The 121896-nt window shown below is 45.3% G+C and overlaps 2 protein-coding genes, 1 long non-coding RNA gene, 8 other non-coding genes and 2 pseudogenes across 17 annotated transcripts; 8 read left to right on the top strand and 5 right to left on the bottom strand.

The window, feature by feature from the left end:
* The first annotated feature begins 5212 nt into the window (after positions 1–5212).
* On the top strand, positions 5213–74143 carry SNX6 (sorting nexin 6). Of its 5 annotated transcripts, XM_036451685.2 has the most exons (14): positions 5214–5315; positions 5479–5526; positions 17380–17484; positions 23267–23377; positions 25191–25312; positions 28631–28754; positions 38251–38346; positions 40456–40561; positions 51880–51955; positions 56773–56812; positions 59012–59098; positions 68801–68960; positions 69281–69366; positions 73444–74143. In XM_036451685.2, the coding sequence occupies exons 1-14, from the start codon at positions 5310–5312 to the stop codon at positions 73495–73497; spliced, it is 1221 nt and encodes a 406-aa protein (XP_036307578.1). In that variant the 5' UTR covers positions 5214–5309; the 3' UTR covers positions 73498–74143. The 5 variants fall into 5 exon arrangements, with proteins under 5 accessions (XP_036307603.1, XP_045441302.1, XP_036307578.1 ...); XM_036451710.2 differs by lacking the exon at positions 23267–23377 and having other exon boundaries at positions 5213–5315; XM_045585346.1 differs by lacking the exon at positions 59012–59098 and having other exon boundaries at positions 5213–5315.
* On the top strand, positions 29474–29642 carry LOC118709672 (annotated as a pseudogene).
* On the top strand, positions 65925–66918 carry LOC118726652 (transcription factor BTF3 homolog 4-like). Its single transcript, XM_036451722.2, has 2 exons — positions 65925–66199; positions 66441–66918. The coding sequence occupies exon 2, from the start codon at positions 66458–66460 to the stop codon at positions 66722–66724; it is 267 nt and encodes an 88-aa protein (XP_036307615.1). The 5' UTR covers positions 65925–66199; positions 66441–66457; the 3' UTR covers positions 66725–66918.
* Positions 74144–74169: 26 nt separating the features above from the next.
* LOC123652817 lies at positions 74170–96965 on the top strand. Of its 3 annotated transcripts, none has more exons than XR_006742313.1 (4): positions 74170–74179; positions 85874–85964; positions 96128–96131; positions 96956–96965. It is a non-coding gene; the product is annotated as an uncharacterized LOC123652817 (long non-coding RNA). The 3 variants fall into 3 exon arrangements; XR_006742314.1 differs by having other exon boundaries at positions 85869–85964; XR_006742315.1 differs by having other exon boundaries at positions 85844–85964.
* LOC118710860 lies at positions 80823–80986 on the top strand. Its single transcript, XR_004985571.1, has one exon. It is a non-coding gene; the product is annotated as a U1 spliceosomal RNA (small nuclear RNA).
* Positions 85823–85986, bottom strand: LOC118710864. Its single transcript, XR_004985574.1, has one exon. It is a non-coding gene; the product is annotated as a U1 spliceosomal RNA (small nuclear RNA).
* On the top strand, positions 96194–96357 carry LOC118710853. Its single transcript, XR_004985567.1, has one exon. It is a non-coding gene; the product is annotated as a U1 spliceosomal RNA (small nuclear RNA).
* A 1033-nt stretch (positions 96966–97998) lies between the features above and the next one.
* On the bottom strand, positions 97999–98162 carry LOC118710850. The gene has a single exon (XR_004985563.1). It is a non-coding gene; the product is annotated as a U1 spliceosomal RNA (small nuclear RNA).
* Positions 98163–110728: 12566 nt separating this feature from the next.
* Positions 110729–120281, bottom strand: LOC118715416 (annotated as a pseudogene).
* LOC118710846 lies at positions 118064–118227 on the top strand. The gene has a single exon (XR_004985561.1). It is a non-coding gene; the product is annotated as a U1 spliceosomal RNA (small nuclear RNA).
* On the bottom strand, positions 118415–118505 carry TRNAY-GUA. The gene is given in 2 exon segments: positions 118415–118450; positions 118469–118505. It is a non-coding gene; the product is annotated as a tRNA-Tyr (tRNA).
* Positions 119689–119779, top strand: TRNAY-GUA. The gene is given in 2 exon segments: positions 119689–119725; positions 119744–119779. It is a non-coding gene; the product is annotated as a tRNA-Tyr (tRNA).
* LOC118710844 lies at positions 119966–120129 on the bottom strand. Its single transcript, XR_004985560.1, has one exon. It is a non-coding gene; the product is annotated as a U1 spliceosomal RNA (small nuclear RNA).
* Positions 120282–121896: the final 1615 nt, after the last annotated feature.

Here is a 121896-nt window from a genome sequence, read left to right as displayed (position 1 = left end):
TTCTGAGTGATAGCTTTGCTGGATAGATTATCTTTGGTTGTAGGTTCTTACTATTCATCACCTTGAATATTTCTTGCCATTCCCGTCTGGCCTGCATGGTTTCTGCTGAGAAATCAGCTGACAATCGTATAGGTGCTCCTTTATAGGTAACTACCTGCTTTGCTCTTGCTGCTTTTAATATTCTCTCTTTGTCTTTTGCTCTTGGAATTTTAAGTATGATGTGTCTTGGTGTGGTCTTTTTTGGATTCCTTTTGTTTGGAGTTCTGTGTGCTTCCTGGACTTGTAAGTCTAATTCTTTCACCAGGTGGGGGAAGTTTTCTAGCACTATTTCTTTCAGTATGTTTTCGATATCTTGCTCTCTCTCATCTTCTGGGACCCCCATAATTCTGATGTTGGTTTGCTTGAAGTTGTCCCAGAGGTTTCTTACATTATCTTCAATTTTCTGGATTCTCTTGCCTTCTAGCTTCTGTGGAGGAGTGTCTTCTGGCTCTGTATGTTCCAAATCTTTGACTTGATTCTTGCGCTCTTCCATTCTGTTTTTAGGACTCTGTATAATATTTTTTTATTTCAGAGAATGTATTTTTTATTTCTTGTTGATCCCTTATCATTTCTTGTTGATCCTTTATCATTTCTTGATGACTCCTTATTAATTCTAGTTGATCTCTTTTCATATCCTCATAGGTCTTATCCATCTTTTCTAGGAAATTCTTGAAAAACCTTATAAGTGTAGATTTGAACTCTATATCCAGACGCTTTTTGTCCTCCATTTCTTTTGTTTGTGATCTATTTTGTTGTCGCATTTCGCAGTTACAGATGGGACTGGGTTTCAGGGTGGGGCCTGCAGCTTTGGCTTCAGTCAGCCCCGCCCTATGCGGGTCCTTCAGTGCTCGCTGCTGCCGGTGCCTCTGAGAGAAAGGTGCCCTCGATTTTCGCCTGCTGCCAAACAGTCTATGCTCTCCCCCAATGAGCCCGGTATTGGGGTTCAGTTCAGTTGGAAGTGGAGTTGGAGGTGGCGTTCAGAGCAGTCTGGAGCCCCTGTCTCCTTCCCGTCAGGGCAATCCCGCGGCACAGCCGACGGTCCCTTCTCTGCGCGCACTGTGCGCACCTCCGGGACCTCCTTTCGCCTCTCCCCGGGGTTCCGCCTTACAGCCCGGCTCCCTATGGCTGAGCCTGAGTCCCCGGGGTGTGGCCTAAAACTGGGGTTCAGAGCAGTCGGGGGCCCAGCACAGTCGGAGTTTTATCTCCTTTCCGCTAGGGAACGCCCGCCAGGCACTCGGCCTCCCTCCTCTCCGGCTCCGTCCTCTCCGCGCTCCGCGTCTCTGTACCTTGGGCTTTTCCGGCTCCTCCGCGCCTCCTTCTGGTTTTCTCCTTGCTTCTCGCTGTAGAATTTCCAGTCAGTCAACCTTCCTGTAGTTCTGGGCAATGTCCGTTTTATATTTTAGTTGTATTTTATTGAAATTGTTGTGTGCGGCTGCGGCTAGGTGTTCACCTGGGCGCAGCCATCTTGGATCCTCTCAACATACTTTGCTTTTTTTTTTTTTTTTTAAAAAACACACACACATATTTTAATTATTTTACACAGAGAGGAACTGAGAGGAATAGAGTTAGAACAGTCGATGAAAGGAAATATCAACCATCTGCCTCCTGTGTGCCCCCCACTGGGGATGTACCTGCAACCAAGGTACATGCCCTTGACCAGAATCGAACCCGGGACCTTTCAGTCCGCAGGCCAATGCTCTATCCACTGAGCCAAACAGGATTCAGCAATATCCCTCTTTTATTCACAACCATCTGTGGTCCCGGCGTTTGAGAATGAAAGTAAAACTCCTCACGCCACACCACACCTCATCTCTTTCTTGCCTCAATCCCCAAACAGGCCCGGGTTCCCGAATCCTCCAGCTCAGTCCCACCATCGCCTCCTCACACCGTGGCACCGCCGCCCTCCACCCTCCTCCCATCACCCCCGTGTCCCCAGGAGGGACTCACCCTCCTGAGCGCTGGGCCAGGGCGGCGGGACCGGGGAGGCCGCTCCCCAGGCGGGAGGGTCCGGGGGCCAGGCTGCGGGGACGCTGGGAGCGGAGGAGCCGGGAGCCAAGGAGATGCGAGTCCAGCACAACAAGAGCGTTGGGTCCTAGGCCTCCTCCGCCTCCTTCCTCTCAGGACCAGAGTGCTGAAGCTGTGAGTCCCTGAAGAACCTGGAGTTCAAAACTTGCTTTTAAAATATATATAAAAGTAAGTAATTTTATGGAAATCTATCAAAACAAGATAAAAATTGATTATTTGGTTAAAGGTGTTAGAGGAGTGGTTCAGCTTTAATATCTTCTTGTTTTATTTTATAAATAGAAAAATCTGTTATGTGAGTTTAGATCAATTTCTTTTGATATTCCTTAATTGTAACTGGCTTTTTGATAGCTGTTAGTATTAGTTACTGATAATTCCTTTTTATAATTCAGAAAAGATAGCTTGAGACCTTTGTTCAGAAAGGAAGGCTCAGGTATTAAAGAACTACTTAATTATTTCAAGGTTGGGTTCTCTACTCATGAGTTTTCAGCTATTGATTTTAATGGCAGCAACTACTATATGTCTTATTAGATCATTTTAGTTGGCTCCACATATTTTTTTTTTTTACATATTTTATTAAATTTTTTTGCCCCCCTCCCTCCCTCCCACACATCCCCTCCCTCCCCAGAGTTTTGTGTCCATTGGTTGTACTTATATGCATGTATACAAGTCCTTCAGTTGATCTATTATCTCCTCCAGATCTTCTTCCACTCCCCACTGTTATTTGACAGTCTGCCTGTTGCTTTACTTTCTCTATATCTGTCTCTTGGTTCATCAGTTTATAATGATCTTTATCATCCACCAATGAGTGAGGTCATGTGGTGTTTCTCCTTCATTGATTGGCTTATTTCACTCAGCATGATGTTCTCCAATTCCATCCAGGTTGCTGCAAATGATGAGAATTCCTTCTTTTTTATGGCAGCATAGTATTCCATTGTGTAGATGTACCATAGTTTTTGGATCCAATTATCTGCTGACGGGCACCTAGGCTGTTTCCAAATTCTGGCTATTGTAGATTGTGCTGCTATGAACATAGGGGTGCAAATATCCTTTCTGATTGGTGTTTCTAGTTTCTTGGGATATATTCCTAGACGTGGGATTACTGGGTCAAATGGGAGTTCCATTTTCAGTTTTTTGAGGAAACTCCACACTGTTCTCCACAGTGGTTGTACCAGTCTGCATTCCCACCAGCAGTGCACGAGGGTTCCTTTTTCTCCGCAACCTCGCCAACACTTGTCGTTTGTTGATTTGTTGATGTTGGCTATTCTGACAGGTGTGAGATGGTACCACGTTGTTGTTTTGATTTGCATCTCTCGGACAATTAGTGACTTTGAGCATGTTTTCATGTGCCTTTTGGCTTTTCTTCTGTCTTCTTTTGAAAATATTCTATTTAGGTCCATTGCCCAGTTTTTAATTGGATCATTCATCTTCCTTTTATTTATTTGTATAAACTGTCTGTAAATGTTGGAGATTAAACCTTTATCAGAGGTATTATTTGCAAATATGTTCTCCCACACCGTGGGCTTGGCTCCACATATTTTAAATAATTTTTCATAACTAGTAATTTTTTAATTTAGCATTTTGGAATTTCAATGTTTCTGGGAGATGTTTCTGGACATGGCTTAAAAATTTAAATTCAAAGCCCTTACTGCATTATCAGAGAGGCCTTTGAGGTGGTCCTATGTGACCCTTCTTGACCTTTGTCCACAAGGACACACTGACCCTCCAATCATTTGTACACAGTAATGTAGCACCACTCTTCTCTCCCATCCAGGAAGTGGAGCTTTGTAGGCATTATCTTCAATCCAGAAATAGGTCATTAGGAGATATTGGCATTTTTTATAAGCAACAAATTACTGGAACATTCCTTCTGACATTTCCTCACACTACACAGATTCTGAATGATGCTTCGTGACTCCCAATGGAAAACACTACTCTAGTACTTACTACAATGCACTGGGTAACAATAAACAAAAGACAAAAAAAATAAAGTCATCCCCCTTATATTGGAAAATAACCCTTTTGGGGCAGTAACTTAATCTCTCTATGCCTCATTTCTCCTTATATACAAAATAAAAGCTAAAAATTCTCATGAAAGAATTAGTAAATTTAATATTCTTTTGAGAGCTTCCATTCAATAGGATAGAACAAGGGGCCTGGCAAAAAAGAGAAAATAAAATGTGGAGGGCCTGTAATCATTGGCTGAGGAGTTAGATATTTACATATGGAGACTTGTAAAGATTATTGAACAGGGCAGTCGTGTAATCATCAATAGCATTTGTATCTAAGGAGAAAACTGGCAGCAGTGTGTAGAATGGAGGAAAGAGATATGGAAGTAAATTTTTTTAAAAAGTTAAGAGAATTTTTGCAAAGATCCAAATGAGATATGCTGAGGGTAATTGCTGTGGAAGAGCGTTGTGGGGAGAAATGAGACCAGTTTAAATAACAGCAGATGATCAATTACAGAAAACAATAGCATTTGGTTCCTAGATGGTGTGATGAAGGAGAGGCAGGATTTGAATTGGACCTTTTGAGATTTCTAGCTTTAACATCTAAAGACGCCATTAATTGAGTGGAAGCACAGGATTGCTGGTGTGTGTCTATATGTGTAAAATGGTCCGATGTTAAGGAATGGTTTTGCCGTGTGAGACCACACAGCCAGACAGCGGGAGTAGGTGTGAGGCATTTCTGGGCGTCGAGGAAAGGAGTGCTCGTTTTTATAGTGCTCAGCCATCAGCGCCCAGCCTCTCAGGCAGTCATTTATTACCCTGCCGGCAGTAAAAACTTGATTACAGCCTGAGGGCTCACTGTGTTAAAGCCCTTGGTTCCCACAACTTCTCCCGCAAAACATTAATTGTGATAATTAATTATCCTGAGGCACAAGACAAAGATTGGATGACTTATTGCGGCTTCCGGAGGGCGGAGGGCGCTGGCTTGGTTTTCGGCCACAGGCCCCAGGGCAAGGGAACTGGACAGCTCCCCAAGGGGCCTCCAGCCCTTCCCGGGCCAGAGCCCCGCGTCTTCCTCCGTTCCCTCCTCCGCAGTGAGGCTAGGCCTGCGGGGGCGCCGACCTCCGGCAGGAAGCCCCGCCTCCCTTCCTCCCCGCTCGCAGACCCCAGCCCCTGCGCCGGTGGGCGGGGCTGCCCGGAGGCCCCGCCCCTTACTAGCCCCGCCCCTCCCGCCGCCGTGGGCTACCCCCCGGCCGCGGTGCGGAGCGCGCCTGCGCCAGCCCGAGCCTCGGAGCAGCCATGATGGTGGGTGTTCTCTAGCGGCGCCGAGCCCCCGGCGCGCGGTGGGGGCCGTGGGCGCGGGGCGGGCTTGGGGGGGCCCCCCCGCCGGCCTGGCACTAATGTCTCCCTTTGTGTCTTTCTCACTCCGTCCTTCCCCCGGGCGCGCCGGGCCCCTCCGACCCCGCAGGAAGGCCTGGACGACGGCCCCGACTTCCTCTCGGAGGAGGACCGCGGAGTAAGTTCTACCTCCTGGTTCGCGGGACCCTCCCTCCCCCGCCGGGCCCCGGGCCGTGGGACGCGGAAGGGTCCCGGGTCGCGCGCCTGCCACCCCTCCCTCGCCGGCCTCCTCTCAGTCTCCTCGCCGCCCGCGCCCCGCCCTTCTGCAGCCCTTCCTCCCTCGGGGACGCTCGGTCCTGATTTCCTAGGAACCGGCCGCCCCCGTCTGTCCCCGCCCCGACGCGGACCCTGCGGCGGGCGGGCCTCCCCCCTCCCGGGCCGGGGCGCGGGTGAGGCATTGGGGGTCGGAGCTGGACCCTCTCCCCCCGCCACTTTGGGGGGCTATGAAAACCCATGCTCAGACCTTCCCGGCGGCACCCTTCTTTTCCCCGGGTGGACCTCTCAAACCCGCTCCCGCCCACCCTCCTTTCTCCCTAAGAAAGGGAATAAACAGTACGGGCTGGTTCTAAATCATTCTTTGCGAGAGATGCTTCAGTCACCGAATCTTAACTCTCTTCCACTACCCTACCAGATTTTGCAAAGTGCTTGTAAGCACTTTTCTTAATGCCCCCACCCCCAAAAAAATACACCTTTTTCAAAGTTAACCTTGTTTTGAAGTGAATTGCATTCCGCTTCAGAAAGGACCTTCAGGGTTCCGATTTCTCCCATTTGCCTTTGCTGAAGGGTGGTAATCTTTATAGTGCCTTATACAAGGGAACATTTGAAAAACATTGATTATATGATGATTGCAACTCAGCAAGGTTCCGCAGTTCATTCGCATTTGACAGAGCCTGCACTTTAGTTTTCCATTTTGATTTTAGTTATTCATCTTAGGTAATGTGAGAGTCACGTCTGTTAGTCGATTTTTGGCAGGTGATAAAGTTTTTTTTTAGAATATTACTGGGTTTTTTTAATAGTAGGTAGCATTCGCTGATGACCTTTATAAAGCTTTTGAATGATAAGAAATGCAGAAGGTGCTGCATACTTTTGATAGATGAATTAATAAATTGCTCAGTTTACACAAAAGTTGCATTTAAAACTTTTAGTGCAAAAGCCTCATGTAGGATTTCTGGTTATTTCTAAAAGTTGTAGTTTGATTAATTTTAAAATGTGTGTGTAAATGTGTATATGTATCTTCTAGGATAAGATAGTGGAGTTAGATGACCACTTATATATTGGATTTTTTAAAATATGTTTATATGTTTTTATTTTAGAGCCAGAGGAAGGGAGAGGAGGGAGAAAGATGGAAACATCTATGCATCAAATATTCATTGGCTGCCTCCTGCACGCCCCCTGCTGGGGATGGAGCCTGCAACCCTGGCATGTTCCCTATGGGATTGTTTTCAAATATAAAGTATATGGCCTTGCCGAAACCGGTTTAGCTCAGTGGTAGAGCGTCGGTCTGCGGACTGAAAGGTCCCAGGTTCGATTCCGGTCAAGGGCATGTACATTGGTTGCGGGCACATCCCCGGTAGGGGGTGAACTGGTCGATGTTTCTCATCGACGTTTCTGGCTCTCTCTCTCCCTTCCTCTCTGTGAAAAAATCACTAAAATATATTTTTTTTAAAATAAAAAAATAAAGTATATGGCCTTTTACTTCTTTAGATAACAACTTCATCATAGTTTTGTGGTCTACCAGGAAAAGCAAACGATTTGCTTCCTTGTAAAAATCTGACTAATGTTCAGTAAATGTTTCAATTTTTTAGTATTTATATTAGTATTTTCCAGTGTGTATTTGTGTTCCTGGCTTTAGCCTTTGGTAAGATTTGCTTATAGAACTGGAACCACTTAAGTAATGTGTCCAAAACTTTTTTCATGTATTATAAAATTAAAGGTAGAGGAGGACAAAGAGCATGCCTGACCAAGAGGCTCTCGTAGAATCTTGTAGATGAAAATAGAAAAACATTACCATGAATTAGAAAGCACTGATAATGCCATGATGAATATGGATGTATGTCCAGTTCTTCCTTATTTTGTCCTGTGGAATTGATAAATCATAACAATAATAATAATAGTTGGGTACTGTGTAAAAGCACTGTCGAGGCATTGTCTCATATTATCTCATTTATCCTTTTTTTTTTTTAATATATTTTATTGATTTTTCACAGGAAGGGAGAGAGATAGAGAGCTAGAAATGTCGATGAGAGAGAAACATCGACCAGCTGCCTCTTGCACACCCCCTACCGGGGATGTACCCGCAACCAAGGTACATGCCCTTGACCGGAATCGAACCTGGGACCTTTTAGTCTGCAGACCGACGCTCTACCACTGAGCCAAACCGGCTTCGGCTCATTTATCCTTGTGAAGCGTTTAGTATTCCCCTTTTACGGATGAGAAATCTGAACCTTAGAGAAAGTAATAGTCTCAGGTCACATGGCCAGGATAGGAGCGGGAGAGGTGGACTTCCAGCCCATGTTTCTGACATCAGATACAGTGCATGTATTTCTCAAAGTGGCCTTGAAACACTTGCATCAGAATCGCCAAGGGTGTTTGAAAAACAAGTTTCTTTTTTAAAAAAAAAAAAAAGTTTCTGAGTCTGTGCCCTCATAAGTCAGTCTCTTGAGGGGGGAGAAGGACAGAAAACTACTTTTTAAACAAGAACCCAAGAATATTCCATTGTACACTGAAGTTTGATTATAGCTACATAAAGTTACCCTACTGTTTCCTCATTTCAGGAATAGAACTATGTAGCCTTTTAAATTTCTTTATGTTGTACTTGTTCTGATAGAAATAGATTGCCATAACCAGAATTTTTAGACATTGCACCTATGGTTTGGATTACTTTGTTCAGCCTTTTAATAGTCTTGATAGAGAAAAAGCAGGAAGTGCATATTTGATACAAATGCAGAGGGGGCATCACAGATTCAAAAATAATAACGTGCCGAAACCGGTTTGGCTCAGCGGTAGAGCGTCGGTCTGCGGACTGAAAGGTCCCAGGTTCGATTCCTGTCAGGTGCATGTACATTGGTTGCGGGCACATCCCCGAAAGGGGGTGTGCAAGAAGCAGCTAGTCGATGATTTTCTCTTATCGACGTTTCTAGCTCTCTATCTCTCTCCCTTCTCTCTGTAAAAAATCAATAAAATATATTTTTAAAAATAAATAAATAATAATGTAAGCATTTCATACAAAGCTGCAAGTAAGCAAAATTAAAGTTTTTAAATATATTTTTAAGCAGCCTTGAATTTTCATCATGATATTTGAAATAGAAGAGAATCTTACAGTCATAAAAAAAATATTATTTTGTAGAAACTCAAAAAAAGACTTTAAAAATAACACAATAATAAACATAATTGGCCACATGAATTTTTTTTTAGCCACAGCTCTACATAATAGGGGATTTTTGATTTTTCACGAATGAAGGCCTTTTAAATTTAACATTATATAGTAAAGAAATGAGCCCTTTGAACTTGACATATTTGCTCTGATGTGCTTGTTAAATAAAAGCAGTGGATGTCTGTGTGATGACATAATTCTCTTAGCACTTGATTTGAATTTAAATAATATGTTTAATGTTTCAAAATTACTTCAGGTGGAGTATCTGCACCTCTCCTGGACTCCTCGCTTTGTTCCTCCCTCTGTATTTCTTCATAATATTATCATTTTCCAATCTTGCAGGCAAGAAATCTGAACCATATCCTCCATCCCCATATCAGAACAGTCACTGCGGCGAGCTAATTTCACCTCTGAAATGTTGTGTATCCTATCTTCCAAATGTTGTGTGTCCTATCTTTCATTTGCATGGCCCCAATGAAGGTCTCTGCTATTTCTTGCCTGGATTGTGGCAGTACCTGTCATTGGTCTGTCTACAGTCTTATTACTTTTCAATCCAGCCTTCACATTACTTCTAGTTACTTAACAAAAATAATTACATAGCACCACTAGCCAAAAACGTGGACCCAATTCTTGTTGCAACAAAATCCAAACTCCTTAGGCTAGCATTAAACACCATTCATAACCCTTTTTTTTTTTTTTTTTTTATTGATTTTTTACAGAGAGGGAGAGGGATAGAGAGCTAGAAACATCGATCAGCTGCCTCCTGCACACCCCCCACCGGGGATGCGCCCGAAACCAGTGTACATGCCCCTGACCGTAATCGAACCCGGGACCCCTCAGTCCGCAGACCTCCATCCACTGAGCCAAACCGGTTTCGGCCATTCATAACCCTTTAAGGCTGGCTTCATTTCTCAGTATGTCCCTCCAGATATACACACTCTAGGCATAGTCTCATCTACTTGTGACTGCCCAAGCATATTTCTCTGTACTTTATTGTTTTTTGTTTTTAACATATTTTTATTGATTTCGGAGACGAAGGCGGGGAGAGAAAGAGAGAGAGAGAGATCAGAGATATCACTGATGAGAGAGAACCATTGATTGGCTGCCTCCTTGGTTCCTAATGGGAACCAAGCCCAAAACCTGGGTATGTGCCCTTGATAGAAATCGAACCCAGGACCCTTCAATCCATAGGCTGACACTCTATCTACTGAGCCAAAACAGCTAGTACTGCACTTTTTTTTGTCTAGATTTTTTTTTTAATTTTTTATTTATTGATTGTATTTTTATTTTTTTACTGGTTTTAGAGAGAGGAAAGGAGATGGAGAGAAATATTGACTTTTGTTGTTCTACTTATTTATGCATTCATTGGTTGATTCTTTTTTTTTTTTTAAATATATTTTATTGATTTTTTTCACAGAGAGGAAAGGGACAGAGTTAGAAACATCGATGAGACAGAAACATCGATCAGCTGCCTCCTGCACACCCCATATCCAAGCTACATGCCCTTGACCAGAATCGAGCCTGGGACTGAATGACCCTCTATCCACTGAGCCAAACCAGTTTCAGCCATTGGTTGATTCTTGTAGGTGCCCTGACCTGGGATCGAACCCACATCCTGGCATGCTTTTCGGTATTGTGGAAGTAGTTTATTTTTTTTCCTTATCCCCCCCCCTTTTTTTTTTTCCACTTGAAACTTGATTTATCTTTCAAGACTTGGTCCAGATATCTATATTTTCTTTTATACCTGCACAGCATTTAGCTTGAACACATTCTACGTTTATTGATAGTTATTTTAGGTAAAAATGTGACACAGATTGTGTTGGCAGAGGATAAGAAGATGAATGTTGGCAGAGAAAAGGAGAAAGCTTTTGCCCTGAGACCATCAGTGTAATGAGGAACTTACTTACAAAGTTAAGCAAATGAGAAAGTGCTTAACTTTGTTGAAGGGGGAGTAGTGAAGATCTAATGATAACTACATTTACGGCTTGCTAGGGACTTTAATATATTGATTCGATTCTCATTTCTGTGAAGTAGCTGCTATTATTATTCCTGTTTTGGAAAGTAAAACTGGGGTTCACAATTAGTTTGCCCAAGGTCACATAGCCAGTATGAGCTGGATTCAAACTCAGGCAGCCTAACTTTAAGTCCTGGGATAACCACTATGCCATCACCTAAAGAAGCTAATCCTTAAATGTCAATCAGGAATTTTGTGGAAAACTTGCTAACATATGTAGATAATTTAGTCCCACCTGGAGCACTTGTTCTTACCGGAAGCAGGGTAGATATGGATATTACAGGTAGAGTGAAGAGTACATAATGATAAAGGCTCCAAGCAAAACCAGTCAATAGATCATTGCAGTAGTAGTCCAAATGAGGTGGAACTAAGGCGGGGGGGGGGGGGGGGGGGTAGGGGGGGCGTAGGATGGGGATACAAAGAGATATTTAGGAGATAGAATTGATAAGGCATCATGACTAAATAAATACATGGGCTGGGCAGAAGGAGAAAATGAATATATATAGAACAGAGTTAGGAGATAGATAGTAAGTTAGATTTCAGATAGTATGTTAGCTTTCAAGTGCCTATGAGGCATCTAATCTCTTACCTGCTAAACAAGAATGTCAGGTCTGTATGGGTGAGGATTCTATCTTTTCATTGCTCTATTCCTAGCACCTAGGACAGTGGCTGACACTTTGAAGACACTGGGTTGCTTAATAAATGAAAACATCCAGGTGGATATGTCTGGTTGGTAACTTGAAATTATGATTGGGAACTTAAAATATGTCTGAGTTGAAGATGATAATTTAGGAGTTATTAGTCAAGAATGGCTGCCCTGCCCAGTTGGCATGGCTCAGTAGTTGAGCCAGGAGGCCACAGTTCAATTCCCAATCAGGGCAAGATCCCCAGTATGGGGTGTGCAGGAGGCAGCCAATCAATGATTCTCTCTCATCATTGATGTTTCTATCTCCCTCTTCCTTTCTGAAATCAATAAAAATATAATTTTTTTTATTAAAAAATGGCTTCCCTGGCCCATTTGGCTCAGTAGATAGAGCATTGGCCTGCAGACTGAAGCATCCTTGATTCAATTCTGGTCAAGGGCAGGTACCTCAGTTGCAGGCTCCATCCTCTCCCCCCCCCCCCCCCCCCTGCTGATGGGAGGTGCAGAAGTGTGCAGGAGGCAACCAATCAATGTGTCTCTCTCACATCAATGTTTCTCTGTCTCTCCCCCTCTCTTACATTCTCTCTGAAAATCAATGGAAAAATGTCCTTGGGTCAGGACTAAAAACAAAAAGAATAGCTGAAATTGCCAAGGTCAAATAGCACCAGGGGAAACTAACATTTAAAACCCAGGAGAAGTGGATAATTGGTGTAGTTGAAGGGAGTAAGAGCATAATGAAAGGAGCCCCCAGAAGTTAAAAGAGTAGCCCTAGCCAGTTTTGCTCAGTGGATAGAGCCTCAGCCTGCACATCAAAGGATCCTGGGTTCAACTCCAGGCAAGGGCAGGTACCTCTGTTGCAGGCTCCTCCCTGGCCCAGCTAGTCAGGGCGTGTGCAGAAGTCAACCAATCATGTTTTTCTCACATCAATATTTCTGTCTCTCTCTCCCACTCTCTAAAATCAAGGGAAAAATATACTCAGGTGAGGGTTGAAAAAAAGGAAAAAGAGTAAAAACAAAACAAAAAAAAAATCAATGGAAAATATCCTCAGGTGAGGATTTTAAAAAGAGTTGTAAAGAAGTGGCCAGAATGATCACCAAGGCAAATACTACAGGGAAGTCAAGAAAACTAAAAAATACTGGATTTGGATATTAAATACTTAGTATGCAAAGGTTTTGTGAGACCAAAACTACCTTGACTAGAAGAGCAGTGGATGAGCAGGTCCTGGAGCAGACAGGAAGATTGAATGCTCAGGTGGACATTTTGGCCCTCCACAGGACAGCACTTCTGAGAATGTGGAGAAGACGGTGAGGCTAGCTTTTTTTGTAGAAAGGTTTATTGGTGCATCTAAGGGAAAAACAGCTGCTAGTGTTTATTTCTTTGGGATGTGGAAGGTAAGATCACTTGTTGAGAAATTTCATAAAAGTTTGGAGTAGTTGCTGAAGGAAATCAGAAGGGAAGCTAAGCAGATCTGCTCGGGATTGTCCAAAAGTTTGAAGGGCCTAATGCAGGCGTCCTCAAACTTTTTAAAGTGGGGGCCAGATCACGGTCCCTCAGAGAGCTGGAGGGCCGGGCTATATGAACTACTAATTCCTACTGTAACACCTCGGCTGCGCTCACTGCCCAAAAAACCTGGCGGGCCGGATCAGACTCCTCTGCGGGCCGCATGTGGCCCGCGGGCCGCAGTTTGAAGACCCCTGCCCTAATGCAATATGGAGACCATTAATTTGTAGTTGGATCAGTATAAATAATTATGAGTTTTGTCTGGCCACACTTAACAGGTCAAAAAGAAAAGAAAGTTGCCCTGGCTGGTGTGATTCAGTTTGTTGAGCGTTGTCCCATGCACCAAAAGGTCTCCAGTTCTATTCCCAGTCAGGGCACATGCCCAAGTTTTGGGTTTGTTCCCCGGTCAGAGTACATACCATCGGGGTGCATACCAGAGGCAACCAGGTGTGTACCAGAGGCAACCACTTGATGTTTCTCTTTGTCTCTCCCACTCCATCTCTTCTTGTCTCCCTCCTTCCATCTCCCTCTTTCTGGAAAGGAAAGAAAAGGGGAAGGGGAAGGGATCGGCAGATCCTGAGTGTGGAAATTTGCAAGCCAGATATGGCACAAGAGCAATTTGAGTTGACAGGACCAGTAAGAAAGGTATTGGAAAGATATTTGTGACATAGGGAGTGGATTGGAAAAGTAAGGAAGCAGCAAGGGGGCTAACGGACTGGAAATATATGGAAAAGTCACAGGACTGGAGGGACTAATAACATCAGATTATACACAGTAAAAATGGTGGGAGAGCGATTTATTACATAACTAGAGGCCCATTGCACAATATTCATCACAGGGTCGGGGGGGAGCGTCCCTCAACCCGGCCAGTACCCTCTCCAATCCAGGACCCCTCAAGGGATGTCTGACTGCCGGTTTAGGCCTGATCCCCCCTAACTGCTCTCCCCAGCTGGCCTGATTGCCGCTAACCATCTCTGCCTCAGCCCCACCACCATGACTTTGTCCGGAAGCTCATCCAGAAAATATCTGATCTAATTAACGTATTACCCTTTTATTAGTATAAATATTGTCTTCCTCACTACTAAATATTTCTTGAAGGCAAGGTTTTTTTTCTTCACCTCATATTCTCCACCTAAGGCCTAGGACAGTGGTTTGCATGTAAGTGCTAAAAAAAAAAAAAAAAAGTTTATTGAATAAATGTATATTAGTATGTTGTCTAAAGAGTAAAAGTTTATGTGCCTACTACCAGTAATTCAACTTTAACCTGGAAGGAATGCATAGCAAGACACCATTAGTACTACTATAGTAATGTTTTATTGTTTCTGGTATGATCTAGTTGCAAATCCCAGTTGCAAATTATGACTTTTCTCTATCCACCTTCAGCACCTCAAAATGTAAAAAAAAGTTGATGGTTGAATTGATCCTATATGTATTAACTAGAGGTCCGGTGCACGAAATTTATGTGCGGGGGCGAGGGGGTGTCCCTCAGCCCAGCCTGCGCCTTCTCTAATCTGGGACCCCTCAAGGGATATCCGGCTGCCCACTTAGGCCCAATCCCCTTAAACAGGCAGTTGGACTTCCTTCTCACAATCCAGGACTGCTAGCTCCCAACTGCTCCTTTGCGTGCCTTCCTGATTTCCCCTAACCACTTCAGCCTGCCAGCCTGATAACCCCCTAACCACTCCCATGCCTGATTGATGTCTAACTGCTCCCCTGCTAGCCTGTTTGCCCCCAACTTCCCTCCTCTGCCAGCCTGGTCACCCCTAACTGCCCTCTCCTGCAGCCTTGATTGCCCCCAACTGCCTTTCCTTGCAGGCCTGGTCCCCCCCCTCCCAACTGCCCTCCCCTGCTAGCCATATTGTGGTGGCCATCTTATGTCTATATGGGGGCAGCCATATTGTGTGTTGGAATGATGATCAATCTGCATATTACTCTTTTATTAGATAGGATAGAGGCCTGGTGCACGGGTGGGAGCCAGCTGGTTTGCCCTGAAGAGTGTTCTGGATCAGGGTGGGGTTCCCTTGGGGTGTGGAGCGGCCTTAGCGAGGGGCCTTTGGTGGTTTGCACACCAGCCACGCCCCCTAGCTACTCAAGTGGAGGCCCTGGTATATGGAATTTATTTACCTTCTGCAATTGAAACTTTGCAGCCTGGAGTGGAGCCAAGCCTCCTGCTTGCTCCTTGGCTGCTGCCATTTCTGTTTTGATTTGTTTACCTTCTATCATTGAAACTTTGTGACCTTGAGTGGAGGCCTGGGCCCGCCAGTGTGTGTGGAAAGCTTGGCTTCCTCCGTTGCCGGGGAAACCCAAGCCTTCCTACTGCTTTCTGTGGCTATAGCCATCTTGGTTGGGTTTATTTGCATACTTGCTCTGATTGGCTTGTGGGTGTGTGGCTAGCCCTGCTCCCCCCTCTCCAGTCAACCCTCCACCGCAGCTGGTAGCTACCAACCCCATCACTGTTTCCTCCCTATGCACACTGGCACAACTTTGGCTAGCATGGTGCTGCCTGCTCACTGATCCTGCCCCCTGACCACCAGTCATTCCGCTGTTCAGATGATTTGCATATTATGCTTTTATTATATAGGATTTTTTAAAATATGATTGTAATCCTAAAGTACAAACAATTTTGTTTCCAGCATTTTTTCCAATTACATTCTAAATGAAATTTGAAATGCTAATGACTAAGTGAGATTGACAAAGTAAGTTCTAGGTTTTACAACTAGAGTATTTGAAGTAGGCTAGATAATTAGACTTTAAATACTTCATATCTTTGCATCTGGCTGAGATTTATTTTCTCTCTTTTTTTTATGTATTTTTATTGATTTTTTACAGAGAGGAAGGGAGAGAGATAGAGAGCTAGAAACGTCGATGAGAGAGAAACATTGACCAGCTGCCTCTTGCACACCCCCTTCCGAGGATGTGCCCGCAACCAACGTACATGCTCCTGACCGGAATCGAACCTGGGACCTTTCAATCCGCAGACCAACGCTCTACCACTGAGCCAAACTGGTTTCGGCTATTTTCTCTTTTAATGTATTTGATTCTTTTATAACTCTCCAAACTTCCCAACCATGTTAGAATGCTTATTTGTTTAAAGCAGAAGAAAAATTAATGAAACTTAAGAATTGTTAGTGGAGCCAGAACCAGTTTGGCTCAGTGGATGGAGAGTGGACTGTGGACTGAAGAGTCCCAGGTTCAATTCCGGTCAAGGGCATGTACCTTGGTTGCGAGCACATCCCCAGTAGGGGGTGTGAAGGAGGCAGCTGATTGATATTTCTCTCTCATCAATGTTTCTGACTTTCTCCCTTCCTCTCTGTAAAAAAAAATCAGTAAAACATATAAATAATTAAAAAACTAGAAGAAGAAAAAATAAAATAAAATAAAAAGAATTGTTAGTGGAGCCCTGGCCAAGTAGCTCAGTGAGTTGGAAGGTCGTCCCATACACTAAAAAAAAAAAAGTTGCAGGTTTGATTTTCAACCAAGGTACATACCTAGGTTTCAGGTTCGATCCCAGGTCAGGGTGTGTACAGGAGGCAGCCAATCAGTGTTTCTTTCCCTGTTTCTAAGAATCGATTTAAACACACACACACATACACGCACACACACACACACACACACACACACGTCATTGGATGAGGATTTAAAAAAATGAATAGACAAGTAAATGGAGAACATATCCAATTTTAATGTATTAAAGCTTGCAGAGTAAGATGTGAAATTATATAACAGGAGTTATTGAGTGGTATATGTTAGCATTTTTTTAGCACTTTTCATATATGTAATATATTTAACTATACTTAATAGTCTCATTGTGTATTCCTGAATTAAAATAAGTAATAGTGTTTGGCTCAGTGGATAAAGCATCAGTCTGCGGACTGAGGGATACCGGGTTCGATTCTGGTCAAGGTCATGTACATTGGCTTCGGGCACCTCCCCAGTAGGGGGTGAGCAGGAGGCAGCTGGTCGATGTTTCTCTCTCATCAATGTTTCTAGCTCTCTATCCCTCTCCCTTCCTCTCTGTAAAAAAATCAATAAAAATATATTAAAAATAAAATAATAGAGTTAAAATTATTGGCCATTATTTTTATTATTTTTCATGTTCTTAAAAGTGGGTACATTCCTTAATTTTAAAACATTTGAAATTTAATGAAACATCTTGGAAGATAGTTTGCTTTTGGGGTAAAACTAAAGAATCAATTATAGTTAATACATTAACTCATAAAGAGCATAGTTGAATGGTATAGATGAAAATTAGTTAGGATAATAGCATACCCAAAGTAAATGCCCAAAATGTATGTAGATTAAATGAAATTGAGTATTTTTTAAATATAAAAGTCTTTTGTTACTTTAGTTTTGTTTTTGCATTATCTAATTATCTGGAAGAAGAATGAAATCATATAAAAGCCCACTGAATTTTTATTAAAGTGTTATTTTCTTTTTCTAGCTTAAAGCAATAAATGTAGATCTTCAAAGCGATGCTGCTCTGCAAGTGGACATTTCTGATGCTCTTAGTGAAAGAGATAAAGTAAAATTCACTGTTCACACAAAGGTAAATGTGATTTTATGCTTCTATTATTTTAGGTATTTATTGTACTAACATTACATATAAAATAATATATTGACTAGAACTTTAATTTTGAACATGGAACGAAACTTTGTGTGTGTGTGTTTGTGTGTGTGTGTGTGTGTGTTTTGTAGGTTTTTTTGTTTTGTTTATAATTCACTGGTGCTATTTTAACAAAAATGTTTTAGGGAAACGTATTTTTTTATTTATTGTTGAAAGTATTATGTATGTCTTCTTTTTTTCCTCCTCATTGATCTCTCCCACCCTCCAGCACATGCCCTCACCCCACTACTGTCTGTGTCCATTGGCTATACTTATATGCATGCTTCAAGTCCTTTGGTTGATCTCTTGCACCCCCACCTCCACCCCTGAGCTTTGACAGTCTGTTTGATGCTTCTGTTTCTATTTATATATTTTTTAAACATATTTTTAATGATTTCAGAGAAGGAGAGAGAGAGTAACATTGATCAACTGCCTCCTACAAACCTCACACCGAGAATCAAGCCTGCAACCTGGGCATGTGTCCCTGACTGGAATTGAACCAGGGACCTTTCAGTCCGCAGGCTGACGCCAAACCATCTAGGGCTCTGTATGTATTTTCGTTTATCAGTTTATATGTTGTTCATTATATTCCACAAATGAGTGAGATCATGTGATATTTGTCTTTCTCTGCCTGGCTTATTTCACTTAGCATAATGCTCTCTAGGTCCATCCTAGGATTGCAAATGGTAAGAGTTCTTTCTTTTTTACAGCAGCATAGTATTCAATTGTGTAGATGTACCACAGTTTTTTAAACCAGTCATCTGCTGATGGGCACTTAGGCTGTTTCCAAATCTTAGCTATTGTAAATTGTGCTGCTATGAACATATGGGTGCATATATTCTTTCTGATTGATGTTTCTAAGTTCTTGGGATATATTCGTAGAAGTGGGATTACTGGGTCAAATGGGAGTTCCATTTTTATTTTTTTGAGGTAACTCCATACTGTTTTCCATAGTGGTTGCACTAGTCTGCATTCCCACCAGCAGTGTACCAGGGTTCCTTTTTCTCTATATCCTCGCCAGCACTTGTTGTTTGTTGATTTGTTGATGATAGGCATTCTGACAGGTGTGAGACGGCACCTCATCATCATTTTGATTTGCATCTTTTGGATGATTAGTGACTTTGAGCATTCTTTCCTATGTCTGTTGGCCTGTATGTCCTCTTTCAAAAAGTGGTCCTTTGCCCATTTTTTTTATTGGATTGTTTGTCTTCCTTTTGTTAAGTTGTATGAGTTCCCTATATATTTTGGAGATTAACACCTTATCTAATATAACATTGGCAAATATGTTCTCCTAAGCAGTCGGCTCTCTTGTTTTGTTGAGGGTTTCTTTTGCAGTGCAGAAGCTTTATATTTTTATATACTTGCATTTGTTTATTTTATCTTAGTTTCCATTGTCATAGGAGATATGTCAGTAAAGATACTGCTATGACATATGTCTGATATTTGGTGCCTATAGATTCTTCTAAGATTTTTATGATTTCCTGTCTTACATTTAAGTCTTATCCATTTTGAGTTTATTTTTGTGTATGGTATAAGTTGGTGGTCTGGTTTCAAATTTTTGCATGTATCTAATTTTCCCAGCACCATTTTTTGAAGAGACTCTCTTGACCATTGTATGCTATTGCCTCCTTTGTCAAATTTTAATTGAGCATAATGGCTTGAGTAGATTTCTGGGTTCTCTGTTGTTTCATTGGTATGTCTGTTCTTGTGCCAGTACCAGGCAGGTTTTTTGTTGTTGTTGTTATTGTTTGTTTTTTTGTTTTTATTGGTTTTTTACAGAGAGGAAGAGATAGGGATAGATAGTTAGAAACATCCATGAGAGAATCGATCAGCTGCCTCCTGCACAGCCCATACTGGGGATGTGCCCGCAACCAAAGCACATGCCATTGACCGGAATCGAACCCAGGACCCTTTATTCTGCAGGCTGACGCTTTATCCACTGAGCCAAACTGGTTTTGGCAGTACCAGGCAGTTTTGAGAACAGTGGCTTTGTAGCATAGCTTGATATCTGGTATTGTGATCCTCCAACTTTGTTCTTTCTTGGGATTGCTGCAGTTATTCAGGGTCTTTTTTATTCCATATAAATTTTTCCAGAGTTTTTTCTAGCTCTGTAAAATATGCTGTTGGTATTTTAATGGGAATTGCATTGAATCTATAGATTGCTTTGGGTAGTATGGACATTTTAATGATGTTGATTCTACCAATCCACAAACATGGTATATTGTTCCACTTGTTTATATCTTGCTCCATCTACCAATCCACAAACACGGTATATTGTTCCACTTGTTTATATCTTGCTCCATCTTTTTTCAGTGTCCTGTAGTTTTCGGAGTTCAGGTCTTTTACCTCCTTAGTTAAATTTATTCCTAGGTATCTTAATTTTTTTGTTGCAATGGTAAATGGAATTGTGTGTTTTTTTAGGAAACATATTTTTTAAAGATTAACATTAAGAATAAGTCATAAAAAGAATGAAATCTTAATATTTGCAGCAGCATGGATGGACCTAGAAGGTATTGTGCTAAATCAGTGGTTGGCAAACCTTAGCTCACGAGCCACATGCGGCTCTTTGACCCCTTGAGTGTGGCTCTTCCACAAAATACCATTTGCGGGCACTAACACATACAATACAAATGAAATTTTGTGGCCCATGTGCAAAAGTCAGTTTTCCGACTGGGCGAGTCTATTTTGAAAGAAGTGGCTCTCAAAAGAAATTTCAGCCGAAACCGGTTTGGCTCAGTGGATAGAGCGTTGGCCTGTGGACTGAGAGGTCCCAGGTTTGATTCCAGGGCATGTACCTTGGTTGCAGGCACGTCCCCAGTAGGGGTTGTGTAAGAGGCAGCTGATCGATGGTTCTCTCTCATCGATGCTTCTAACTCTATCCCTCTCTCTTCCTCTCTGTAAAAAATCAATAAATTTTTTTTTTAATTTCAATTGTTGTATTGTTGATATTTGGCTCTGTTGACTAATGAGTTTGCCGACTTGTGTGCTAAATGAAATAAGTCAGAGAAATAAGTCACGTATGATTTCACTTATATGTGAAATCTAAAGAAAAAAAATAAATAAAAATTGAGAGAGACTCATAAACACAGAGAACGAAATGAAGGTTGCCAGAGGGAATGAATGTTGAGGACCTCTGTGAAAAGGTGAAGGGATTAAGTACAAATTGGTAGTTACAAAATAGTCATGGGAATGTAAAAGTACAGCATAGGGAAACTATAATAATAAAAGTGTAATGTGCTAATGAGACCAGACAGCCGGACAACCTTCCAGATGAAGCCGGGGCTTCAAGGGCCGAGCCCCTTGCACGAATTTCATGCATTGGGCCTCTAGTGTAGTCAATAATATTGTAATAAACGTGTATGATGCCAGGTGGGCACTAAAAATATCAGGGGGAACACTTTGTAAAGTATATATCATTGTTTAACCGCTATGCTATACACTCGAGACTAATATAAAATAACAATGAATATAAACAGTAATTGAAAAATGAAATTTGAAGGGTTTTTTTTTCTTTATTTAAAGGAGGCACAGTGTGCAATTCTGCTATATGCTAAGAATATTTAGTGCATAGCACTAAGAAAATCCACTATATGAATTACATGTGTAGTCAAAACCAAGTGTTCACAGTGATAAGCAGACACTATAAAAATAATGACTTTTTTCTCCCTAAAGAGACTATAACATTTCTAAAATTTTAACTGGTTTGCAATCTTGCATTGTATTTGATACACTTAAGAATTTGCTGAGGAGTTTGCCTCTTAAGGTTTCTCAGCATTATTTATATAAATCATGTTTGTGGAAGGAACCAAAACATACATGTCTATATCTAATTAGAAATCTTTTACACAATTTTTTAATCATGTGTTATTTTATTTTTCAAAGATATTTTTATTGATTTCAGAGAGGAAGGGAGAGGGAGAGAGAGATAGGAAACATCAGTGATGAGAGAGAATATTGATCAGCTGCCTCCTGCAGACCCCACACTGGAGACTGAGCCCGCAACCTGGGCTTTGTGCCCTCATGGGGAATCAGACCGTAACCTAGTTCATAGGTCAACGCTCAACCACTGAATCACACTGGCCGGGTGAGTTTTACACAGACTATGAAAGGTAACTTACACCCTAGCCTAGTGGCCAGTTAGTTGGAGCACAGTTCCATATACACCAAAAGGTTTCAGGTTTGATCCCCAGTCAGGTTTGATCCCAGCTGGGAGGCAACAGATTGATGCTTCTTCCTCTGGTGTCTCCTTCCCTCCCTTCCCACACCCCTCTATTTCTTTCTTTGGGGAAAAAAAAATCAATAAAAACATAACCTCGGGTGTGGAATTAAAAGTGACTTACAACATGAGTCGTTGAAAAAAAAACAAAACAATGGCATTTGCATAGAGATGGAGCTTGGAGTAAAATTCTGAGTGTTTGGCCGAAACCGGTTTGTCTCAGTGGTAGAGCGTCGGTCTGTGGACTGAAAGGTCCAGGGTTCGATTCCGGTCAAGGGCATGTACGGGGTGTGTGTGTGTGTGTGTGTGTGTGTGTGCAAGAGGCAGCTGGTCGATGTTTCTTTCTCATCAACGTTTCTGGCTATATCTCTCCGTTCCTCTCTGTAAAATATCAATAAAATATATTTAAAATAAAAATAAAAATAAAACAGGGATGGAACTTTATCTTTTAAAAAAAAATTGAGTGTTTGAATATGTAGACACAGTGCACACATATTATGCTAATAGAAGAACTTCCATAAGCAAACACCTCTCAGTTGTCATTGACATGTAGAGTCTGTGATGGTAAAGGGTCAACATGATGTTTCCCACATTAGTCTGTACTTCCTGTGAAAAGGTGTGTTCTGAATGTGGTTTATTCACTTCACTCCTTTGGCAACCTATTGTGAAAAGAGGAGATATATAAGATATTACTGTAGATGATGAATCATCAAATTAGGGTCCTCAGGCCAAATCTAGCTTACCTCCTGTTTTTATAAATAAAGTTTTATTGGAATACACATACACACAAAAATGAATTATAGGACCTAGACATAATGCAAATTTAATTTTCTCTAGACTTTTATTAATGTACTAGAGGTCCAGTGCATGAAATTCATGCATGAGAGGAGAGGCCCTCAGCCCAGCCTGCATCCTCTTGCAATCTGGGACCACTGGCTCCCTAACTGCACGCCTCCCTGGATGATTGCCCCTAACCACTTGCCTCCCTGCCTGATCACCCCTAACCACTCTCTTGCCTGTCTGATCCCCCTAAACCACTCATCTTGCCTGCCTGATTGCCCCTAACTGCCTCTGCCTGCCTGCCTGATTGCCACTAACCACTCTGCCTGCCTGCCTCATCACCCCTAACCACTTGCCTGCCTGATCACTCCTAACCGCTCACTGGGGGGTGGGGCCAGCCAAGATTATGGGCTGTGGTCGTTCTGGTCCCTGGTCATTCTGGTTGTTCCGCTGTTTCAGTCACTGGGCTTTTATTATATAGGACTCTGTCAGTGTTGTTTTTCATTTTGTTGTATTCCTTTAGTTAATCAAATTGCTGTCTTATAAATTATTTTAATTTACATTTCAGCTTCCAGACACATTTTCAGATTGTAGATCTATTTCCTTTTATTTGCATAGTTGTATTTGATATATAGTAATAGAATAACTTTTTGAATAAAGGTGAAATGTTTATTTAAAGCTTTTTAGTGTAATTTTAATTTTTATTCAAGAAGATTTCTGTCTTTGCAGAGTTCATTGCCAAATTTTAAACAAAATGAGTTTTCTGTCGTTCGACAACATGAGGAATTTATCTGGCTTCATGATTCCTTTGTTGAAAATGAAGACTATGCAGGTTACATTGTAAGTGTTGAGGTTCCATTTTAATCTTATTTTTAGGAGTGTTTTAGATACTTTGTGTTGAAATCTTATTTAGCATTTTTAATGAACTAATGTAATTTTCAAAAATTGCCAATTATAAAACTAATTGGTTACCACCTTTAATTCTGAATTGTCTTTTTTAGGAGTATGGGAGTGTGGATATGTTATGCTACCTCATTTAAACTTTAATTCTTACTATATATTGAAATTGTAACAGGCTTATCCTAGGGATTCATTAAGAGAGTATTACAAACCATACTAGTTTTAAACCCTTAGGTAGGTAGGTTAAATTTTGAGTTGGAGGCTGTTTAAGAGATTATCTAATCTATATATGTATCATATGTTGTACCTCAGCTGTTAACCACACTCAAATGCCATTGAAATCATCCTGACCTGATTCCATCTTCATTCTCATGACCACTCCTTAGTCATTTGCTCCTCTTTCTACAATTGGCAGTACATTCTTTTGGGGGTTGTTGTTGTTGTTGTTTACAATTACCAGTTTATAGAAAGCATTCAACTCAGAAACAACCAAATGGAAGACATCTAGAGGACAAGCTATGGGGATGTGGGGTGGGCACAGAGCTTTCAGGCCTTCTCCAGGTACCCCTCCTTCCCCCTTCCCAGCATGTCAGTTATGTTCACCAACCTGGAAGCTCCTTTCTCTTCCTGTCCTATTTCCACCTTTTCCCCCTCTCATCTTCTTGTCTGATGGCATTTTCGTATTACAACTGTCTCCTTCACTCCTCAAAGATCAAGACTGGACATTTTTTTTTTTTATATATATATTGATTTTTTTTTTGTTTACAGGGAGGAAGGAAGAGGGATAGAGAGTTAGAAACATCGATCAGTTGCCTCCTGCACATCTCTTACTGGGGATGTGTCCACAACCAAGGTACATGCCCTTCACCGGAATCAAACCTGGGATCCTTCAGTCCGCAGGCCAATGCTCTATCCACTGAGCCAAACTGGTTAGGGCTGGACATATTTTCTTATGTCCATTGCTCAGCATCTTGCCTGGCACTTAGTAGATGCTATGTGCAAGCATGCTATGTGCTTGACTATACTTGATGCTTCTTTCCCTATTGTTTTCCTTGATATAATCATTTTCTAGCAGTCTTTTTTTTTTCTTCTTCTTCTTCTTTTTTTAATTTTTCTTCCTCGTTTCTTACCTGCTCTCTTTAATTTCCATCATTTCCCCTTAACAGTTCTTTTAGGCCCTTCCTTCTTTTTTCTTATATCCTTTCTTGAATTATATTTCTCTTCTTGTTAAGGTAAGTGCTTACTTATCCCCTTACTGTGAGTGAATAGAATGAGATTAGTGTGTCCTGTTCTCTTCCTGTTTTTAAGCCAATGTTTTCTCTTTTCTGGCTAGTACACTGCTCCAATCCAGGAACCCACTTTAACATCCCTTGCTTGATCTTACTGTTAGCATTCATTAATTTTTAAAAACACAGGATAGGATAAAGGTACTTGGAATTCATTAATTTAAAAAATATATTTGTATTTAATTATACCATTTACGTACTTTTGAACATGATATGCATATTTGCTATACATATTTATTTAGTGTGTGATCAGAGCTTAAAGTACCTATACAAACTACTGTTCTAATACTAGAAAATAATGCCCTGCTATATTTCTTTCTTGGTATAAATGGTTTCAAGGATTTGAATTTCTAGACCTAATAAAATTCTCTAACCTGACTTGGAATATTACTGGTGCCCTCTTCTCATTTACAAAATCTTTTATGGTAGCTATAGTCGTTAAAGTTAGTGATTTGGTTCTATTACAGATCCCACCAGCACCACCAAGACCTGATTTTGATGCTTCAAGGGAAAAACTACAGAAGCTTGGAGAAGGAGAAGGGTCCATGACGAAGGAGGAATTCACAAAGATGAAACAGGAACTGGAAGCGTATGTGATTTTTGTTGCTTCTGTTAATTGTGCTTGTTTTAATGCCCTTTTTAATTTTATTTATTTTTGTGTGTGTGCGCTCTCCAATATTCCTTCCTTTTAATCATTTCACCATAGTGATCCTTTCTGGAAGATGCAAGCTTAAGTCACACAACCAGTGTTAACAGTCATGATCAGAGCCTACAGGAAAATTATAGAATAATTATCTACATTGTAAAATTCTTTAAATAACTGGTTCAAACAGAACTGAAAATTAGTAATGGAGGGTTCAAAAGTTTATGAAAAATAATGACTTTTTAAACCAAAATAAACTTTTGTTTTTTATTTATAAGGTCTTAGTCATTAGCAACCTGGTGATTTTTTTTATATATATATTTTTATTGATAGGAAGGGAGAGAGAGAGAGAGAGAAATATCAGTGATGAGAATCATTGATTGGCTGCCTCTTGCACACCCCCCACAGGGGATCGAGCCTGTAAGCCAGGCATGTGTCCTTCACCAGACTTGAACTATCATAGGACCCTTCAGTCTGCAGGCCAGCACTCTGTCCACTGAGCCAAATCAGCTAGGGCAACCTGGTGATCTTTTTTCGATAAGTACATACTAACAAAATTTCTGTTTCTCATAGAAGTATGCCCTGAGCATACTTCTAAAAAAGAATATCCTATTCTTTTTTTAAGTGTGTGTGCATGTGAGAGACAGATTTTCCCCTCTTCTCTGCCTATTTTCCCCTCAGTCTCTGGCTGAAGAGACTAAAATAGGAGGAAAGTAACAAAAAGGTAGTTTAAAAAATGTTTTTTGGCTCAGTGGATAGAGCGTCGGCCTGCGGAGACCCGGGTTCGATTCCAGTCAGGGGCATATACCTTGGTTGCGGGCCCATCCCCTGTGGGGGGCATGCAGGAAGCAGCTGATTGATGTTTCTCTTCCATGTTTCTGGTTCTCTCTCTCTCTCCCTTCTTCTCTGTAAAAAGGTCAATAAAATATATTTAGGGGGGAAAAATGTTTTTCATTATATGATAATTAGTTCCATAGATACTAGAAATGTATTAAATCTTTGAAAATTTGAGATACTTTCTTTTTTTTTTAATTGTTATTTAGAGAGGAAGGGTGAAAGAGAGAAACATCAATGATGAGAGGGAATCATTGGTTGGCTGCCTCCTACATGCCCCACACACCTTCACATGTGCCCAGGCTGGGAATCGAACTGTGATCTCCTGGTTCATAGGTCAGCGCTCAACCACTAAGCCATGCTGGCTGGGCTTTCCATTTCATTTTAGCATACTTGTTGAAAATACAAAATACTTTCCCTTTTATTAAATATTTGAAGTAATTTTGGATTTGCTGTATATTGTTTTTCTGTATTTTGAGAATTTTACAAGGAAATAATTTTCCTTGCATTGTCATCCCCCCTCATCATTCTTTTTCTGGTTATTTCTCCCATTCATGCTTTTCCTTTCTCCTCTTCCACTTAGATTCAGTTATAAGCCTATTTTCACACTGCTGCTAGAGTCCTTTTCAGAATACTAAATTCTTGACAAGATGAAATGCAAAGTAGTTCTTCTTTGTCAAACTATATGGTGACAGATATTTTAAGAATTCTGTCAATGCTGGGTGCAAGCAATAGTCTGATAAAAGTTACATAGTTTTATAGTTTATAAGACTGAAAACTGGAAATTAGCAGAGTACATTAATATTGAAGAATCTGTGGTTTTCCAGTGGCCCTGATCATGATTCTTTTGTGGTCTGGTTAGGGGTTGGATAACAGAGAACCTTGGGTTTATTCTACTGCTACCTCCATCCTCTGCATCCTTCTTTTTTGTCTTCACTGAATGACTACCCTCACAGAGATCAAACTTCTCCCAACATTGGTCCTGCTGGTTTGCTGGTATGTAAAACTTATCCTCCTTGCACATAGTTGAAGCAAGAATATTGGTTCTTTTCCTTAAGTGTTGTGGTGTTTTCTTTCCAAACTGACATGTATTACTGTATGATCGCTGTGATTCACTGATATTAAAATATTTTAAACACAGTTCTCCTATGTAATGGTAAAAAGTAGTCTCTCTATGGTGTGTTTCTTTCTTGTGTTTCTAGGTAATTAGAAGAAAATATGTATTAATGTTGAAAATATGCTTAGATTTGGGTTTTGATATTTTTTTTGTATGGAGTTGTTTAAAAGTAGTAATTAAATCTAGAAATTGAATCAGTAAAATTGTACCAATAATTTGTAGTATACTTTCTCTGAAGCTGAAAACAAATACCCCTATAGTTCAACTTGCATAGGAAGAAAGGTTCATAAAACCAAAAATATTAACATTTAATTTTATTTTTTTATTTTTTAAATCTTTATTGTTCATATTATTACAAATGTTCCTCATTTTTTCCCCCTCCGTTGCTCCCCTCCACCAGGTTCCCACCCCACCCTCTGCCCTTTCCCCACCCCTCATTGTCCTCATCCATAGGTGCACAGTTTATGTTCAGTTTCTTCCCACAACCCCCCCCCCTCTTTTTCCCCCGAGAATCATCAGTTCACTCCCCTTCCATACCTCTGATTCTATTATATTCACCAGTTAATATTGTTCATCAGATTTTTTTTAATTCCCTTGTTTTTTAGATTCACTTGTTGATAGTTACGTATTTGTTGTTCATAACATTTAATTTTAATAAATATTACTAACTACCATGTTTCCCCGGAAATAAGACATCCTCCAAAAACAAGACCTACTTACAGGTTTCCTTCTGAGTGAAATATAAGGCATCCCCCTAAAGATAAGGCCCCCCTAGGCTAAACATGAGAGATTTGGTCCACTGATTCTGAAAGAAATGGAGTCACAAGAAATTCACCAGGAAATTCAGGAATTGGATTGTTATGATGATGTTCCAGAAGATGATGACATGGTTGTCATTGAATAAATGAGTAAATTCTTGATACTGTAGGATTCACAGTTTGTCTGGTTTGTGTTGACAACTACCGTACTACTGTACCGTATACAGGTAATAAATTTCCTTTATTTTCATTTAACAATAAATGTGTACCGTATTCTTCTTCATGGAAAAATAAGACATCCCCTGAAAATAAGACCTAGCTCATCTTTGGGAGCAAAAATTAATATAAGACACTGTCTTATCTTCGGGAAAACAGGGTAGCATGAAGTCTTTTCAGAGCTGGGTTTTATATTAACAGTTCAACTAAGACCTTTGTTACTTGGATTATATCTCTAATTTTGCATTTAGAATAATTTAAAGCTTATTTGCTGAAAATATGCAGTTGATTTTCTAAATGATGCAGTGTTTTACCTTTAATTTTGTGTATTGTTTCTAGTGAATACTTGGCAATATTCAAGAAGACTGTGGCAATGCATGAAGTATTCCTGTGTCGTGTGGCAGCACATCCTATTTTGAGAAAAGATTTAAATTTCCATGTCTTCTTGGAATATAATCAAGATGTGAGTATTGATTTTATTAAAGTAGTGATCAAGGCTTATTTTTAAAGAATCATTGGAAAAGGTAGGGAATAGTTTTAAAAGGTTTATGGTCTTCTTTTATAATGTTATTATTTTTCAAGAAAGGCAATTTGAAGTGACACTTTTTCAATGGCAGGGCAGTATTTTCAGTAGAACTTGAGTACATTAATTGAAGAAATGACAGTATATCATGTCACTACATGGGACATTGATTTTCATCCTAAATTGTGAACTTCTTAAGAAATAAGGTTAGCCTGGCCTTATTACTACTTCAGCTTCCCTTCCCCCCCCCCCCCCCCCCATTTTCATGAAATATCTTTTCCATCCCTTTACTTTCAGTCTTTGTATATTTTTCAATCTGAAGTGAGTCTTGCAGACAGCATATGTAAGGGTCTTATTTTATTACCATTTCAACCACTCTGTATCTTTTAATTGGAGCATTTACTCCATCTAAAGTAGTGTTGATAGATATGTAGCTTTTGCCATTTATGATTATTATTATTATTATTATTATTATTATTGGTCCTCACCTGAGGATATTTTTTCCATTGTTTTTTTAGAAAAGGAGAGAGAGAGAGAAAGAAACATTGATGTGAGAGAGACACATCAATTGGTTGCCTCCCACGTGCCCTGACTGGGCCAGGGATGTCCTGTTAACCAGGAATTGAACCTGAAATCCTTCCATCTCAGGGCCAATGCTCATTGCTTCTCAGCCTTTTGGCTAAGATCAAGTGTAGTGTCAAGGCCAATGTTCTAAACACTCAGAAAACCAACCAGGACTATTATTTATATTTTTTATCCTTTTTTTTCCTTCTTGAAAAAATCCCTTTAACATCCTATATAGTAATCCTATATAATAAAGGGCTAATATGCAAATCGAACAGCAGAACAACTGGTTGCCATGACATGCACTGACCACCTGGAGGCAGATGCTCAATGCAGAAGCTGCCCCCTGGTGGTCAGTGTGCTCCCACAGGGAGAGTGTCACTCAGCCAGAAGCTGGACTCACGGCTGGTGAGCGCAATGGTGGTGGTGGGAGCCTTTCCCACCTCCATGACAGAGCTGAGACTGCCCAAGGGAGCAGGCCTAAGCCATTAATCGACATCCCCTGAGGGCTTCCAGACTGAGAGAGTGCAGGCCTGGCTGAGAGGATCTCGCTCCAAGGACACGAATTTCATGCACCGGGCCTCTAGTTTCTTAAAATATTGGTTTGGTGGTGGTGAACTCCTTTAGATTTTTCTCTTTTTTTCTTTCTTTTTTTTCCTCTTTTTTTTTTTTTAATTTATGATTTTTTACAGAGAGGAAGGAAGAAGATAGAGAGTTAGAAACATCGATGAGAGAGACATCATTCAGCTGCCTCCTGCACCCCTTGTATATGTGCATATACAAGGGCATGTGCCCACAACTAAGGTACATGCCCTTGAATGGAATCGAACCTGGGACCTTTCGGTCCGCAGGCCAATGCCCTAGCCACTGAGCCAAACCAGTTTCGGCTCCTTTAGATTTTTCTATCTGGGAAATTATATATATTGATAATTCTGTCTCCCTCTCCCTTCCTCTCTGAAATCAATAAAAATATTTTTATTTTTTTTAAAAGAAACATCAATGATGAGAGAGAATCTTTGATCTGCTGCCTCCTATATGCCTCCCACTGGGGATCAATCCTGTAACATGTGACCTGTTGGTTCATATGTTGACACTCCAGCTGAGCTGGGAGAGCTCTTTATCTCTCCTTGGATTCTAAATGATAAGTTTGCTAAGTAGAGTAATCTTGGTTGTTAGGCCCTTGCTTTTTATTTTTATCACTTTGAGTATTTCATGCCAGTCCCTTCTGGCCTGCAAAGTTTCTGTTGAGAAATCAGCTGACAATTTTATGGGAGCTCACTTAGCTAACTAACTGCTTTTCTCTTGCTGCTTTCATGATTCTCTCTTTGGCATGACCAGTGTGTCAGTGGTTGAGTTTCAGCCCATGAACAAGGAAGTCACAGTTTGATTCCCCATCAGAGCACATGCCCAGGTTGTGAGCTCAGTTCCTAGTAGGGGGCCTGCAGGAGGCAGCTAATCAATGCCTCTCTCTCATCAATGTTCCTATTTCTTTGTCCCTCTCCCTCTCTCTAAAATCAATAAAAATAGCTGAAACCGGTTTGGCTCAATGGATAGAGCATCTGCTTGGGGACTGAAGGAACCCGGATTCGATTCCGGGCAAGGGCATGTACCTTGGTTGGGGGCATATCCCCAGTAGGGGGTGTGCAAGAGGCAGCTGATCGATGACTCACTCTCACCGATGTTTCTGGCTCTCTGTCTCTCTCCCTTCCTCTCTGTACAAAATCAATAAAATATATTTTTAAAAATAAATAAATTAAATTTAATTTAAAAAAATCAATAAAAATATATTTTTTAAAAAGACTCTTTATCTTTAACCTTTAGCATTTTAATTATATGTCTTAGTTTGGGCCTCTTTGGGTTCATCTTGTTTGGGACTCTGTGTTTCCCAGGCTTGGATATCTTTTTCCTTTTCCAGGTGAGGGAAGTTTTCTGTCATTATTCAGAAAGGTTTTCAGTTCCTTGCTCTGCCTCTGCTCCTTCCAGTACTGCTATAATGCAAATGTTGTTACACTTGATTTTGACCTAGAGGCCCCTTTAATTATCCTCAAATTTTTTTAATTCTTTTTTGCTGGTCTAATTGGGTGTTTTCTGCTACCTTATCTTCCAAGTCACTGATTTGATCCTCTGCTTCACTGTTAATTCCCTATAATGTGCTCTTCATTTCAGTTACTGCATTCTTCAATTCTGACTGGTTCTTTTTTTTATGATTTCTATGTTCTTTTTATGCTATTGAAGTTCTCACTAAGTTTTTGAGCATTCTTATAATCCTTACTAAGGGCCCAGTGCACAAATTCGTGCACCTTGAAAGGAACAGTGGGCACAAGGGTGGGTCTCAGCCCATCTTCCATGCCATGCCCGACCTCTTGCGCCACTGGCCCCGGTCCCCTGTCTGCCAGCAGCCCCGTTTCCACCACTCCATGTGCTGACAGCACCAGCCCCACTCACACCTGCTGACAGCACGGAGCAATTGGGGCTGGCATATGTAAAGGGTACGAGCAGAGCCAATGTCGTCAGCGGGTGGTGTGAGGAATGGCTGCTTGCCCAATCACCCCTCAGGAGCAGGGGATGGTAGAGAAGCCCTCTGGGGCAATTAGGGCCAACAGCCACTGCTCATACCCCCTGATGGCACCAAGTGATCAGGACTGGCGCCAGGCACCAGCAGTGGGTGCAAGAGGCAGCTGTTAGCCCCGATCACCCCTCAGGAGCAGGGGAAGGTGGAGAAGCCGTGAGGGGCGATCAGAGACGGCAGCCACCACTCACACCTGTTGGTGGCACCAAGCGATCAGGCCTGTGCCGGCAGCGGGTGCAAGTGCCCTGTCGGACTGCAGCGAGTGGGAGCAAAGAATTTTCACTAACCACCAGAGGTTTACCCCAATGACCGACCAATACCCCTGCTCCACCATCCCACCACAGCCAATGCCCACTATATTCCGTGCACACCCCCTGGTGGTCAGTGCATATCATAGCAGCCAGTTGTTTGGTTGTTCTGCCATTCAGTCTATTTGCATATAGATAGATACATAGATAGATACATAGATAGATAGATAACCATTGTTTAGAACTCTGTACCAAGTCTATTGCTTGCCTTTATTTCATTCAGTTCTCTTTCTGGAGATTTTTCCTGTTCTCTCATTTGGGGCATGTTTCTTTGTCTCCCTTTATATTTATATATTTATATATTTATATATTTATATATTTATATATATATATATATATATATATATATATATATATATATATATATATATATAACAGAGAGGAAGGGGGAGAGATAGAGAGCTAGAAATGTTGATGAGAAACACCAACCAGCTGCCTCTTGCACACTCCCTACCGGGGATGTGCCTGCAACCAACATACATGCCCCTGACCGGAATCGAACCTGGGACCTTTCAGTCCGCAGACTGACGCTCTACCACTGAGCCAAACCGGTTTCGGCTGTCTCCCCTTTTATATCTCCTGGTCTTGGTAGAAAGGCCTTGTGTGGTAGATGTCCTGGCAGCCCAGTGGTGCAGTCTCCCTGGTCACCTGAATCAGGTGTCCGGGTATGTCCCTTGTGTGGATGATGTGTGCCCTCCTCTGGTAGTTGAGCCTTATTTGCTGTTTGGAGGGTTGACCCTCTGGCTGAATGGTTGTAAGGATGGCGATGACTATAATGGAGGAGCTGTTGGTTCGGGGGCTGACATTGCATAGCAGAATTCACTTTAGTAGGGCTTCAGTGCCTGCTCAGTCTGCCCTTTGGCTGTGTCGTTTGTGGAGGTAGTTGGGTTGGGTGCTGTGGTTTGGTTGGAAGATGACCACCAGGTGTGTTAGTTCTGGGGCACTTGAGGTGTAGGCCAAGGTCAACTGCTACCTCTGCCCTGCCCAGGGCCACTTTGTATGAGCTACAAAGTGAGCTCCGATGGTTGCCACTTGTCTTCATTGGAAGTGCCTGGGAGAGGCTACCTTATGAACCACGTTTGGCTACTGCTCATGCTGGGCTTGGGGCTACTTAGTAAGAAGTATAGGGCACACTGAGGCCAAATGCTGCTTGTTTGTGGTTCATGAACCTTTGAGAGATTTTTTTTGAAAGTCTGCTGCATGAGCCAAGACAGGCTGTTTGTATGGAAAAGCCACTGGTAGTAGCTTGAGTGGGCCCACAAGATGGACGGGGCGGGCTCTCAATGAGTCACCAGGACCCTATGAACAATGTTAGCCCGGTTGATGGGTATCCAAATACTAGTAGCCCTGCACCCAAATCTGTGCACCAATAGCTCTCTGTGGGGCCTGGCCGCTCCGCGTGCTGCCCAGAGACCCATCCGCGCCCAGCCTAGCCAGAGGCCCATTCGTAGCTGGGAAATGACTTCCCTCCCTGTTCTCAGGAACTCTGATAAAGGGCTTCCTTCCTCTTTCTCAGCCAGCTTTCACCCCTGTGCCTTCCCCACCAGCCCCTCCTGTCACACTATCCTCCACCCCATCCACCCTCTGGCCAACTGGATTTAACCTTGCCTGGGAGTTTGGGGCCACTTGACTGTTCAACTCACTGGTTCCTTCTCTTCTTATACAAGCGTTCCGTGCCCCTGCCTGGCCAGAAGCCCTCCATGTCCAGGAGCAGAACAATTACCTTGTCGCCATAGCGACAAAGCAAGCATCCCACCGGGCCACTCACGCTGCCCGCTCTCAATGGCCGCCCCCCTGAGACTGGGGGACTCCGTCAGGGCTGAGAGGACTGGGCACTGCCATCTTGTGGCTATGGGCGCCGTCATCTTTGTGAGGGAGTGATGGTTAACTTGCATATTGCCCTTTTATTAAATAGTATGACAGCAGCCTTTGTCAGAAGGCTCAGCAAAGGAGCAATGGCTTCTGCCAGCATTTCTGTCTTGGAGAAAGCTGTCTTGTATTGTGGATTCCAAACATAGCCTTCTGTCCTGTAGCTTTTTTCCCCCCTATTCCCATTATAGTTGTTCTTTGTTAATTTTCACCTGAGGATATTTTTCCATTGACTTTTTTTTTTAGAGTAGAAAGGAGGGAGAGGAGATATGGATGTGAGAGAAATCACATCGATTGGTTGCTTTCCACGTACACCCCAACCAGGGCTGAAAATTGAACCTACAACCCAGGTTCATTCCCTTCACCTGGAATCAAACTCGACCCTTCAAGTTCACAGGCTGACACTCTGACCAATGAGCCACACCGGCCAGGGCAATATAGTTGTTCTTTACCCTCTCCTGCATTTTGACTTTGTTAGCAACCCTTTTGTCTTTATTTCTTTCTTACCTAGTCTAGATGCCTGCTCCATTATTTATAAGGTTATGACTTTAGACAGTTCTTTCCCATATTTCTTGAAAACTTATTTCAGTTCAAAGCAGTTCCTCTTGATCAGATTTCCACCGTGTTCATTGGGAATGGAAGCGAATCTGAAATCAAGTCCCTGACCTTCCTATATCTCCCACAATCCTCACCCACCCTGGCAGCCACACTCATTTATTAACTTCCTTTTTTTTCTTTTTTACATTTTCCTCTCCAATCTGGATGCCTTTTATTTCTTTTGCTTGTCTAACTACCCTGGCTAAACACTACAGTACAATGTTAAATAGAAATGGCAAGAGTAGAGACCCTCATTTTGTCTGTCTTAGGAGGAAAGCATTCACCATTAAATAATGTTAGCTGTGGGTTTTTCATAAATGTCCTTTAGCAAGTGGAAGAAGCTCCCTTCTTTTCCTAGTTTGTGAGTGTTTTTATCATGAAAAAAAAATCTATTGAGATGCTCATGTGCTTTTTGTCTTTAATTATATTAATGTGGTGTATTACATTGTGCTTTTCTATTTTGACTAAGATACCTTTCTAGCTATGCTGGATCCCATGTACTTCTTAATCTTTGGAATCTCTTCTAAGTTTCCTCTTTTTTTTTTTTTTTTTTTTTTTTTTTTCCCCCTCTTAACTCTGTGGCTACAGTATCCTTCACAACCCTTTTTCTCCATATACCCATTCATTTAAATCTGATGCTTCCAAGTTTCCTCATTGTGTTCTCAAATAGTCTATAAGTTCCTCTAAACTTCTGATTCCATAAATTATTCCTGAGTGATCTAATGTACTCTCTGGTTTCAGATTCTCTACTATGCTGTTAACTTATAAATCTGTATCACTCCTGAGTCCCAGCTATATTTATTAAACAACCTTCTGAAAAGCTCCATTTAGATGTTCTCTTGGTACTTTACACTTAGTTGAACTTTTCCTTAAACCTATGCTTCCTCTTATATTCTCTATTTTAAAGAAGGTGTCTTGACCTCCCAGTTCCTTAAAACCTGAAACTTACACCCTGGCTGATGTGGCTCAGGTGGTTTGGCAGCATCCTGTGCACTGAAATGTTGCTGGTTTGATTCCCAGTCAGAGCACATGCCTCAATCTCTAGTAGGGAGTGCAGGAGGCAGCCAATCCATGTTTCTCTTTCCCCCACCCCCTTCCCTTATCTCTCTAAAATTCAATAAAATTTTTTAAAGAAGTTTAAAAGCCTGAAAATTATCCATGACTCCTCCTACGCCCTCTTCCTACTAGAAGTCACCAAATCCCATCTGTTTTACTCCTTTACTATATTGGGAATGTGTCCACTTCTTTCAACAACCTCATCTGGGTTATTGAAGCTGCCTCTGGTCATTCAACCTTCAGTTGTTCTTTTTTTTCTCATTACCTTTCTCATCATTCAAGTTCCTTGGATGCTCTCCTAGTGTGTTAGGGATTCCTGTAATATTATACTCCTTACTAGGGGTGTCGAACTCAATCAGAGAAGGGGCCAAAATCTAAAATCCAGCCTAAATCGCGGGCCAAATGGTTTACTGAACAGTCATAAACTGTCATTGTGATGGAAACGCAGCGGAGTGCAGTGATGACAGCGCGGTGCGGGCCACATTGCAAGGCCTGGCGGGACGGATTTGGCCCGTGGGCCTTGTGTTTGACACATGTGCCTTACACTATATGCTTAATCATATGTTACTCCTTGAATCCTCTGCTACACTATAAATTATTTTAAGGACAGAGACCACCTCTTACTATAGATTTGTTAATGGATTGTTAAATGAGTAAATTAATGAACTAATCAATATCAAAAAAATGCAGTTTTAAAAAATCAGTGTGTATTGGGGGGCCTAAAGATAGAGCAGTGAATTCTAACTAGGAAGGGTTACTTGAAGAGAGATGTCTTTTAATTTGAATGTTTAGTCTGAATACCAATTTTGATGGGAGGAGAGGTACCATTTCAGGTACAGAGGAAAGGTAAATTGAGTCAGATTGTTGAAAATCTTTAATAACCTACTAAGGAGATTAACCTTTATTCTCCAAACATTGTGAAACTATAAAGTTATTGAGTAAAGAAGAGAGATACTCAAAATTTGATTTTGGAAAGTTATCCCAAAGCAGCAGAATGGATTGGATTGAGATGAAAGATGTTAACTAGTACTCTAGGCAAGAAATAATGAGGACATTTACTAGGAGAGAGTTAATACAAAGAACAGATATCAGACATTTGCTGGTAGAATTTGAGCTGTGAGAGAAAGAAATTGTAGATTATTTCAAGAATTTTAATGAGAGCCCTAACCGGTTTGGCTCAGTGGCTAGAGCATCAATCTGTGAACTGAAGGGTCCCGGGTTCAATTCCGGTCAAGGGCATGTACCTTGGATCCAGGCACAACCCCTATAGAGGGTGTGCAGGAAGCAGCTGATTGATGATTTTCTCTCAATGATGTTTCTAACTCCAGTAAAATATTTTTTTAAAGAATTTTAATGAGAGGTATGGGGTTTTAGGGAGTATATAGGAGTGTGAGAGACTGGTTGGATAGAGAATCATGAATAGGGACCAGGAAGAGGAAAAATTTAGAGGTTAAATTGTAGAGAGTGTATAATGAGTACTGTCTTAGACTTAGACTCATGTGATGTGAGATTAGCATAATCTCTATGTAAGGGTAAGATAGATAGATAGATAGATAGATAGATAGATAGATAGATAGATAGATAGAGTGTGTGTGTCCTAGCTGGTTTGGCTTAGTAGATAGAACTTTGGCCTGTGGACTGAAGGATTCCAGGTTTGATTCCAATCAAGGGCACATGCCCAGGTTGTAAGCTTGATCCCAGTAGAGGGCATGCAGGAGGCAGCTGATAATGATTTTCTCTCTCCCTCTCCCTTTCTCTCTGAAATCAATAAAAATATTTTTTTAATGGATATGATATAGGCAGTTGGCTCTATGAATCAGAAAAAGCTGAGGGGTAGTTATAGAGATTTGTGAGTTATTTACATAAAGGTGAGTATTGAAGCCATGCCAATAGATAAGGAAGTTAGATAAGATGCTCCTTTATGGGACACCCTGATGTAGCAGGTGGTAAAGTCAGAGTTAATAGGTGCTTCTCAGTTTTGCCACTCAAAGTCATCTTTTGTGTCCCTTGAACTGGAAGTTGCTGACACTGAAAACAGGGCAGTAGATGATGTTTGGATGAATTTAGAGTGAAGAATGTACAGAATAAATTTTCAGACCTTTTGCAGAAGCATATGGTGATATATTGTTCACCAATAAATTTTACATTTAAAGGAACTCCTGAGTTAACATTTTAGTTGTGTTTACATTACATAGTGGTAGGCAGAATAATTGCAACAGAATTATTAAATATACACTGAGAATGTAGGCCTTTTTGTAGATCAGCTGAATCTGAATCTTTGGGGTGAGGCCAGACTCTTCTTTAATTCCCTGAAGTTTGAAAATCATTAATATACATGATGAAATTGCTACTTCATTAAGTTTAAAAACTGGGATCCTTTTGAAATTGCCCTGTTGACAGCAAATTGTAAAAGAGGCGTTATTGTCCATTTGTAATTTTTTAAAATGCTAACTTCTACTTACCTTTCTTTCAGTTGAGTGTGCGAGGAAAAAATAAAAAAGAGAAACTTGAAGATTTCTTTAAAAACATGGTTAAATCAGCAGATGGAGTAATTGTTTCAGGAGTAAAGGTAAGATTTTATTTGATTAATAGGAGTATTTGAGAATTTACTCCTTTTTTAAAATATATATATTTTTTATTGATTTCAGAAAGAACAGATGCTCTTCAGTAGGACAAGAATTTATTCCTTTTAAAAGGAAGCTGGATTAAAAATTTATATGTGTAGAAGATATTTGAGTAAAAGAGAAATTTGGGCAGTAGAATCCTTAGCCCTAGGAAATTGGACCCCCCTACCTTGGATACACTCTTTAGAGCTTCCTTCTCCAAGAGTCAAAGATTTGCAGGTCCAAGGGAATTTGCCCACCTGAAGCCCACGCCCCTTCCTCCAGACAAAGATATCTAGGGTTCTAGATAACTGGACAGTGCTCCAGTTATCTAGAACCCTAGATATCTTTGGCCAAATTCCAAGCCTACCTTCAGGTCCTGCATGGGCTTTTTCCCTGAGTCCATCCTCCAGTGGGTGACAGTGCTACTGGGGGGTGTACTCTATGGGTGGTCAAGGGGTGACTGTAGAACAGCTGAGTAGAGGGAAGGCACAGGGGAGAAAATCAGTGTACAGGATGGACTGTTCAGCCACACGCACAAGAAATCCCTGTGGGCACCCTGCAGAGCTGCCGGGTGGGACATAAATGTGGCTCAGCAGTTGAGCAGCAGCCCAGGAACCAAGAGGTAACTGGTTCGATTCCTGGTCAGGGCACGTGCCTGGGTGTGGGCTCAGTCCGCAGTAGAGATGTGTGCAGGAGGCAGCCCATGGATGATGTTCCTCTTTCATTTTCATCAATGTTTCTATCTCTATCCCTCTCCCTTCCACTCTAATTAATTACTTAATTTAAAGAAAAGGTTTATCTTTCAAAATAAAAATAAAAAAGGACTCCTTCCATTTGTACACTAGCCCTTGGCCTTACAAATGTTAGGAGCGGTCCAGGATTCAGATTGAGAATTAGAAGAGTTAAGTTGATGTTTTGGTTTTGTCTCATAGTAGCTATATGATCTTGAGAAAAGTCTCTTTCTCTAAATCTATTTCCCATTTTCAAATGCAGTTAATAATACCTCCTGCCTCACAGGATTGTTAGAAAGACTGAATGAGATAATATGTGTAAAAATACTTATAAAGTTAATTATTTACCTACATAACACCTAAATTTTTCTTAATGGTATCCTAGAATGATACAAGACTTAATTTGTCTGAAGATTCTTACCATTAAAATATAAGAGTAAAATGCTTATATTACCCTATCAAGCAATTACTAAGCTATAAATAAGGCTGCTTTGACATCATTATCTGTTTTATAGATTCATCTACAATAAAATTTGGGTGTAAAGTACTATTTATTTGATTTATATTTTGATTTTTCAAAGATAAGTCAATTGATATGTTGTTAACATTTACAGTGTGGTCTTTGATAGCCCACATTTTCTTGTTTAATCTTCACTACAATTCTGCAGGTTAATGTTATCCCCATTTTTACAGTTAGGAGAACTGGTACACATGATTAAATGTCATTTTGTCAGTATTAACTTTGGCTTCTACTTTTCTGTTGATGTGGATCTTGAATTACATCATTTCAACTGGTGCTTTTTCAGTAAACAATGGACATTTTAGAAGAGAGGAAAGTACTGTTAATTTTTATTTTTATGTTTAACTTTGCTAAAAAAAATAAAAATTAAAAAAAAATTGAAGACAGTGGTTGATATAATTGCTCCCAGCCTTCTGAAATGGCCTATAATACACATAATAGACCAAGAGAAATAGATGTAGCCATCAGAATTTTTTTTTCTTTTTTCCTTTTCTCAAAAACAATTGGTCACTCCCACTGACAGTAATGCATTGGTTGGGGTGTAAAGGCAGAGCATGAGTAGGAACACGTTTCGGAGAACCAGAGGGGAGCTCTAAGCCTTCAGCCGCAAAACCATAGGAGATCTCTTACTTGATAGGTAGAAATTCATGTTTATTAAAGTCTGAACTTGTTGGTGAAATCAATATAATATCTGATTATTAAGGATAGGATAATGTTTTACTAATGACCTTTTGTGATTATAATAATAATAACAAATTGGTTTTTATATTACACTAAAGCAAACAATTGAAAAAAGTTCATATTTTCTTTTGATTCTATAGGATGTAGATGATTTCTTTGAGCATGAACGAACATTCCTTTTAGAATATCATAACCGAGTTAAAGATGCCTCTGCTAAATCTGATAGGATGACAAGATCCCACAAAAGTAAGGTTTTACTTACGTTATTTACAGTTTGTAAAAGTCTTGTTATAGAGCAGCATTTCTTAGACTGTGGTCTATGAAGTCTTGGTTCTGAGACCCTTTTTAGTAAGTCTGTGATGTCAAACCATTTTCATAATAATACTGTGATGCCTTTTGCCTTTTTCATCATGTTGATGTGTTTGTTTGTTTTTTGTTTTGTTTTTTAATGCCTTTGACCAGAATCGAACCTGGGACCTTCTGGTCCACAGACTGACGTTCTATCCACTGAGCCAAACCAGCTAGGTCAACATTTATATTCATAATGCAAAAGTCATCCTGTATAATATACAATTTGACCAAACGGCAGAATGACTGGTTGGCGGGGGTCGGGGGCCAGGGCCGGGGCCGGTAAACAGGCGGCACCAGGCCAGCCAAGGTACGTGCCAGCGTGCAGAGGAAGGGGACGGTGATGGGGGGAGCGGGAAGGGGGAAGGGCCAGCCTACCACAGAGGAAGGTCAGACTGTGGGCCTAAGCCGTCAGATATCCCCTGAAGGCTCCTGGACTGCGAGAGGACACAGGCCTGAGGCAACGCCCTTCCCCCCTCCCCAAGTACATGAATTTTCATGCACCAGGCCTCTAGTGATGAATAAAATTGCTGGTACCTTAGCACAAATCAAGGTAGTGGCATCAGACTACTAATAATAATAATCACTTACATGAGCCATTTTATGTAAGTATTTGTATAGACCTATGCTTTCATTTCTCTTGGGTAATATCTAATTCTTTCCCTCAAAATTCATTTAAGAATGTCCTTGAGCTGAAACCGGTTTGGCTCAATGGTTAGAGCGTCAGCTTGGGGACTGAAGGGTCCCGGGTTCGATTCCGGTCAAGGGCATGTACCTTGGTTGCAGGCATATCCCCAGTAGGGGGTGTGCAAGGGGCAGCTGATCGATGACTCTCTCTCATCAATGTTTCTAACTAACTTTCCCTTCCTCTCTGTACAAAATCAATAAAATATTATATATTAAAAAAAAAAAAGAATGTCCTTGAGTACACTTCTTTTTTTCATACTTTATGTAGTAAAATGGGAGCTATGCATAAAGCACTTTGTATACTGAAGTATGATGGTTCTTTCTATTAAAGCATTTTAATAATTGACTTGCAACTGACCTACTTTTTTCACAAAACACCACTTTTACTTAAAAGAATGGCCAACAGATTATGATTAGTCAGACTTTAGTGTTTGTTAGACGTTTTCTTAAAAATTCACTGAGTCTATCACTATAAGGAAAACAACTGACAGTATTTGTGGACAATGATAAAAGTCAAGCTTTTCAGCAATAATTAGAAGTTCAGAAAACTTGTTCTCATTACCATGAGTTTGCATAACAATAATTAAAGACTTGTCTGAAATTCCATTCTTGATTTTTATAAAATGTTTAAAAGTTGCTGTGTTCTTCATTTGCTTCTATGGTGTGTTCTATTTTATGTCTATTTCGCTATATCAATTATATTTTAAAAGCCAATAAAAATAATTGGTAAGATTTTGAAAAAATAAAGACTTGTCTGAGATTAATGATATTAGTGAATATTTTTGATATTGTACACTGAAATGTGTCAACTTTCACGTATGTCAAGATTTACATCATTTAACCGAAACCGGTTTGGCTCAGTGGATAGAGCATCAGCCTGCAGACTGAAAGGTCCCAGGTTCAATTCCAGTCAAGGACATGTGCCTTGGTTGCGGGCACATTCCCAATGGGGGGTGCTGATCGGTGATTCTCTCTCATCGATGTTTCTAACTCTCTATCCCTCTCTCTTCCTCTCTGCAAAAAAATCAATATTTTTTTTTTTTTTTTTAAAGACATCATTTTTTGCTGGGACCGGTTTGGCTCAATGAATACAGCGTCGGCTTGGGGACTGAAGGGTCCTGGGTTCGATTCCGGGCAAGGGCATGTACCTTGTTTGTGGGCAGATCCCCAGTAGGGGGTGTGCAAGAGGCAGCTGATCGATGACTCTCATCGATGTTTCTAACTCTCTCCCTTCCTCTCTGTACAAAATCAATAAAATATATATTTTTAAAAAACAGATTTTAAAAAGACATCATTTTTTGTTTAATAAATCTTTATTGTTTAGATTATTTTTTTAAAATATATTTTATTGATTTTTTACAGAGAGGAAGGGAGAGAGAGAGAGAGCTAGAAACGTCGATGAGAGGGAAACATCAACCAGCTGCCTCTTGCATACCACCCACCAGGGATGTGCCCGCAACCAACATACATGCCCCTGACTGGAATCGAACCTGGGACCTTTCAGTCCGCAGACGGACGCTCTACCACGGTTTCAGCTATTGTTCAAATTATTACAAATGTGTTCCTCTCCCTCCCCCACTCAATTGCTACCCTCCACCAGGTTCCCACCCCACCCTCTGTCCTTTCCCCATCCCCGTTGTCCTCATCCATAGGTGCACAGTTTTTGTTCAGTCTCTTCCCGCACCCTCACTCCCCTTTTCCCCTGAGAATCGTCAGTCCACTCCCCTTCCATACCTCTGATCCTATTATATTCACCAGTTAATCAGATTTTTTAATTCCCTTGGTTTTTAGATTCACTTGTTGATAGTTGCATATTTGTTGTTCATAATTTTTCTTTTTTTTTCTTTTTTTATTTTATACAGAGAGGAAGGGAGAGAGATAGAGTTAGAAACATCAATGAGAGAGAGTCATTGATCAGCTGCCTCTTGCACACCCCCTACTGGGGACATGCCCGCAACCAAGGTACATGCCCTTGACCGGAATCGAACCCGGGACCCTTCAGTCCCCAAGCCGAGGCTCTATCCATTGAGCCAAACCGGTCCCTGCTGTTCATAATTTTTCTTTATCTTCTTCCTCTTCCTAAATAACTCCCTTCAGCAATTCATATAATTCTGGTTTGGCGGTGATGAGCTCTTTCAGTTTTTTTTTTGTATTTGTGAAGCTCTTTATCTGGCCTTCGATTCTGAGTGATAGCTTTGCTGGGTAGAGTATTTTTGGCTGTAGGTTCTTACTATTCATTACCTTGAATATTTCTTGCCATTCCTGTCTGGCCTGCATGGTTTCTGTTGAGAAATCAGCTGACAATCGTATGGGTGCTCCTTTATAGGTAACTATCTGCTTTTCTCTTGCTGCTTTTAATATTCTCTCTTTGTCTTTTGCTCTTGGAATTTTAATTATGATGTGTCTTGGTGTGGTCCTCCTTGGATTCCTTTTGTTTGGGGTTCTGCGGGCTTCCTGGACTTGTAAGTCTATTTCTTTCCCCAGGTGGGAGAAGTTTTCTGTCACTATTTCTTCCAGTATTCTTTCGGTATCTTCTCTCTCTCTCTTCTGGAATCCCCATAATTCTGATGTTGGTTCACTTGAAATTGTCCCAGAGGTTTCTTACACTATCTTCAACTTTCTGGATTCTCTTATCTTCTTGGTTCTGTGGAGGAGTGTCCTCTGGCTCTTTGTGTTCTAAATCTTTGTCTTGATTCTTGCAATCTTCCATTCTGCTTTTAGGACTCTGTATAATATTTTTTATTTCAGACAATGTTTTCTTCATTTCTAGTTGATCCCTTATTATTTCTAGTTGCTCCCTTTTCATATCCTCATTTATTTTATCGGCCTTTTTTTTAGGATTTTCTTGAATAACCTTATAACTGTAGTTTTGAACTCAATGTCCAATCTTTTCTTTTCCTCCATCTCCTTCCTTTGTGTCTTTCCTCTTGTCTGCATTTTAATTGTTTCCCTGATTTGATGGAATAGTTTTGTGTGCTAGGTGTTCTGGTAGAGCCCAGTAGCACAGCCTTCCCAGTTACCTGCGGTGGACAGTCTTGGTGTAGCCCTTTGTGGGCTGTGTGTTCAGTCTTGTTGTTAAGCCTTGCTTATTGTTAACACCGTGTTTTCCCGAAAATAAGACATCCTCTAAAAATAAGACCTAGCGCATGGAAAAATAAGACATCCCCTGAAAATAAGACCTAGTGCATCTTTGGGAGAAAAAATTAATAAAAGACACTGCCTTATTTTCGGGGAAACAGGGTATCACTGGGAAGCGTTGATCTCCAAGCCAATTGGCTGTGAGGATCAGCAGTGTCTCAGCTAGGAGGGCTTCTGTACTCCCATTTGGATGGGGTGGGGTCTCGGGGTGGCGCAGACAATCTTTGGTTCCCTGTCAGTCTCGCCTTAGAAAAGTCCTGTTTGTGGAGAGTTTCGGAAGATTGGTTGCAGGCGCGCACGCACCTCTTTGGTAAAGGCGCAGACAAGCTTTGTTTTCCGGCCAGTCTCTCCTTAGAGAAAGCCAGCCTCTGGGAGAGCTTCTGTGCTCAGCTTGGATGGGGCAGAGTCTTGGGTTGGTGCAGACAAGCTTTGTTTTCCCTTGGGCTCCTCCCCAAGTCCCGCAGTAATGGCCTCTGGCTTCACACACCTCCGACAGATCTCTGCCCGATGCCTGACAGTCTGGCCTCTCCCTGTCTGGGGCCGTCTATCAGAGCAATAGGGTGATTCTGTTTTTCTCTCAAACAAGAAAACCAGCCACGTTAGCTGTCCGCCCTCTCTGTGCGCCTGGAGTAAGTCAGTAGTGAACTCAATCCGGCCCTTCCTCTCCGCGCGCCTTTTCACGCGCACAGTTCTCCGTACCTTCACAGTTCCTGAGGGTCAGCGCGCCTTCTCTCTCCTTTCCAGATGGCACAGCCTCCTCTCAGCCAGCCTTCCGGTGCTTCAGGGCAATGCCTCCCCTGTTTTCCAGTTCTAAATTCAAATTTGTTGTAGTAGGCTGCATTCGGGTGTCTACCCTATTCCGCCATCTTGGTTTCTCTCAAGAGCCAAGACATCATTTATTGAACCGATACTTCCTAAATGTATAATGTTATAAAATTGTGTGTGTAAACGATCCATTCAAAATGCAAGATAGGCTAATGGTTTTTAGTAGCTTTATTGATGTATAATTGATATCAGTAAGATGCAAAGTTGAAAGTATGCAATTTGATAAGTTTTGACATGTTTAAAATCATCACTAGAGTAAAATTAAAATGAACATAACTATCACCATCAAAACTTTCTTTGTGACCCTTCGTAATCCCTCTGTCCCACTCATGTATCCAGGCAACCACTCTCTTGCTTTTTGTCTATAGATTAGTTTGAATTTCAAGTGGAATAATACACTTTATTGTCTAGCTTTGAAATTCAACAAAATTATTTTGAAATTCATCTATGTTGTGCATATCAATAGTTTTGCAGAGTGATATTTCATTTTATGGATATATTATGATTGTTTATCTACATAGCTGTTGGTGAACATTCGAGTTGTTACTATAATAGCTTTTGGCTATTGTGAATAAAGCTTACATGAGCCATTTTATGTAAGTATTTGTATAGACCTATGCTTTCATTTCTCTTGGGCAATATCTAGAAATAGAATGGTTGGGTCATGTGGTGAAGTATAACTTTTTTAGAAAATGCCAAACTCGCCAAAGCCGGTTTGGCTCAGTGGTAGAACGTCAATCTGCAGACTGAAAGGTCCCGGGTTCAATTTCGTTCGGGGGCATGTGCCTTGGTGGCGGGCACATCCCCGATGGAGGGTGTGCAGGAGGCAGCTGGTCGGTGTTACTCTCTCATCGACCTTTCTGGCTCTCTGGCTCTCTCCCTTCCTCTCTGTAAAAAAAAAAAAATCAATAAAACATATATATATATTTTTTTTTAATGACAAACTTGCCAAAACCGGTTTGGCTCAGTGGATAGAGCGTGGGTCTGCGGACTGAAAGGTCCCAGGTTTGGCTCAGTGGATAGAGCATCGGTCTGTGGACTGGAAGGTCCCAGGTTCAATTCCGGTCAAGGGCATGTAGTACATTGGTTGCGGGCATGTCCCCAGTAGGGGGCGTGCAGGAGGCAGCTGGTCAATGTTTCTCTCTCATCGATGTTTCTAGCTCTTTATCTCTCTCCCTTCCTCTCTGTGAAAAAATCAATAAAATATTTTTTTTTTTTTTTAATGAAAGGTCCCAGGTTTGATTCTGGTCAAGGGCGTGTATCTTGGTTGCTAATCGATGTTTCTCTCTCATCATTGTTTCTAACTTTCTATTCCTCTCCCTTCCTCTCTGTGAAAAACCAATCAAATATATTTTAAAATAAAATTTTTTTTAAATAAAAATGCCAAACTTTTTCCCAAAATGATTATACAATTTTACATTTCTATCAGCTGTGTGTGAGTTATTCTTCATTCTTGTTAAGGAGGATAATCAGGCCCTAGCTGGTCTGGCACAATGGATAGGGCATCAGCCTGCAGACTGAATGGGTCCCAGGTTCGATTCTGGTCAAGGGCACATGTCCGGGTTGCAGTTTTGGACCCCAGTAGGGGGCATGCAGGAGGCAGCCAATCAATGATTCTCTCTCATCATTGATGTTTCTATCTCTCCCTCTCCCTTCCTCTCTGAAATCAATTTTTTAAAAATTTATTTTAAAGAAGGTCTTTTTAATTTTAGCCATTCTAATAAGTATAGTGTTGTATCTTTTTTTTTCATTTTTTTATTGAAGTATTATCTGTGTACATATCTTACCAATTCCCCCCACTCCCATATATGCCCTCCCTCCCCAGAGTTTTGCGTCCATTGGTTATGCTTATATGCATGCATACAAGTCCTTCGGTTGATCTCTTATCTCCCCCATATCTCCCTCCCCTCCCCACTGTAATTTGATAGTCTGTTGCTTTACTGTCTGTACTTATCTTTTTATTCATCAGTTTATAATGTTCCTTATTATCCATAAATGAGTGAGATCAGCCGAAACCGGTTTGGCTCAGTGGATAGAGCGTCGGCCTGCGGACTGAAGGGTCCCGGGTTCGATTCCGGTCAAGGACATGTACCGTGGTTGCAGGCACATCCCTAGTAGGGGGCATTCAAGAAGCAGCTGATCGATGACTCTCATCAATGTTTCTAACTCTCTACTCTGTATCTCTCTCCCTTCCTTTCTGTAAAAAATCAGTAAAATACATATATTTTTTTTTTAATGAGTGAGATCATGTGGTGTTTTTCTTTTCATTGACTGGCTTATTTCATTCAGCATAATGTTCTCCAATTCCATCCAGGTTGCTGCAAATGATGAGAATTCCTTCTTTTTATGGCAGCATAGTATTCCATTGTGTAGATGTACCATAGTTTTTTTATCCAATCATCTGCTGACGGGCACCTAGGCTGTTTCGAAATCCTAGCTATTGTAAATTGTGCTGCTATGAATATAGAGGTGCCTATATCCTTTTTGATTGGTGTTTCTAGTTTCTTAGGATATATTCCTAGGAGTGGGATTACTGGGTCAAATGGGAGTTCTATTTTCAGTTTTTTAGGAAGCTCAACACTGTTCTCCACAGTGGTTGCACCAGTCTGCATTCCCACCAGCAGTGCACGAGGGTTCCTTTTTTTCCCCGCAACCTCGCCAACACTTGTCGTTTGTTGATTTGTTGATGTTGGCCATTCTGACAAGTGTGAGATGGTACCGCATTGTCATTTTGATTTGCATCTCTCGGATAATTAGTGACTTTGAGCATGTTTTCATGTGCCTTTTGGCTTTTCTTCTGTCTTCTTTTGAAAAGATTCTATTTAAGTCCATTGCCCATTTTATTTATATATATATATATATATATATATATATATATATATTTTTTTTTTTTTTTTTTTTTTTTTTTTTTACAGAGAGGAAGAGAGAGAGATAGAGAGTTAGAAACATCGATGAGAGAGTAACATCGATCAGCTGCCTCTTGCACACTCCCTACTGGGGATGTGCCTGCAACCAATGTACATGCCCTTGACCGGAATCAAACCTGGGACCTTTCAGTCCGCAAGCAGGCGCTCTATCCACTGAGCCAAACCGGTTTCGGCTCATTTTTTAATTGGATCATTTATTAAGTTGTATAAGATGTCTGTAGATATTGGAGATTAAACCTTTATCAGTGATAATATTTGCAAATATGTTCTTCCATACAGTGGGCTTTCTTGTTGTTTATATAGTGTTGTTTTGGTGTGGTTTTAATTTGCATTTTTCTAATAACCAGTGATTTTAAACATCTTTTCTTGTATAAGTTCTCCAATTTTATTCCTCTTTATAAAAGCTATTTTGGCCCTTGTTGGTTTGACTCAATGGATAGAGCGTCGGCCTGCAGAATAAAGGGTCCCAGTTTCACTTCTAGTCACGGACAGATGCCCAAGTTGCAGGCTCAGTTCCAGTAAGGGGGAGTGCAGGAGGCAGCCAATCGATGGTTCTTTCTCATTGTTGATGTTTCTATCTATCTCTCCCTCTCCCTTCCTCTCTGAAATCAATAAAAATATTTTTAAGGTTCTTTGGCCCCTCTAGGTAGTTTATATTTTCATACAGATTTTAAAATCACCTTGTCACTTACTACAAAAAAATGCCAGCTAATATTATAATTGGAATTGTATAGAATCTATAGATCAATTTGGAGAGGATTGACATTTTTAAATTGATCTTCTATACATGAATATGGCATACTTTCCATTTAGTTAGGTCTCTAAATTCTTCCAACAATGTTTTATAGTTTCCATTGTACAGATCTTATACATCTTTAGATTGATCCTTGATTATTTCTGGATGCTTTGTAAATTATGTGTTTTTTTACCTTTCAGTTTTTTGTTTTTTGCTAATGTTTAAAAATACAATGTATTTTCGATATTGATCTTATATCTTTCAACCTTAATAAATAAATTCACTAGTTCTAGTAACTATTTTATAGATTCCTTAGTATTCTCTATATAGATGATCATCTGCTAATAAAAATAATTACATTTCCTTTCCAGTTTAGATGCCATTTCCTTCTTTTCTTTGCATCATTGTACATTGTACTGTAGTATACCTTCCACTACAGTGCTGATGGAAGTGTTGAGGGCAGGCATCTTTACCTTGATCCTTATCTTCTTGGGATATTTGGTCTTAAACCATTAATTGTGAAGTTAGGTGTACGTTTCCTAGATGACTCTTTTTAGGTTGAGAAAATTCTCTTAAGTTACTAGTTTTCTGAGTGAGTTTTTTAAAAAAATTTTTTATCTATTTCAGAGACGGAGATAGAAACATCAATGATGAGAGAGAATCATTGATTGGCTGTCTCCTGCACTCCCTCCTACTGGGAACTGAGCCTGCAACTGGGGCATCTGTTTGTGTGTGTTTTTTGTTGTTTTTTGGGGGTTTTTTAATGTATTTTATTGATTTTTTACAGAGAGGAAGAGAGAGGGATAGAGAGTTAGAAACATCAATGAGAGAGAATCATCGATCAGCTGCCTCCTGCACACCCCTGGGGATGTGCCCGCAACCAAGGCACATGCCCTTGACCGGAATCAAACCTGGGACCCTTCAGTCCACAGGCAGGCACTCTATCCACTGAGCCAAACCGGTTTCGGCTGGGGCATCTGTTCTTAACTAGAATTGTCACCCCATGCCGACATCCAGCCACAACCCAGGCATGTTGATCAGGAATCGAACCAGACTCCTGGTTCATAGGCTAATGCTCATCCATTGAGCTACACTGGTCAGGTCAAAGTTTCTTTATAAAAGTTAAATTTTAGTCTTATGGGTTTAATTTTTTTGTTTGTTTTTAGTGTTTTGTTTTTAATTTTTGTTTAATCCTCACCTGAGAATATTTTTCCATTGATTTTTAGAGAGAGTGGAAGAGAGGGCAAGAGACAGAGAGAGGGAAACATCGATGTGAGGGATATATTGATTGGTTGCCTTCCATATGTACCCCGGCCAGGGCTGGGTATTGAGCCTACAGCTAAGGTATGTGCTTTTGACCGGAATCAAACCTGGGACTGTTCAATCCATAGGCCAACACTCTTATCCACTAAGTCAAACCAGCTAGGGCTAATGTAATTTTAAATAATATAATAAAGTACAATATAATGTAAGGATTACTGTTTCATTAGGGAATAAACACATCAAAGCCTTGTAAAAATGCATAGACGAGCCAAGACCGGTTTGGCTCAATGGATAGAGCGTCGGCTTGGGGACTGAAGGGACCCGGGTTCGATTCCTGTCAAGGGCATGTACCTTGGTTGCAGGCATATCTCCAGTAGGGGGTGTGCAGGAGGCAGCTGATCGATGACTCTCTCTCATCGATGTTTCTAGCTCTCTATCTCTCTCCCTTCCTCTCTGTACAAAATCAATAAAATATATTTTAAAAAAAAACAAACAAAAAAAATGCATAGACGAGTTAAGTGATATACGTATATGTCCAAGGTCATGTAGCTGGTGAGTTTGAAAGATGGGCTTGGGCCCTAAGCAGTTTGGTTGGTTCTAGGTCCAGCCTCTTAACCATAGCATTCTACTCTCCTTTCTCTGAACCCAATAGAAGCATCTGTTATACATAATCTTTTCTCAATGAGTGCATTGTCCTGTGGAACAAGCCCTAGGAAGAGTGTTGTGCTAAAGTTTGGTACTTTGCTTCTAGTACCCAAGAATAATGGTGGCACCATTTATCTAGTTTCCCAACGTCATAATTTCCCCTCCTACATCAGGTCTACTGTTTATAAATCCTCCCTGTTACCTTTCCTAAATATCCTTTAGCTTTGTTAGTTCCTCTGTGCTCTCACTGTTCCCACTATCTTGATCCTGGCCCTCAGTTTCTAGGTTGGTTACTCCATTTTCTGTGTCTCTGCACTTCTAGTCTTTATTCTAGGAAGCGGTATCTTTTTTTATTTTTTTGTTAATCCTCACCCAAGAATAATCGAGCCTGCAACTGGTTCGTGCCCTTCAGGCCACAGGCTGATGCTCTATCCGCTGAACCAATCTGGCTAGGGCAACAGTATTTTTTTAAAAGTAACATCTTTATCAGGTTGATGTACTACTACTATGATTATAAAATGTTTAATGACATCCATTCTATAGAGCAAATGCAGACTCTATCATGCTTTAACCTTTTTTCCTAAGATGCTTCCAGTTAATTTTTTCATCTTCAATTGCATCTACTTTCCCTCTGTACCCTTCAGTGCCATAGTCCCAGAAGGCTTTCTGATTATACAATGTTCTTTTATGCCTCTCTGGCCTTGATCCATGCTCTTCCCTTTTTACTTGAAATTATCTTCCTTACACATTACCTGGTAAAGGTTTGTTCATCCCACAAGCGCAAACTCATTCTGCAGAGTCTGTAAATCCTTCTCTGACTTACTCAGGTGAAATCATCTGTTTCTACTGCTACCAAAGTAGTTTGTATCTCCTTCTAAAGTAATATTCATCGTATTGTATTATGGCTATCTCCTATTACATTGTTTGGCAGGTAGATGCTCAGTATTTTTGAATTAAAGAATAAATATATTAAATTCTTGAACCTTTTTCCATAGGTGCTGCAGACGATTACAATAGAATTGGTTCTTCATTATATGCTTTAGGAACTCAGGATTCTACAGATATATGCAAGTAAGGATTCTTAATTTTTTAAAAACAGTAAATATAAATAAAACAAGCAGTTTGTTGGCAGGCTGTGCACACACAATATTTCAGACCCAGCAGACATTTTAGAATATTTTTCTCAAAATACATTGATAACAAGGAGCTTCTCTAAGTCCGTGTCAATTTTTAAAATCTGGAAAATAAAAATGGACCTTAGTGTATATATTTTTTAACTTTACAAAGTTTCACTTGATGAAAATGGGCTGGTGTGTATGTATAAGGGTGAAATGGAGAGACATACTATATGTCAAAATATTCTTAGGTTTTGATAATGTTTGTTAAAAATTAAAAATGCTGTTTGGAATTACATACATGTATTTCATAGGAGGCCATATTGACTTTTTTTTTAATTTATTTTAGAAAGAGGGAGGGAGGGAGGGAGGGAGGGAGAAACATTGATGTGAGAGAGAAATGTTGATTTGTTGCCTCCCGCATGTACCCTGACCAAGAATCTAATCTATTACCTTTCAGTATACAGGATGACTTTCCAAACAACAGCCACACCTGCCAGAGCCAGATTGACTTTGTTTTTTAATCCTCACCTTCGGACATGCTTAGAAGGAGGGAGGGAGGGAGACATATAAAAGTGAGAATTTAGAAACATTGAAGGAGGCTGCCTTTCATATGTGTCCTGACTAACCATCAACCTTTCGGTGCACAAGATAACGGATGCTTAACCAACTGAGCCACTCTGTCGGGCCCAAATTGACTTTATATTTTTTTTTTTTTTTTTTTTGATTTTTTACAGAAAGGAAGGGAGAGAGATAGAAAGCTAGAAACATCGATGAGAGAGAAACATCGACCAGCTGCCTCTTGCACACCCCCTACAGGGGATGCGCCCGCAACCAATGTACATGCCCTTGACCGGAATCAAACCTGGGACCTTTCAATCCGCAGACCGACGCTCTACCACTGAGCCAAACCGGTTTCGGCTTTTTTTTTTTTTTTTTTTTAATATATATTTTATTGATTTTACACAGAGAGGAATTGAGAGGGATAGAGAGTTAGGAACGTCGATGAGAGAGAAACATCGACCAGCTGCCTCTTGCACACCCCCTACTGGGGATGTGCCTGCAACCAAGGTACATGCCCTTGACCGGAATCGAACCTGGGACCTTTCAGTCCTCAGGCTGACGCTCTATCCACTGAGCCAAACCGGTCTTGGACCAAATTGACATTTTTTTAAATATATATACTTTTTTTATTTTCAGAGAGGAAGAGAGAGAGAGAGAAGCATCAATAAGACAAAATTATTGATTGGCTGCCTCCTGCATGCCCCCTACTGGGAAGGATGGAGCCCACAACCCGAGCATGTGCCCTTGGCCAGAATCGAACCTGGGACCCTTCAGTCTGAAGGGTAATGCTACATCCATTGAGCAAAACCAGGTAGGGCACCAAATTGACGTTTAAAGTGAAATTTAATGCTATCAGTTTGTACTTTTTAAAGAGACTGGCTGTTCTAATTTTTATAATTTAGTGAATATTAAGGCAGTCAGATGAGGAAGGTGTTTGCATGTTAGTGTAAATCACCCTCTGGAAGTTTGCCTACACAGCTGTCCTTTATATGGAATGCTAGTTTTTCACTTTAATTTTAATCTAACAGGATTTAATTTAGTTGCTCCTACAATATTGTTTTAACCCAACTCTTCAGTGAAAAATAATTCACTTCTTTTTAAACGTTAAGTGAGAAAACTATGTTCATCGTTCATGACTTTCTCTAAACCACAACCTTGAACTTTTCCTCTAACGTAGCTTCTCAGTAGACATGTAAGATGCAAGTTTTTCAGCAAAGCAAGGTACTGTAGTTTATACTACTATTTAACATGCTTGTCTTCCCAAAGAGTTAGTTCTTAATTCTTTAATAACATGAAAAAAAAAGGGCAACCTTGCCCAGTGTTATCTGACATAAACCTGTCAAAGCAAGTTCTTTGAAGTAAAGTGACCCTTCATGAAATTGTGTTTTAGCTTTCAGTAGTATTTGCCCTAATGCAATTGTAGTGCCATCTATAGCTACCTATTTTACAGGATACCCTTTAGTAGTTTTGCATTGGTTTTTTTTTTAATTGGTGGTGAGAGGATGTTTAGTTAAAAGTAAAAGTGGCCGAAACCGGTTTGGCTTAGTGGATAGAGCGTCGGCCTGCAGACTGAAGTGTCCTAGGTTCGATTCCGGTCAAGGGCATGTACATTGGTTGCGGGCACATCCCCAGTGGGGTGTGTGCAGGAGGCAGCTGGTCAATGTTTCTCTCTCATCGATGTTTCTGGCTCTCTATACTATCTTTCTCCCTTCCTCTCTGTAAAGAATCAATAAAATGAGAATCCAAGATGGCTGCACAGGTAAACACCTAGCTGCAGCCGCACACAACAATTTCAATAAAATACAACTAAAATATAAAGTGGACATTACCCAGAACTACTGGAAAGTCGACTGATTGGAAATTCTACAACGAGAAGCAAGGAGAAAACCAGAAGGAAGAGCGGAGGAGCTGTAAAAGCCTAAGGTACGGAGACACGCGGAGAGGACGGAGACGGAGAGGAGGGAGGCCGAGTGCCTGGCTGGCGTGCCCTAGCAGGAAGGAGATAAAAGCTCCAACTGTGCTGGGCCCCAGTTCCGACTGCTCTGAACCCCAGTTCTAGGCCAGACCCCGGGGACCCAGGCTCAAACAGAGGAAGCTGGGCTGTAAGGCGGAACCCCGGGGGAGCGACGAAAGGAGGTCCCAGAGGCTCGCACATTGAGCGCAGAGAAGGGACGGTTGGCTGTGTCGCGGGATTGCTCTCGTGGGAAGGAGACGGGCTCCAGACTGCTCTGAACGCCACCTCCAACTCCACTTCCAACTGAACTGAACCCCAATACCGGGCTTATTGGGAGAGAGCCTAGACTGTTTGGTAGCAGGCGAAAATCGAGGGCACCTTTCTCTCAGAGGCCCTTGCAATGAGTACTAAAGGACCCTGGGGATTTCTAAGACTCAGGAACCGCATAGGGCGGGGCTGACAGAAGCCAAAACTGTAGGCTCCACCCTGAAACCCCGTCCCATCTGTAACTGCGAAAATGCCGAGACGAAATAGATTACAAATGAAAGAAATGGAGGACAAAAAGCGACTGGATATAGAGTTTAAATCTGTGCTTATAAGGCTTTTCAAGAATTTCCTAGAAAAGATCGATAAGACCTATGAGGATATGAAAAGAGATGAACTAGAATTAATAAGGAATCAACAAGAAATGAAGAATACATTGTCTGAAATAAAACATATTTTACAGAGTCCTAAAAACAGAATGGAAGATCGCAAGAATCAAGTCAAAGATTTGGAACATAAAGAGCCAGAAGACACTCCTCCGCAGAAGCTAGAAGGCAAGAGAATCCAGAAAATTGAAGATAATATAAGAAACCTCTGGGACAACTTCAAGCGAACCAACATCAGAATTATGGGGGTCCCAGAAGATGAGAGCAAGATATCAAAAACATACTGAAAGAAATAGTGACAGAAAACTTCCCCCACCTGGTGAAAGAATTAGACTTACAAGTCCAGGAAGCGCACAGAACTCCAAACAAAAGGAATCCAAAGAGGACCACACCAAGACAAATCATAATTAAAATTCCAAGAGCAAAAGACAGAGAATATTAAAAGCAGCAAGAGCAAAGAAGATAGTTACCAATAAAGGAGCACCTATATGATTGTCAGCTGACTGCTCAACAGAAACCATGCAGGCCAGACAGGAATGGCAAGAAATATTCAAGGTGATGAATAGTAAGAACCTACAGCCAAAGATAATCTGTCCAGCAAAGCTATCACTCAGAATCGAAGGCCAGATAAAGAGCTTCACTAATAAAAAGAAGCTAAAGGAGTTCATCACCACCAAACCAGAATTATATGAACTGCTGAAGGGGGTTCTTTCAGAAGAGAAAGTAAATAAAGATAAAAATTATGAACAACAAATATGTAACTATCAACAACTGAATCTAAAAACCAAGGAAATTTTTTTTAAAATCTGATGAACAATATTAACTGTTGAATATAATAGAATCAGAGGTATGGAAGGGGAGTGAACTGACGATTCTTGGGGAAAAGGGGAGAGGGGGGTGTGGGAAGAGACTGAACATAAACTGTGCACCTATGGATGAGGACAATGGGAGTGGGGAAAGGGCAGAGGGTGGGGTGGGAACCTGGTGGAGAGCAGCAATGGAGGGGGGGAGGAACATTTGTAATAATACAATATCAACAATAAAAGTTTATTTAAAAAAATAAAAATCAATAAAATATATTTTTTTTAAAAGAATATCAATAGAGCCAAAACCGGTTTGGCTCAGTGGTAGAGCGTCGGTCTGTGGACTGGAAGGTCCCAGGTTCGATTCCGGTCAAGGGCATGTACATTGGTTGCAGGCACATCCCTGATGTGGGGTGTGCAAGAGGCAGCTGGTTGATGTCTCTCTTCCATCGATGTTTCTAGCTCTCTAGCTCTCTCCTCTCCCTTCCTCTCTGTAAAAAATCAATAAAATATATTTTAAAATATATATATATATATCAATACAAAGTTTTTAGGTTTTATTGTATGGCTTAGACTGTTATCTTAAAAATGGGAAGATTTTCTGTAATAAATTTCAAGTAATTTGTTATTGGTGGAAGCACAAAGATATTTGTTAAATGAAGAAAATAAGACCATTAAATATTACTGTAATGAGACAAGAATGTTCATTATTCATTTGATTTAGGGCATTATGTATTCTCTGAACATTTGAAATAGAAAATTATTTAAAGGTAGCTTCTGATGAAATATTTTTCTCTTCCAGATTTTTTCTCAAAGTTTCAGAACTGTTTGATAAAACGAGAGTAAGTACTATTAATTAATCTTTGATAATCCAAATATCTGCATACTGTTGTGTTTAACTTATTTAGCTTTATTGAGGAAGAAGAGTTATACTTCAAAAGGATTAAGAAACAGATTTAGATTTTTTTGTTATGGACTTTTGGTATTTATGTAGATGTCTGTACTCTATCAGAAAACATGTTTATTATGGAGACGGGGTTTATTTTTTTTTAATCAATCTTTATTGTTCATATTATTACAAAGCTTCCTCATTTCTTCCCCTCTCCACCAGGTTCCCACCCCACCCTCCGCCCCCTTCCCCTCCCCCATTGTCCTCATCCATAGGTGCACAGTTTATGTTCAGTCTCTTCCTCCCTCCCTTTCCCCGATAGTAAATCCCTTTTCAGATAGTAAATCAGCTACTTAGCATTTTCTTATATCAATAATACCTCCACATGCCCAAAGATACACTTCTCACAAAAGACATTTCCAAATAGGTCAACCAACCTCATCCAGGCCCCGCACAAGGCACTCACAGATCAACACCCCAGCGCTATACTAACTCAACACATCCAGATCTAAGCCTTCATCACTTGATTCAGCAGACCCTCAAGTCCCTGCAAAAGTTTCCAGCCATGTCTGCGAGGCAGCCTTGGGGCGGGGGCAGGTGAGGAGCGAGTTGTTCCTGGCCTGGATGCTCCGGGCCTGGCCTCTCTTGCTCTGGTCCGTTCCACAACCAGCTGCTCCGGGTCTGGCCACTGCCGCTCCAGACCTGGTTGCTCCGGGCTTGGCTGCTGCTGCTTCAGGCCCGGCCACACCCAACCTGGCTGCTCTGGGCCCGGCCGCTCCAGGCCTGGCCGCTCTGAGCCTGGCAGCTGCTGCTCCGGGCCTGGCCGCACCCGACCTGGCTGCTCTGGGCCTGGCCACACCCGACCCGACTGCTCCAGGCCTGGCCGCTCAACTGGGTTTATTTTTATGAAGAATGGTCCTTTACTGGGCCTTTGTAAGCTAGAAGAAAGTTAGATTCGTTGTCCCTTGACCGAGACTATATTGCTTTTGATCACCCTTGACACATTGATTTAAAGTGAGTTGTGTCATATATACAACTACAACCCTAACTGGTTTGACTCAGTGGATGTAGCATCGGCCTGCAGACTGAAGGGTCCTGGGTTTGATTCCAGCCAAGAGCACATGCCCAGGTTGAGGACTCGATCCCCAGTAGGGGGCATGCAGGAGGCAAGTGATCAATGATTCTCTCTCATCATTGATGTTTCTATCTCTCTCTCCTTCTCCCTTCCTCTCTGAAATCAATAAAAATATATTTTTTTAAAAGATGTACAGTTTAAAAATATATATATAAATATACAACTGCAGAAGGTTTCATTCATGGTAGTAGTAATTTAATAATGACATAATCTTGGTTTTCGAGGATCGGTTCTAGATACAATATATTTAACATTTTTATCTCTTGATAGAATAGTGAAAATATTTATCTGAGAGTGGTAGTGTTTAGTTCATTGTAGAAATCTGATTTCAACATGACCTTTTAATTCAGTGATAATGTAGTAGAGACAAGTAAAAGAAGATCTTCTCTCACAAAGGAAAAAGTTTTTAAATATCTAAATGTTGTTATACTGGGGTCCATATAGCCCATTATTCTGCCCTTGATATTTGTATAAGAGAACATTTTCTGGAAAGATAGGTTTTTTGTGTGTGCACATTTACACCATAAGAATAGGGATCTGTGTCATTCTTACTACTGTATAGTATGCTATTGCAAGAATATACTAAATTTATCTGTTCTGTTGGTAGAACATTGGATAGTTTCTAGTTTGGAGCTCTTTACAAATGGTACTGCTGAGACCATTCTTGTGTATCTTTGGTTGAACCTAGTGCACATTTCTGTTGGGTGTACACAACTAGAAGGGGAATTAGTGAGTCCCAGGGTATCCATGTGAAAAGATTTTGTAGATACTGCCAAAACATTTCCCTAAGTGATTGTATCAGTTTACATCCCCACCAGAAAGAATGAGCATTAGATTGCTGCATAAGCTTGTAATACTTGGTACTGTTCTATTTTAGCTATTCTGGTAGATGTGCAGGGTTTTTTAATTTTAACTATAGTTATTTATACCTTTAATTATTTACAGTAATTAAGAAAGAAAACATTGAGTATAGAATATAAGTGATGAATAAATGCCAGTTTTCTTCCCCTTTTTCAGAAAATAGAAGCACGAGTGTCTGCTGACGAGGACCTCAAACTTTCTGACCTTTTAAAATATTACTTAAGAGAATCTCAAGCTGCTAAGGTAACTTTTATTGTTGATTAGGGTAGTTTGGTTTTTTTTGTTGTTGTTTTTGTTTGGTTGGTTAGTTGTTTTGTGTGTGTGTGTGTGTTTTATATTTTTATTGATTTCAAAGAGGAAGGGAGAGAGAGAGAGAGAAACATCAATGATGAAAGAAAATCATTGATTGGCTGCCTCCAGCACTCGTCCTACTGGTGATCGACCCTGGAACCCAGGACCCTTCAGTCTGCAGGCCGACGTTCTGTCCTCTGAGCCAAACCAGCTAGAGCTGTTGATTGTGTGTGTGTTTTAAATGAACTATTTAACAAAAAGCCATTTCTTTAAAGTTTTAGACTTAAGATTGTCAAAGATGATTTGTATCTTGAGTTTAAATTATATTTTCCTTTCTTTCTTCCTTTCTTTAATTGATTGATTTGAGAGAGAGGAAAGGAGAAAGAAACATGCATTTGTTTTTCCATTTATTTATGCATTTGTTGATTGATTCTTCTGGGATTCGAACCCACAGCCTTGGCTTATCATAGCAGCACTCTAACCATCTGAAATACGTGGTCAGGGCTAAAGTATGTTTTCAGGTCTGATTTTTAGAAATTGTAAGTCAGGGGTAAATAAAAATGTATATGAATTTGGTATACTTATTCTGGAAAAATGTCTGCAAAGACAAAAGTAAAACCCTCAAATAGTCCAGCAGGCATGGCTCAGTGGTTGAGCTTCGACCGATGAACCAGGAAGTCACAGTTCAATTCTCAGCCAGGGCATATGCCAGGGTTGCAGGTTTGATGCCCAGTAGGGGGCGTGCAGGAACAGCTGGCCAATTATTCTCTCTCATCATTGATGCTTCTGTCTCTCTCTCTCTCTCTCTCTCCCTCCCTTCCTCTCTGCAATCAATAATTTTTTTTTTTAATGATAGTTGTATAGCTAAAGGATTCCTAATTTGGTCTATATAAGTTCGCTATTGAAGGTGAGAGAGAGATCCATAAAACAAGGATAGGTTTTATTTTAAGGCAACTCAAGTTTCCTTTTGGATATCTGCCTAGGTACAAGACTAAAATTCTTACTAATCAAAAATAAGTTTAGCAAATACATCTTAAAAGCACAGAAAAAAGGCATCGAACAAACCAACCTCAGGGGGGAACAAGAGGAAAGGAGGGTGAGGGGGTAAGAGATCAACCAAAGGACTTGTATGCATGCATATCAGCATAACCCATGGACATAGTCAGTAGCAGGGGGTGAATGAGTGGGGAGAGATCATGGGGGAGAAAGGATTCATCTGTAATACTTTAAACAATAAAGAATTTTTTTAAAAAAATCACAGAAAACTTAGTGACTCACATACTCCAAAATCAATGTTAATTTATCAATTGAGATATTGCACAGAAAATTCCCATTTGATCAGTGGTACTTTGAACATCATTCTTTCATTTCTTTTTTTTTCTTTTATATATATATATATATATATATATATATATATATATATATATATATCTTTATTGTTCATATTATTACAAAAGTTCTTCATTTTTTTCCCATTCACCAGGTTCCCACCCCACCCTCTGCCCTTTCCCCACCCCTCACTGTCCTCATCCATCATCCATAGGTGCACAGTTTATGTTTAGTCTCTTCCCACACCCCCCACTCCTCTTTTCCCCAAGAATCGTCAGTTCACTCCCCTTCCATACCTCTGATTCTATTCACCAGTTAATATTGTTCATCAGATTTTTTAATTCCCTTGGTTTTTAGATTCACTTGTTGATAGTTACGTTATTTGTTGTTCATAATTTTTATCTTTATTTTCTTCCTCTTCATAGAGAACCCCCTTCAGCAATTCATATAATTCTGGTTTGGCGGTGATGAATTCCTTTAGCTTTTTTTATATTTGTGAAGCTCTTTATCTGGCCTTTGATTCTGAGTGCGCGCCTCCGGAACTGCCTTTCGCTGATCCCCTGAGTTTCCACCTTATAGCCCAGACTCCCTCCGTATGAGCCTGGGTCCCCAGGGTCTCGCCCAGAACTGGGGTTCAGTGCTGTCGGAACTGGGGTTCAGCACAGTCTGGAGTTTTTATCTCCTTCCCGCTAGGGAACACCAGCCAGGCACTCAGCCTCCCACTCCTCTCCGGCTCCGTCCTCTCCCCACTCTTGCACCGTGTCTCTGTACCTTAGGTTTTTACAACTCCTCTGATTTTCCTTCTGGTTTTCTCTTTCCTTCTCGTTGTAGAATTTCCAGTCAGTCAACTTTCCTGTAGTTCTGGATAATGTCCATTTTATATTTTAGTTGTATTTTTTTTTTTTTAAATATATTTTATTGATTTTGTACAGAGAGGAAGGGAGAGAGATAGAGAGTTAGAAACATCAATGAGAGAGAGTCATCGATCAGTTGCCTCTTGCACACCCCCTACTGGGGATATGCCCGCAACCAAGGTACATGCCCTTGACCGGAATCGAACCCGGGTCCCTTCAGTCCCCAAGCCGACGCTCTATTCATTGAGCTAAACCGGTCCCGGCAAGTTGTATTTTTTTGAAATTGTTGTGTGAGGCTGCAGTTAGGCGTTTACCTATGCCGCCATATTGGTTTCTCCTCCTCGGACATACGTTTTTAACTGAGTAAATACCAAGGAGCACAATTGCTAGATCATATGAAAAGAGTATGTTTAGTTCTGAAAACCATTTTCCAAAGTAGCTATTCTGTTTTGCATTTCCGAGAGTTGCTGTTGCTTCTCATCCTTACTGGCATGGGGCGTTGTCAGTGTGGGTTCTGGCCATTCCAAAAGGTGTGCGATGGCATCTCATTGTTCCAATTTGCATTTTCCTGACGACAAGTGATATGAAGCATATTTTCACATACTTTTTGCCATCTGTGTATCTTCTTTGGTGAAGTGTCTGTTATTAAAATTGCCCTTTGGTCAATTTTTAAATATAATTCATTTCCTATTATTGAATTATAAGAATTCTTTGGCCGAAACCTGTTTGGCTCAATGGATAGAGCGTCCACTTGGGGACTGAAGGGTCCCGGGTTCGATTCCTGTCAAGGGCATGTACCTTGGTTGCTGGCATATCCCAGTAGGGGTGTGCAAGAGGCAGCTGATCGATGACTCTCTCTCATCGATGTTTCTAACTCTCTATCTCTCTCCCTTCCTCTCTGTACAAAATCAATAAAATATATATTTAAAAAAAAAAAGAGTTCTTTGTATATTTTAGATAGCAATCCTTTAGAGCCAAACCGGTTTCAGCAGCAGAAACTTTTTTAATCCTCACCCAAGGATATGTTTTTATTGATTTTAGTGGGGGGGGAGGGAAAGAGAGAGAAACATCAATCAGTTGTCAATTGGGGATCAAACCAGAACCTTTTTGGTGTACAGGATGAAACTCCAAGCAACTGAGTCACTCAGCCAGAGTTGCATAGCAGAAAATTTATGCAACTTAAAAAATAATAATAAATTAAAAAAATAAAAAATAAAGAACTCCACCTTATCAATTATTTCTTTCATAGATCATGCCTTGGGTGATCACCAAACCCAGGATGATCTAGATTTTCTCGTACACTATCTTCTAGGTGTTCTTATAGTCTTACCCTTTACCTGTAGGTCTGTGGTCTACTTTAAGTTAATCTTTGTAAAGGGTACAGGTCTGTGGATGCATTTCTTTGCATGTGAATGTCTGGTTTTCTCCACTGCATTGCCTTTGCTCCTTTATCAAAGATCAGTTGACTATAGATCTAACGCTATTTTGTTCCATGGATCTATTTGTCTTTTTTTTTTTTTTTTAATATATTTTATTGATTTTATACAGAGAAGAAGAGAGAGATAGTTAGAAACATTGATGAGAGAGAATCATCGATCAGCTGCCTCTTGCACACCCCCTACTGGGGATATGCCCGCAACCAAGGTACTTGCCCTTGACCGGAATCGAACCCGGGACCTTTCAGTCCCCAAGCCGATGCTCTATCCACTGAGCCAAACCGGTTTCGGCTATCTTTTTTTTTTTTTTTTTTTTTTTTTTTTCCACCAATGCCATACTGTTGAGATTACTGTAGCTTTATAGTGTAAGAAATAAGCCGAACCCCCAAATTCAGGGGTCCTGGTAGAACATAAAACACACTAGGGAGCCAGGCAGCAAGGCAAATACCTTTACTTCTACGTAGAAAGGCGCACAGAGCAGGCTGTCTACTCAGCTTTTCAATCCTGAGGCACCTGGCCTGTCCTTTTTTTTTTTTTTTTTTTTTTTTTTTTAATACACTTTATTGATATTTTACAGAGATGATGGGAGAGGGATAAAGAGTTAGAAACATCGATCAGCTGCCTACTGTATGCCCCTCACTGGGGACGGATGCGTCCGCAACCAAGGTACCTGCCCTTAACTGGAATCGAACCTGGGACCCTTCAGTCCGCAGGCCGGCTGACACTTTATCCACTGAGCCAAACCGGTCAGGGCCTGTCTTGAGTGGAGCTCAGGCACACAGTCTTTCATGATTGGCTAATTTGAAGGGAGGGATTGGCTTTTGCCATTTCAAGATGGCAGCCTCCAGGGGAGCTGCAAGTCATGCAGCCAACATGGCAGCTGTTCGACAGAAAAAATTACTTGTTTATTCTCACAGTAGTAAGGTTCCAATTTCAAGCAATGTCAGTCCTCAGAGTTTGTTCTTCTCCTTTAATATTGCATTGGTTATTCTGTCTTTTGCCTCTTCACATAAACTTTAGGATCATTTTTTTGATAACTACAAAAAAAAAAAGTTTTCAGCTTTTACAAATAAAGCTGATTTGAATCTGTAGCTCAAGTGGGAAAGAATTGATTTTGACAATATTAAGTCTTTCTATCCATCAACATGGAATATTTCTGCATTTACTTAATTCTTTTATTTCTTTCATCAGTTTTTTAGTTTTCCTCCTACAGGTTTTGTATATATTTTGTTAGATGGATACTTAAGTATTTTATTTTCTGGAGTGCTAATGGTATTGTATTTTTAATTTCAAATTTTACTTGTTCATTACTGGTATGTAAGATAGCAGTTGACTTTTGTTTATTAATGTTGTATCCTACAACCTTATTATTTATATTTATTAGTTCAGGAGAGGTTTTTTTTTATGTTTTTCTTTTATCAGATTTCTACATAAACAGTCATGTCATCTATTTATTTCTTCCAAATCTGTATACTTCTTATTTTCTTTTCTGATTGCATTAGCTAGGACTCCCAGTTCGATGTTGAGAAGGAGTGATAATACTGGACATCCTTGTGTTGTTCCTAATATTAGTAGGAAAGCTTATAATTTCTCACCATTAAATCTGATATTAGTTGTAGGTTTTTAGCAGATGTTTTTATCAAGTTGAGGATGTTCCTTCCATTCCAAGTTTTCTGCAGCAGTCAATTGATTGATGACAAGGTTGCTAAGATAGTTTAGTGGAGAAAAGAAGAGACTTTGCCCTCACCAGTTTGGCTCAGTTGATAGAGCATCGGCTTATGGATTGAAGGGTCCCAGGTTCAATTCCAGTCAAGGGCATTATCTTGGTTGTAGGCACATCCCCAGTAGAAGGTGTGCAGGAGGCGGCTGGTCAATGTTTCTCTCTCATCGATGTTTCTAACTCTCTATCCCTCTCCCTTCCTCTCTGTAAAAAAATCAATAAATTATATTTTTTAAGAAAAAGAAAACATACCTTCAGATGGGAATTAAATATCCTATATAATAAAAAGCTAATATGCAAATCGACCAAATGGTGGAACAACTGGTCACTATGATGTGCACTGACCACCAGGGAGCAGACGACGCTCAGTGCAGGAGCTGCCCCTGGTGGTCAGTGCGCTCCCACTGGGGTAGCACCGCTCAGCCAGAAGCCGGCTCTCGGCTGGCGAGCCCAGCGGCGGTGGCAGGAGCTTCCAGCCTCCGTGGCAGTGCTAAGGAATCACCAGCCAACCCCAGGGGCTCCCAGACTGCAAGAGGGCGCAGGCGGGCTAAGGGGACCCCCCTCCCATGTGCACGAATTTTGTGCACTGGGCCTCTAGTTTATATATTCTGTATAAAGCCATAATATACAAATCAACCAAATGGCGGAACTGCCAGTCACTATGACATGCACTGACCACCAGGGGGCAGATGCTCAACACAAGCTGCCTCCAGCCCACAGGCCCCAATGGGGCTGGAGCGGATGGGCCCGGCGAGTGGGGGGCGGGGTGCCAGGCCAGCCAAGGCAGGTGTGAATGGGGCCCCTGATTGCCCCGCCAGTCGCTCTGCAGAGGGAGGGGCCATTGGTGGTAGCAGGGGACAGGCCCAGCAAGCAGGTGGCGCCAGGCCAAGCTGGGAACAAGTGGGGACCCTGATCACCCCACCAGTCACCTCACAGATAACCCTGATCACCAGCCAGTGCACAGATTTCATGCACTGGACCTCTAGTTTAGCAATAAAAAGGAAAGGACTGCCCAGCCGAAACCAGTTTGGCTCAGTGGATAGAGCGTCAGCCTGTGGACTGAAAGGTCCCGGGTTCGATTCCAGTCAAGGGCATGTACCTTGGTTGCGGGCACATCCCCAGTGGGGGGTATGCAAGAGGCCACTGGTCGATGTTTTTCTCTCATCAACGTTTCTAACTCTATCCCTCTCAATTCCTCTCTGTGGAAAATCAATAAAATATATATATATACAATATATATGTATGTATATATATGTATGTGTGTATATTTTTTTTTATTTTTTTTTAAAGGAAAGTACTGATTCATGCTGTACCAGGTGAATTTGAAACTTTATGCAAAGTTTAAGTTGCCCTCTTAGCGCAGTAGGCAGCACGTCAGTCTCATAATCTGAAACTTTATGCAAAGTTTAAAAAGCCATACAAAAGTCCATCCAGGGTATCCCCGCTCGCGCCTCCGCCGCCACCTCCCTCGTCTTTCTCTGTCTGGGCTCAGGCAGCCATCTTGCTCTAGCCGCGTGCTGGTGTTGGAGGACTCTCCCTGCTTCAGATTTACCAACAGCATGAATCAAGAAAAGTTAGCCAAACTTCAGGCTCAGGTCCGGATAGGGGGCAAGGGTACAGCTCGCAGAAAGAAGGTGGTACATAGAACAGCTACAGCTGATGACAAAAAACTTCAAAGTTCTCTAAAAAAAAATTGCTGTCAATAATATAGCTGGTATTGCCGGGACCGGGGTTTGGCTCAGTGGATAGAGCATTGGCCTGCAGACTGAAAGGTCCTGGGTTCGATTCCGGGCAAGGGCATGTACCATGGTTGCGGGCACATCCCCAGTGGGGGTTGTGCAAGAGGCAGCTGATCGATGATTCTCTCTCATCGATGTTTCTAACTCTCTATCCCTCTCTCTTCCTCTCTGTGAAAAATCAATAAAAAATATTAAATAATAATAATAATATAGCTGGTATTGAAGAGGTAAATATGATTAAAGATGATGGAACAGTTATTCATTTCAACAACCCCAAAGTCCAAGCTTCCCTTTCTGCTAACATCTTTGCAATTACTGGTCATGCAGAAGCCAAACCAATCACAGAAATGCTTCCTGGAATATTAAGTCAGCTTGGTGCTGACAGCTTAACAAGCCTTAGGAAGTTAGCTGAACAGTTCCCTTGGCAAGTGTTGGATAGCAAAGCACCAAAACCAGAAGACATTGATGAGGAAAATGATGATGTTCCAGATCTTGTATAAAATTTTGATGAGGCATCAAAGAATGAAGCTAACTAAAATCTTTTCTGGTTTTTGGAAGTTGGCATGGACTAGATTTAACAAATCAGCTATGTGGTTCCAAAGTTTTACAGACACGGAGAACATCAACTGTTACTAGTTCAGTAATATAAATATTTTGTATATTAATAATGCTGTTTATTCAGCATTTTCGGTCATTTGATTTTGCATTTTGCACTTCCAGGATCTATTCTTTTGGTCAAAATCCAAAGTATTGATGCAGTTTGAGGGTGTTTTGATTTTTAATTCTTGTTTTTTTGTTTGTTTGTTTGTTTGTTTGGGGTATTTTTGGTATGTGTGTATTTTTTTGTATGCATGAGGCTATGTATGTACACAATGGAGAGCAAATTGGAAAACAGTTATATTTATCCTCTTCTTTTCCCAGTAGAAATAAAACAAATCTTTACATTTAAAAAAAAAAAAAAAAAAAAAAAAAAAGCCGAAACCGGTTTGGCTCAATGGTAGAGCGTCGGTCTGAGGACTGAAGGGTCCCAGGTTCGATTCCTGTCAAGGGCATGTACATTGGTTGTGGGCACATCCCCGGTAGGGGGTGTGCAGGAAGCAGCTGGTCGATGTTTCTCTCTCATCGACGTTTCTAGCTCTCTATCCCTCTCTCCTCCTCTCTGTAAAAAATCAATAAAATATATATTTTTTTAAAAAGTCCATCCAGTGTTGCTCAGTGATTGAGTGTCAACCTATAAACCAGGAAATCACTGTTCAATTCCTGGTCAGGGCATGCTCAGGTTTTCAGCTCCATCCCCAGTAGGGGGCGTGCAGGAGGCAGCCGATCAATGATTCTCTAATCCAGCGTTTTTCAACCGCTGTTCCGCAGCACAGATGTTGCCTAGTAGGTGCAGACAAGACAAGAATTTTATAATTTTTCACTATTTTGTTTACTTAATATTTCATAATAAAGTAATTATAAAATACTTTCTTTGTGTTTATTTGATTCCTATTCAAGAGAATTACTTTATATATAGTCAATATAGGCACAGAGTTAAATTTCTTAACATTTTCTAATGGTGGTGTGCCTCGTGATTTTTTTCATGAAACAAGTGTGCCTTTGCCCAAAAAAGGTTGAAAAACACTGCTCTAATCATTGAAGCTTCTCTCTCTCCCTCTCCCTTCCTCTCTATGAAATCAATAAAAACATACTTTAAAAAAAAAAAGCTATGGGGGTTAATGGAGGCATGAGTAAACATATGTAATACCTTAATCAACAAAGAAATTTTTTTAAAAATATATACACAGCCGAAACCGGTTTGGCTCAGTAGATAGAGCGTCGGTCTGCGGACTGAAAGGTCCCAGGTTCGATTCTGGTCAGGGGCATGTACCTTGGTTTCGGGCACGTCCCCAGTGGGGGTGTGCAAGAGGCAGCTGATCAATGTTTCTCTCTCATTGATGTTTCTGACTATCTGTCCCTCTCCATTCCTCTCTGTAAAAAATCAATAAAATATATATTTTTTTAATAAATTAAATAAATAAGGGATTTCTTTTGGGGGTGACAGCAAATCTTCTAACGTTGATTGTAATAATGGTTCAGCAACTCTGTGAGCATCCTAAGAACCATTGTATTGTGCATCTGAATGAGTAAGCTATGTGGTATTTATTTTTAAAAATGCAAGATTAGCTGGCATGTGGTTTTCACTGTATAAGTATTATCTCTGAGGACGATTAGGTGGAAGTGGTGGAGGGGGTTGAGTATAGCTACTAGACATGTGCAGCATCTATTATTGTAAAGCATTCTGTTTTTTGTGGGGTTTCTTTAATATTTTTTTTGTTTAAAAAAATATTGTTTAAGGTCTTTTTCTTTTTCTTTTTTTGTCCCCACTCACCTCCCCCCAGCCTTCCCTCCCCCCTACCCCCCGCCTCCAGTGTCTTGCATCTGCTGGCTGTGCTTATATGCACGCATACAAGTCCTACAATTGATCTCTTATCCCCCTAACCCTTCCCCTACCTTCCTGCTGTAGTGTGACAGTCTGTTTAATGTTTCTTTGCCTCTGTCTATTTTTGTCCAACAGTTTGCATTCTGTTTTCTAGGATCTCCTCTATCGAAGATCTAGGTCACTAGTGGATTATGAAAATGCTAATAAAGCACTGGATAAAGCAAGAGCCAAAAATAAAGATGTTTTACAGGCAGAAACATCCCAACAGTTATGTTGTCAGAAATTTGAAAAAATATCAGAGTCTGCAAAACAAGGTACTGTTGCCAAAACCGATTTGGCTCAATGGATAGAGCGTTGGCTTGTGGACTGAAGGGTCCCGGGTTCGATTCCGGTTAGGGGCATGTATAATACTTTGGTTGCAGGCACATCCTCATTGGGGGGGTGCGGGAGGCAGCTGGTCGATGATTCTCATCGATGTTTCTAACTCTCTATCCCTCTCTCTTCTTCTCTGTAAAAAATCAATAAAATATATATTTAAAAAAAAAAACGCACAAGGTACTGTTACATTCTCCTTTAATAAGGTATGTTTTATACTAGTATGTAAATAAAATATCCTAATTTCTTCTGTTCACAGAACTTATAGATTTTAAGACAAGAAGAGTTGCAGCATTCAGAAAAAACTTAGTGGAACTGGCAGAGTTGGAACTGAAGCATGCAAAGGTAATGTCATAAAGGGTTAATGAGCTTATAATTTACAAAGGAGTCAATTATAAAACTGATTCCAAAGGATACTGTAAGAACTATTACTAAATTGAAATTAAATGTTCCAAGTTTATTTCATTCATTTAAAATACTTGGTTTTAGTAATATCCTCTTACAAAGTTGTTTACAGCTCTTAAATTCTTTCTATAGTTAATATAAAGCTTAGCGCAAACCTTACAGTAAAATTTAAGAGAATCCTAGCCGAAACCGGCTCAGTGGTGGAGCGTCAATCTGCGGACTGAGGGGTCCTAGGTTCGATTCCGGTCAAGGGCATGTATGTTGGTTGCAGGCACATCCCCGGTAGGGGGTGTGCAGGAGGCGGCTGGTCAATGTTTCTCTTTCATCGACGTTTCTGGCTCTCTAGCTCTCTATCTCTCTCCCTTCCTCTCTGTAAAAAATCAATAAAATATATTTAAAAAAATAAAAATTAAATAAATAAAAGAGAATCCTAGAATTGAGAGAGATTTCTTAAGTGAAGTCATTCAAACAAAAATAATATCTATAATGACTCTGGTGGTCAGCTCTGCAAGACTGGTATCTAATATGAAAACCAGAACCTTTTTTTTTTTTTTTACTAGTTGTTTAAAAAATAAATATTTTGCCTGGCTGGTTTGGCTCAGTGGATCGAGCGTCGGCCTGTGGACTGAAGGGTCCCGGGTTCAGTTCTGGTCACGGGCACAGGCCCGGGTTACTGGCTCGATCCCCCGTGTGGGGCATGATTCTCTCATCATTGATGTTTCTCTCTCCCCCTCTCTGAAATCAATTAAAAAAAAATTTTTAACTTTTTTTTAAATGATAAATCTTTCTGCCCTGGCCACCAGTTTTTCTCAGTGGTTAGAGTAGGGGTGTCAAACTCAATCAGAGAAGGGGCCAAAATCTAAAATCCAGCCTAAATCGCGGGCCGAATGGTTTACTGAACAGTCATAAACTGTCATTGTGATGGAAACGCAGCGGAGTGCAGTGATGACAGCGCGGTGCGGGCCACATTGCAAGGCCTGGCGGGACGGATTTGGCCCGCGGGCCTTGTGTTTGACACATGTGGGTTAGAGCATTAGGCCTGAGATCGAAAGGTCGGGTTTGATTCCCAGTCAAAGTATGTACATGGGTCAAACGTTCCATCCCCAGCTCTGATAGGGGTGTGTTCAGGAGGCAACCAATCGATGTCTCTCTCCCTCTCTCTCTGCCTTTCCCTCTCTCCCTCCCTTTTCAACTCCCCCTCCCTCCCTCTCTTCCACTTTTTCTAAAAAAAAATCAATGGGGAAAAAACTAAAATAAAAAATAAATTGAAAAAATATCCTTGCATAAGGATTAACAAAATAATTTTTCTAAATATATGCAAATATCACTTGAAAATTTTTTTATATTTTTTTATTTATATCAGAGAGGAAGGGGGAGAGATAGAGACAGAGAGACAAAAGGGGGGTGGGATTATGCATTGGTTGCCTCCCATACACATTCTGACCAGGGATCGAACCTGCAACCTAGGTATGTGCCCTGACTGGTAGCGATGCCCCAAACACCAAACCACACTGGCCAGGGCCCGTCTGTAAGAACCATTAAGTGTACAGTTCAGTCGTGTTGAGTATGTTCACGTTGTGCAACACATCTCTAGAACTTTTTTATTTACCGAGCATTTAATTTTTACGATGTAATTGCAGGCTACATTATAGCCATTAGGATTAGCTTGCTAGTTTTAGCCCAGAGCACGCATTTCTTTTAAAAATATGGATTTGGCTATAAAGAATTTACTATTAAACTAATTATTCCTACAAAGTGGTAGACATTTCTAATTTGTATGAACTTTTCTTTTATATCTTCATCTAAATTTTAATGTAAAAGATTGATCCAGCCGAAACCAGTTTGGCTCAGTGGTAGAGCGTCGGTCTGTGGACTGAAGGATCCCAGGTTCGATTCCATCAGGGGCATGTACATTGGTTGCGGACACATCCCCGGTAGGGGGTGTGCAGGAGGCATCTGGTCAATGTTTCTCTTTCATCGGCGTTTCTAGCTCTCTGTCTCTCTCCCTCCTCTCTGTAAAATATCAATAAAATATATATTTTTTAAAAACGATTGATCCAGCACCAAAGGAATCAACATTTGTTAATCTAATTATAAAAGTAGGTGCCAAGCCGAAACCGGTTTGGCTCAATGGATGCAGGCGTCCTCAAACTTTTTAAAGTGGGGGCCAGATCACGGTCCCTCAGAGAGCTGGAGGGCCGGACTATATGAACTACTAATTCCTACTGTAACACCTCGGCTGCGCTCACTGCCCAAAAAACCTGGCGGGCCGGATCAGACTCCTCTGCGGGCCGCATGTGGCCCGCGGGCCGTAGTTTGAAGACGCCTGGAGAGCGTCGGCTTGGGGACTGAAAGGTCCTGGGTTCTATTCCGGTCAAGAGCATATACCTTGGTTTGCGGGCATATCCCCAGTAGGGGGTGTGCAAGAGGCAGCTGATCAATGGTTCTCTCTCATCAATGTTTCTAACTCTATCCCTCTCTCTTCCTCTCTATAAAGTCAATAAAATGTATTTAAAAAAAAAAAAAAAAAAAAGTACGTCCCACCAAGAAAGGCTAATTTCTGTTGTTAATCCTCATCCAAGGATAATTTTCCACTGATTTTTAAGGAGAGGAAGAGAGAGGGAAAGACAGAGAGAAACACTGATGTGAGAGAGACACATGGATTGGTAGCCTCCCACGTGTACCTCGTTGCTCAGTCACCGCTATCCAGTGCGGTGGCCATGAGCCTCCTGTGGCTGTCCAAGCCTGAGACGTGGGGAGTGCAAATGAGGAACTCGGTTTTCATTGTTTCTTGGGGGGCGGTTTTACTTTTTTTAAATATTGATTTTTAGAAAGGGGGTAGAGAGAGAAGCACCAATGTGAGAGGGAAACATTGGTCAGCTGCCTCCTGTACAACCCCTACCGGGGTCAGGCCCGCCACGCGGGCACGTGCCCTAACCGGAAATCGAACCCACAACCGTCCGGTCCGTGGGCCAGCGCCCAGCCACCTGAGCACACCGGCCTGTGCCTGTTTCCTTTTAACCAACAGGAGGCACGCAGCTAATGGCTGCAGCATTGGCATTTTAGCATCATACACTTTTGGCATCTAATGGTGATTTTTGCCTGACTCTGATATTAATATGATGGTTGCCAAGTGGTCGTTTCCTAGTTCCATCATTCTTTACATTTCAGTTGACTTTCTACTTGAAGGAAGGGGGTTCTTTCACCCCCGTTTTATATATTATGTAACCTAAATAGTGGGATAAAAGTAGGCTTCCATTTGTTCGTATGGAAAATAATACAAGGATTATAAGTAATAATAATGTCAGAATAAACTGTTCTTCACACACAACTGTAAACTTACTTTTGCCTCACCCTGTACCTCACGCATCTCCAGGTTCGATGGCAGTGTGTGTGCTTTACAAATGGCACTTACTTTGTAACTTACCATTTCTGTCTAGCTGAGACCGGTTTGGCTCAATGGATAGAGTGTCGGCTTGGGGACTGAAGGGTCCAGGGTTCGATTCCGGTCAAGGGCATGTACCTTGGTTGCGGGCATATCACCAGTAGGGGGTGTGCTAAACTGCAATAGTTAGAGTGGATGGCACAAATGGGTACTTAGGTGTGAACTTCATACAATACTTTTGTCTGTAACCTTACCATTTTTAAAAAACTGCTATATATCTAAGTGAGTTTATTTGTTAATGGCTATAGGATGGTGAAGGGAACCTATGTTACAGCCAGAAAGTGTTCAGTAGTTTGAGCTGGACACAAAGGGCATACTTTCTCCCTCGATCTAACGTGCCAAATCAGAGCATTAATATTGGTCTAGCTGGAAGTTTTTTGAAGAGTGTAGTATGTGGAAAATGTTAGTGAAACAAATTCTATAATTTATGTCTATTTGTGTATATTAAGTAGCTGTTTCCAAATCCCTGTGCTGTCACAAATTAAAAGCTGGGCGGTTTTTCATACTATTATTTTGAATGAGACTCTCCCAGAGTGTTTGAACTTCACGCTTGTCTCTCCCTTCCTGTTTAGGGCAACCTACAGCTGCTGCAGAACTGCCTGGCTGTGTTAAACGGAGACACATAAGCCGCACTCCGCCGTCAGGGTTAAAGGGCTGCCTTCCTTCAGATTGTATGTTTGTTTTCTCCATGACATCCGGCATCTCCTGCTCACTGGGAACAAAAGGAACAGCTGACACAGCGCCCCTCGCACCTCTCCTCTGAGAAAGCCCGGAGCCCTGCGGCCGGGCGCTGCCAGCCCGCCGGGCGTGGTGGGCGCTGCCCGCCGCCTCCCCCCTGCGGCTCCCGGGGCGGCGGCTGCGCCTCCTGCCTCCTCCTCTCGAAGCCCAACTCAGTCCTTGTCCAGGAGCCTCCATAACTCTGCTCATTTGTGAATGGCATTCCTCAGGGCTGCCAATCTTACTTACCTTTAAGTACTCTCTGAAGTTTAACCCTTTCAAATCTATTCTTCAAACAAGATAAAGATTGCCACTACCTTTTTTTTATTTTGTTTTTAAGGGAACATTGTATGCCACCTAAGTTCATTCATGTATCCTGATAAAACGTCTTAATCAGACTTATTTTTAATTAATGAATATTTCTTAGAAGTTTTGGGACAGACTTTATGTAATCTTTCTAAGTATGATTTCTGAAGAAAAGCAAATGCATTAGTATGTTTGCCTTAAACTTGTAGACTTAACCAACTATTGTCAAATAAACGGTGATACCAGTGATGGCTTTTAGCTCTGTGGTCATTGCAGCTCTGCCGAGTCTGCCCTCCACCATGCCCTCCGGGGCAGGCCTCGTTCTCCTGTCCTTCAGCGACAGGGAACCAAGTGCCCCTCCCATGGCGAAGCATGGACTGCTGCTGCGCTGCTGGCGCTTCACAGAAGATGGAATTGGGCAGAGGCCGGGTAGAGCCGCTGTTGCTAAAGTCCAGGGGCCGTGCCTTGGCCGATGTGGCTCAGTGGATGGAGCTTCGGCTTTCAGACTCAAGGGTCACAGGTCCAATTCCGGCCAAGGGCACATGCCCAGTGGGCTTGATCCCCAGTAGGTGGCCTGCAGGAGGCAGCTGATCGATGGTTCTCTCCCATCATTGAGGTTTCTATCTCTATCCCTCTTCCTTCCTCTCTGAAATCAATAAAGAAATATATATATATTTTTTTTAAATATATATTTTATTGATTTTGTACAGAGAGGAAGGGAGAGAGATACAGAGTTAGAAACATCGATGAGAGAGAGTCATCGATCAGCCGCCTCTTGCACACCCCCTACTGGGGATATGCCCGCAACCAAGGTACATGCCCTTGACCGGAATCGAACCCGGGACCTTTCAGTTCACAGATTGATGCTCTAGCCACTGAGCCAAACCGGTTTCGGCTATTTTTATTTTTTTAAATGACATTATCATTTGTTGTTTGTTTTTTATATTTTATTGATTTTTTACAGAGAGGAAAGGAGAGGGATAGAGAGCTAGAAATATCGATGAGAAACATTGACCAGCTGCCTCTTGCACACTCCTTACTGGGGATGTGCCCACAACCAATGTACATGCCCTTGAATGGAATTGAACCTGGAACCTTTCAGTCCACAGACCCACGCTCTATCCACTGAGCCAAACTGGTTTCGGCAGGAAATATATTTTTTAAAATAATAATAAAATAATATCCAGGGGCCGAGAGTATGGCCTGTTGTGGTCTCCTGGATTCCATCCCGAGCTCACCGATGAACCATGTGACATTCCACTGAGCTGGTGGTTGGTAGTTAAGCCAGTGTACAGACTGGCATGGAGAGAGAGAGAGAGAGAGAGAGAGAGAGAGGGAGGGGGAAGTCTGCTATAGGAGACAACTCGTGCTGGTGGGAAAGAAGCACATGCGTGGAATAAAGTGTGGGTACCAGAAAGGCTGCCAATTGTCAGTGGTCACGTTGCAAACATACTGGCCTTTCTAATGTGGGTGAGCACTGTGCCATGCCTGTGGAAGATCAGGTGGAGGGGTTAGCTTTTCCCTGTCTTCTGCGTGTTCTCCCGTTTGGAAACCACAGGCGTCTGGGTGGTCACCACTCTGATGAGTCCTGAAGAAGGCCTGGCTGCACCTCAAGCTCGTCCAGATGGTGCTTCCTCCACAGCCTCGCCGCTGCGCTGGTGAAGGTGTCTCTCCTTCACTCTCGGTCACCGGTGCCATCTGAACTGTGGTGGTTCTGCTGACTGAGAGGTCTGTGTGCTCCGTCCTTCCTGTCACCTTCCCCGGGGGAAATGTGCCCCTGCAGCGCTCACCAAGGTGAACGTGGGACGGAGAGCCCGAGCTTCAGGATGCCGTGGGGTTCCTTCACGGGGTGCCCTGGTGGCCTCAGGCAGGTTCACTTGACCTCTGTCTGCCTCAGCCTTTCCACCACACAAGACATACTGACCTACCTCCCAGGGGTGTTGTGAGGGTGAATAAATGTTGGTACAGCGCTTTGGACACGTGAAGGTGCGCTTTGGACATGTGAAGGTGCTTGGCAGAAATAGCAAGCACACAGCAAAAAGCTATACCTACCAACAGTTCATCTGTCTGCCACCCGGGCCTTTGAGGGGAGCGTTGGGGTGGGCGGTGCAGCCCTTGGCGTCTTACGTTGGTAGAGCACTTGGGTGGGGTAGGCCGGAAGCAGCAGTGTGGGCGCAGGGGATGGAGGGTTGCTTAATGGAGGAATGATTCGATGGCCGAAACCCGTTTGGATCAGCGGTAGAGCGTCGGTCTGCGGACCGGGGGTCCCAGGTTCGATTCCAGTCGGGGGCATGTGCATTGGGGGGTGTGCAGGAGGCACTGGTCGATGTTTCTCTCTCATCGACGTTTCTGGCTCTCTCCCTTCCTCTCTGTAAAAAATCAATAAAATATGTTTTTTTTAAATGATTTGACGACCACACTTTGCAAGAGTCTTCTCACAAACAAATCCTACAAATTTGGTAAAGAATATGTAACTCACAAAAAAAAATAATAATAATAAATTATGTAACTCCCTGAGTGCATACAAAGGAAAGATCCTATTTTGCATCTCCAGAACAAACATTTGTATCCTTGTTTTATGGATCTCTCTCACCTTCAATAGCGGACTTACATAGACCAAATTGGGAATCCTTTAGCTATACAACTGTTATTTGAGGGTTTTACTTTTATTTTTGCAAGTACTGTACCACACTAAGTATATCAAATTCATAAAAAAATGTTTATATTGTACATAAAGTTTACAGAGGAAATTTTTATTTTCCCCTGACTTACAATTACTAAAAGAAGAGAAAACAAATCAGACTTGAAAACATAATTTAGCCCTAACTGGGCAGGTTAGTTGGTTAGTGTTGCCCTGATAAGGGGGAGAGAATCACTGATTGGCTACCTCCTGCAAGCCCCCAATGGGGATGGAGCCTGCAACCTGGCCATGTGCCCTTCACAGGAATCGAACCCTGGACCTTTCGGTCTGCTGGCTGACACTATCCAATGAGCCAAACCAGCTAGGTCAGCTTGAGATTATCTTAAGTAATATTTTAAAAGCTCAGAAAGTTTGAGTTCCTAGTCAGCAGACACTTATGCTTCTATTTTCTGAAAAAGGGAAGAAAATTGGCATTTATTCGTCACATATTCTAAACTCAGTGTTTTCTTAATTACTGTAAATAATCTATTAATGAAAAGGTAATATGCTTATTAGATCAGATATATTCCGGACATCCTTTTTTTTTTTTTTTTTAATTCTTTTTTGTTGGGTTTTTTTTTTAATATATTTTATTGATTTTTGTACAGAGAGGAAGGGAGAGAGATAGAGTTAGAAACATTGATGAGAGAGTCATCGATCAGCTGCCTCCTGCACACCCCCCTCTGGGGATGTGCCCGCAATCAAGGTACATGCCCTTGACCGGAATCGAACCCTGGACCATTCAGTCCGCAGGCCGACACTCTGTCCACTGAGCCAAACCAGCTTAGGCACCGGACATCCTTCTTGACCAAACCAGGCCAGAGGAGGGAAGCCCAGGTCTCAGGTGCCAGAGGAAAGCAGCCAGGGGAAGGGAAACCTACTGCACGAATTTTCATGCATCAGGCTACTAGTTAAAGGTATAAATAACTATAGTATTCATTCCTATGCAATCTGAGTTTCCTTTTTACCAGCCTGTTACTTTTCTTTGTAACTCTGACAAAAAAAAAAAAAAAAAAAAAAAAACAGCAACAAAAAAGATGAGATCAGATGAATTAGTGAATTTATGAAAGAACTCTACATTAGACTCAATTTCTTTGCTATAAAGAATTTCAATATTGTCCTTCAGCATCAATTATATTTTCTCTCTATTCATTTCAATGGCAATTGATATGCACACGTGATTTTAAAGTAATAAAGCTGGCAGTGGTAAACTAGATATTTGAAACTAATCCTCGCAGGAAGGAAACCAGAAAACATAGTCAAAATATTAACAAAATGTATTTGAAGACAGCACGGCGCAATCAACAGATGTGGTTAGTTTAAACTGGGATCAACTGGGAAGTAGCCATGTCAGATTAAAAAAGGTGAGAACTGCCGAGACCGGTTTGGCTCAATGGATAGAGCGTCGGCTTGGGGACTGAAGGGTCCCGGGTTCGATTCCGGTCAGGGGCATGTGCCTGGGTTGTGGGCATATCCCCAGTAGGGGATGTGCAGGAGGCGGCTGATCAATGTTTCTCTCTCATTGATGTTTCTAACTATTCCTCTACCTTCCTCTCTGTACAAAACCAATAAAATATATTTTTTAAAAAAAAGGGAGAACACACCCTAGCTGGTTTGGCTCAGTGGATGGAGCATCGGCCTGTGGACTAAAGGGTCCCGGGTTCGACTCCGGGCAAGAACTCATGCCCAGGTTGTGGGCTCGATCCCCATCAGGGGGCATGAAGGAGGCAGCCAATCAATGATTCTCTCTCATCACTGAAATAGATGATTTTCAAGGAGCCAGGAAAGGGGAGCCCTTCCCTGCATGAGCCCCAAGCACAGGGAACACGCTGTGCCAGAAAACAAGGAAATGCTCCAAAAAGTCTGAGAACATCTCCAGAGGCAGCCGCTTCAAAGGGGCTTTCATAGGCCCGATCAGAGAACATTTGAACATCCAGATGAATAAACACGGTGATGGCCCAGCCGGTGTGGCTCAGAGGTTGAGCTTCGAGGTCACCGAGGCACATGCCCAGGCCGCAGCTGTCTGAGCTGTTTGATTCCACAGAAGAGCTGCCCCTCGGAGCCCGGCCAGGACTGCCCACCCAAAGAACTGTGAACAAACAGAGTCATTATTTCAAATCACTGCGTCAGGGCCCTGGGTTACACAGCACTGGGTAACTGATACACCCCCTTAACCTGCAGTCAGTGTTAACACCGCCAACACCAGTGCCTCCAGCCGTGGTGCCCGGCGGAGGACACCCATTCAGTGCTTAGGGCTGTGGCAGTACGGACTCACCTCATTTTTTGTGCTTTAATTTATTCCTTTTCACAGGCATAGCGCTGCTTTCTTGGTTATTTTTTGTGGGGGGGGTTTTTAATTTTTTTAATTAAATTATTATCTTTGTACATACACCATTGTCCACCCCCTCCCATACATGCCCTCTCTCCCCAGAGTTTTGTGTCCATTGGTTGTACTTATATGCATGTACACAAGTCCTTCGGTTGATCTATTATCTCCCCCAGATCTCCCTACCCTCCCCGCTGCAATTTGACAGTCTGCTTGTTGCTTTACTGTCTCTATATCTATCGTTTGGTTCTTCAGTTTATAATGTTCTTTATCATCCATAAATGAGTGAGGTCATGTGGTGTTTCTCTTTCATTGACTGGCTTGTTTTACTCAGGATCATGTTCTCCAATTCCATTCAGGTTGTTTTTTGTGTTTTAATCCTCACTCCAGGATATTTTTTTTATTGATTTTAGAGACTAAGGGAGAGAGCGAGAGAAACATCAATGTGAGAGAGAAATATGGATCGGTTGCCTTCCACAGATGCCCCGGCTGAGGGTGGAACCCACAACCGGAGCCTGTGCCCTGACCAGAATGGAGTCTGCCACCTTCCTGTGTACAGGATGATGCTCCAACCCACTGAACCACACCGGCAGGACAGTTGTTGCGTTTTTTAAAAATCAGAAGGCTAGACTGTGGGCCCGGCGTGGCTCAATGTTTAGAGAATCTGCAAGGAGCACTGAAGGGTGGAGAGTTCCATCACCTGGGCTGCAGGTGCAACCAATGGTCCTCACATCGCTGTTTCTCTCTCGCTCTTCCTTCCTCTGTTTCTGTCCCTCTCCCCCTGCCAACCTCCCTTCACTCTTTCTCTCTAAGAAAAGCAAAGGAAGAGCCCAAACCAGTCTGGCTCAGTGGATAGATAATCGGCCTGCAGACTGAAAGGTCCCAGGTTCGATTCTGGTCAAGGGCATGTACCCTGGTTGCAGGCAAATCCGCAGTGGGGGGGTGTGCAGGCGGCAGCTGGTCAATGTTTCTATCATAACTCTCTATCCTTCTCCCTTCTTCTCGGTAAAAAAAAATTTAATAAATAATCAAATTATATTTTATTTTATTTTATTTTATTTTATTTTATTTTAAGGACCCTGCAATGGTCTCTTCCATCTTGTCCAGCCGCACCGCCCTCCCCTGTCCCCTCGGCGCCTCCTGCCTGGCTTTGCCCCGGGCTCCGGCCCCTCAGGGCGCCCGCGGCCCGGGCTCCGTGCTCCCCTCTGGGGGCGGCCCTTCCCCTCCGGCCCTCAGGAGGGGCCCGCTGGTCCGGAGGGAGGAGCCCGCGGCCTGCGAGCCCCGAACCCCGGGCCGAGGGGCCGTTTCTGTCCGTCCGTTTCCCAGACGCGCCCTCTCCCGCCCCGGCCCGCGTGTCCCCCCCGGACGGACCGCGGCCGCTCTCCCGCCCCCGGTCCCGGCCCCGCGGCCCGACGGGGCCTCCGTCTGAGCCGAGCGGCCACGGGAGGGCGCCGCTTCTGGGCCCCGAGGGGAACGGACACGGGTGCGTGTGGTTTCCGGGGACGGAAGGGAGAGCGAGCCCGGCCCGGCCCGCACCCCTGGGGGAGTGGGGAGGGGCCGTGACAGCTGCGGGGCGCGGGGGCGGCGAGCCCCGGGCCCCCTCCCGGGTCGGGCCCCGTCCCCTCGCGGCCAGCAGCGCGCAGGGCCCGGATCGGACCCCGGAGACCCGGCGCCGGGCTGTCAGGCCGGGGGCGTGGCGTATGCAGATGAGCAGCAGCGCAGGGGCTGCCGGTTCCACTCGGCCTGCGCCCCCACGTCCCCGCACCCGGAGAAGGCAGCGCCCCCGGGGTTGCTGTGGCGACGGGCGCGGTGGGCGCTCGGGTCCTGGGGCGGCGGGGGCGCAGGGGCGTGCGGAGCGGAGTGACCGTGTGTGAAGGGTGAGTGGTGGCTGTAGGTGGGGGAGGAGGCGGGGTGTGCAACTCATACTTACCTGGCAGGGGAGACACCATGATCACGAAGGTGGTTTTCCCAGGGCGAGGCTCATCCATTGCACTCCGGCTGTGCTGACCCCTGCGATTTCCCCAAATGTGGGAAACTCGACTGCATAATTTGTGGTAGTGGGGGACTGCGTTCGCGCTCTCCCCTGGGCTTCTCGGTTACAAAAGAAGTGGCAGGTTCACTCAGATTTTTCTCATTTATTTACTTAATGGGGCAGATAACTTTTAAGAGGTGCTTTCTCCTCCAAGTGCAGGTTGGGAATGAGGGATTCTGTACGTCTCTTTCTGCATTAGTAGTTATTAAGTTATTAATTATATATATATTGTTACTTTAGAGAAAGGGTGATAGGACATTAATGGAACACCAATCAGCTGACCCCATCTCACACACACACACACACACACACACACACACACACACACACATCAAACTGGTGATCTAGACTGCAACCTCAACACATGCTGAGCCAGGAAATGAGCCAGTGACTTCATGGTTCATGGATCAATGCTCAACCACTGAGCCTCACCAGCCGGGATTATTATTTTTATTTTTTTTTAATATATCTTATTGATTTTTTACAGAGAGGAAGAGAGAGGGATAGAGAGTTACCCTGATTCCCTGAAAATAAGACAGTCTTAATTTTTGCTGCCAAAGATGCGCTAGGTCTTATTTTCAGGGGATGTCTTATTTTTCCATGAAGAATACTGAAAATAAAGGAAATTTGTTAGCTGTATATGGTACGGTACTACAGTAGTTATCAACACAAACCAAACTGAATCCTACAGTATCAAGAATTTACTCAGCCAAAACTGGTTTGGCTAAGTGGTAGAGCGTCGGTCTGCGGACTGAAAGGTCCCGGGTTTGATTCCAGTCAAGGGCATGTACGTTGGCTGCAGGCACATCGGGGATGTGCAGGAAGCCGCTGGTCGGTGTTTCTCTCTCATCGACATTTCTGGCTCTCTATCATTCTCCCTTCCTCTCTGTAAAAATCAATAAAATATATTTTAAAAAATTTGCTCATTTATTCAATGACAATCATGTCATCATCTTCTGGAACATCATCATAACAATCCAATTTCTGAATTTTCTGGTGAATTTTTTGTGACTCCATTTCTTTCAGAATCAGTGGACCAAATCTCTCATGTTTAGCTTAGGGCGGCCTTATTTTCGGGGGGATGCTTTATGTTTCACTCAGAAGGAAACCTGTAAGTAGGTCTTATTTTTGGATGATGTCTTATTTTTGGGGAAACACGGTAGAAACTTCGATGAGAGAGAAACATCGATCAGCTGCCTCTTGCACACCCCTACTGGAGATGTGCCCGCAACCAAGGTACATGCCCTTGACCAGAATCGAACCTGGAACCTTTCAGTTCGCAGGCAGATGCTCTATCCACTGAGCCAAACCGGTCAGGACTCATCATTGATATTTCTATCTCTCTCTCTTCCCTCCCCTGAAATCAATAAAAGTAATATATTTTAAAAATTGACAGAGGAGCCGGGACCGGTTTGGCTCAATGGATAGAGCGTCGGCTTGGGGACTGAAGGGTCCCGGGTTCGATTCCGGTCAAGGGCATGTACCTTGGTTGCGGGCACATCCCCAGTAGGGGGTGTGCAGGAGGCAGCTGATCGATGACTTTCTCTCTCATCGATGTTTCTAACTCTCTATCTCTCTCCCTTTCTCTCTGTATAAAAATCAATAAAATATATTTTAAAAACTGACAGACGAGGCAAATTAGTTTTTCACCGAAAACTGGTTTCTCTAAGTGGTATTTAAATACTGAAAATTCTGAGTCCAGACGTGACGGGACCATCACGCCGGTGACCATCCTGCCGGCTCCCGGCAGCAGGCGGCGAGGGCGGCGCCGCGGGAGCCCGGGGCCGGGCCGGAGGAGGAGCGGCTGGCGGGCGCGCCCGCTGACCGGGCAGCAGGCTGTCCGGGGCCGCCATGCCGGTGACTGCCCACCTTGTCTCTGGTCCTCCTGCCCGCCCGGGCTTGGAGCTGCCCACGTGCCAGCCTGAGCCCCGGGGAGGGGCCTGCAGCAATCCCGCCTTCGTTCGGGTTCTGCTGGGCTTTCGTCAGGCCTTTGTCAGGCCTCCTTCCTGGCCCTGGCAGCCCACGGGCTTCAGACCTCTGGCAGCCTTACCCCCCCCTGCCTGTGGCCTTCCTCCGCGGTCCTCTTTGGGCCGGCGGCCTCCTCCCTGGTGGATCGCCTGGGCCCAAAGAAGTCTCGTGTCCTCTCCCCCCTCACCTCCCGGTGCTGCCCAGCCAGACGCTCCCCGGACGGCTTGGTGCTGCCGGTCGGCCGCCCCGCTCTTCTCTGCCTCCGAGGCCTGGCTCATCCGTGAGCCCCAGGAGCCGCTCGACTTCCCTGTGCGCGGCCCCCCTCCCTCTGCCCGCGCTGCCTCCCGGAACGTGTCCTGGCTGTGGTGGCAGCGGTGCAGCCGGAGGGCACTAGGGCCTGTAGCGCCCTTGGCGGCTGCCGTCCCTCTCCAGGCTCTGGCTGGGCCCTGCCTGGCCCTTCACAACTGGGGAGAGAACTAATAGATCGGCCGCGCGCCTTCTCCAGGACCTGAGCCGGGCGCCTGTCGGACCGCCGTGTGCTGCTGCTAGCTCCATACAAGCCCTGTTGGATGTGCCATCTTCGTCTTTGTCTTCCTCTGGGCACCTGTGCTGGACCCCCACGGGGCCCCACTGGGCATCATCTCCTCCAGCTTCACGGCGGCCAGCCTGCTCGGCTCTTCCTCGTACGGCATCGCTACCTGGAAGAGGTTACCACTTTGCGCCTATGCACCTGCTCCCCCTTGCCGTCCTCATCGTTGTCCTCTCCCTCTTCATGCTGACCTTCTCCACCAGGCCAGGCCAGGAGAGTCCCGTGGAGGCCTTCAGAGCCTTCCTGCTTATCGAATTGGCCTGCATGAGCTTCCTGCGGAGAAAGGTGATCCCGGAGACCGAGCAGCGGGTGCACTCACCTGGTTCCGGGCGCCCCTGCACTTGCCGGCCTGGCTGGGGCTCCTCGTCCTTCAGGACAGTGAGCGCAAAACTGGCCCTCGGGGCGGGAACGTGTTCAGCAGCCGCTCTGCGGTCATGGTGATGGCTCTGCGGGCAGCGGGGGGCTCTTCACCTGGTGAGGCATGATGCTGAATTGCGGGTGTCCTCACCCAGTGGGAGCCCTCTGCCCCTGAGCTCTAACTCTGCTTCAGGACAGAGGGGCTGGGACAGACTCTTCACTCCCACCTCTCCACGGCTGCACAGATCGCTCTCTGACTGACTGTGGGACAACCTGGCCCCTCAGCCTGTTCTTGGGGCCCCTCCTGTCAGTGCTTTGGGTTGGGGAGTAAATGGATGTGATAGCCTGAAAAGAAGATGCCAAAAGTTGCCGCTGTGTTACTCCCTTCCCCCTTTCAATTTAAAAATAAACACTTTTCGCCCTGGCCGGTTTGGCTCAGTGGATAGAGCATCGGCCTGTGGACTGAAGGGTCCCGGGTTCGATTCCAATCAAGGGCATGTACCTTGGTTGCGGGCAAATGCCAGTAGTGGGTGTGCAGGAAGCAGCTGATTGATGTTTCTAACTCTCTATACCTCTCCATTTCTCTCTGTAAAAAATAAAAAAATATATATTTAAATAAATAAAAATAAACACTTTTCACTGATAAAAAAAAAAAAGAAATCTGAGTCCAAAAAGGCTACACAAAGCAAGAAAAGAATAGAAACTATTTTTGACATCTAAATTCTGTACAAGTTCCCATACATAAAATGCTACTGAAATCAGAAGAGAAATATTTCAAAAGTGAATGGAAAATACTAGACTTTTATTTTTATTTTTAAAAAAAATATATTTTATTGATTTTTTACAGAGAGGAATTGAGATAGATGGAGAGCCAGAAATGTCGATGAGAGGAAAACATCGACCAGCTGCCTCCTGCACACCCCCCACCGGGGATGTGTCCGCAACCAATGTACATGCCCTTGACCGGAATCGAACCTGGGACCTTTCAGTCCGCAGACTACCACTGAGCCAAACCGGTTTCGGCAATACTAGACTTTAAAATGTACTTGAGCAGGTAATATTAAATAAAATTATTTCCCAAGAAATTTATTATTTGTGTATTTCAGTGTAATTATTATTAATAATATTTTTAATATATTTTATTGATTTTTTTTTGGAGAGAGGGATAGAGAGTTAGAAACATCGATGAGAGAGAATCATTGATCAGCTGCCTCTTGCACACCTCCCACTGGGGATGTGCCCGAAACCATGGTACATGCCCCCGACCGGAATCGAACCTGGGACCTCTCAGTCCACAGACCGACGCTCTATCCACTGAGCCACACCGGTTTCAGTCCAGTGTAATACTTGATATATTAAATTAGTTTTGGGTTTATCAATATGTCCATCTTCACTCAAATTTTATACAAAACCAATTCCCAAGAATAGGGATTGCCCTGCCGGTTTACCTCAGTGGTTGAGGATGGACCTCTGAACCAGGAGGTCACGGTTCAAATCCCCTTCAGGGCACATGCCGGGTTGCAGGCTTGAACCCCAGCGGAGGGTGGGGGTGGGGGAGCAGGGGTCGGGGTGGGCGTGTAAGAGGCAGCCGATCAATAATTCTCTCTGATCATTGGTGTTTCTATCTCCATTTGTCTCTGAAATCTTTAAGGAGCCCTCTAGGTAGAACAGCCTTGGCTGCAGGTAACTAACACAATGAGCAGCTGCTGCAGGACAGGACTTTCCACCACCTCTCATTACCAACCTGCACTTTGAGGGAAACCCAACAACCCACAATCAGGCACTTCCATTTATGTCTGATGGAAACTTGCACGTGGGGGGTTAATAAACAGAAGGTTTAGCTAGTAAGCCAGGAGAGAAAAGAATGCAAAAAAAATAAAAAGAAACCCTACAATATTTCCATCTTAGAAGAGTTAGCAACACAAAGAGCCACACTACACTAGGCTTGTTTATCCTACTTTTTGTAACGAGAAGCCCAGGGGAGAGCGCGGACGCAGTCCCCCACTACCACAAATTATGCAGTCGAGTTTCCCACATTTGGGGAAATCGCAGGGGTCAGCACAGCCGGAGTGCAATGGATGAGCCTCGCCCTGGGAAAACCACCTTCGTGATCATGGTGTCTCCCCTGCCAGGTAAGTATGAGTTGCATACCCCGCCTCCTCCCTCACCTACAGCCACCACTCACCCTTCACACACGGTCACTCCGCTCCGCACGCCCCTGCGCCCCCGCCGCCCCAGGACCCGAGCGCCCACCGCGCCCGTCGCCACAGCAACCCCGGGGGCGCTGCCATCTCCGGGTGCGGGGACCTGGGGGCGCAGGCCGCGTGGGCCCGGCAGCCCCTGCGCTGCTGCTCATCTGCATACGCCACGCCCCCGGCCTGACAGCCCGGCGCCGGGTCTCCGGGGTCGGATCCGGGCCCTGCGCGCTGCTGGCCGCGAGGAGACGGGGCCCGGCCCGGGAGGGGGCCCGGGGCTCGCCGCCCCCGCCGCCCCGCAGCTGTCACGGCGCCCCCTCCCCCCCGGGGGTGCGGGCCGGGCCGGGCTCGCTCTCCCTTCCGTCCCCGGAAACCACACGCACCCGTGTCCGTTCCCCTCGGGGCCCAGAAGCGGCGCCCTCCCGTGGCCGCTCGGCTCAGACGGAGGCCCCGTCGGGCCGCGGGGCCGGGACCGGGGGCGGGAGAGCGGCCGCGGTCCGTCCGGGGGGGACACGCGGGCCGGGAGGGGGCGCGTCTGGGAAACGGACGGACGGAAACGGCCCCTCGGCCCGGGGTTCGGGGCTCGCAGGCCGCCGGCTCCTCCCTCCGGACCAGCGGGCCCCTCCTGAGGGCCGGAGGGGAAGGGCCGCCCCCAGAGGGGAGCACGGAGCCCGGGCCGCGGGCGCCCTGAGGGGCCGGAGTCCGGGGCAAAGCCAGGCAGGAGGCGCCGAGGGGACAGGGGAGGGCGGTCCCGCTGGACAAGATGGAAGAGACCATGGCAGATCCTGTTCGGTTGGTTTTTCAGGAAGTTTCCTTCCTCCGGGTGTATTTCCTGGAAACAAAGGGACCTCTTACCTAAACCCCAACACGATTATCAAAATCGATAAATGAACCTGGTACCATATTTTTCTCATTTACTCTGCAGACATTATTCCGTTTTCATCCATTGTCCCTACAACGCCCTTTATAGCAAAGGAACACTCAAAACCACGAATTCCATTCAAACGTGATGGCCCTTGAACCTACTTTAACCTGAAACAGGGCCCAGGCCGTTCTTTTTTTTCTTTTCTTTCAGATTATCACTATCTTTTATTTATTTTTTAATCAATCTTTATTGTTCATATTATTAAAAAGGTTCCTCATTTCTTCCCCCCTCCACCAAGTTCCCACCCCACCCTCATACCCCTCCCCATCCCCCATTGTCCTCATCCATAGGTGCACAGTTTATGTTCAGTCTCTTCCTCCCTCCCTTTCCCTGATAGTAAATCCCTTTTCAGATAGTAAATCAGTTACTTAGCATTTTCTCATATCAATAATACCTCCAAAAAGAAACCAAGATGGTGGCATAGGGTAGACACCCGAATGCAGCCTACCACAATAAATTTGAATTTAGAACTGAAAAACAGGGGGGGCATTGCCCTGAAGCGCCAGATGGCTGGCTGAGAGGAGGCTCTGCCATCTGGGAAGGAGAGAGAAGGCACACTGAACCTCAGGAACTGTGAAGGTACGGAGAACTGTGTGCGCGAAAAGGCGCTGGCTTAATCCTGGTGTGGAGAGGAAGGGCCGGACCGAGATTGCTGCTGGCTTACTCCCTGCACTCAGAGAGGGCGGGCCGGGCTGAGTGCGGAGAGGGCGAACAGCTAACGCGGCTGGCTTTCTTGTCCGAGAGGAAAACAGAATCACCCTATTGCTCTGATAAACGGCCCCAGACAGGGAGAGGCCAGACTGTCAGGCAGTGGGCAGAGATCTCTTGGAGGTGTGTGAAGCCAGAGGCCATTACTGCGGGACTTGGGGAGGAGCCGAAGGGAAAACAAAGTTTGTCTGCACCAACCCGAGACTCCACCCTACCTGTGGCTGAGCACAGAAGCTCTCCCAGAGGCTGGCTTTCTCTAAGGAGGGACTGGCAGGAATCCAAAGCTTGTCTGCGCCTTTACCAAAGAGGTGCGCGTGCGCCTGCAACCAATCTTCCAAAACTCTCCACGAACAGGACTTTTCTAAGGCGAGACTGACAGGGAACCAAAGATTGTCTGCGCCACCCCGAGACCCAGCCCTATCCAAGCAGAGTACGGAAACCCTCCTAGCTGAGAGACTGCTGATCCTCACAGCCAATTGGCTTGGAGATCAACGCTTCCCAGTGATACCAACAATAAGCAAGGCTTAACAACAAGACTGCACACACAGCCCACAAAGGGCTACACCAAGACTGTCCACCTCAGGTAACTGGGAAGGCTGTGATACTGGCTCTACCAGAACATCTAGAACACAAAGCTATTCCATCAAATCAGGGAAACTAAAATGCAGACAAGAGGAAGGAGACAAAGGAAGGAGATGGAGGAAAAGAAAAGATTGGACATGGAGTTCAAAACTACAGTTATAAGGTTATTCAACAATATCCTAAAAAAGTCCGATAAAATAAATGAGACCTATGAGGATATGACAAGGGAGCAACTAGAAATAATAAGGGATCAACAAGAAATGAAGAAAACATTGTCTGAAATAAAAAATATTATACAAAGTCCTAAAAACAGACTGGAAGATCGCAAGAATCAAGACAAAGACTTAGAACACAAAGAGCCAGAGGACACTCCTCTGCAGAAGGGAGAAGATAAGAGAATCCAGAAAGTTGAAGATAGTGTAAGAAACCTCTGGGACAATTTCAAGCGAACCAACATCAGAATTATGGGGATTCCAGAAGAGAGAGAGCAAGATACAGAAAGAATATTGAAAGAAATAGTGACAGAAAACTTCCCCCACCTGGGGAAAGAAATAGACTTACAAGTCCAAGAAGTCCGCAGAACCCCAAACAAAAGGAATCCAAGGAGGACCACACCAAGACACATCATAATTAAAATTCCAAGAGCAAAAGACAAAGAGAGAATATTAAAGGCAGCAAGAGAAAAGCAGGTAGTAACCTATAAAGGAGCACCCATAAGATTGTCAGCTGATTTCTCAACAGAAACCATGCAGGCCAGACGGGAATGGCAAGAAATATTCAAGGTGATGAATAACAAGAACCTATAGCCAAAAATAATCTACCCATCAAAGCTATCACTCAGAATCAAAGGACAGATAAAGAGCTTCACAAATAAAAAAAAGCTAAAAGAGTTCATCACCACCAAACCAGAATTATATGAATTGCTGAAGGAGGTTATTTAGGAAGAGGAAGAAGATAAAGATAAAAATTATGATCAACAAATACGTAGCTATCAACAAGTGAATCTAAAAACCAAGGGAATTTAAAAATCTGATGAACAATATTAACTGGTGAATATAATAGAATCAGAGGTATGGAAGGGGAGTGGACTGACGATTCTCGGGGAAAAGGGGAGTGGGGGTGCGGGAAGAGACTGAACAAAAACTGTGCACCTATGGATGAGGACAATGGGGGATGGGGAAAGGACAGAGGGTGGGGTGGGAACCTGGTGAAGGGGAGCAATTGAGGGGGGGAAGAGGATCATATTTGTAATAATCTGAACAATAAAGATTTATTTAAAAAAAACAAAAACAATAATACCTCCACATGCCCAATGATACACTTCACATTTCCAAATAGGTCAACCAGCCTCATCCAGGCCCCACCCAAGGCACTCACAGATCAACACCCCAGCCCTATACTAACTCAACACATCCAGGTCTAAGCCTTCATCACTTGATTCAGCAGACCCTCAAGTTCCCGCAAAAGTTTCCAGCCATGTCTGAGAGGCCGCCGTGGGGCAGGGGCAGGCGAGGAGCGAGCTGTTTCGGGCCTGGCTGCTCCAGGCCAGGCCATTCTTTGTAGGCATTTTATGAGACTAGACACCAGTTATCCTGTAGGAAAGCCTTCCACCTGGGGTTGTCCTGTTTCCTCATAATCACGTTCAAGCGCCCATTGGAAACAAAGACTACATACGTGACGTTGTGACTGTTGAGGGCTGCCTTGGGTCCCTCCAGAGACATGGTTTGAAGTCCTGGCCCTGGTACCTCTGAATGCGACCTCACTTGGAAATAAGATCTTTGCAGACACAACCAAGTTAAGGTGAGGTCGCCAGAGTGGTCCCTAATCCACTAGGACACGGTTATCCCAAGAGAGGAAAATGCCACGTAAAGACAGAAGCACACAGCTCGGCTAGTGGGGCTCAGTGGTTTCATGTTGATCTATGAACCAGAAGGTCACAGGTTTGATTCCCATCAGGGCACATGCCCGGTTTGTGGGCTCGATCCCCAGTGTGGGATGTGCAGGTGGCAGCCAATCCATGATTCTCTATCATCATTGATGCTTCTATCTCTTGCTCCCTCCCCCTGTCCCTCTGATAGCAAGCAAAAAGAAAATAAAAATGGCCGAAGTCAGTTTGGCTCAGTGGTGGAGCGTCGGTCTGCAAACTGAGGGGTCCCAGGTTTGATTCCTGTCAGGGGCATGTGCATTGGTTGCGGGCACATCCCTGGTGGGGGGTGTGCAGGAGGCAGCTGGTCGATGTTTCTCTCTCATCGACATTTCTAGCTCTCTATCTATCTCCCTTCCTCTCTGTAAAAAATTAATAAAATACATTTAAAAAATAAAAAATCAAATGAATAAAAATGAAATAAAGGGAAAAAATAAAAAATGCCTGGAAGAAGGAGGAGAAGGAGGAGGAGGGGGAGGAGGAGGAGGGAAGAAGTAGGAGAAGAAAGAGACACAAAGAATTCCATGTGATGACAGAAACAATGACTGCAGTGATGTAACCACAAGCCAAGGATTCTGTCACCCCTAGAAGCTGGGAAGAGGCACGGAGAGATTCTACCCAAGTCCTAGTGGGAGCATGGCCCTGCCGACACCTTGATTTTGGATCCCAGCTTCCAGAACTGTGAGAGAACAGAACCTGTTGTTTTAAACTACGCAGTTTGTGGTGGAGGCTTACCCTAGAGTTAATGAGGCTTCAGACCAAGCAAGAAAGCCGGCATCACAGAAAGCGAGCCGTAATCTTCATGCTGGTGGATGGTTTTGCCTTCTGTTTTTTAAAAAATGCAACACCTGCTTTGGCAGATGTGGTTCAGTTGCTTGAAGAGACGTCCTGTGCACGAAAAGGTTTCGAGTTCGAATCTCTGTCAAGACACATGCCAAGGTTGCAAGTTTGATCCCCAGTTGGGGCACAAAAGCATTGAATGCGTGTCCTCCTCCGGGCACCACGGCTGGAGGCACTGCGGCCAGGGTTCAGGTGTTGGCGGTGTTAACACTGACTGCCCGGTTAAGGGGGTGTATCAGTTACCCAGTGCTGTGTAACCCAGGGCCCTGAAGCAGTGATTTGAAATAATGACCCTTTGTTTGCTCACAATTCTTTGGGTGGGCAGTCCTGGCCGGGCTCCGCGGGGCAGCTGGTTCTCCGGGTCTCCGGTCGCCAGTGGCATCTCTCAAACGGCGGCAGCCAGCAGGGGCCCGGCGGTCTCTGAGGGACCTTAGCTGACCTGGTTCGTCTTCATCCAAAGACTGACCCAGGCTTCCTCCAACAGCTAAGCCAGCCTTCTTCCCATGGGGGCCGCAGGCCGGTCAGCAAGTGAGAGCAAGCCCCAGGGAGAACATGCTTTCAACCTTCTGCTTGCCTCATTTGCTGCTGTTCCATTAGCACAGCAAGCCACAGAGCCCAGTCCGGAGTCGCCATGGAGGGCAACGCAGAAGCACATGGGTGCACGGGGCTGTGCTGCAGCCGTCTGTGAAATAGGATGAATTCAAATTCTAAGCAAGGTTACAGGCAGAACTTCCTTTTTTATTAAAGAGCCAGTCCTATTTGCACTTAGTGGTTATCTCGATGCTGGCCTTGAAAAACAATGCTGTTCTATCCAATTAAAAAAAAAAAAGTGCACCTGGCATGGTATTGAGATTGTGGGCATATCTGGTCTCTGGCCTGCAAGGTCCGACAGCTAAGTTTATCTTCATCATTCTTCAAACGGGCAAAAGCAAACTAGAAAGCAACATTTTATCTAGGAAGAACAGCAGAAAATTTCAAACAACATCAGCCACCGGTGGACTTAGTTTGAACCCAGGGTTCGACCCCACAGCCGTCTGCCTCTGGAGGTGTTTACCAGGTTTGCCCTGTGATTAATAAGTGACTTGTGTGGAGATAATTTGAAGATAATTTGTAAATATCCTGTTCCTCATCAATCTTTATCACCATAGTGATACTGTTGATGACTCTTGCGTAATGATTGCCAAATTTTTCTTTTCTAACTAGAGGCCCAGAGCACAAAATTTGTGCATGGGGGGGGGGGTCCCTCAGCCCAGCCTGCACTCTCACAATCTGGAACCCTGCAGGATTGGGCCTACACCGACAGTTGACATCCCTTTCGCAATCCGCTGGCTCCTAACTGTTTGCCTGCCTGCCTGCCTGGTGGCCCCCAACCACCTCTGCTTCGGCCCCACCCACCATGGCTGCTGCCTCTGCCTCACCCCTCCACCAAGGCTTCCTGGGGAAAAACATCAGGAGGTCATTCGGCTGTCCGGTCTAGTTAGCATATTACGCTTTTATTATTATAGATTCAGTCATTCATTCTACATTTATTGGTGGTGTACAATTAATATGGACTCATGGCTGTTATTCGGTAATTTATACTCCACCATTTTTATTCATCTGGATGTTCAAATGTTCTGCGATCGAGCCTATGAAAGCCCCTTTGAAGCGGCTGCCTCTGGAGATGTTCACGGACTTTTTGGAGCATTTCCTTGTTCTCTGGCACAGCGTGTTCCGGGCTCATTCAGGGAAGGGGTCCCCTTTCCTGGCTCCTTGAAAACCATCTATTTCTCCAAAGAGCCTGGTTCTTTCATTGGGGAACGGCATTTGGAAAGCAAGAACAGCCCACCAGGTGTGTTTATTGTTACACAGATCGGTCTTAGCCTCCAGGAAATACATATATTCCCTACACATGTCTAGATCTTTTCTTTTTTCTTTTTTTTTTTAAATAAGTTTTTATTGTTCATATTATTACAAATGTTCCTTCCCCCACCCCCCACCATTGCTCTCCTCCACCAGGTTCCCACCCCACCCTCTGCCCTTTCCCCCCTCCCCATTGTCCTCATCCATAGGTGCACAGTTTATGTTCAGTCTCTTCCCACGCCCCCCTCTCCCCTTTTCCCCAAGAATTGTCAATTCACTCCCCTTCCATACCTCTGATTCTATTATATTCAACAGTTACTATTGTTCATCAGATTTTTTTTAAATTTCCTTGGTTTTTAGATTCACTTGTTGATAGTTACATATTTGTTGTTCATAATTTTTATCTTTGTTTACTTTCTCTTCTGAAAGAACCCCCTTCAGCAGTTCATATAATTCTGGTTTGGTGTTGATGAACTCCTTTAGCTTTTTTTTATTAGTGAAGCTCTTTATTTGACCCTGGATTCTGAGTGATAGCTTTGCTGGATAGATTATCTTTGTCTGTAGGTTCTTACTATTCATCATCTTGAATATTTCTTGCCATTCCTGTCTGGCCTGCATGGTTTCTGTTGAGAAATCAGCTGACAATCGTATAGGTGCTCCTTTATAGGTAACTACCTGCTTTGCTCTTGCTGCTTTTAATATTCTCTCTTTGTCTTTTGCTCTTGGAATTTTAATTATGATGTGTCTTGGGGTGGTCCTCTTTGGATTCCTTTTGTTTGGAGTTCTGTGTGCTTCCTGGACTTGTAAGTCTAATTCTTTCACCAGGTGGGGGAAGTTTTCTGTCACTATTTCTTTCAGTATGTTTTCGATATCTTGCTCTCTCTCATCTTCTGGGACCCCCATAATTCTGATGTTGGTTTGCTTGAAGTTGTCCCAGAGGTTTCTTACATTATCTTCAATTTTCTGGATTCTCTTGCCTTCTAGCTTCTGTGGAAGAGTGTCCTCTGGCTCTTTATGTTCCAAATCTTTGACTTGATTCTTGCGATCTTCCCTTCTGTTTTTAGGAATTTGTAAAATATTTTTTATTTCAGACAATGTATTTTTTATTTCTTGTTGATCCCTTATCATTTCTTGATGACTCCTTATTAATTCTAGTTGATCCCTTTTCATATCCTCATAGGTCTTATCCATCTTTTCTAGGAAATTCTTGAAAAACCTTATAGGTGTAGATTTGAACTCTATATCCAGACGCTTTTTGTCCTCCATTTCTTTCGTTTGTGATCTATTTTATTGTCTCATTTCGCAGTTACAGATGGGACAGGGTTTCAGGGTGGAGCCTGCAGCTTTGGCTTCCGTCAGCCCCGCCCTATGCGGGTCCTTCAGTGCTCGCTGCCGGCGCCTCTGAGAGAAAGGTGCCCTCGATTTTCGCCTGCTGCCAAACAGTCTATGCTCTCCCACAATGAGCCCGGTATTGGGGTTCAGTTCAGTTGGAAGTGGAGTTGGAGGTGGCGTTCAGAGCAGCCTGGAGCCCCAGTCTCCTTCCCGTCAGGGCAATCCCGCGGCACAGCCCACCGTCTTTTCTCTGTGCGCAGTGTGCGCACCGCCGGGACCTCCTTTCGCCACTTCCCTGGGGTTCCGCCTTACAGCCGGCTCCCTATGGCTGAGCCTGAGTCCCCGGGGTCTCGCCTAAAACGGGTTCAGAGCAGTCGGGGGCCCAGCACAGTCGGAGTTTTATCTCCTTTCCGCTAGGGAACGCCCGCCAGGCACTCGGCCTCCCTCCTCTCTGGCTCCTTCCTCTCCACGCTGCGTCCCTGTCTAGATCTTTTAAAAAGAATGAGGCCCTAGCCGGTTTGGCTCAGTGGGTAGAACCTTGGCCTACGGACTGAAGGGTCCCTGCTTCATTCCAGTCAAGAGCATGTACCTCCATCCAGGCTTCCAGCCCTGGACCCCTGGCCAGGGGCCTGCCGGAGGCAACCAGCCATGTGTCTCTCTCATATCAGTGTTTCTGTCTCTCCTGCTGGAAACTGATCATTGTCAACAACCTTCATTGCTCTGGAAGGTCAGGACTAGTTCACTCACTGCTCAGTTGATACATGGTTAGCTGAAGCAGACTCCACCTCTGTTTTATGTAAATTTCTGTTCATGGAGTGTCCTGCCCAAGGGCTCTGGGTGTATCCCACAGTCTCAATAAAAGGGATAGCAAGGCCAGAGCAGCAAGTACTCTTCCCACTGGAGGTGGGCTCCCTCCTGGCCCCCAATATTCCCAAATGGGTACTTTTCTAGTCCTTTCATTTGTGTGTGGCCTTCTCCAGAACCCGAACCCTGAACTGGAACCCTGAGCCATGCAGGACGTGAGAGGGGTTCCACACTCTCCCCTCTGTCTCCCTCCCCCTCTTTCTAAACATCAGATGAGAAAATATCCTTGGGTGAGGATTAAAATAAGGTTAATAATAATGAGCCCCTACTGGTATCTTCAATTCCAGTTTCCCACTTAACCCCACACCCTTCCTCCTTGCCCTCCCACCCACACTGGACTCCCAGCACCCCTGTCCTCACTGACTCCTGCAGTTCACAGGGCATCTGACAGACTTGTTATCCTCGCAAAGCTGTGAGAAACGAACCTACTGCAGTATTGCTTGTCAGTTCTTTTCCTTAGACTTGGAGATGCTTGTAAGTTAATATACTGGACTGAAAACTCATTTTGGTTGTCTCTGTGTGTGTGTGTGTGTGTGCTTCTCTTCTATTTTCACATTTTTCCTAGACACAGGGAGCATATTTCATATATTTACGCATTTATTTATTTATTTTCAATGAATCATACCCAGAAATAGCAGCAAACCGGCCCTAACCTGCTCCAGGCCACAAGGCAGCCAAAGACAAAGGAAACAACCTGACTCCCAAACGGTGATCTCCCGCTGGGGAAAATTTTAGAAAAAGGACGGTGAGAAAATGGAGCCCGAAAATCTAACTTTAAACTACAAACTAATGTTTATTTCAACAAGAAACCTCAGAGCAGATCTCCCCCGAGTTTTTTCCCCTGGAGTCGCGCAGGGCCCATGTCAGAACGCACAGAGAGGGCGCCCGGAAGAGCAGGCCGGGGGCGTGGCGTATGCAGATGAGCAGCAGCGCAGGGGCTGCCGGGCCCACGCGGCCTGCGCCCCCACGTCCCCGCACCCGGAGATGGCAGCGCCCCCGGGGTTGCTGTGGTGACTGGCGCGGTGGGCGCTCGGGGCCTGGGGCGGAGGGGGCGCAGGGACGTGCGGAGCGGAGTGACCGTGTGTGAAGAGTGGGTGGTGGCTGTGGGTGAGGGAGGAGGCGGGGTGTGCAACTCATACTTACCTGGCAGGGGAGACACCATGATCACGAAGGTGGTTTTCCCAGGGCGAGGCTCATCCATTGCACTCCGGCTGTGCTGACCCCTGCGATTTCCCCAAATGTGGGAAACTCGACTGCATAATTTGTGGTAGTGGGGGACTGCGTTCGCGCTCTCCCCTGGGCTTCTTGTTACAAAAGTCAGACGTCAAAACCACTCTTAACTTATGCTGGTCTGTTTACCTGTGTTTTTCCCACAGGTTAACTTTTTCGCCTGTCCTTTTCCTGTGTTGCACGTGGCTTTTTGCAGCTTCTCAGGAGTCCTTTCTAGGCCCTTTTAAGAATCACTTAACGCAGTGCAGTTAAGCCAAGTATCGAACCAGCAACCTAAGGATGTCCGCGCAGACGCCAGCCTACAGTCCTCCGCTCTACCAGCTGAGCTATCGAAGGGCGCGCCTCCAAGCGCCCCTCATTACTTTTCCTTGAGGTGACGAGGCCCGGGCACCGGAGCGCCCGGCCTAACCTGCCCGCGCTGGGCCCGAAGCAAACGCTCCCTCTGCCCTCTCCCCTTTCCCGGGGAGGAGGGCGGCGCCACTGCAGTGGATGCCTGCCAGCAAAACGGCTGGCCTGACTTGCCTTCACTCCCTCCGGCCCCTCTGAGACGCCCAAATCCCTCTGCACAGAGCGCCGCTTTCCCCGCTCTGCCGGCAGCTGCTGATAAAATCTGCTGCAGCGCTTCCCCTGCTGTCCCTGCGCTCCTCTGCGACCGGCTCCAACTCAGAGAGGACACGAGGGCATTCCTCCCCCCCCCCCCCCCATTTTTTCCCTTGTCTATTCGAACTCATCTTCAAGTCACCCATCCTTTCTTGCAGGTTGGTAAGTGCTAAGGTGCTAAATAAGAAATGGTGGTAATGTGCATTCATGGGTGGTTTGAGTCTGAGTGACACACTGTGCTGCATTCAGAATAGGTGGTAGCCGAACCTCGCAACGCTGCACGAAAGCCCTACGTTTTGTAGACAGAAAGCAGGTTTAACGCGCTCAGCCGGAGCGGCCAGGCTGGGGGTCTCCCTTGCAGCCCGGCCAGGGGCCAGGGGCCAGGGTCGTGCGCCCTCTGCCGTCTCCGCTCGTGCTGCTCCCGCACGCACACGGGGGCCCCCAAATGCCCTCGGGTCCTCTCTGAGTTGGAGCCGGTCGCAGAGGAGCGCGGGGACAGCAGGGGAAGCGCTGCAGCAGATTTTATCAGCAGCTGCTGGCAGAGCGGGGAAAGCGGCGCTCTGTGCAGAGGGATTTGGGCGTCTCAGAGGGGCCGGAGGGTCTCTGTAGTCGGCGGAGAAGAGGAAAACCACAAAGGGTGGGTATGAGTGAAGGCAAGTCAGGCCAGCCGGTTTGCTGGCAGGCATCCACTGCAGTGGGGCCGCCCTCCTCCCCGCGAAAAGTGAGAGAGGAGGGGGGAGAGGGGAGAGGGAACGCGGGCGGCGCGCCCGGATTCTGCTCAGGGGCTTCGGGACCAGCGCGGGCAGGGCACCGGCCTCCTGACCTCAAGTAAAAGTAACGAGGGGCCCTGGAGGCGCGCCCTTCGATAGCTCAGCTGATAGAGTGGAGGACTGTAGGCTGGCGTCTGCGCGGACATCTTAAGTCGCTGGTGCGATTCCGGCTCAAAGGAGGTGCTTAGTGCTTTTTACGGGCCTGGAAAGGACTCTCGAGAAGCTGCAAAAAGCCACATAAAACAGAAAAAGATGAAAAAGTTAAACTGTGGGAGAAAACACAAGTAAAAAGACACATGGTAAGAGTGGTCTTGACGCCTGACTTTTGTAACAAGAAGCCCAGGGGAGAGCGCGAACGCAGTCCCCCACTACCACAAATTATGCAGTCGAGTTTCCCACATTTGGGGAAATCGCAGGGGTCAGCACAGCCGGAGTGCAATGGATGAGCCTCGCCCTGGGAAAACCACCTTCGTGATCATGGTGTCTCCCCTGCCAGGTAAGTATGAGTTGCACACCCCGCCTCCTCCCTCACCCACAGCCACCACTCACCCTTCACACACGGTCACTCCGCTCCGCACGCCCCTGCGCCCCCTCCGCCTCAGGCCCCGAGCGCCCACCGCGCCCGTCGCCACAACAACCCCCGGGCCCTGCCATCTCCGGGTGCGGGGACGTGGGGGCGCAGGCCGCGTGGGCCCGGCAGCCCCTGCGCTGCTGCTCATCTGCATACGCCACGCCCCCGGCCTGACAGCCCGGCGCCGGGTCTCCGGGGTCCGATCCGGGCCCTGCGCGCTGCTGGTCGCGAGGGGACGGGGACCAACCCGGGAGGGGGCCCGGGGCTCGCCGCCCCCGCCGCCCCGCAGCTGTCACGGCGCCTCCCAACCCCCGAGGGTGCGGGCCGGGCCGGGCTCGCTCTCCCTTCCGTCCCCGGAAACCACACGCACCCGTGTCCGTTCCCCTCGGGGCCCAGAAGCGGCGCCCTCCCGTGGCCGCTCGGCTCAGACGGAGGCCCCGTCGGGCCGCGGGGCCGGGACCGGGGGCGGGAGAGCGGCCGCGGTCCGTCCGGGGGGGACACGCGGGCCGGGGCGGGAGGGGGCGCGTCTGGGAAACGGACGGACAGAAACGGCCCCTCGGCCCGGGGTTCGGGGCTTGCAGGCCGCCGGCTTCTCCCTCCGGACCAGCGGGCCCCTCCTGAGGGCCGGAGGGGAAGGGCCGCCCCCAGAGGGGAGCACGGAGCCCGGGCCGCGGGCGCCCTGAGGTGCCGGAGCCCGGGGCAAAGCCAGGCAGGAGGCGCCGAGGGGACAGGGGAGGGCGGTCCCGCTGGACAAGATGGAAAGAAACCACTGCAGATGCTGTTTGTTTGGTTGTTTCAGGAAGTTTCCTTCCTCCGGGTGTATTTCCTGGAAACAAAGGGACCTGTTACCTAAACCCCAACAGGATGATCAAAATCGATAAATGAACCTGGTATGATATTTTTCTCATTTACTCTGCAGACATTTTTCCGTTTTCATCCATTGTCCCTACAACGCCCTTTATAGCAAAGGAACACTCAAAAACCTCAAATTCCATTCGAGGTCCTGGCTCTAGAACCTACTTTAACCTGAAACAGGGCCCAGGCAGTTCTTTGTAGGCATTTTCTGAGACTAGACGCCAGTTATTCTGTAGGAAAGCCACCTGGGGTTGTCCCGTTTCCTCACAATCACGTTCAAGTGCCCATCAGAAACAAAGACTACGTCGTAGGTGATGTTGTAACTGTTGAGGGCTGGCTTGGGTCCCTCCGGAGACATGGTTTGAAGTCCTGGCCCTGGTACTGTTATGCCCAAGTGTCATAAACCCCAAAGACTACCAGGGAGCCGAATCCGATGCAATTGCAGAAGGCCTGTATTTATTTCAGACTAGTCGGGGCTCAGTCCCACTTACACCAGTGAGGGCATGGCGAGAAAGAGAAAGAACTTAACATATTATACCAATGGGTTTTATAGGGAGGGTGGTGCCGCTACCTTGGCTGACCTGATTGGTTGGGTTAGGCCTAGGGTCCAGTTACCTGGAGCTGTACCCGCCCCGCCCTGCCCTCTCATTCCCCCCTTGTCTTAAGACTTAACAGGCCCAATCATGGATGGGACCGTTTGCACTTCTGAAGGGAGCATAAAGTTCCTCCTTCCCGGTGCCCTGATCTGACATTTTGGGGGAGTCCACGAGATGTGTCCAGTGGAGACACAAGACCACACAGCGGGGTCAGGAGTGTCCAGGGCAGAAGTGAGTCTTTCCTCCCGAACCAGTGTATGGGGTGTGGGAGCTCCTGCAGCCGGAGCGGCCGCAAACAAAATTTTCCAGTATCGGGCAGGTTCAGTGCGCCGTAACTTGAGCTTGAGGGGGTTGTCTCAGTCTCGGTCGGATCGCAGAGGAGTCAGCTGGCCGAACATGGGTGTGGTGGACCCAGGTCGCAATGCTGTCCACTTTGAGGGCGGTGGGCGTCGTCAGCACCATGATGTATGGTCCTTTCCAACGTGGTTCAAGCGTCTCCCGGCGGTGTCTTTTGACAAAGACCCAGTCTCCCGGCCGGCTGGTACTGGTGGGGCGTCGGGATCAGGCCAGCCTCGTAGATGGCCTGTAGGCGTGGCCAAATGTCCTCATGCGCCCTCTGGAGCCTTCTTAAAGAAAAAGATATTTCTTGGTTTTCAAATTCAGTTAGCAGTTCTGCCTTAAGATTGGGAATGATAGGCGGGGGCCTACCAAACATAATTTCATAGGGAGTGAAGCCAAGGGTATAGGGTGAGTTCCTCTCCCAGTAAAGAGCATAGGGAAGGAGAGCCACCCAGTCCCCGCCAGTCTCCATGGTTAGTTTAGAAAGGGTCTCTTTTAATGTTCTATTCATTCTTTCTACCTGTCCTGAGCTCTGGGGACTATACGCACAATGTAATTTCCAATTTGCCCCTATGGCCTTGGCTACTGCCTGTGTTACCTGTGAGATGAAAGCTGGGCCGTTGTTCGATCCTATCACAGCTGGGAAACCGTACCTGGGTAGAATGTCCTCCAGTAGCTTCTTAGCAACCATCTGGGCTGTTTCATGCTTAGTTGGGTATGCTTCTACCCAACCAGAAAAGGTGTCTACAAAAACTAGAAGATATTTATAGCCATACTTTCCCGACCTTACCTCAGTGAAGTCAATCTCCCAGTGCACCCCAGGCTTTGTTCCTCTGAGCCAGGTTCCTTTTCCACTTGACCCGGCCCTTGCATTTGTAAGCTGGCAAGTTTTACAGGCTGATACAATTTGATCTATTCTGGCGTCCAGCTGGTGAATTTTGATCTTAGCATGCCGGACCAAATCCTTTAGTTTCCGGGACCCTAGGTGCGTCGATTGGTGTATGTGTTTCAACATCGGGATCCCAAGCTGGTCTGGTAGCAGGAGCTTCCCGTCTGGAGCATACTACCAGCCTCTGACTTCCTTGTTCGTGGGGTGGCTTTTGATTCGCTCTAATTCTTCCTGGTAGTATCCGGGCTGATCCGGCAGAACTGGGTTCCCTGGGTCTGGCAATTGCAGGGCCAGTGCAGGGACTGCAGTGAGGGCTACTTCTTTGGCCACCTGATCAGCCTTCTGGTTGCCCCTGGCTACAGGATTGTTGTTGGCTTTCTGGTGTCCTGGGCAGTGGATGATGGCTAACTTGGCTGGGAGCCATAAGGCAGCTAGCAAGTCGAGTATTTCTTGTTTATTTTTTATAGTCTTTCCTTCTGCAGTCAACAGCCCTCTCTCCTGATAGATTGCCCCATGGATGTGAGCTGTGGCAAACGCATAGCGCTATCTGTAAAGACACTGAGTCGTTTCCCGGCCTCTAGTGTCAATGCCTTTGTCAGAGCGATGAGTTCTGCCCGCTGGGCTGACGTTCCAGACGGCAGAGCCTCTGCCCATAAGGTGTCAGTCTCAGTTACTACTGCCGCACCTGTGTACCTGTGCCCGTTTCTCATGAAGCTGCTCCCACCGGTGAACCATGTGGCCTCTGCATCTGAGAGGGGCTGGTTCGTCAGGTCCTTCCGGAGTCCATGCACCTGTTCCAAAATCTCGGCGCAGTCATGTAGCAGGCATCTAGGTCAGGGTCAGGCAGGAGAATTGCGGGGTTGAGGGCTGCACTGGGGCGGAACCGCACTCTGGGAGGATTTAGGAGGAGGCACTGGTAGTGAGTCATGCGCGCATTACTCATCCATCTATCAGGTGGCTGTTTTAGAACTCCCTCAACCGCATGGGGGGTTGTAATCCAGATTTCTTGCCCTAGAGTTAGCTTGTCAGCATCCTTCACTAGGAGAGCTGTTGCTGCAGTAATCCTCAAGCACGGTGGCCAGCCGGCAGCCACTGGGTCTAGTTTCTTAGACAAGTAAGCTACTGGACGGCTCCAGGGGCCCAAGGCTTGAGTTAAAACCCCCTTCGCTACCCTTTGCGCTCATCTACAAAGAGGTGAAAGGGCTTTGTAATGTCTGGCAGTCCCAGAGCCGGGGCATGTAGGAGGGCCTTTTTCAACTGATTAAAGGCAGCCTCCTCTTTCTCTGTCCATTCAAATGTCTTCCCCTCTCTGGTAGCTTCGTACAGGGGCCTGGCGATCTCAGCAAAACCCGGAATCCAGAGACGGCAGTAGCAGGCCGACCCTAAGAATTCTCTCCACTTCTCTTCGAGAGGTGGGTGTGGGGATCTTTAGGACAGTTTCTTTTCTGGCATCTGACAACCACCGCTGTCCGCCCTCCAAGATGTACCCCAGATAATTTACCCTCTCTCTGCATATCTGTGCCTTCCTCGCGGATGCCCGATACCCCCAGGCCCCCAGGATGACCAGCAAATCCTGGGTTCCTTGTTCACAGTCTTTGGCCGGGTCGGCAGCAATCAGGATGTCATCTATGTACTGTAGGAGGGTGAAGCCAGGGTGCTCCCTTCTGTACTCACCCAGGTCTTCGTGTAGTGCCTCATTAAAGGTGGTGGGCGAATTCTTGAACCCGAGGCAGTCGTGTCCAGGTGAGTTGTCCGCTGTAGCCCTCCTCTGGATCATGCCACTCGAAGGCAAACAAGGGTTGGCTCCTGGGTGCTAGCGGCAGACTGAAGAAGGCGTCCTTTAAGTCTAATACAGTATACCAGATTCTGGTGGGCACCAGGGAGCTCAAGAGAGTGTATGGATTGGGGACAGTTGCGTGTATGTCCATGACTCTTTTATTTACTTCCCGGAGGTCTTGCACCGGTCGGTAATCATTTGTGTGAGGCTTCTTGATGGGCAATAGGGGGGTGTTCCAGGCAGATTGGCAGAGAACCAGCACCCCTAGACTCCGCAGTCTCTGGATGTGTAGCTGAATTCCCTCCCGGGCCTCCTGAGACATGGGGTACTGTTTAATCCTTACCGGACCTTCTCCTGGCTTTAGCTCCACTAAGACTGGGGTCCTGTGAGCAGCTAGTCCTACCCCTCCTGTCTCTGCCCAGGCTGTGGGGAATTCTCGTAGCCATCTATCCATGTTATCCCCCCTTGGGAGCGCCTCCTGGTGGAGGCGGTACTCATCCAGAGTCAGAACGTGGATGGGGGGCCCTCGCCATCGGTGACCTGAGGCCCCCCTTGTCTGAAAGTTATCTGAGCTCCAATCTTGGTCAGTAAGTCCCGTCCTAACAGTGGGTAGGGGCATTCCGGTATTACCATGAAGGAGTGGGTTACCCGGCCCATCCCTAAATCCACTGTTCTTCGGGTAGTCCATGAATACTGGTTCATACCAGTTGCCCCTTGCACCCAGGACTTTTTGCTAGTTAGTTTTCCTTGTGGAGTGCAGAGGACCGAATGCTGCGCTCTGGTGTCAACAAGGAAGTCCACAGGGGTCCCCTCCACTCTAAGAGTTACCCTGGGCTTGGGGAGAGGGTCCGAACCCTGACTCCCCTAATCACTTAGTTCATCAAGCCCCAAGACCTTTACTCGGTCTGTCTTGCTCCCCTTCCCACTGTCTCTCTTAGGACATTCTTGAGCCCAATGCCCTATCTTCTTGCAGTATGCACATTGGTCCTTCTGCAGTTTCCACTTCCCTTCCCCGGAGGTTTCCTTACCCTTCTTTCGATCGCTTGCAAGCTGTCGGAGGCGGAGGTCCCGTTTCTCAGGGGAGTCCGTAGTGGTGGCCCACAGGATCCTAGCCAGGTCTCGGGTCTGCCTGCGAGCCTGTTTATCTTCAGGGGCTCCCGGTTATTGTACACCTTTTCAGCCACCACCAGCAAGTCCTGCAGACTCTTCTCTCCAGTCTATCTATTCTTTGCAATTTTCTCCTAATATCTACAGCAGACTGGTTTATAAAGGCTACAATAACAGCCGCCTTACTCTCAGGAGCCTCTGGATCCATGGGGGAACAGGTGCGGAATGCCTCCATGATCCGCTCTAAAAGGCTGCTGGAGATTCATCTTTCTCCTGCTGTACACTCCCTACCTTAGCCAGATTAGTCGGCTTCCTGGCAGCCGCCCAGAGACCCCCCATTAGAGCCTGGCAGTAGACCCGGAGCCCCTCCTTACCTTCTGCTGTGTTGAAATCCCATTCAGGCCTAGTCAGAGGAAAAGCGGTATCTATCTGAGCCTGGTTGGTGGTAGGATTCCCATCCACGCCTGGAACCAGCTTCCAGGCCTCAGTGAGGATCCTCTCCCTCTCCTCGGTGGTGAACAGGACCTGCAAGAGCTGCTGGCAGTCGTCCCAGGTTGGCTGATGGTAAAAATGATAGAATCCAACAGATTAATAAGTCCCGCTGGCTTCTCAGAAAACTCAGGATTTTTAGCTTTCCAATGATAGAGGTCACTAGTGGCGAAAGGCCAGTAGTGATGGGGCTGATCGCCCCTCTCATCTGGGGACCAGTGGCTCGCAGGGGTAAAGTCTTAACAGTGGAGTTGGCGACGAAGGCGGATTGTTCCCTCTGGGCTCTTTGTCTGGTATAAGGCCGGGCTTCCAGCTCTCCTCATGGCGTCCGCTCCCCTTAATGGGGAAGGGTCAGGTCCCTCCTCCAGCACCCTAGGGCAGTGTTTTTCAACCTTTTTTGGGCAAAGGCACACTTGTTTCATGAAAAAAATCACGAGGCACACCACCATTAGAAAATGTTAAAAAATTTAACTCTGTGCCTATATTGACTATATATAAAGTAATTCTCTTGAATAGGAATCAACTAAACACAAAGAAAGTATTTTATAATTACTTTATTATGAAATATTAAGTAAACAAAATAGTGAAAAATTATAAAATTATAAAATTCTTGTCTTGTCTGCACCTACGGCACACCAGGCAACATCTCGCGGCACACTTAGTGTGCCACGGAACAGCGGTTGAAAAACGCTGCCCTAGGGAACTGATACAGGGGAGGAAAAATTAATTCTTCGTCAGTTCCCCCCTGCAAGACAGAGTAGGGGGGAGCTGATGGCAGGGTGATTTTCTTCTCTGTCCTCTCTGTTCTGGCAAAAATAGGTCCTGGCTCTGAGGGGCGCGGAGCCACGGAGGGCTTATGCCAAAAGGGTGGGATCTCCACAAGGTCCTGCCACGTTATAATGTATGGGAGCTGATCGGGGTAACCTGTCTTGGGATGAGAGACGACACTCCGAACCCGGTGAATGGTAGGGTGATCGAATGTTCCCTCTGGTGGCCATCCGACATTGAAAGCTGGCCACTCACTTGAACAAGTCTGCCATTCGTCCTTCCAGACCTCCATACTAAAATCGTTAGCTCTTTCCTCTTCCTGAAAATGATTAATCACAGTGCTCAAAGGAGTAATCTGAGTCTGTCCCATAACATCCATTCAGTGAGTCCATAAAATAACACATAAAATTACAACAGCCCCCAGGAGAAGAACTCCCCACATCAACATTTTCAGTATTACAACAATTCAATACATTCAGTTAAGTTTTTATAGTAAATTTACAAACAAGAGCAAACTGAAACCTTTCCCTTATACAAACATACAAGCAAACAAACAAACAAAGAACACAGGAACAGACGGGGGCCCCCAAGAACAGCCTTCCAACTCCTTGGAAGCGGCACCTAAAACTAAACGACAGCCTCACGCCGACTACCTCGTCCTGAGAGGGAATTCTATGTCCCTCCTAAAGGAGGATCAAAACGTCTTTGATCTCTCCGGCCCGTGGTCTTCAATAGCGCTTCCCACAGGGATCCCTTCACACACTTTTACCTCGGCCAGACGGGCTCTCCGGATTCAGTGCCCTCAGTCCGACGAGCCCCCATCTGTTATGCCCAAGTGTCATAAACCCCAAAGACTACCAGGGAGCCGAATCCGATGCAATTGCAGAAAGCCTGTATTTATTTCGGACTAGTCCGAGCTCAGTCCCACTTACACCAGCGAGGGCATGGCGAGAAAGAGAAAGAACTTAACATATTATATCAATGGGTTTTATAGGGAGGGTGGTGCCGCTACCTTGGCTGACCTGATTGGTTGGGTTAGGCCTAGGGTCCAGTTACCTGGAGCTGTACCCGCCCCGCCCTGCCCTCTCGCCCCGCCCTTCCCCCTCACCCCGCTCTGCCCTCTCAGTACCTCTGAATGCGACCTCACTTGGAAATAAGATCTATTTTTTAAAAAAAATCAATCTTTATTATTACAAAGGTTCCTCATTTCTTCCCCCCTCCACCAGGTTCCCACCCCATCCTGCGCCCCCTTCCCACCCCCCATTGTCCTCATCCATAGGTGCACAGTTTATGTTCAGTCTCTTCCCACATCCACCACTCCCCCTTTCCCCGAGAACTGTCAGTCCACTCCCCGCCCGTATCTCCGACTCTACTACAATCAACAGCTAATATTATTCACAGGTTTTTCAGTCTCCTTTTTTTGTTGTTGTTGTTTTTTTAAAAAATTAATTAATTTTTACACTTCTAAGAATAAATTTTAAAATCTAATAGTTTTAAACCTTGTTTTTTCTGCCCTGGGAATTGAGAAGCAAACTTGTTTACATGTAAACTTGCCCTTAGGCTATCAAAAGGTGTAGCCATTCAAGTGTAAATGGACACATTTTTTAAAGATAGCTGCTGGTTGGAATTGGATTACCTGTTCTGGGTGGGAATTAAAATTAAGGTGTTAGCTTTAAAACCTCTTTTTGGCAAGAGCTTAAACTTTCAGAACTTTAAATTTTTCAGATAGTAAATCAGTTACTTAGCATTTTCTCAAATCAATAATACCTCCACATGCCCAAGGATACACTTCACACACAAGACATTTCCAAATAGATCAACCAACCTCATCCAGGCCCCGCACAAGGCACTCACAGATCAACACCCCAGCCCTATACTAACTCAACACATCCAGATCTAAGCCTTCATCACTTGATTCAGCAGACCCTCAAGTTCCCGCAAAAGTTTCCAGCCATGTCTGAGAGGCAGCCCTGGGGCGTGGGCAGGCGAGGAGTGAGCTGTTCCAGGCTTGGATGCTTCGGGCCTGGCCTCTGTTGCTCTGGTCCGATCCACAACCAGCTGCTCTGAGTCTGGCCACTGCTGCTCCCGGCCTGGCTGCTGCTGCTCCGGGCCTGGCTGCTCCGGGCCTGGCTGCTCCAGGCTTAGTTGCTGCTGTTCTGGGACTGGATGCTCCCAACCTGGCTGCTCCCGTCCCGGATGCTCTGGGCCTGGACACTCTAGGCCTGGCTGCTGCTGCTCTGGGCCTGGCTGCTCCTGACCTGGCTGCTCTCGACCCGGCTCTTCTGGGCCCAGCTGCTCCGGGCCCGACAGCTCTGGACCTGGCTGCTCCAGGCTTGGTTGCTGCTGCTCTGGGCCCAGCTGCTCCCGACCCAGCTGCTCTGGGCCCAGCCTGGCTGCCACTGCCCCAGGTCTGGCTGCTCCGGGCCTGGCTGCTGCTGCTCTGGGGCCTGGCTGCTGCTGCTCTGGGTTTGGCTGCCACTGCCTTGGGCCTGGCCACTCTGGGCCTGGCCGCCGCTGCTCCAACATTCTGTACTTTTTTTTTCTTAAATGCATTTATGTTGCAATGTTGGCTGCTGAGTTGAGTTCTGTCTTAATCTTCGATTTTTCAAGATCTTCTTTTTATTCTTTCTTAAGTAATTTTACTATCTTTTGCTATAACTTGATTTCTTCACATTGAAAACTTTTTCGGTTTCTTCCTCCTCATCCTGGAAGCTCAACAGGCTGGCCTGCGGCGCCCCTTTGTTCTCCGCAGCCTCCTGTGCTGCTTCAGCCTGTTGCCAGGGTCGGCGCCGCCCAGGAAGCAGCCCCCCTCCTCGGCTCCGTGGCCGGCGATCAGCGGTCAAGGGCCCAGCGGCACCTCCCCCCCCGGGGCCCCGTCGCCTGGCTCCTTGCTGGCACCCAGCTTGCTGGTGTCCAGCAGCAGCTCCCGCTCCTCATCGCGTTCTTCCCAGACTGGAGCTTTTGTCTCCTTCCCGCTAGGGGAGTCTAGCATCAGAGTCAACAGACCGTCCTCTGCACGCAATGTGCGCGACTCAGGGGGCTCCGCTTTTCGCCGCTCCCCTGGGACTCTGCCTCACAGCCCCATCTCCCTCTGATTGAGCCTGGGTCCCCAGGGTCTGGCCTAGGACTGGGGTTCAGAGCAGTTGGGAGTGGGGCTCAGCACAGCCAGAGGTTTTGTTTCTTCCCGCCAGGGCAATCCAGCATCAGAGTCAACATTCTGTCCTCTGTGCACAATGTGCGTGACTCTGGGTCTTCGCTTTTCGCCACTCCCCTGGGATTCCGCCTCACAGCCCCGTCTCCCCCTGCCCAAGCCTGGGTCCCCAGGGTCTGGCCCAGAACTGGGGCTCAGCGCTGCTGGTTCTGGGGTTCAGCCCAGTCCGGAGCTTTTATTTCCTTCCTGCTAGGGAACGCCAGGCAGACACCCAGCCTTCTCCTCCTCTCTGGCTCCGTCCTCTCTGTGCGCGAGCAGCATGCCTCCGTACCTTAGGCTTTTTCAGCTCCTCTGATTTTCCTTCTGGTTTTCTCTTTCCTTCTTGTTGTAGAATTTTCATTCAGTTGACTACCTGTAGCTCTGGGCAATGTCCACTTTATATTTTAGTTGTATTCCATTGAAATTGTTGTGTGCAGCTGCGGCTAGGTGTTTACCTGTGCAGCCATCCTCCCCACTCTCTCCGGAAATAAGAATTTTGCAGACACAACCAAGTTAAGGTGAGGTCGCCAGAGTGGTCCCTAATCCACTAGGACACCGTTATCCCAAGAGAGGAAAATGCCACTTAAAGACAGAGGCGCACAGCCCGGCTGGTGGGCTCCGTGGTTGTGTGTGTGAACGAAAGGAGCCACATGCTAACCTGACACGCTCAGGGGAGACCTGCGTGGCAGTCTTGCAAACTCAAAGACCTAAAATAACCACAAAAGATGGTTTGAAAATTAGGTGGTGAGGACGTCACTCTGGATCTCGTGGCTCAATAACAAACAGGTTATAGCGGGTAGTCGTGTCCTGGGCCGATATTTTCCCTGACAAAGATCAACTTAGATCTTTTTTTTTTTTTAAATATATTTTATTGATTTTATACAGAGAGGAAGGGAGAGAAATAAAGAGTTAGAAACATCGATGAGAGAGAGTCATCGATCAGCTGCCTCTTGCACACCCCCCACTGGGGATATGCCCGCAACCAAGGTACATGCCCTTGACCGGAATCGAACCCGGGACCTTTCAGTCCCCAAGCCGATGCTCTATCCATTGAGCCAAACCGGTCCCAGCAACTTAGATCTTCTTTACTGAAGCCCATTTGCCTTCTTGCCTCTGTGAGATATCTGTGAGATGTCTAGTCAACTTGTAACTTCCCTTTCTCTGGAGCCCCTAGGGCACAACCAAATGTGGTGGGCGCCAGGACAGATGCTTCAAATTCCTTCTTTCTCATGTTAATTGTCTTGCACTCACCTATGTAAGCGCCCATCATGTTACTTTTTATTCAATCCCAGGGTTTCCCACCGCTTTGCTTTGCTTTATCCTGACTCCTTAATCCATCACCAATGAATTTCATGTAACCCACTTATGTCCCTCCTTTGATTCCTATCTATAAATAGAAATGTAACCCACCATTCTTCGGAGCTTTATCTCAATTCATTGAGGTTCTGCTTCCTGCAAATGTCGACAGTTTGGCTCAAATAAACTCTCTCAAATTCTTTACAGGTTTCAGTGGTTTTTTCGTTAACATGTATTGACCTATGAACATGGAGGTCACAGGTTCAATTCCCATCAGGGCACATGCTGGGGTTGTGGGCTCAATCCCCAGTGTGGGGCGTGCAGGAGGCAGTTGATCCATGATTCTCTATCATCATTGATGCTTCTATCCCTTGCTCCCTCTCCCTGCCCCGCTGAAAGTAAGCAAAAAATACATATATATTTTTTAAATAAAGACATAATAAAGGGGGGAAAATCAAAAATCCCTGGTTAGAGAAGAGGATGATGAAGAAGAAGAAGGAGAAGAAAGAGACACACAAGAACTCCATGTGATGACAGAAAGGACTGGAGTGATGTAACCAGAAGCCCAGGATTGCCTGTCGTCCCTAGAAGCTGGGAAGAGGCACGGAGAGATTCTACCCAAGTCCTAGTGGGAGCATGGCCCTGCCGACACCTTGATTTTGGATCCCAGCTTCCCAGAACTGTGAGAGAACAGAACCTGTTGTTTTAAATTACACAGTTTGTGGTGGAGGCTTACCCTAGAGTTAATGAGGCTTCTGACCAAGCAAGAAAGCCGGCAACACAGAAAGCGAGCCGTAATCTTCATTCTGGGGGATGGTTTTACCTTCTGTGTTTTTTTGTTTGTTTGCTTGCTTTTTTTTATTATTATTATTGGTAGAGAATGAAATACAGGGTTTATGGTGGCAGGGGCGGGGGGGGGGGGAGCAGCCAGGGTCTAAAGACATTTGGGAATTTGAGTGAAGTATAGGCTGACCACAGGCAGGGCCTGGGTGTGTAGGCGGCCTGAATGAGACTCCTACCACTCAATCCTAACACAGGAAGCTAAGGTACCACTGTGAAATGCTAACTTCCACACAGAAAGTAAGTCAAAGAACTGAAATGACCAAAAGAGGAGGTTCCAGCGCAGTGGTTTTCAGCAGGGAAGCAGTACGACCTTTACAAGCGGACCAGGGGGAAGGGGAGACCAGCCGTCAGCGGGCGGGGCCGGGGATGCTGCGTGCTCAGAGAAGGACTGTCCTGCCTCCAACACCAGGGGCCCCGCGTAATCTACCTGGGACCAAGCAAGGATGGGGCCACGCTTCCCCTCCGCTACCTCTCCAGTCGGTGCTGGTGGCTTGCCAGGAAGTTAAGTGCAGCTGTGGGGACTCGTGGAGCCGGGAGCGCCCCAGGAGGCCTGCAGGCGGCTGCTGCTCGGATCCTTTCCCGCTCGGGCGCGTGAGCTGCGGCTAATTTATGGTGAGGTCGCCCCTCTGGATCTCGTGGCTCAACTGGGTCTGTAAGTCACTCAGCTTCTTCTTCAACCCACGGAGGGCTGAGAGGACCCTGGTGCCAGGGCGCAGAGGCCACAGGACTCCACGTGGTAGGAAAACCCCCCGGCTTGCCACCGGGGTCAAAGGGAGCCTGGGACTCATCTTCATCCAGCTCCGAGTACCCGCTCTTTGGACACTCCTCTGGCTTGGGGGACCCTGTGTGTCGGGAGCCGGAAAAGAATTAGTGACTACATCTTAAAAGACACCTCCATCTTAGACACTGAGTTTCTGACTTACCAGAACTTACGTGACAAGCTGCGGTGTGGCAGTTAACTAGAAACAATCTAAATGCCTAGCAGCATATCTGGCCATGGAGAAAGGCACACCTGTTGTGATAACTCGCCCGGCCCCGGAGAATCCCGGCTGTATCCTCCCCCACAGACACATCCTGCTGATTCACAACCCTCCCCGCCCTGGAATGTCTCCGCGGCAACTTCCCCCTACAGCCTGTGTACATATATTGCGGCTGCAACAAGTAAAATTTGAGGCTTGATCAGAACCCTGTCTTGCCTCCATTTCTCCGCGTCTCCTGTCCTCCCTCATTCCTTTCCAGGTGTCTCCTCGCTCCCACGTTGCTGTCCAGCTGGCCGGGGCACCTGTGCGCCTCAGGGCACTGTCAGGATCATATTCCAAAGCCACCCTGCAGGCGGGTTGGGTTCCCCTGAGCATGCTCCTTGCCAAAGCCCCTCTTGGCACAGGCGCCGGAGTCCCAGCTCCTGGCCCTCCCACAGCTGGGCGATGAGGCTGTCTTCCTGGCCCACAAGGTCACTGGGGTCGTTATCCGGTCCCGGGATGGGGATGTCCCTGGAAGGCCCCGGGGGGTGAGGTCTGCAGACGCACGTGATGAGTGAGCCTCGCAGAGCACTGGGCAGAACTCCTCGGGCGCACAGCAGCCGGTCCACCAGTCCTCGCTAGTGAGGGGTCAACCCAAGCCTGTGAGCGATGAACTCGTCGTGAAGGACCGAGGAGTTGGCGCCCATCTGAACCCAGTCAATGGCTACTATGGGCCCCTCGGCGACGAAGACCCTCCGAACAGAACTGGCCACCGCTAGGTCCGTGTTCTCCATGACGACCTGGACACCCTCCGCGGCGAGCTCGGTGATCCGCACCGGGGGCTGGCTGCACCGGGCATCGCGCGCCCCACCTGGCGGGCCGCCGGCATCAACCCTGCAGCGCCCCTGCCTTCTGGTTTTTTAAAAATGCAACACCTGCCGAAACCGGTTTGGCTCAGTGGTAGAGCGTCGGTCTGCAGACTGAAGGGTCCCAGGTTCGCATTCCGGTCAAGGGCATGTAATGTACATTGGTTGCGGGCACATTCCTGGTAGGGGATGTGCAAGAGGCAGCTGATCAATGTTTCTCTCTCATCGACGTTTCTAGCTCTCTATCTCTCTCCCTTCCTCTCTGTAAGGAAATCAATAAAATATATTTAAAAAAATAAGTAAAAAATGCAACACCTGCTTTGGCAGGTGTGGCTCAGTTGGTTGGAGAGACATCCTGCACACCGAAAAGGCTGCGGGTTTGATTCCCGCTCAGAGCACTTGCCAAGGTTACAAGTTTGATCCCAGGTTGGGGCACACACGGGAGGCAACCGATCCAATTCTCTCTCTCTCTCTCTCTCTCTCTCTCTCTCTCTCTCTCTCTCTCTCTCCTCCTGCTCAAATTGCCCCCCAATTCCTCATTAATAAACATATCCTTGGATGAGGATTTTAAAAAACACACAAAAAAGTAACACCTGTGAAGCACAATGAACTGAAGCACAACAAAACGAGGAGAGTCCGTACTTGACTGTCACAGCCCTAAGCACTGAATGCGTGTCCTCCGCCGGGCACCACGGCTGGAGGCGCTGCGGCCAGGGTTCAGGTGTTGGCGGTGTTAACACTGACTGCCCGGTTAAGGGGGTGTATCAGTTACCCAGTGCTGTGTAACCCAGGGCCCTGACGCAGTGATTTGAAATAATGACCCTTTGTTTGCTCACAATTCTTTGGGTGGGCAGTCCTGGCCGGGCTCCGCGGGGCAGCTGGTTCTCCGTGTCTCCGGTCTCCAGTGGCATCTCTCAAACGGAGGCAGCCAGCAGGGGCCCGGGCGGTCTCTGAGGGACCTTAGCTGACCTGGTTCGTCTTCATCCAAAGACTGACCCTGGCTTCCTCCAACAGCTAAGCCAGCCTTCTTCCCATGGGGGCCTCAGGCCGGTCAGCAAGTGAGAGCAAGCCCCAGGGAGAACATGCTTTCAACCTTCTGCTTGCCTCATTTGCTGCTGTTCCATTAGCACAGCAAGCCACAGAGCCCAGTCCGGAGTCGCCATGGAGGGCAACGCAGCAGCACATGGGTGCACGGGGCCGGGCTGCAGCCGTCTGCCTCTGGAGGTGTTTACCAGGTTTGCCCTTGTGATTAATAAGTGACTTGTGTGGAGATAATTTTTTTAATATGTATATTTTTATTGATTTTTTACAGAGAAGAAGGGAGAGGGATTGAGAGTTAGAAACATCAATGTGAGAGAATCATTGATCAGTTGCCTCCTGCACACCACCTACTGGGGACGTGCCCGCAACCAAGGTACATGCCCTTGACCAGAATCGAACCTGGGACCTTTCAGTCGCAGGCTGATGCTCTATCCACTGAGCCAAACCGGTTTCGGCATGTGGAGATAATTTGAAGGTAATTTGTAAATATCCTGTTCCTCAGCAATCTTTATCGCGATAGTCAAGTCGCCAAATCTTTCTTCTCTAACTAGAGGCCAGGTGCACAAAACTCATGCACAAAATTAGGGGTGGGAGTGGAGGGGTCCCTCAGCCCAGCCTGCAGTCTCTCCAATCCGGGACCCCTGGGGGATTAGGCCTAAACCGGCAGTTGACATCCCTTTCACAATCCAGGACCACTGACTCCTAACCGTTCACCTGCCTGCCTGCCTGATGGCCCCCAACCACCTCTGCTTTAGCCCCACCCACCATGGCTGCTGCCTCTGCCTCACCCCTCAGCTGCTGCATCTTCCTCCAGAAGAACCTCCGGGAGGTCATTCGGCTGTCCGGTCTAGTTAGCATATTACGCTTTTATTATTATAGATTCAGTCATTCATTCTATACTTATTCATTTATTGGTGGTGTTCAATTAATATGGACTCATGGCTGTTATTCGGTAATTTATACTCCTTCAACATTTTTATTCATCTGGACGTTCAAATGTTCTGCGATCGGGCCTATGAAAGCCCCTTTGAAGCGGCTGCCTCTGGAGATGTTCTCAGACTTTTTGGAGCATTTCCTTGTTCTCTGGCACAGCATGTTCCAGGCTCATCCAGGGAAGGGGTCCCCTTTCCTTGCTCCTTGAAAACCATCTGTTTCTCCAAAGAGCCCGGTTCTTTCATTGGGGAACGGCATTTGGGAAGCAAGAACAGCCCACCAGGTGTGTTTATTGTTATACGTGGATCGGTCTTAGCCTCCAGGAAATACATATATTCCCTACACATGTCTAGATCTATTAAAAAGAATGAGGCCCTAGCCGGTTTGGCTCAGTGGGTAGAACCTTGGCCCACGGACTGAAGGGTCCCTGCTTCATTATGGTCAGGGCATGTACCTCCATCCAGGCTTCCAGCCCTGGCCCCCTGGCCAGGGGCCTGCGGGAGGCAACCAGCCATGTGTCTCTCTCACATCAGTGTTTCTCTCTTTCTCTCCCTCTCCCTCCCTCTCTTTCTTTCTTTCTTTCTTTCTTTCTTTCTTTCTTTCTTTCTTTCTTTCTTTTTGATGCCACATAGATTTTTTTAATGCTAGCATTTTTTTTGTCAGAGATCAATGTTACATTAACTTGAATATAGTTGCCTTTTTAAAAATATATATATTTTATTGATTTTTCACAGAGAGGAAGAGAGAGGGATAGAGAGTTAGAAACATCGATGTGAGAGAAACATCAATCAGCTGCCTCTTGCACACCCCCTACTGGGGATGTGCCCACAATTAAGGTACATGCTCTTGACTGGAATTGAACCTGGGACCTTTCAGTCTGCAGGCTGACACTCTATCTACTGAGCCAAACTGGTTTTGGCATAGTTGCATTTTTAATTATGAAACAAGTTATAGACAAACCTTATAAGCAGGGTTTTGGTTATTTAACACAGTCAAATTGTAATTCCAATTACAGACATTCACATAGGATATTCTTTAGCTACTGAATAATGGCTATATATTGGTGAGAAAAAGAATTAATAATACTTTCTAGTTATGACATTTATCAATGACAATTTTCAATTAATTAGGTCAAAAACAAGTTGGCCATATTGTGTTTACAAATAAATATATCACTATGGTTGTTGTAGGTATATGTGTGTATATATTTTTCAGATAGCATTGAACCCAAGTTGACTTTAAAAGGAAATCAATTAGCCGAAACCGGTTTGGCTCAATGGATAGAGCATCAGCCTGCGGACTGAAGGGTCCCGGGTTAGATTCTGGTCAAGGGCATGTACCTGGGATATGGGCACATCCCCAGTAGGAGGCATGCAAGAGGCAGCTGATCGATGATTCTCTCTCATCGATGTTTCTAACTCTATCTCCTTTCCTCTCTGTAAATTCAATAAAATATATTTAAAAAAAATAATAAAAGGAATTAGACATTGTACCATACATCATCAGGGTGTCTTTATATAATGCTTTAATGTCAAATAAAGCTTAAAGTTCTAGTCCATTGGAGTAAGCAGTCTTTGAGTGTGTTCAGCCATGGAAAATGGGTTACAGAGTGTGTCTCATCTGTTTATTTTTCAGTAACTTTTAGATCCATGTTTCTAAACTGAATTCAGGAGAGCACAAGGGGGAGCTCTAAGCTTCTCTAGCCTCACCGAAGGACAGTCCCTCCCCCAGCCGTGGCACTGAAGTGTTCCAATCACAGGCTTCTTCCCTGCCATCCCACCCCTTCCCTGCAGAACTAACTTCTGGATGAACTGCTGAGAGAATCACACTCTACTCTTTCTCATCCTGCCCTGCCTTCCCCACCCTCCCTGGAGGTGGGAAAGGGGGACAAGGAGCAGGAGAGTCCCTACCGAGTGACAAGACGACGCAAGCTGGGTGACAGGATGAGAAAACCAACAACTAATGAAATTAAATCAAGAGGGAATTTGTTGTAACAAAAAGAACACCATAAAGAGTATTGGGGGGGGGGGGGGAAGAGTATTCAGTCTTATAATCTAAAAAAGTTCAAGAGTAAGACAGATGGTGGAATGGGGGGTTGAGGACAAATATGTGAAACCTTAATCAATAAATAAATAAATTTTACAAAAAGACAGATGGTGCCAAAACCGGTTTGGCTCAGTGGATAGAGCGTCAGCCAGCCTGCGGACTGAAGGGTCCCGGGTTGGATTCCGGTCAAGGGCATGTACCTTGGTTGTGGGCACATCCCCAGTAGGGGACATGCAAGAGGCAGCTGATCTATGACTCTCTCTCATCAGTGTTTCTAACTCTCTCTCTCTCTCTCTCTCTCTCTCTCTCTCTCTCTCTCTCTCTCTCTCTCTTCCTCTCTGTAAGAAACCAATAAAATATATTAAAAAAAAAAAAAAAAGACAGATGGTGCTCTAAGACAGAAGGACCTGAAGTACTAGTAGTAGTAGCAGTAGTAGTAATAAAAGGCAATGCTATTCCCAGCCAGGAACTCCACTTTACTTTTGCTTCCAGAAGAATAAAACTAGTTGTGCCTGTCCCTGAGACTGCAAATGAAGCGGAAAGGGCCCGCGAGCTTTATTTACATGCTCAAGTCTTCAACAAGAAGAGAACTGTAACTGCATTCAATTTGTTGTGTTTTCACCAGTTCAGCAGACTGTCGTCCAGAAATCCGGTTGGATCAAGGTTTTCTTCTCCAGCTTCTTGTGGTTTCTGCAAAGAAGCCAATAGCAGAGCCGCTGCAGTCTGGGAGAGTTAGGAGGCAGGCCTCTACGGGGAGGCGGCATCAGCGCCCGGCCGCCGGGGCGAGCGGGGTGAACCACAGGCGCCCCGCGCCGCGCAGCCCCCGGGCCGGGAAACCAGGCGGGTCAGGACCGCGGGCCTCGGCGGGCCACCCCGGGCTGAGCCGGAATAGAGAGCCCTCCCCCTCTTTCTAAACTGCAGAGGAGAAAATATCCTTGGATGAGGATTAAAATAAGGTTAATAATAATGAGCCCCTACTGGTGTCTTCAATTCCAGTTTCCCACTTAAACCCACACCCTTCCTCCTTGCCCTCCCACCCACACTGGACTCCCAGCACCCCTGTCCTCACTGACTCCTGCAGTTCACACGGCATCTGACAGACTTGTTATCCTCGCAAAGCTGTGAAACGAACCTACTGCAATATTGCTTGTCAGTTCTTTTCCTTAGACTTGGAGATGCTTGTAAGTTAATATACTGGACTGAAAACTCACTTTGGTTGTCTCTCTCTGTGTGTGTGTGTGTGTGTGTGCTTCTCTTCTATTTTCACATTTTTCCTGGACACAAGGGAGCATATTTCATATATTTATTTATTTATTTTCAATGAATCATACCCAGAAATAGCAGCAAACCGGCCCTAACCTGCTCCAGGCCACAAGGCAGCCAAAGACAAAGGAAACGACCTGACTCCCAAACGGTGATCTCCCGCTGGGGAAAATTTTAGAAAAAGGACGGTGAGAAAATGGAGCCCGAAAATCTAACTTTAAACTACAAACTAATGTTTATTTCAACAAGAAAGCTCAGAGCAGATCTCCCCCAAGTTTTCTCCCCTGGAGTCGCGCAGGGCCCATGTCAGAACGCACAGAGAGGGCGCCCGGGAGGGCGGGCCAGGGGCGTGGCGTATGCAGATGAGCAGCAGCGCAGGGGCTGCCGGTTCCACTCGGCCGCGCCCCCACGTCCCCGCACCCGGAGATGGCAGCGCCCCCGGGGTTGCTGTGGCGACGGGTGCGGTGGGCGCTCGGGGCCTGGGGCGGAGGGGGCGCAGGGGCGTGCGGAGCGGAGTGACCGTGTGTGAAGGGTGAGTGGTGGCTGTGGGTGAGGGAGGAGGCGGGGTGTGCAACTCATACTTACCTGGCAGGGGAGACACCATGATCACGAAGGTGGTTTTCCCAGGGCGAGGCTCATCCATTGCACTCCGGCTGTGCTGACCCCTGCGATTTCCCCAAATGTGGGAAACTCGACTGCATAATTTGTGGTAGTGGGGGACTGCGTTCGCGCTCTCCCCTGGTTCTCTCGTTACAAAAGTCAGACGCAAAGTTTTTGTCCTGTTAACTTACCTGTGCTTTTTCCCACGGCTTAGCTTTTTCGTCTGCTCTTCCTGTGGCTTTTTGCAGCTTCTCAGAGTCCTTTCCAGGCCTTCAAGATTCATTCACTTAGTGCAGTACAGCCTTTAGGCGCAAAAGCGCCAAGCACCTCCTTCGAGCCGGAATCGAACCAGCGACCTAAGGATGTCCGCGCAGACGCCAGCCTACAGTCCTCCGCTCTACCAGCTGAGCTATCGAAGGGCGCGCCTCCAGGGCCCCTCGTTACTTTTTCTTGAGGTGACGAGGCCCGGGCACCGGAGAGCCCGGCCTAACCTGCCCGCGATGGGCCCGAAGTCCCCTGTGCAGAGCCGGGCGCACCGCCCGCGCTCCTTCTCTCCTCTCCCCTCTGCCCTCTGCCCTTTCCCGGGGAGGAGGGCGGCCCCACTGCAGTGGATGCCTGCCAGCAAACCGGCTGGCCTGACTTGCCTTCACTCCCTCCGGCCCCTCTGAGACGCCCAAATCCCTCTGCACAGAGCGCCGCTTTCCCCGCTCTGCCAGCAGCTGCTGATAAAATCTGCTGCAGCGCTTCCCCTGCTGTCCCCGCGCTCCTCTGCGACCCGCTCCAACTCAGAGAGGACCCGAGGGCATTTGCCCCCCCCCCCCATTTTTTCCCTCGTCTATTCGAACTCATTTTCAAGTCACCCATCCTTTCTTGCAGGTTGATAAGTGCTAAGGTGCTAAATAAGAAATGGTGGTAATGTGCATTCATGGGTGGTTTGAGTCTGAGTGACACACTGTGCTGCATTCAGAATAGGTGGTAGCCGAACCTCGCTGCACGAAAGCCCTACGTTTTGTAGACAGAAAGCAGGTTAACGCGCTGAGCCCGAGCGGCCAGGCTGGGGGCTCTCCCTGCAGCCCGGCCAGGGGCCAGGGGCCAGGGTCGTGCGCCCTCTGCCGTCTCCGCTCGTGCTGCTCCCGCACGCACACGGGGGCCCCCAAATGCCCTCGGGTCCTCTCTGAGTTGGAGCGGGTCGCAGAGGAAGCGCAGGGACAGCAGGGGAAGCGCTGCGGCACATTTTATCAGCAGCCGCCGGCAGAGCGGGGAAAGCGGCGCTCTGTGCAGAGGGATTTGGGCGTCTCAGAGGGGCCGAAGGGTCTCTGTGTAGAGTCGGCGGAGAAGAGGAAAACCACAAAGGGTGGGTGGGAGTGAAGGCAAGTCAGGCCAGCCGGTTTGCTGGCAGGCATCCACTGCAGTGGGGCCGCCCTCCTCCCCGGGGAAAGGGAGAGGGGAGAGGGGAGAGGGGAGAGGGGAGAGGGAGCGCGGGCGGTGCGCCCGGCTCTGCACAGGGGGCTTCGGGCCCAGCGCGGGCAGGTTAGGCCGGGCGCTCCGGTGCCCGGGCCTCGTCACCTCAAGGAAAAGTAACGAGGGGCCCTGGAGACGCGCCCTTCGATAGCTCAGCTGGTAGAGCGGAGGACTGTAGGCTGGCGTCTGCGCGGACATCCTTAGGTCGCTGGTTCGATTCCGGCTCGAAGGAGGTGCTTGGCGCTTTTGCGCCTAAAGGCTGTACTGCACTAAGTGATTTTTAAGGCCTGGAAAGGACTCTGAGAAGCTGCAAAAAGCCACAGAAAGAGCAGACGAAAAAGCTAAGCCGTGGGGAAAAGCAGAGATAAGGCGGCAGGACTAGGAGAATTTTGACGTCTGACTTTTGTAACGAGAGAACCAGGGGAGAGCGCGAACGCAGTCCCCCACTACCACAAATTATGCAGTCGAGTTTCCCACATTTGGGGAAATCGCAGGGGTCAGCACAGCCGGAGTGCAATGGATGAGCCTCGCCCTGGGAAAACCACCTTCGTGATCATGGTGTCTCCCCTGCCAGGTAAGTATGAGTTGCACACCCCGCCTCCTCCCTCACCCACAGCCACCACTCACCCTTCACACACGGTCACTCCGCTCCGCACGCCCCTGCGCCCCCGCCGCCCCAGGCCCCGAGCGCCCACCGCGCCCGTCGCCACAGCAACCCCCGGGGGCGCTGCCATCTCCGGGTGCGGGGACGTGGGGGCGCAGGCCGCGTGGGCCCGGCAGCCCCTGCGCTGCTGCTCATCTGCATACGCCACGCCCCCGGCCTGACAGCCCGGCGCCTGGTCTCCTGGGTCCGATCCGGGCCCTGCGCGCTGCTGGCCGCGAGGGGACGAGGGCCGGACCCGGGAGGGGGCCCGGGGCTCGCCGCCCCCGCCGCCCCGCAGCTGTCACGGCCCCTCCCCCCCGGGGGTGCGGGCCGGGCGGGGCTCGCTGTCCCTTCCGGCCCCGGAAACCACACGCACCCGTGTCCGTTCCTCTCGGCGCCCAGAAACGGCGCCCTCCCGTGGCCGCTCGGCTCAGACGGAGGCCCCGTCGGGCCGCGGGGCCGGGACCGGGGGCGGGAGAGCGGCCCCGGCGTCCGTGGGGGGTGGGGGGGAACACGGGCTGGGAGGGGGCGCGTCTGGGAAACGGACGGAGAGAAACGGCCCCTCCGGGCCTGCTGTCACCCTGCAGACAGTAAATTCATACTGTGTTACTAAGTATTTTAAGGTAGTTTTCATCACTTTGTAAAGAAGCCAAATAAATAATTAAAACTTTTATTTTTTAAAATATATTTTATTGATTGTTTTACATAGAGGAAGATAGAGGGATAGAGAGTTATTAATAGAAACATCCATGAGAGAGAAACATTGATCAGCTGCCTCCTGCACACCCCTCCCGGCCACACACACACACACTGGGGATGTGCCCGCAACCAAGGTACATGCCCTTGCCCGGAATCGAACCTGGGACCTTTCAGTCCGCAGACGGATACTCTATCCACTGAGCCAAACTGGTTTTTGGCTAGAACTTTTAGAGCTCAAAGTTAATATAATAAATCAGTGAACCAATTATAGGTATCCCAAAATAATTAGTTCTGCTCAGGCTACCAAAATAAATCGTGTACAATAAAAGTCTGATATGCAAATTGTTATTCCAACACACAACATGACTGCCCCCTTGTGGATACAAGATGGCCGCAAAAAGATGGGCTGCAGGGGAGGGCAGTTAGGGACAACCAGACCTGCAGGGGAAGGCAGTTAGGAGTGACTACGCCAGCAGGAGATGGCAGTTGGGGGTGATCAGGCCTGCAGGAAAGGACAGTTAGAGGCAACCAGGCTGGCAGGGGAGGGCAGTTAGGGGTGACCATGCCAGCAGTGGAGGGCAGTTGTGGGTGATCAGGCTGGCAGGGGAGTGGTTAGGGGGTTGATCAGACTGGCAGGCAGAAGTTGTTAAGGATAATCAGGCAGGCAGACAGATGAGCAGTTGGGAGCCAACAGTCCTGGATTGTGAGAGGGATCCCAAATTGGAGAGGGTGCAGGCTGGGCTGAGGGATACCCCCCCATGCATGAATTCCATGTACCAGACCTCAAGTAAATTAATTAAAAAATTAGAAGCTTATATACAAGAAGGTATTTTACAACTACAGACACAAAAAAGAAAGAAAGAAAGAAAGAAAGAAAGCTTTAAACATGTGATATTTCCTTAGAAGAATCTTCCTTAAAATTGTTTATTAGTTATTGTATAAGCAAAGTAAGAATGGCAGGGGAAAGAAAACAATCTAAAAAATTGGTATTAAATCTGTTTAATATC

Source organism: Pipistrellus kuhlii, unplaced genomic scaffold (assembly GCF_014108245.1).
Source record: "Pipistrellus kuhlii isolate mPipKuh1 unplaced genomic scaffold, mPipKuh1.p scaffold_m20_p_1, whole genome shotgun sequence".
Classification (NCBI taxonomy): domain Eukaryota; kingdom Metazoa; phylum Chordata; class Mammalia; order Chiroptera; family Vespertilionidae; genus Pipistrellus; species Pipistrellus kuhlii.
This window is presented reverse-complemented; position numbering and strand designations above follow the sequence as displayed.

What these genes read in the sequence shown, in the direction of transcription:
- SNX6 (XM_036451685.2), top strand. An exon ending in ATGAAACAGGAACTGGAAGC is followed by an intron (nt 25,313 to 28,630) that starts GTATGTGATTTT and finishes TATTGTTTCTAG; the next exon opens with TGAATACTTGGCAATATTCA. An exon ending in TCTTGGAATATAATCAAGAT is followed by an intron (nt 28,755 to 38,250) that starts GTGAGTATTGAT and finishes CCTTTCTTTCAG; the next exon opens with TTGAGTGTGCGAGGAAAAAA.
- LOC118726652 (XM_036451722.2), top strand. Translation starts at nt 66,458, where the DNA reads ATGATTAAAGATGATGGAACAGTTATTCATTTCAACAACCCCAAAGTC.